Source organism: Spermophilus citellus (genome assembly GCF_964194105.1).
Source record: "Spermophilus citellus genome assembly, chromosome: 6".
Classification (NCBI taxonomy): domain Eukaryota; kingdom Metazoa; phylum Chordata; class Mammalia; order Rodentia; family Sciuridae; genus Spermophilus; species Spermophilus citellus.
In genome coordinates, this window is record NC_138187.1 from 139,257,170 (window position 1) to 139,379,065 (window position 121,896).

At 33.0% G+C, this 121,896-nt stretch overlaps 1 protein-coding gene and 1 pseudogene across 2 annotated transcripts; both read right to left on the reverse strand.

The window, feature by feature from the left end:
* Positions 1 to 464: 464 nt before the first annotated feature.
* On the reverse strand, positions 465 to 2,100 carry LOC308651685 (primary cilium assembly protein FAM149B1-like; annotated as a pseudogene). Its single transcript has one exon. The product of its transcript is annotated as a primary cilium assembly protein FAM149B1-like (transcript).
* Positions 2,101 to 37,901: 35,801 nt separating this feature from the next.
* On the reverse strand, positions 37,902 to 120,624 carry CFH (complement factor H). Its single transcript, XM_081297283.1, has 22 exons — positions 120,406 to 120,624; positions 102,539 to 102,724; positions 101,919 to 102,024; positions 99,302 to 99,378; positions 97,754 to 97,945; positions 94,884 to 95,054; positions 90,500 to 90,673; positions 84,392 to 84,586; positions 83,804 to 83,977; positions 66,219 to 66,401; positions 64,762 to 64,938; positions 59,398 to 59,574; positions 58,455 to 58,637; positions 58,171 to 58,350; positions 55,557 to 55,733; positions 50,381 to 50,563; positions 49,781 to 49,990; positions 48,915 to 49,088; positions 48,124 to 48,300; positions 46,839 to 47,015; positions 43,893 to 44,075; positions 37,902 to 39,655 (listed from the first exon to the last, which is right to left on the reverse strand). The coding sequence occupies exons 1-22, from the start codon at positions 120,461 to 120,463 to the stop codon at positions 39,447 to 39,449; spliced, it is 3,723 nt and encodes a 1,240-aa protein (XP_081153409.1). The 5' UTR covers positions 120,464 to 120,624; the 3' UTR covers positions 37,902 to 39,446.
* Between the last annotated feature and the right edge of the window lie 1,272 nt (positions 120,625 to 121,896).

Consider the following 121,896-nt stretch of genomic DNA (forward strand, 5'->3'; position numbering starts at 1 on the left):
CAGTATAACTGACTATAAAATCAATCACCTCACACATTTTCCAATGGAATAAAAAGCTATCTATGAAAAGTAGGAGAAAATAGAAATTAATGTTTAGGGTATCAACAAAGGGATCAAAACTTTTCAGTAGTAAAATTGAAATAGCAGTCACTTACTACCTCTTTAACTCACACATCCCTTATCTTGGAATACTATTTCTTTAAAAGGATAGAAAATTACCATAAAGACAATTACCATAAAAGACAAATATATTAATAGATTTGACTATGCAGACTATGAGTCCTTTGAGCCCAGAGCTGTGAGCTTTATCTCTTTTCCAAGTATGGTGTTTTCTAGAATGCATTCAAGTAACACTTAATGGATGGATTCTAGTTGATCTTGTAAACACGCTCTCCATCATTTCATGGTCGAACACTGATTCTTGAAGTCTTCCCACATGTTTGCTGCAGCCTGATAGGTTCTTCTCATTTGCCTTCTGGTCCCTGCCTGGTTTTAGAGGTTGGCCACCTCTGCTTTGAGATTTTTGTAGAGGCATGCAAATGAGGACCTGCAGATCCCCTACTGGGTCGGGCTTGATGAGGGTACTCAAGTGCATGTGAAAGATGATCCTGTGTTTCTGGCATAAATGACCGAGTTGTGTTGGGCCTATCTTGAGGCTGCTGATGGTTAGGCTCATCCACCACTGCACTTCGGGCTCCCCTGGAATCACCATGGGGTTTCATTTGCCTTTGTGGCCCCACAGGGCTCAGGTGTTTCACTTCACTTGTGCCAATAGGTGGCAGCAGATTATTTCGTCTCAGGGGGATTGGTGAGGGACAGGAGAGCCAGTCAACTGCCAAAGGGACTTGTGATCCTCTGAGGATTTCTTCCACAGGTCTTGGTGTTCCGGTGCGTGAGTGGCTTGTGCTGATTGGAGGAAGGATACGTGGTGGGGGATTACGTCTCCTATATGACAGACATGATGTACTAAGCTCCAAGGCTCGGTTTGGCCAATTTCGGGATGAAAAGATGGTACTGGGTCCAGGCCTCATAAGTAGCTTGTCATCAAGATCTAGGAGCTTGTCAATTGGGTAGAGATTTCTTGGCTGTAGAGGCATCCTATGAACCAAGAGATCATTCGCATTTGGCTGATGATCACTTGCTTGACAGAGACTCATCAGATTCGAGGTGACAGACAGCACCTTGGACTGTGGCACTGGAGGTAACACCAAAGTATGTGGTTCACTCAGCACACAGAGACTTTCTGAATCTGGTCTGGTGACTGCAACATTACTCTCATCATCAGAAGCAAATCCCTCCCAGTAACTACGTGTCAATGGCTCCAAACAGCTCACAGTTTGGCTCCACACTTTGCGAAACACATAAGCAAGAATGTCCTCTTTCATGGAGTAAAATGGAGCAATGGGAGGGCACACTAATTTCTGTTCCTTTGTAGCTGCTTCTGATTTATTTTCATGAAATCCCTATTCCATATCTGGATGGTCGAAAGCTAGGTATTCCTCAACTATTCCTTCTTCTTCTTCTCTTTCCACAGCACACAAACCAGGGGATATTGCTGAATCTCTTTCTTGAGACAAGGCTGCTTCATGTGAAGCTGAAATAGCAGGTGGGGATCTAGGATATAATCCATAACCTTCACTTGGAGTAATTATCTGTTTACCCAGAATCCTGAGGTGAGGAAAGCTAGATGTCCACTGTTGGCACTCTTCTTGTAGACTCTTGGTATGCACACTTGACTTTTGCTCATATAAGAGCTCATCAATGGCTGTGAACATGGCCTGGACTTTTTCAGTGGTATTTTTATCAAGTTCACCATATCCCCAGGAGAAGTCTGAGCTGCCTTCTGTAGAGATCCCTGTGCCACTATAACTTGGAAAAGCAGATCCTGAATTCCCAGCGTTGCCTGATGTTTAAAGGTGATTCTTGAGTGAAGTCAGACTCACTTTGGGAACTTGTGTCTTTTTCATGGCCATCATTAGTAGAGGAAATTTCATCCAGTTGCTCTGGAAGGGGATGATGATTAAGAGCATGTTTTGTTACTCCTTTCAGCTCAAAGGTCTGCGGCACTGCCTTCCAAGGATGGTGTTTTCTAGAATGCATTCAAGTAACACTTAAATATTTGCTTTGCTTATGTTAGAACCTGCAGTGGGAAAGGAAAAAAAAAGTCTATTATGTAACATAAAGAAAGCACCTTAATTTGTGGTAAATGCATATGGAGATTAGTACTTGATATTGAGAGAGAACATCGAAGGGATATTTAACCCAGTTGAAAAGGAGTAAGTTTCAGGTATTTTGTTGTGTTTATTTCTGCTAGAAGCAATGCCTTCTGTGTTCTAATTTTAGATGGAACCCAGGGCCACACACATGCTGAATGAGCACTCTACCACTGAGCCACAATCCCAGCCCAAGAAGATACTTTTTAATTGGGCACTCAGTTTTGTATGTTTTGAGGTATCAAACTAAAATAGAGCTGTTTGGGTGGCAATTTATAATTGAGAGAGGGGACTGGGAATTAGAATGCTATTTCAGTAACCAAAATAAAATATAAAATAAATGATCTAATGACCACTTTATCATTTTTAATTTTTTTCCAGTCATTTCTAATCCATTCTTGGAATTTCTCAAAGCAGCACACAGTCTTCTCTAACCCCTGCTCCTTCTGTGTCTATTATGACTTTATCTACTCTATTATCCAGTAACTCAGTAGTTATCATAATGCCTGTCTTCCCATTATCTAGCTCATCCCCAGATCCTCCTGACCCTACACATGAAGTTTTGAACATATGCACATCTCTTCCTACCACACCAGCCTTATTCTAAGCACCTGTCATTTCTCACCTGAACTCTTCATTAGTCAGGAGAAACAACTATTCCATTTCTAGAATCCATTTTCTCTTTTACAGTCAGAGGGATCATTTTCCCTCTAGAACTCAACACTTTTTAAAATTTTTAATAGACAAATAATAATTGTACATATTTATGGGGTAAAATGTGGTATTTTGATGTGGTTTAAGGTCAAACTAATGAAGCACCTCATATACTTATTCTTTGTGAGAATATTTAAAATCAACCTTTTTACTCATTTTGAAATATACAATCCATTATTAGATCACTAAAAAGAAAGACAACTATAGTACATAAAATTAAGCCTGTCTCTCCCTCATTTACATCGTTGAGTAAATACAAGAAAAGCAAAATCTTCCAACCTGGAAACTCTACACAATGTTAGTAGAAAAAGAAAACATGTATTTATAAATAAGTATTAAGTGAGAATGTGATGCTCATCTTAGGCAGGTCCACTCAGAGACTAGAGAAAAGATAGAACTATCATTTTATTAGGCAATATAACCATTTATATCATAGCTTTCAAATTGATAATAATCAGTCTAAAGTAAATGGTGCTACGAAGTCCAATTAGTCTTACTTTAGTAAGTAAATCAACTTTTGACAGTTTACCTAAAGGTTGTATTCTGAAACTCAGAATACAACTCAGTGTTTCCTATTTATAATTCACTTATGATAGTATAAAGCTGGAAATAATCTTAATATTCAAAATTGGAACAATGTCTTATTAGTTTATGAAATTTATATATTAATGGGGTAAATTCCTGTGTAAGCATAAGGTATTTGAAATAATATGGGAAATTTGTTTTTCTGTGTTATTTTTTATGATTCCCAGATAATGCACAAACATTGTAAATTAATAACAGAACCAGCATTCTATTTACTGAGACCTGTATCAAAAGCAAAAACATTAAACAGGAAAGACTTGTTGAAAACATACTTTATATACAAGTCATCTTCAAAATCTCCTACTTAGGTGAGATCAATTTAAGAAAAATATTCAGTGAATTTTTTTTTCAGGTAAAACAGTCAAATCAAGGTAACTGCTTGTTGAATTCAGCATGTAGTTTTTTTGCCCTTAGCTAATAGCCTGTTTATTTTTGGTTCTGTTTTCCTGGAAAATTATTGACCAGGTTTCCAAAGACATTAGAGATTCCAGTAAGTGACACATTACGTGGCTTATTGCACTGGTTGTGAAAATATTATTCCTCCCATTTTCCTGCGAATGCTGTAGGCCAAAAAAAAAAAAAAAAAAAAAGTCAAAAAGCCAGCAAAAACTAAGCAGAATAAAAACAACACAAACAAAAATTGTTCAGACACATACACTATCCACCTAAGGCCTGATTTTCAAAATGTTATAAAATTATAGCAGATATGGCATTTTTACTTTATGATGTTTAAACACTGATAATAAGGATTTTTTTTAACTTAGCTGTTTGATTCTCTTTGGCTTCAATGACTCGAATATGCACATTTTTATACGATTTGTGAAAATTATATGTACAATTTCTTCAGCAGTGGTTATAATATGGAGCTGCTTTCTTTGGTTTCATGACATGATGTCATTTTTCTCATTAGGAATAAAAATCAATCCCTCACTCAATTATACTGTTAGCTTGCAGTTGAAGAGAAGTTTATAGAAAGACATTATCCACTTTGCCAGGTGACAAAAATGAGATTAAAATATTGCAGAACATTCCTTGGCAGCATATGCATCACCATTTGCCACATGAGAATAATTAGATCTTACTGTGTTTTTCTTAATAATTTTGAAAATAATAATTTGATAAAGAAGTTTGATTTCATTGACAGTGAAAGAGGCATCTTGGGATAGTGAATATATTTTCACTTGAAAGAATGTAGATAAATGAACAGCAGGTTTGTTGACCTTCTTAAGTAATTACATGATCTAATTCACCAATAATGCTTCACACATATCAAACTTGTTTTTCACATCCCTTCCTAATCTTATACTTTTCTTTTAGCATCATTTTCATGAAATTAAGTGGGCACATGTATGCAAAATAGAATTACTCTGCTATTAGTGAATAAATATGTGCCTGCTGAGCCAGATAGTCATTTTTCTTTTCAGTGTGTTCTTTTTTTCTACAGAGATCATGTTTAGTTCTAAGGTTTGTATGAGAAGAATATCCACAGGGGCCACGAAAATTTACATCTTTACTATTCCTTAAGTCCAAGCTGCATTGTTTACCACTATGGTTACATTCCCTCAGAAATGGAGTAAGATGTTATTTGCTATATTTTCAAAATAAATTCACTTTCAAAATTATGACAAAAATTCAAATACTACTAGAATTCTTGGGAAAATGAGATGTTATGCCATTTCTATGTCTTTGCTAAATAGTAATGTTTTAGTTTTATTAACGATATGGAGACTCCCGAAAATAAAATATCATTCCTTCCCTCCCTCCCTCCCTCCCTCCCTCCCTCCCTTCCTTCCTTCCTTCCTTCTTTCCTTCCTTCTTTCCCCTCTGTCTCCCCTACCCCAGCCACTTCTGACTCTTTTTCTTTCTTTTCTTTTTTCTTTTTTTCCTGCTTATTCTACTTAGGTTTTAGAAAGAGGTTGGTGTTGGATAGGCATCTTTGTAATGACCTGATGAAATATGTAGAAAGGACAATGGATTTGGAAAGAGTTTGAAATTCATTGTGTTTATAAGTGTTTCTGATAATCTAAAATTTTTAATATAATGTCCTGTTTCCTATTGATTCTGAAATCCCCAAATAAATCTCACTTGATTTGATATGTTATAGGCACAATCATGTAAGGATATCAACCAGGCTGTCTTCATAATAAAACAGGAAACTTGATAGGAAAGGATGTGGCAAAATGGATATAGTGAAATTCCTTGGGGAAGTAAGCCTCAGGCCTTTTAATTTGTTGTGAAAGCATTTTTTTTAATGTGGCTTCAATTACAGCCTTCAATGGCTATTCTATAAATTAATGTAATTGGTAAACTTTTTTGGTTGTTGTTTGTGGTGAGTCACAGAAAAACTGAGGTGGTAAGGAGCTGCAGGAAGAGACTTAGAGGAAGCATTGTTCCATATTTAGGAGGGGACTTAATCCTAAAGAGGTGGGTTCCCTGTCACAGGGAACCTTACTGCAAATGCTAGATAATTAATGTTTCATGGACGATGTCAAAGGTGGCTGTCTTAGGAAGAGAAGGTGATGGTGGCCTCTAAGGGGATTCCTATTTAACTTTGGATCATCCTCCTTTATGTGTCCCTATCATACAAAAACTGCAGTCACTCAAATCTTAATGAAATAGCAAAGTAGTCAAAGTTTATTTTTGTGATTCTCTTACTCCACACCACAATCCCACTCCTTTGAAGACAGCCCTTCCATTTTGAACATCTTCAAAACCCCCACATCTTCCTACCACAGGCTGAGGATTCTCCTACTCCATCTCTTCCTTCTGTTTACACTGACAATTGCAAGTATCAAATCTATGTGTTGGTCTTCAAACGAAAACAAAAACAGCTTTTTTGTTCAGTGTCTTTGTATTATCATCTGAAGAAAATTGAAGCCAGATTTAAAGTTAGGTAGTCAGTGCAGTTAGATAAATCGGGTCTAATACCGAGTGAAATCTAAAATGGAGGCCATTCTGAGAATGATTTCAGGAAATGCAGGACAACTCTTGGAATGCTAATGAAGTCCTGAAAAGGCCCTAGGCCAAAGTCCATCCCAAAGGAATGTTAATGAAACCCAGGAAACAGCCCCAACAGATTTGGAGATAGCCCATCCCAGAGAAGTTATAATCCCATCCCAAAAGGTGATAATTAAGCCCACCTGTGTCCCACCCCTCGGGCCTTCCAACCTACATTCCATCACCAAAACTATAAAAAGGGGAAACAACCGCACTTCCACAGATTCCACCTCTTGGGTCCCCTTCTTCCTCCAGGAGAAGTCTTTTCTTCTGTCCTTTAATAAACTTCTAATTTCTACTCTGACCTTACCTCGGTGTGTGCTTTTCTGGTATTATTCTTCAACATTGGGGAAGCAAGGACTCCTCACCGGTCAACCGCGGTAACAAAATGATTCCACAGACCTTACAGATTTAAGACAGGATGGAGGACCCCAGGGGTTATTTAAGCCTGAGTTAATTCCCATCCATCTCTTGAGTAGTCAGCATGGGGGCAGGGACCAAGCAAGCTCATGCAACTTATGGGCTCCATGGGGCCTCCTGGAGGTCAGGCTGGCCTCCTGGCTTCCTTCCTTGACTCCCCTGGGGTCAGTGCTGTAAAGCCACACACCACCAACTGTGAACTCAAATCATGAATACCAAACATATAAATAGGAAGAGTTTTTGTATTTAGAAAAATATGTTTTGGAACATGATCTGCCCATTTTGCCTTTAAATTTCCCAGGGGGCCACATGACTTTATTCTCAGCATCCCTTTCCTCCTCTCTTCTGCTCCCACAGCCTTGGGTTCAGAGAACAGAAAGCAGCTGCCTGGAGGTAACAGGCTCCCATGATAACTAAGCAGAAAGGGAACAGAAGTGAGAAACAGAGCATGTTCCGTTTCCTGATGTCTGCTGGTGATTTATTTTAGAACATCTACAAGTGATCTTGTGCTTATTTTTAAGCTTGTATACATGGGTAAAATATAAATGTGGTCTAGGTTTAAACTCTGAATGGCGTTCTGTATGTTAACACAAGGGATAACATATTGAAGAAAGACTACAAGGCCAAAGCTATTTCCTTGATTTTGATAATCATTTATTATAATAATAGAAATTACTTATGTAATGTAAATCTCCACTTTTTTTTAACAGAGCGATCACAAACTGTGCCTTGTTTAAAATAAGCAATCTTCATTATGTGTATTTTCTTACACATGATACTTGAAGCAAAACAGTGAAGAGGAATCTAGACAATCCAAATGTTTGATTTTCCAAATAATTTGCCAGGATCTTTGGGTATAATTTTTTTCTTCTCCTCCTGAGAAAGTGCACATACTTGCAATTTAGTCTATTTGAGCAGAGCTTTTTTTCTTCCCTTAAACTGATCATAAGCATATGGGAGTGGGATTCAATTTGGTACAAGCTGTTGATTTATATTGAACACTCAAAAAAGTAAGGTATAAAAAAAAAAATGTAAGCTAACCAGTGATGCACTAAAATGTATTGAAAGTTGGATAAATTATGCAAAATCATTCTGATGTGGGGCTTATGGGAAAAAATAGGGTCATGGTTAATTTTGTTTAGTGTCTACAGTTATACAGTTACAGTTTTCAGGTAACAGATTTAAGAAACTTATAGAAAAAAATAAATTCACACAGTGGCAGTAAGATAATTATTATCATGTCTATCATGTCAGGACACTTACTATCTTGGGGTTTGTTATTTTTGGAAACACACAATTAGGCATAGCATATTTAGAGCTCTATACCTGTAAGAAAGATCTTGAACACATATTGAACATAAACTTGTTTAAATGATATAATTAACAATTTGTTCTATCTGTCCATAAAATGGGCTTCTGAGAAATCAAGTGGTATACTTTAAAGGAACAATCAAGAATTTAGAGACCAGAGTTTCATTTCCATGCTTATGATTTCAGGGAAGCAGTCACACACCTGGTGCTTATTCTCTTGTGAATGGGCTAGACTATGCAAGGAGAGTGCTTCTAGTTCTGGGTGGTCTGACTAGAACAAGGGACAGGTCAGTCCTAGATTCTTTGTCACATCCATTCCATCTGTCCTGGGTACCTTCCCACCCTTCTCACCTGGATTCCATTGCCCTATGTCTTCTTGGTCATCCTTTTTCTGCTTAAGACAGCCAGGCCTCAGAGTTCATAAGATTTCCTACTGCATGCTCTCCTTCTTGCAAAGTATTGTTTTATAGCTTGCTGTTTAGTTTCACCTCCATCAAATTACCCACATCCTGTTCAATTAAACTTCATTTTCAACTAGTAATAAAAAGTACTCAGATACAATCTGAATAAGAGATGCACATGGTTCTTAAAATTTAGTGTATCTTGCAAGCATCACCCAGATTACCTGTTGAAAATTCACATTTGGATCCTGCTCCTGGAGCTTTTTAGTGTCTTTTTGGGGGGCGGGGATTATAGATGGACACGATGACTTTATTTTATTTATTTATTTTTATATGGTGCTGAGGATTGAACCCAGTGCCTCACACGAGCCAGGCAAGCTCTTTACCACTGAGCCAAAACCCCATCCCCATTAGTGTCCATTTTTAACCAATATTACCATAAGTTTCTGATGTCATATGGTTTTATGCCTCAGTTTATATGAAGAGCTCATTAACCTGGTTATTCATCAAATCATATTTATAGAATAGAATATTGTCATTTGAATATCCCTTTACACGTGGAAAAGTTCATATAGAGAGTGGCAGTAAATAAATTGAACTCGGCAACAGAGTCCTTAAACATGTTACAGTGACATCAGTAGTCCTGATGATAAATTCTTGGCATATATTCACAATTTCCTCCTTTTTTCTTTTTATGTCATTTATAAATATCATGCACATTTAATTCAGCTAGTTATGATGAAAATTCAAGAATGAAATAAGAAACATAATCTCAAGGATCATATATATGTTTTCTTTTGTTTATCTCAACATTTTTCTTCTTTTCTTGTTAATAAGACTCATTACAAGTTGGAACTTGGAAAGGTTAAAGAGTTCCAGAATATTTAAGTCAAAAAATGAAGTAGACTCTTGAATGGTTCTATTGATGTAAGTCTTGGAAACTAAAATCATGTCCAAATAAATTATGTGGAAAATGTAAATACCACATTTTTCTGTTTCTTGCTTGGACACTGCAAGTGTTTATGAGCTACTCAGATTCATAAAGAGTTCTTCCTGGTTGCAGTTAGTCTATACTCTGATGCTTTGAAAAAAGGTCTCATGGACTTAAATTTTAAATCAGAATATTATTTCTGTTGATCCTTCTTTTGCAATCACCATGAAGTAAGTAAATATGAACATGTGATAAGATATCCCATTTCTAAGAGGGAAAAACACTAATGATATGGAGGCTTTGTTTAGTTAAAAAAAAACAAAAACATTTTGTTGCAGTGTTGAGCAAAATAAGCTAAACTACAAATTTGACAGTCTTGGTGGCTATAACCAGAACAAGAAAGTTGACTTACAGATAAGTCTATTCCAACTACCCACTGATTGCCACTTCATGTGATTTCTGAATTCTAGGAAATACCCCTTTAGTAGTTACTGCTCAATTTCTACAGCAGGCATTTATTAATTACATAAATTACTGAAATAACAACATCTTTCATTACTTTACAGAGAAAGACTCTCATGTCAACTGACTGGAGACTGCTGAAATAGTCACTGGGCTCTAAAGTCATTTTCATTAATTCAAGAAGCTTGCCATTTTTCTCTGATAATATCATGTGGCCTGACTGAAAGTCTATTAGCTTTTAAATGAAGCTTTATCAACCTTCTCTGATAATATTGGTTTTAATTATATCAAGTTAGTAAAGACATAAGATAGTTGAGAAGCTTTTACTTGTCAGTTTCTATAATAGGTATTTAATGTACATTCTCATTTTTTTTCTGTTTAACATTAAGAAGTAGGAATCACTACCTCCATTGTATGCAGTGGAAAGTGTCTCAGAACAAGTAATTCCAAATGCTTTTTGTACATCTGAATCCTGTAGTTTTCCAGTTCCTTGGCTGAATTTTAGAAGAAATCAATGTAGCTACAGAGGTTGAGCTCATTCACTCTGTGTGACTTCTCTCAACATTACCACCCTCAGGTGAACTTGACATTTCAGAAATCTGTGAAAGATTTTGCTTTGGGAACTGCAAGAATAATTTTTTCCCTGATGGGCCTGGGAGAAAAGTATGAGTCCATTTTATCTGAATTGAAGAAAAGGACTCCAGAGCTATAAGTAAAAAATGTGTACAATGTACTTGAAAAACATGAATGAGAAACTCCTCACTGTCTTTTCAGCAGAACAAAATTAATGAGACATGACAGTATTCAATTTGGGGGTAGTGATAAGGTCAGGAACCTATGTTTGGGCTGGGGCTGTGGCTCAGTGGTAGATCTCATGCCTGGCATGTGTGCAGCACTGGATTCGATTCTCAGCACCACATATACATAAACAAATAAAATAAAGGTCCATCAAAAAATTGTTATTTATACTCAATATCTGGCTTTTTTTAAATTATTTTATTGTTGGTTGTTCAAAACATTACATAGTTCTTAGTATACCATATTTCACAGATTGATTCAAGTGGGTTATGAACTCCCATTTTTACCCCGTATACAGATTGCTGTGTCACATCAGTTACATTTCCATTGATTTACAAATTGCCTTTCTAGTGACTGATGTATTCTGCTGTCTATCCCATTCTCCACTGTCCCCTCACCCCTCCCCTTCCCTCCCCTCCCCTTCTCTCTCTCCATCCCCTCTACTATAAATCGTTTCTTCCACTTATATAATTTTTCTCCTACTCCTCCTTTCCTCTTATATGTAATTGTGTATAACCCTGAGGCTCACCTTCCAATTCCATGCAATTTCCCTTAACTCTCACTTTCCCTCCCGCCTATCATCCCTGTTTAATGTTATTCTTCTTCTCCAGCTCTTCGTCTCTACCCTGTCCTTGGTTACTCCCCTTATATCAAAGAAGACATTTGACATTTGTTTTTTAAGGATTGGCTAGCTTCACTCAGCATAATCTGCTCTAATGCCATCCATTTCCCTCCAAATTCTATGATTTTGTCATTGCTTATTGCAGAGTAATACTCCATTGTGTACAAATGCCACATTTTTTAATCCATTCATCTATTGAAGGGCTTCTAGGTTGGTTCCACAATCTTGCTATCGTGAATTGTGCTGCTATGAACATCGATATAGCAGTGTCCCTGTAGCATGCTCTTGTTAGGTCTTTAGGGAATAGACCAAGAAGGGGAATAGCTGGGTCAAATGGTGGTTCCATTCCCAGCTTTCCAAGAAATCTCCATACTGCTTTCCAAATTGGCTGCACCATTTTGCAGTCCCACCAACAATGAACAAGTGTACCCATTTCCCCGCATCCTTGCCAGCACTTGTTGTTGTTGGACTTCTTAATGGCTGCCAATCTTACTGGAGTGAGATGGTATCTTAGGGTGGTTTTGATTTGCATTTCTCTGACTGCTAGCAATGTTGAGCATTTTTTCGTGTACTTGTTGATTGATTGTATGTCCTCCTCTGAGAAGTGTCTGTTCAGGTCCTTGGCCCATTTGTTGATTGGGTTATTTGTTATCTTATTATCTAATTTTTTGAGTTCTTTGTATACTATGGATATTAGGGCTCTATCTGAAGTGTGTGGGGTAAAGATTTGTTCCCAGGATGTAGGCTCCCTGTTTATCTCTCTTATTGTTTCTTTTGTTGAGAGAAAACTTTTTAGTTTGAGTAAGTCCCATTTGTTGATTCTGGTTGTTAACTCTTGCGCTATGGGTGTCCTATTGAGGAATTTGGGGCCTGACCCCACAGTATGTAGATCATAGCCGACTTTTTCTTCTATCAGACGCCGTGTCTCTGATTTAATATCGAGCTCCTTGATCCATTTTGAGTTAACTTTCCTCTGAAACGGAAATGAGGACAACTACTCCATTCACAATATCCCCCCCAAAAATAAAATACCTGGGAATCAACCTAACAAAAGAGGTGAAAGACCTATACAATGAAAACTACAGAACCCTAAAAAGAGACATAGAAGAAGACCTCAGAAGATGGAAAAATATACCCTGCTCATGGATAGGCAGAACTAACATCATCAAAATGGCGATATTACCAAAAGTTCTCTATAAGTTCAATGCTATCCCAATCAAAATCCCAACAGCATTTCTTGTAGAAATAGATAAAACAATCAGGAAATTCATATGGAATAATAAAAGACCCAGAATAGCAAAAACAATGCTAAGCAGGAAGTGCGAATCAGGCGGTATAGCGATACCAGACTTCAAACTATACTACAGAGCAATAGTAACAAAAACAGCATGGTACTGGTACCAAAACAGGCAAGTGGGCCATTGGTACAGAATAGAAGACACAGTAACCAATCCGCAAAACTACAACTATCTTATATTTGATAAAGGGGCTAAAAGCATGCAATGGAGGAAGGATAGCATCTTCAACAAATGGTGCTGGGAAAACTGGAAATCCATTTGCATCAAAATGAAACTGAATCCCTTTCTCTCACCATGCACAATATCTGGCTTTTGATTCTTTTTTTTTTTTAATGTTCTTATCTGAAACAACAGATAATTCTGGAGGTTGGGAGCAATTGAAGTCTGACTGGCTAAACTGTCTAGTAAATAGTAGTTAGAGAAAGGGTGTGATGTGATTTCTAATATGCCTATTTTTTAAATGACCTAATATCACTAGAAAGTATCTATTTGAATTTTCATATATTTAAATATCAAAACGTGATTTTGAAAGGATAAAAGTTTTAGGAAGTAAAATCGTGTTTAAAATTTGTGATCCTGATGTCAATAGGTACAATGATGTATCTTGTGTTTTATATGTATTATTTAAGTCTCAGTGGTTACAATAGTAAAGGTAGAAAATACCAATTAAAACAATTATCAGAAACTTAAAAATTTCTCTGTGTTGTTCAGTTTCTCATCTCATTGACAAGAACAACTTAGAGGAGCCAAAGTTGATTTGTGTTCCTGGATTCAGAGCTTTACTCTATGGTTGGTGGACTCTGTGGCTTTGGGCCTGAGATGATGCAGAACATTATGGTGGAAGAGCCTAGTGCAGAGAAGTTGGTAAACTCATGACAGCTGGGAAGCGAATATAGTAATGTGGCACTAGGGACAAAATATAAATTTCAGAGTCATGACCCAAGTGACCTTCTTCCTCCAGCCACACCCTACCTGCCTACAGTTAGTATTTAGTTCAGTAGTCCTTTCAAATTATTAATCCATTAAGTGAGTAAATCCACTGATTTAGCTTATACTTCTCATAATCTAATAATTTCACTTCTGATCATTCCTGCATTGTCTCACACATTTGTTTTAGGGGGACACCTCATATCCAAGCCATAACAAGCTCTCATAAATTTCCCCAATTCTAATGTTTTCCTCCTGTATTTATGCATATGTGATTTAACCAATCTAATCCTAGTAGTATATGGTAACCTATTTTTGTTTCTATATTAGTTTTCCACTTAATAGTACATCATAAGTAGGTTTCCATTGTTCCAGTACTATTCCGTACTGTGGATGAGCCAAAGAAATTTAATTGGTTTTCTGTTATTTAACAATTAAGGCTTCAAAAATATTTATATACGTCTGTGTACCATGGTTTCCATATAAATTTCAAGTATCTTTTCAATACGTTGTTTTTGACAGCAAAGGACACGTTTGTACATTTTTTATGTTTCTGAATTTTTATGAATTCATACATATGTATGTTTTCTTTGAATATTCTGCAATTCCTGAAATGCTGAAAAGAGACTTCTGTGTGTTTACTATTTCTCTAAATGTGTCATCCATTTCATAGGGCATGCGTCAGATAGTAGTTTCTTTTGGGGATATGACATTTAGTGTGTATGCACTTTTTTATTGCAGAAGGCTCATGCTGGTGTAATTGAGGTATGAATGTTGCATATTTTCCTGAATGGGAAGGCATACATATTGGTAGGCATTGTATCAGTGCTGCAGATTTTTTAACATCTAATTTTGTTTCCCAGAGAAAAGATCATAAGTTATATTTTCTGAAATAAGTGCTATGTTTTCTATTTTGAACACCAAACATCTTGAGACCAAATAAACATAAATAAAAGATTTAGAAAGAAGCAGAGAGGAATATTGTGACAATTTATTTGCTATTAATGAACGCACAGTGCTCTGTAAAATAATTGTGTTAACCAGTACACTGGCCTTCCTGCATCATCGACATTTCCTTAATAGTCTGTCCAGCAATGCTGTATCAAAGATAGCACTAAAGAAATTAGAGTCAGCTCCTGAAGCTGAAATGTTTACTTCCTACGAAGTCCTTAAAAACTAAAATGATAAAAACAAGCTTCCATTCCTTTGATCATGCTACTGGATGAAAGGAGCTTGTGGCTGTCAATAAATTTCCTTCTCTTGAACAAACATTCGAGGAGAAGATCATAATGTCTCCACAGCTAGTTCCTTGTGGATCCACATTTGTGCCCTTTCCACGGTTTCAGCCATCGATATCTGATTCAAGGAAAAGGTAATGTAGGGTAACTCTTCTACCGAGGTTGCTAACTGTTATACCAAGGGTTGATATGAGGCAAACAAGGTTTGAATGCTTTTGTTTACATGGATATTTATTTGTTCCTTACTTGTTTCTCCAAGATGGAGTACTTTTAATAATCCATAGTTGTAATGAGCTTATATTGCATGCTTTAAATATATTTATTTAATGATCAACAAGATATATATGTTAAAACTCTTTAGCATTAGTAATATTCAATTCAACAGTTACTTTTTAATGTACTCTAAAATAAATGAGTACATAGTGTACTCTTAAATTATAAAGTTTCTCTAATTTGATATAATGTCTTTTCTCTCACATTATTATTAAAATGGGAAGTATTTATGTTACATTCAACATTTGTTCTAAAACACTAATCAATCACATTATTTATTTTAGGATACATATTCAAAGTTAAATATTTATGTATAGTATAATTGTAGCATGAAGCAAGCTCATGCCTAATCATATCATGTCTGACTTTCTAAGCTCTTGGATGACTTGGGTAACTTTGTCTCAAAATGCCTGCTTCTGCTCCTTTTATCAGTATGTTTCAGGCCAGGCTGCCAGCATTGCAGATGGGGTTGTTATAAATACATTGATGTCACCAGTCAAGGGAATAATTCTACCTAATGAGCAAGAGAAGTGCTAACCAATTTGTATTACTGACAAACAGTCATGAGCCATCAAGAAGGAAACTCCTACAAAAGATAAATTCCTATTCCACTAATGACTGTGGTTTTTATGATCAACCCTTAAAACTAAAATGCTTCTTCCTTAAATGGACTATGTTAAAGTAAGTGTTTGGGTAATAATCCATAATGATTATGGATTTATTGCATCTTACTGGTTTCTGGTCAGTTACATCTACTTTGGCTTGTATATCATTAGAAAATAAGAAATCACTGCCTATCATTTCTATTTGATATTTACTTGAACACTTCTAAAAGAACTGAGGAAAGGGATCACATAATTTGTTTTGCAACTGAAATGACAGTTTGGAATTTTCTGTTATGTTCAGAGGAAATCATAGAATAATAAGATTTTAGTATCTAAAGGCCATTTCTCAATCTTTGTAAATACTTAGTCCTACTCAGGATTGTAATATTGAAGGTAAATTGTCTATTCAGAGTACCTCTACATCTGATTCCAACTTTCTAGCCTATACTGTCATGTAAAATCAAAAGGACTAGTCAGTCTATAGATTTACAAGGGAAAAAAAGAAGACAACAAATTAAGAAACTAAAGATAAAATGAGATTTTTTTTAAATGCAAAAAGCATGTGCTTGTAACTTTTTATCTGGAAGTAGTTATAGTAGACTTGGTCATTCTCCTAAAGAAGCGGTTATGGGGATTATGATCAGTGGCAAGATGGCTTTTCTTCCACTATTGGACATTAGCCTTTTTTTTTTTAAAGCTTTTACAAAGTAGTGAATTGGAATTCACTGAGACTAAGAAAGTTTGAAAGTTAAGAGAAAGGAGGAATGGCAGGAGAAATTTGGTTCATTTTCAGGAGTCACAATGAAAGATCCAGAGATGTTCTGTCCTTGCTCTGTCAGTGGATAAAAGAGGGACACCTCTATTCAAATTTCTTATCTATACTGGGATTGAGTTTCCTATGAACAAAATTTAGTTCTAATGGATGGCTTGAGTAGAAGGAAGACCTTGAATCTTCACATTTGCAGGAGTAAAGTGTAAGAAATGGGGAAGTGAGTCTTCAAAATGCATTTTATTTTTATTGTAAAGTTGTACTTCTTTTGATCCCAGATCATGACTTACTAGAAAGGTGATCTTGGGCAATGTGTTGAACTTCCTTAACCTCACCAATTTCATCTGTATGAGGATAATGATTCTTAGTGCAAAGAATTTTTGTAATGTTTAGTGAAAGAAAAATCATGCTGGTGTACAGCAGCCATGTAATTAAAATGCTATAATCTACATGGCTACCTGTAATAGTATGTATGATTGATTACTATAATACAAGTACTCTTTGGAAGTAAAAATTTTCATTTTAATTAAATATTTCTCATTGTTAATATTAGTTATTGGGGATTTTTCCCCTTTTATTTCAATTTGACCCTATATATCAACTTTCTGCATGATTTCAGTTTCCTATATGATTAGGATAAAGTGATTAGGCTAGGTAATTTTTGATGATACATGAGTAGAAAAACAGAATAATTTTTGAATAGTTTTTAAACTCCAACTTGAACTTTTTAATGTCCACTGCTGAACCAAAGAAATAGCTTTAGTGTTTGCTGATTACAGCAAGAAATGAATTATTTTTAATGCATTCTAAAAAATATGTAGTAGGTTCCTTCATGTGCACCAGTAAGTATGCTTCACAATTGTTTAAACTAATGGGAATTTTTAAATTTGTAACTTTATATTTATTATTTAAAGGAAAGTTTCTGAGTAATTATCCGTATATTCTTCATATGCTAGAAACATATACTACTTTCACGGAACACATGCTGATTCACAAGTAGAATAAGGGTTTCCTATTAATATTGTTCTCCATGAAAGAAATTCAAGCAGCTTTTAAAGTACTTGAAACTGTAAAGATAGTGGCCTCATTTTCTGAAAGTTTATTTGATTGTTAATATCTTTCATTCTATGTTACTGTGTTTTGCTATTGTTATCATTTAAGTGTGAAAAATCCTGAACACATTTTTGTTCGCTTTACCTAATTTTATGGTGATATGATGCATCTATATTTGCACTTTCAGTCTTTGTTTTGCTAACATCTTATACTTAATTTCTGAAGCTATTAAACAACTCCTCATAAATGATATGAGATCTACCCTTTTCTATTAAAATGAATGAAAGAGATATTTTGTTATTTTAAATGGACTTTGGCTTCTTAAATAATGACTTTTGAGGAATATATTATAGAATCAATGCAATGAACATGATGTAAATGTGTAGGAGACAGTTTATGATTTCATTTGAGGAACAGATATGAACACATGAACCCATCCAAATAACACTATGTGGTAGGTCCTAAGGGTCAGAGTAAGTGATGCTTTAAGGACAGTCATGTATCATATAAGGATCGGGACATTTTCAGAGTAATGCATTATTAGGCAATATCATCATCTTGCAAACAACTTAGAATGTGCTTACACAGTCTAAGATTGCTCTGACATCACTGGACAATATAAATGTATGGGTCTACTACTGTGTATGCCATCCTTGATTGGCCAATTTCTAGGTGGCACATGACTTACATAATATATGAACACACATCACTGTCAATTTAAATGTTCATATATATTCACGTATGTTCATATGTATGGCATCTAGAATATAGGAATATAAAGATTTTGCTTAATATTAAGAATAAATCTTTATATGACCTGGATGAGCATCATTATTTTGCATCAAAAATCTTTCATGAACATTTGAAACACTGACATTAAATGATATAACATTATTTTGGTCACCTCACTTGTAGCGTTTTAGGAAATATGAAGAATTATCATAGAACATGATGGTAATGAAAATATAATTTTCATTTGCATTTTCCTCAGCGTGCATCAGTTATTTTGCACTGATGAATATTCATTCTCTCAATTTAGGTAACAATTTACAACTTCTTTTGTTAAGAGAGACAGTCTCTTTATGCTGCCAAGCCTGACCCTGAACTCCTAAGCTCAAGTGATCCTCCTGCCTCCCCTCAGCCTGTCTACTAGCTGGGACTACAGGCACACACCCTTGTGCCTGACACTTGATTTCTCTCTGCAAAATTGCATTTTTTTTTCCCGTAATCTCAGTCCATGTGCCTTAGATTCATCCTGTATTTAACCCTGTCCATGTCCCAAATTTGAGACTGAAGAAAGAGACTACAATTATTCATGTACAAAATTATTTAAAATATTTTACAAAATTACCTTCAGACTATGTGTATAAGGTATATAGGAAACACAAATAAATTTCTTGTTTTAACTTCCTTCCCATTCCCAAGGTATCCTGTGACACACATGCAAATATTCCAAAATGCAAAAAGTATCAGGGATCTGAGTTCCAGCATTTCAGATAAGAGAAACTCAACCTATATTTAAATATAACACATACATTTATTTGAATATTTGAGTATGTTTACATAGTATACATTTTTAGTCACATTTTATCCATAATTTGTATAAAGTAAGATAATTATTCTGAGCATATCAGTAAGGAATGCATTTCTTTTTCCATGATGCTTCTCCCACACAGAATATACTACTGCTTCCTTTGGTGGATTATTGAGGAGATGTTGCAGGACATTTGTAGTAATTCCAAATAAGCCCCAATATTAGTATGTATCAAGAAGGGATGACTGAACATTTGAAAAAAAGTGTTTAGACATATGGATGATTGTCACTGTGATTTTAAAAGTTACAGATAGGAATAAGAGGAAAGGCAACCTGCATTCAACACTCAGTAAAAGAACTGAGATTGAAGAATACTGAATAAGTACAACTGGCACTGTGTTACGTTCTGAGAACACAAGCAAAATGAACAAACAGGCACAGTTCCTGCCCTCACAGTTTTAGATCCAAGTAAATCCATTACTGGCAGCTTTGAAGGGACACACAGCAAGAAACATGCCCTCAAATCAACTCTTGATAAGGCTCATAGTTGGATGTTATTAATGATGCATTTTTGTCTATTTTTGCTCATTATTCTTTCAAAGCACTAGGCTAAGCTGCTTCTACTTTGCTTAAGGAAAATATACATTTTCAAATTGAAAATAACTAAATTAGTAATTATATAAATATAGCTCTTTTTCCTTCTTCATACTGATGAGTTTTACATCCTATGGCATCCCATTAGTTATTTGATCTCTAAGGTCCAATTGAAGAATATAGACAATAAAACAGCAATTGCATTATATTGTAATATTGTGAATGGAAGGGGCCCAATAAGCAAGTAAACGTGTCATTTAATTAATACTTGGGTGAAAAAGAAGAAGGTTCCCAAGGCATAAAAAATGAGAGGTAAAGAGAGCAGGGTAGGTCTGGAAGAAAGATGCAAGAAAGTTTAGTTAATTCAGTTGTTGTTCATTTTTCTTAATGACCAGCTGAATATTTTTTATTGGAAATTGATATGATAAAAAAGTCTGGTTGAGAAAATAAAGAGGTACGATGGTAAGCTAGAGTATTCATACCATCCATAACAAATCAGAAGCATGAATTCTCAAATTAACAAATGTGTTCTCCCTTTGCAGCAAGGTTATTTGGGAGTTTCTGTTTCCCAGCATAGATGCCAGATGGCAGTTTCCACAGATTGTCAGCCCCTGCATGCTGATAGTTGTCGGCTTTGTATGCTAACAGGGTGTTAGATGTAACCACTGCAGAGTAACTTTTAATTCCATATATATTGGTGAGCATCCCCTATGTTTGAAGTACTGGACATAAAATTTTAAGCAAAAATGGGTATTTCTTTAGTGAAGTTTGACTTTTAATGAGGCTTAAAGAAGAGAATGGTATTCCAGGAGAAAAGCTAAAGAAAAGTCTGCTATTGTCATACAATCATGGTATAGAAGGCACAAAGAATTACAGAAATATATTTATATTAGATCTTGTATTGTTATTTTTCAGAGAAGATTTCGGTCCTTTCAAGCCCAAAAGTTATATGAAAGAGTCTGTACTGACTATCCAGAAGTACTACAAAGCATATCTTAAAGGAAAGATTGAGCGCACCAACTGCTTACAGAAACGAGCTGTAGCCATTCAACTACAGGCAGCTTTCAGGAGAATGAAGGCTCGGAATTTATACAGAAAAATTAGAGCTGCTTATGTTTTGCAATCATATTGGAGGATGCGACAGGATAAACTTAGATTTTTAAACCTTAAGAAGATTGTTATCAGATTGCAGGCACTCCTAAGAAAACACCAGCAATTACGGAAATATAAGAGAAAGCAGCCATTATAATTCAGACTCATTTCCGAGCTTAATTTCATCCAGGAAAGTTTTAGCAACTTATCAGAGAACAGGTTCTGCTGTCATTGTTCTACAGTCTGCATATAGAGGGATGCAAGCCAGGAAAACATTTATTCATATCTTAACATCTATTATAAAGATTAAATCATATTATCATTATTGTATTTCCAGAAAGAAATTTGTGAGTCTAAAAAATGCTACAATAAAGTTGCAGTCAGTTGTCAAGATGAAACAAGCACGTAAACAATATTTACTTTTAGGAGAAGCTGTACTATTAATCCAGCAATGGTACCGTACACAAAAAATGGCTGCACGAAAGAGAGAAGAATATGTGCAGATACGTGAATCTTGTATCAAATTGCAAGCTTTTGTTAGAGGATACCTGGTCAGAAAGCAGATAAGATTGCAAAGAAAAGCTGCTGTTTCGCTGCAGTCTTATTTCAGAATTAGAAGGATGAGGCAGCACTACCTGAAAACTTTTAAAGCAGTTGTTGTCATTCAGAATTACTATCTTGCATACAAAGTACAAGTCAATCAGAGGAAGAACTTCTTGCAAGTCAAAAGAGCAGCTACTTGTTTGCAAGCAGTCTACAGAGGTTACAAAGTACGCAGACTACTGAAACAACAATCTCTAGCGGCTCTTAAAATTCAAACTGCATTATTAAATGAAAACTTCAATTCTTCATCAAAAATTGAAGAATTTTGGTTATTATTTTGTATATGAACTGCAATGTGATATTAATCATCAGTACCAATTTTCTGATAAACTAAACTCAAGAATCTGCTTAAATACAGCATTTTCATAATCCAAATATCCTACTATGCTTTGTCCTAAGAGAGATATAACTTTTTAGTCAGTAAAGGCCAAGCTAAAACATTTAATTAAACATTAAATTGAAAGTAGCTGAAAATTTTAATACTGTAATATTTATTTTAGAATATCAGTAAGCATTTTATCTTCATATCTTTTAATATTGGTTTGTGACTGGGCAACTATCTATATGCATATTTTAAATCTTGCCCAAAATATTTGGTTACACAGCATATCTAAATTTAGCAATTTTTTAATTGTCATGTATCCTTCACCTACATATTTAAATTCATTTATTGAAATTTAAAATGCTTTAAAAAAACACATGTTCTAATTGTAGTTTTTCTAAACATAAAAGCTACTTGAATTCATTTAGTGATGCACATTTAAATACAAAATGCAAATGAATATCTTTTTCTTATTATATTAGTTCTATATAATAAAAGCATCTCTTAAGCTTTAAATTATAACAAAATGATTTACATCCAACTAGAAATGCTATGAAATGATTCCTAAATTTGCATAATGGGAAATTGTTACCTAATATTGCAAAAGTTAGTCATGTTTATTCACGCAAATAAGTTTATTGATGTTTTACTAGGGTGCTAGATAGGGTACCATGATAGATATTACAGATGCAGATATAAATAGAACAAAGCTTTTTCACCCCAGTCTACATAAGAAAGAGCTTTTAAAATCTAAAGTGAATAACAGTAGCCTCCACTTTAAAATAGTACAACTAATAATACTACAAATTAACATTTGAACATTTCACTTGCTAACCTCCCTAAATTACTTGAGCTTTTCAAACTTCACGCTCAATTGAAAAGCAAATGTAGTAACATTAACTTCTTTACTGCTTATTATGAGAATTAAATGAGCTAATGCTCCATGAAATGCCCAGCATAGAATAATGTTCAAGGAATTTAAATAATCATTTTGTTATTTACTTCCATAACTTTATGAGAGAAATGGAGGCATAAAAATGAGTCAAATATAAGGAGCAAAAATATACATGAAACTACTGCAAAACCTTTGTTTTCTATTTAAAAAAAAACAAATGCTGCTATTAAACAATGGAGACAGAAATTACAGGGAGCACGTCAATAGAAAACAGTGTGTCTATTCCTCTTTACTATGGATGTCAACAGGATAACAGTAGCAGATAATCATTTGGTGATGTACAATGAGTAGCTGTAAATTTGTCCAGTCCTTTGAAAATTCTGCAAGTCCCCACTGGTATGAAAGTGGAAATTCAGGTGGTCAGAGAAGGCTCCAAAAGAGAAGAGTTAGGCAATTGGCAAGTAAACCCATAATCTTTACTATTTAGAAAGAGTAATCATGCTGAGATTTGTTGACCTTTGGAAAGTTCACTATCATCATTTACAGAAACTGATGACTAATTCTTGGTAAAAGAGCAAGGGGTAAAAAAAAAAAAAAAAGAAGAAGAAGAAAAAGTTAGCACTGTTTCTACTCCAGAATATTAATATTAGGGTAGTGACTTATTTTAAATAATTAGTTATCACTAAGATTACTTGAATGAAAAAATGTCATTAATAACTGTATGCAAATAAATGTTTGTATATCCACTGTGTATATATTTATATAGTTCAATGAACTCTGTAAAAATTAGTATACCATCACATAGAAATATTTTAAGACCGAAATGTCAAAATATAAATATTCCTTATAAAAATTCCCAGTAAGACATTCTCTTTTATATTACTTTACAGACACTCACCATCAACAATTTTATAGGTATATAATTTTATGTGACTTGAACATTTTGTATTTAGTAAAGGTTAAATACACCTATCTTTAAAATCCTATGTGTTTTAGCAACCAAAGAATTCATGCTATATATACTATGGCATGAATTCTTTGGTTGCTAAAATACATATATATGAATATATTAATAAAATAAATTATTTGGTTCCTAATATACTAATTTGCTAATTTGGTTGCTAATATGTATATATATATATATATATATGTGTGTATGTATGTATGTATATATATATATATATATATATACATACATACATACACACATATATATATATATATATATTCACCTTATTTAATTTGGTTTTTTATGATACCCATTGATTTTAATATTGATCTTAAACAGCACTATCATAGAGTAAAAATTCTTTGGAGATTTTATTGAATAGTACTATTGAAGTTTTTTTCTGAAATTAAAGTACTATACATTTAAATTGTGCAGAGTAGAGGTCAGTCAAATACATACTTAAATGTCTACTCAAAACTTAATTACTGTGAATATTCACCAGAAAATTAGGGAAATATCCTTGGCAAATTCACATTCTTGAGTAATTCAATAATTGTGGTTAAAAGGTTGAATATATGACTAGAAATGTATGAAATAAACATAGATCTTAAAATTAATGTTTTGATTGCTTTTAAAGCAATAGTCGCTGATTTTTGGATATGGCCTATGAATGTCAGGGGTTAAAGGAAATGACTAATGGTGACATAAAGTAAGGAATATTAGGAAAACTTTGGGAAAGGGAAGAATAGAAAATTATTTCATATTTTGACTGTTGAATTTAACATTCCTGTTAAATGCACATGCCCAATCCTTTTAGACTTTGTATTTTATTAATATATGCCTGTGATAAGCCATTCTTATACCTTTAAATTTATACCTGACTTGATTGTAACTTGCTCACAGTTCTCATCTATCCAGCTCTAAAAAAGCAGTAATATGCATTTGCTATTAAAATTTTTATTATTTAATAAAAAATATAAATGAGACGTTATTGATATAATTACACTCATACTATCCTTAGGTAAGTAATAGTGATAAGTACCCTTTATTTATTTATGATTTGTTGTGTTTTAGTTTTTAACTAAATACATTTTTACTTCTAGTTTGAAAATTTATTGCTTTAGGATTTTTATGTTTTTATATCCATTAGTTTTATTTAAGCTCGGACTGTAGTTCTGCATTGCAAATGTAAAACCAATTTGACAGCATATATTAAACAGATTCAAAGTTCTGCAGTCAAATACTTTGACATCTCTAGCTTAAGCATACTTTTTTATCAAAGGATTTTTCAGATCCTTTTAATAAATGAATGTTCATTGCAATTAATTTTTAGAGTATTTACCAAATATAGCTAAAAAGGTTTTGGTCTTGAGGTATTATCTCAAGTGATTGTTATTTTATAAACTAAACTATGAAAACTTGAGCCCATGGTGTATGCTTTGTCAGTGTTTTAGAGTCATTGAATGACAAAAGGTACTTGGATAATTTTGACCTTTGTCCATGTCCTGTACTATCGGACTCTGCTGAATGAATTTAACAGTGAAAAATTTCAGGCCCTGAAATGTTTGTTGTTAAAGATGATCAAAATATACAACTTAAAATGCAACATCTTATAAGCACTCCATCTCTTGTAAGGGTCCAGCGAAGCGTCGGAGAAGGAGAGACCACACGAGACTAGCTCCATGCAATGGCAAGGGGGATTTTTATTAGGGGGATCCGTTTCAGCGTGCTGGGACTCTGTGCTCACTCAAGAAGGGAGAGCAGCCCAGAGCCCAGAGCAGAGGTCAAGCAGAGCTTAAGTACACTTTTTGGAGAGGGCGGTGGGCTTTGCATACATCAGAACAAATCATCATGAGGCGCGGGGAAATTGAACAACAATTCTGATACATGATTAGTCCATTCATTGGAGGGAACAGTTTGGGCAGGGGTGATTGGTCACTTCCAAGTGGGGCACACATTCAAACTGATTGGCCCTGGGGCCTATATGCGTACGTGCCATGTTACCTGGAGCCCTTAGCTATTAAACAACCAGGGAATCAATGGAGATATTTACTGAGCAGCTCCCGCATTGTCCTAACAACTTTACAGACATTACAGGTTCCGGGGATAGCAGGGGAATTGTTTACTTTTTAGCCCAGGCCTTGCAATCTAGAAGCTTTACAATGCCCTAGTCTTTTACACTTTAACTCAGACTTTTGCAGCTTAGAATCAGCTTAGAAATTTTACCCTTACACTCTCTCCTTCATCTCAATTTAATACTAATTAATACCCCTAGTGAGCCTTTTTGGCCTGACCTGACAGATCATAAGAATTAACATGTTTCACTCATGACTCCTTGGTCTTTATGAACTTACACAAATCTAAAACTAAAGCACTTTTGACAAGTACAGATTACAAATTCAGCCCACAGGAGCCATACTGAGCACAGGATAAGCACAGAAGTTTTGCTACACTGCTTACATAGAACTGGGAGAACAGAACAGATTTGTTCATAGGTACTGCAATTATTTGAAATATGGATCAACAAACTGAGCACGCCATATGGAAAGGAAGACTCAGAATTGAAACTCGTTTAAAAAACTTAAACCTCCACTTTTTTTTGTTAAGTAGAATACTGTTTAAATCTCATTAAGAACAATCTTAGTTTTTTAAAAAAAGAACTATTCAAACACATATACAAAATTCTCATCCATATTAACTGAAAAAGGAATAGGCTCCACTGTACAATAATATTTAGAACCATGATATGTATCATACCAGTCATTTAATTTTTGGTTATCCAATCAAATAAAAAGAAAGCATCCATTTACTAAGTCTCATTTTAACTAAATATTCTTTCTTTGAGAAAAGTTAACTCCTAAAATTATGTATTGTTTATTTTTATATTCATACATGCACATGTAATTTGTTTAATCTATTTCCCCAGTTTCTTCCATTTTTCTCCCTTCTTTCCTCCCCAGATCCTCTTGCTATAATATAGTAATCACCCTACTATTATTAGTAGTAGTGGTAACAGTATTTTAATTAATGCATTATTAATACACATAAGAAATTCATTGTGGTATATATGGAAATGAACATAGTGTAATTTGGTAGATTTCATTCCTCAGTACTTCCCCATGGTGTCCCTTCCTCCCTCCCTCTAGAACCCTTCCCTCTACTGTATTGGGCTCCCTTCTGTTTTCTTGAGACTTTATCCTCCTTTATTTTCCTCTCTTTCTCATTCTAATCTCCCCATGTAAGAAATCATTTAACCCATGATTTTTTGATCAGGCATATTGCGCTTTGCATGATTTTCTCCAATTTCATCTGTTTACAACCAAATGACATGATTTCATTCTTCTTTATGGCTGAGTAAAAACATATATACCATATTTATTTTAACCAGTCATCCATTGATGGGCACCTAGACTGGTTCCATAATTTGGCTATTGTGAATTACACTGCTATAAATATTGACATCCCTGAATCACTATAGAATGCTGATTTTGGTTCTTTTGGGTAAGTATCAAGAAGTGGAACAGCTAGGTCTTAGGGTGGTTCCATTTTTAGACTTTTGAGGAAACTCCATAATCCTGTCCAAATCTGCAGGCTCATCTTTTCCCTCACATCCTCATGAGCATTTATTGTTATTTATATGCTTCATGGTTATCTTTCTCACCTTAGTGAGAGGAAATGTCAGTGTATTTTTTAATACATTTCCCTCACTGCTAAGATTGTGGAATAATTTTCATATATTTTTTGGACATTGTGTTTTTCTTCTTTTGATAAATGTCTGGTTAGTTAATTTGCTCATTTACTGATTGGGTTGTTTTTGTGGTGTTTTTGAGTTCTGTTTATTCTGGGTATTAATTAAAAAAAAAACTATTCATAGATTTTAAAAACTACTCAACTTGTCAGAGGAGTACATGACAAAGATTTTCTCCCAATCTGAAGGATTCCTCTTCATTTCCTTAAATGCTTCCTTTGCTATGAAAAAAAGTTTTTAATTTTATTCCATTTCACTTACTGATTCTTGGTTTCATTTCTTGAGTTTCAAGGGTCTTAATAAGGAATGATGTGTCTGCAACCATACCTGTGAATATTATCAGTATGATTTCTTCTAGCAGTTGCAAAGTTTCTGGTCTAATCTGTATGTCTTTGATCCACTTTGAGTTGATTTGGGGGCAAGGCAAAAGATAGGTATCTAGTTTCATTCTTCTGCATATGGATATCCAGTTTTCCCAGCACCAATTGTTTAAAAGCTGTCTTTTCTCCAACACATGCTTCTGGCACCTTTGTCAGGGATCAAATGACTGTACCTATATAAATTTGTCCCTGTGTCTTCTATTTTATCCCATTGGTCTTCATGTCTATTTTGATACCAATTTCGTGCTGTTTTTTTTAAACTATAGCTCTGTAATATAGTTTGAGAGCAGGTATTGTGATGCCTCCAGCATTGATTTTACTGCTCAGTATATCCTTTGCCATTCTGGATCTCTTATTCTTCCATATGAATTTTAGGAGTATTTCTTCCAGTCCTGTGAAGAATATCATTGGTATTTTGATGGGGATCATATTTTTAATCTACATTTGTTTCTTTCTTTTGCTCACCAAGTGAAAGAAGAATCACCAGTGTATGAGAAATCATCTACAGTTACACAAACCATATTAAACAGTTCAGTTACATGGATTCCTCATTGTCCACTGCTGGTCTTATAAAATATATTTTTAAAAATAAAATTGTGTTAAATTGCCTTCATTACATTTTCTCTTGTTTAATCATTAATGATTTAAGCAAAATGAAAACATCTGCTGAACAGTCTGAAAAATTTTTTATAGACTAATCAGCCTGTGGGTTATTTCTACTGAAATGTATACTGATAACAGTAGTGTAGTTTTTATTCCTTGAAGGAAGGATGGATTTTCATTGCATGGTTTTGTTCTATTTGCATTCCTTAGTTTACATGCTACACTGAGCATGTATCCATATTCATCTAAAATATTTATTAAGAAATATGTACTGTATCTAAACATAAGATGCATTTCCCCACCAAAAAATGTGAAGTAAGCAAAAAGATAAGACAATAAAGAGATTAAACTCAGTGAAAAGGAGAAGACTAAAACATTACAAACACATTAGAAAATATAGTCAAGAATGTCCCATTCTGAGAACTCTAACAAAACCTTTTTTGAGAAAGATAGAGATGATGCTTATCATCAACAAAGTTATTATATTATTTTTGTATTTTTAAACCAACTAACATGACCACCATAGTAGATAAATACAATATGTTACTTGAACACTTTATAATCCCTATTAGTAAATGAGAATGTTTTATTTACAGATTTTGCTCCCTGGAATTTAGTATTATCCTCTCTTGAAACTACAATATAAGTGCTTGTAATTTTAACTGTATTATAGGCCATATGCATATGAAAAAATTTTGCATTATCTGTTCCCTATTTACTGAATGCTACCAAGTGTCAGGCACAGTACTAACTACTAGAAAAAGTGGCATGTAAAAATTGGTATGAGATTTTTTTTTTACGGGATGGAGACTTTAGACAAAAGGCAGAAGGTGATTACTAACATAATTATATGCAAATATACAAAGGATAGACCCTCCATAATGATGATATCCTTTTGCAGTGGAATTTGAGCAATTTGGGTGAGCCAGGCTTCAATGAGTGGTATTTCACATAAAAAGGATAGTTTAGACTTTATTCTGCAGAGAAGGAAGATAGAACATTCCAGGAAGTCATGAAGTTCCAGGCACATATGTGTGGGCACGCATGCAGCTGTATGCAATGTGGCCTTTCACCTACTGCTTGAGATGCAGGAGCAGGCACTCACTAAGCCTGTGGCACGCATGTAGCTCAGCTGCCTCAGTCCCCTGATACAGAGGGTCATGGACCCACTGTCCCAGGAGGAAGGTTTTAGAGATGGCTGCTTGCCAGGCACAAAATAGAGAGCCAGGGCTGGGACCCACAGGTGCAGGGATCCTACCTTAGGACTGTGGGGCAAGGTTCTGATGGCTGAGTCTGAGCTGGCCCACCATTCTGGGGCACTGCAGGTGAAGACATATCCCTGCGAAGGTGGGAACTGGACAATCAGGAGGACAGAGCCTGATGGGGTCAACAAGCAGTAGGTAGACTTGTGAGGGTGTTTGACATCCCTCAAGCCATGAAAAGTGATTCTATGTCCACTCTCCTAAGGCAGAGCCATTTTGTCCCCAGTCAGGCAAGCCAAGGGAGCTCCAGGAGACAGGGAAAAGGTGAGACCTTGGTCCAGTGCTTCTGGCCCACTTCTGTCTCATCTCTCTCCACCTTTCCCAGCTCACTGTATAGTGCTCACCCTGCAGCTCCAGGTGCAGCCTGTGCTTCCAGAAGTGGGGGTGTCTCTGGACCTCAGGCCCTGGGTGGGACACAACTCAATTAGTCCTCACACCCACCCCCTGTGTCCACATGACATATCAGCCCCTCTGCCCTCTGGCAACCTAGTTGCCTACTCTGACCAAGCACATGTCCATCTATACTGTCTGGGGCCCCAGGCCCACTGAAATCAAAATGGACTGCCTAGCCTCCTCAAGTGCATAACTCCAAGGGGCTGTCACATGGGACCCTTCCCATGATGCCATGGGTGGGGGGACATAGCAGCATATTTTATCCTAATCCATCATGGAGCAAACAGTTATTGGATGTATGGGTCTGATCCCTGACCCCTGGACCTCATTTTCTCTGGTGAGAGGACTGTATAGGGTTTTCTGATGTGATTCCTTTATGGCAGGGGAAGGGGTCTGGGCTGGGACAGGGAGGAGGGGACAGCCAATGACTGAGCCCCTGGAGTCTGACTTCCCATATGAACCTCCTGAAGATCCAGAGGGGATCCTCATTCCTAGGGTGGTGTTCAGAGTACACCCTGGAGCTACAAGAGGGCTGACTCCCTCTGCACCCTACATCTGCTGGTCTCTGGGAGGAGACCATGCCTCCAACTTTGTGCACTGAACTCTGCTTCATTTCTACCAGTTCCTTGGCAGAAATGCTGTTCTCTCTGCCAAAATGAGGAAAAGGGACTTGAAACCTCAAAAACCTTCAGAACATTGTTTTAATGTAATTAATTACATTCTGGTCATTTTTCTCCTCAAAATTTGTCACAACACATAGTGTGATTTCTATCTTAGATATGTGAATTAGATTGCATGCCAATTTTTATTTCCCTGAAGCTTATTTTGCATATATGTATATATGCCAAACATTATATTGTGGGAGGCCGTTGTCGCACGTGATTTGAGTTACCTCCCTGGCTGGGTGAGAGGCACTCAGACACAGCTGTGACAGAGCTTTCCCCACCCTTCTCCAGGTCCTAGGGCTTTGTCCTTGCAGAGGCGTGTCTGGCCACTGCCCCAGAGACCCAATTGTCGCCCTGATCTTGCAATGCTGTCCCCCTTAACCTTCATTGGATGAAATTTTTCTCAGAATTTTTTGTTCCCCAATAAAAGTCCATTCCCTGGTGTGTTCTCTCGCATGTGCTAGCCTCTTCAGTAAACCTCCCTATTGCATTATGTGGCTGGAGGTTATAGCCAGGAGAAGCCATCCTGGAGCTGGTTTTAAAGGTAATTAGAGTCTTGTCTCTTTAATTTAAAACTCTCTAGCAATTTGCTCAGAGTTCGAACCTTCTTTAATGAAGCCAGCGCTTGTAGCTGGCTAGATTATATGTTTACTTTCATTTGTGCTCAAATTTTTATTAAGAGTTTTATAGGCAAAATCTGAAAAAGCATAATATGTTTCACATGTATTAGAATGAAATACCATTTTATCTTAAATATTATATGTGAATAGGTCCTATACATAAATATCACTGACTTATAACTACATGACAATAAACTTTAAGTTTCCGTGCCATACTTGATGGTTAAAGGAAAACCCTAAAACAAGTTAAATTTTGCAGAGTTCATTTAAGCAAGAAAATGGATGAGTGGCCGGGTGGCGTACACCTGTAATCCCAGTAGCTCAGGAGGCTGAGGATCACAAGTTCATGCCAGCCTCAACAGTGAGGTGCTAAGCAACTCAGTGAGACCCTGTCTCTAAATAAAATATAAAATAGGGCCAAGGATGTGGCTCAGTGGCTGAGTGTCTCAGAGTTTAATCCCTGGAAGCCCCCACCACCAAAAAAAAAAAAAAAAAAAAAAGGAAGAGGGAGAAAAAAACAAGGACCCACTGACTTGGCAGCCTAGGACTGGAACAGTTTCAAAGAACTTGGGTTCCCTGTGTGGCAGGACAGCCCCTGTGAACAGAAGCCTCATGGTTTGCAAAGAGCTTGAGTCCCAGGACTCTGAAGTTGATGGCTCAGTCGCTGCCCTGGGCTGAGACTTGGCTGTGTTACTTAAGTTTCCTCCACTCTAGACTTTCAAGTAGTGTGAGCACTAACCTAGGTGGAGTTTGTAACCTGAGGACTCAAGTGTGGAGACATCCTCCCACCAAACCTAATTGGATAATAACACAACAAATACAAGATTAAGGAATGAGTAGCATCTCTGATTTTTCACAAGTTATTTTAGAAAAAAATATACTTGAGGACTGTAAATACTTTATATGATTTCCACTATTTTTGATTCATAGCAAAATGAAGTGGGCAATAACTGAACTATTATCAACACCGGTTTGAATACAGTAGGCAAAATGACTACCTTGTGAAGTGTGAAGTCAAACATTGTGAAAGGTATGAATAAGGAATTTATCAATGATAAATAGTTCTGGGACCTGTATTTTAGGAAAGACCTACAGTGTAAATAATGATACATAGAAAACTGAAGTTGAGAGCTGGAGACACAGCTCAGTGGTAAGGCACATGCCTAGTGTGCGGGAAGACCTGGGCTCAATCTCCAGCACTAAATATTCAATATTAGGTTGAATATTTTCAAAGCTCAATATTCGTATGTAATATACTTCAGAATGCAAGATATTTTAGTGTAATAATCATTAAAAAGTCTCATTTCACTAGGTACAGTGGGGCCAAGCCTGTAATCTCAGTGACTTGGGGCTGAGATAGGAGGACCACAAGTGTGAGGCCAGCCTCAGCAATTTAGTGAGGCCCTAAGCAAATTAATGAAACTCTGTCTCAAAATTAAAAAGCAAAAGGGCCAGGAATGTAGCTCAGTGGTAAAGTGCCTCTGGGTTCAATGTTCAGTACTAAAAGAAAAAAAATGCTCATTTCAGTTAGTTGTGGTGGCACACATATATAATCCTGCGATCCCAGCTGCTCTGGAGAGGCTGAGTCTAGAGGATCAAAAGTTCAGGGCCAGCCTAGGCAACTTAGTGAGACCTGTTCTCAGTTGTAGAGCACCCCTGGGTTCAATCCCAAGCACCAGAATAAATAAATAAATATATATATACTTATATACATACCTCACATGAGACATTGTTCTATGCATGCCATATAAAATTGAAATAGCTGAATATGTAAATAAAGGAGAAAAAAGAAATGATGAATGCCCCATCACAGAAATAATTTTCACCAGTTCCTGATCTCTTAGATGATCTTGCACTTCTTTGTTCTTAAAGGAAACCATTAGTGTACTTTTATTACTAAAAGATCAAAGATATGAGTAACCTCATATTTACTGAGCACATAATTTAATATTTGTGTTTAATTAATTTTTATTAAGCTTATGAATGCTTCCCAAATTCAGGTCAGTACACTTCAGAAAAATAGATTTTAACTAACCTTTAAATCTATGTTCAATACTATCTTCTGAAGTTATTTTCTTCTACTGCATATTGAAGAGCATTGAAAATTGAAAATTTATTTCTTCTATTGTTGAATTGGCTGTACTGTTGGTTCATATTGCTTATCATTTTGTATAAAATCACAACTTAGTCATAGGAATGTTTGTCTTCCAAAAAATAGGATTCGTAAAAGCTGCAACGAAGAATTGTTCTTTCTTTTGATAGATAACTATTCAAAATTAGCTTACACTTATTCACCATAGAACCATAGAAACACTTTTAAAGGTAACATATTCACCAACATTTATTGTTATCTGTATGAATAAGATCATAACACTCCTTAATGATTGAGTATTTTAATTTCTGTGATATCATTTGTCATGTCCCATTACTCCTCTGTCTTCATTTTTTTGGTGTCTTTTGTATTCTTTATAAGACTAACTAAAATTATTTCAATTTTGTTTATCTTTTCAAAAAAGGAAAAACCTCCAACTCTTTGTTTCATTGATATTTTGTATTTATTTTTGTCTCTGTAGTTTTTCCGCTCTGATCTTTGTTATTTTTCTCCTAATAATATGAGGCTTAAAGTTTTTTTTTCTTCTTCTTGCTTTTCTAGTTTCCTGAGGTGCATCAGTAGGTTGTTTACTTGAAAGCTTTCTCCTTTTGATGTAGGCTCCTATTGCTATGGGCTTGCCTGTTGATACTGCTTTTGCTGAATCACACACAATTCTTTCAAGCTCTGATTTTCCTCAGGCTCAGGGAGTAAAGGGTTTTTAAGGAGAGGAAAGGATGAATTAAGCCTGGAGGCTGGGCAGGGTCTTCCTCAGAGAGTGTATTTGTCTTATCACAATAGATTTTGACCCCCCAAAGCTAGCTGACAAGAAGAATGTTACAAAGGCCCCCTGAGTTCTGGGAATCAAAGAAATGCTTGACATCCAAACTATTCAGATGAGGCCTTGCAGAATTTAGACTCTACATGGAGGCCTTTCCTTATAACTTAAAATACTGAGTAAAAGGGAGGGGATTTCCCCCGATATTTTTTATTGGTGCATTATAGTTGTACAAAGTAGTGGGATTCATTGTTACTTACTTATACATGTACATAACATATCAATATAATTTAGACAATATTTTCCCAGTATTTCCCCTTTCCTTTCCCTCTTTCCTCCCCCTGATCCCTTTCCTCTATTCTACTGATTTTCCTTTGATTTGCAGGGAGAAGTCATTAAAGGATTTGAAAAGAAACTGAGTTATCTTGCCAAGGACAACTTCTAGAAGGGGATACCCTGTTAAAGTTCAAGTTATGGCTAGACACACTGCTTCAGAGGGTACATGCCATAAACTTTGGCATCATTCACATGAAAGTAATTTATTTTGAAGGTCTGCAAAGAGCTATGCAAGTTTGGCAGTCTCTTCCTAGATTTCAAGGTCATACCCAGTGGCTCAGGTGGAGACTTTTTAAAGGAACGGAACCAGCACATAGAGCTCCCACTAAGGCAATGCTAAGCAGAAGTGTGGGGTCAGAGCTAGAAACAACACAGAATACATGCTAGGGCAGTGACTAATGAAATCATGTGAGCAGAGCTATCACAGACGGTTCTCATTATGGTAGTATAGAGGCAAGTTTGGGATAGGGACTGCTGCCCAAAACCCCAGAACTGTAGACCACATCAGTGCAACAGGGCTGAAGAGTGGGCTAAGCTCAACAAAACCACATGACTGTCAAGTTGAACTCCTTGGGGATTCCAATCTCCTTGCTGATTCCAATCAGCAAGACATGGAATTAAATAGACTACTTTGTAGCTTGAGGACTGAACTTGATGCCTGTTACTCCTTTCTTCTCGCCTATTTCTCCATTTTTTGGAAAGTAAATGTCTATCCTATATCAGTTTTCCCATTGTATTTTGGAAGGAGATGACTTGTTTTAGTTTCATAGGTTCACAGCTATAGAAAATTTGCCTTAGAATGATTTAGGCTTTGAGTCTCACCCTTATTCAATTTAAATGACTTTAGACTTGGAACTTTTGAGTTGATGCTGAAGGAAGTGAAAACTTTGAAACTATTGGGATGAAAAGAATGTTATTTTGTGTGTGAGAAAGACATGAATTTGGGGGCAAGCAGAGGATGCTAGGGTTACCCAATCGTAGGTATTCTATGATAGCAAATGAAAGTGGACTAAAACAGTAGATATTCTTGCCTTAGTTGTGATCTTAGAGGTAAAGTATTTAACTTCTAACCATTTAGTATGATACCAATTGTAGACTGCTAATGTAAGTTGAATATCCTAATTACAAATGCTTGGGACCACATTTTTGTTGTTGTTTTGAAGTACTTATATATACATAATGATACACTGGGGTGGGACCTGAGCCTAAACACAAAACTCATTTGGTTTTCATATTCACTACATAAATATTTTCCAAAAATAGTTATATGCACACTCCAAATAATTTTGTGCATGAGGCAAAGAATCATGATGTGGAATTTTCCAATTTGGTCATTATTATCTAGAAAGTTTCAGAAGTATTAGCATTTCAGATTTTGGATTTTTGGATTAGGATTATTCAACTTGTATATGGCCTTTATTGTCTTGGAATAACTCCTTCTATGCCAAATTTTTTGAGTGTTTTTATTATCAAATGATGTTGCTTTTTTCCCATCTATTGAATAATAATGATTTTAAAAGTTTGTTCTGTTAATGTAATGGATAATATTTAATGACTGGTATTTATTTAACCACCTTTGAGTCCCAGAAATAAATCACAGATGAGCGAGTCTTATGATCCCTTAAATGTGCTGTTGAATTCATCTTATATTGAGGAGTTTTGGATTTCTATTCACCAGGGATATTCATCAGGTGTATTGGGTTATAATTTTCTCATAGTATACTTGTGTGGCTTTTTTGTCAAGATAATGCTGGCCTCATAAATGAATTTGGAAGTGCTTACTGCTCATCAGTTTTTTGGGGAAGGACATGAAAAGGATTCATGTTATTTTTTTTTAAAGCTTTATAGTTATACAAGGGAGTTGGGTTCATCCAGTTCCTGGGCATAAAGTTATCAGGTCCTCGGCTTTTCTTTCATAAAAGAATTTTTAATAACTAATTCAAACTCCTTGTTTACCAGTCTGTTGGGATTTTGTATTTATGATTCAGTCCTGGTAGGTTGCAACTTTCTACAAAGATTCATTTCTTCTAGGTCATCCAAATTGCGGGTATAATTGTTCATACCAGAATTTGTAGTACATTTTGTATTTTTGTGATATTAGCTGTAATGTTTCTTCTTCATCTTGAAATTTATTTACTTCCATATTTGTCTAGCTAAACTTTTATCAATTTTGTTTATTTGTTAAAAAATCAACTTTTAGGTTTGTTGATGCTTAATAGTGTTTTCTGAGTATCTTCTTAATATTGTTTTTTTTTGTATATCTTTATTTCCTCCTTCTTAATATCTTTAATTTAGTTACTTCTTCATTTTCTAGTTCTTTGAGGTATATGTTTGAAGCTTTGTTATTTATTTGAGATCTAAATCATGTAGGCATTTATAGTAATATACTTATTTCCCTTACAAAATTCCTTTTCCGCACCTTATATGTTTTAGTATGCTGTGTTTTGATGTTTGTCTGTGAGTGTCATTTAATTTTTCTTTCAATTTTGTCATTGACCTATTAGAAGGTCAGGAGGATGTCATTCAAATTCTATATATTTGTGAATATAACAACATTCCCTGTTATTGATTTATAGTTTCATGCTTTTATTTGGCAAAGACACTTGATATAATTTCAGCATTCTTAAATATTTGAAATTTGTTTTGTGGCATAACATATGACCTATCCTGGAGAATGTTGTGTATGCTCTAAGAATAATGTGTATTCTGCTATTGTGTAGAATATTCTATGGATATCTGTTAGGTCTATTTGGTGTAACATACAGCTCAAGTACAAGGTTTTCTTATTGATTTTATGTCTGGATGACCTATCTATTGTATTAAAGATGGAGTATGGAAGCACCCAACTATTATTATTATTTTGCAATCTATTTCTCCTTAAGATCTCTTAACATTTGCTTTTTTATATTTAGGTTCTCCCATGTTGGAAAGAATGTGTGTGTGTGTGTATATAAAATGACCTTCTTTTATCTCTGTCTTACAGTGTTTGGCTGAATTCCTCTGTGAAATAGAAGTGTAAACACCACTACTGCCTTTTGGTTCTGTGGCATGGACTGTCTTTTTCCTTCCCTATTCTCTTCTATGTCCTGAATGTTTGTGTCCCCTAAATGTCACCGTTTCATTCGTAGTGACCACAGTGAGCATATTAGAAGATGAAGTCTTTTTAGGTGAATAGGTGATGGGGTTCCATCCTCAAGAGTAGAAACAGTGCCCTTACAAGGAAAGGCTAGAGCACTTCCTTGCCACTTCCACCTAGTGAGTTTCATCTAGTGAGAAGACGCCATTTGCAAAACAGAGAATAAGCCCCCTGGTGCCTTGATCTTGGACACCTCAAGAACTGTATGAAAGATATGTCTTTTAAAAATAAGCCACAATGAACAAATTATATTTGTTATAGTGGCACAATGGAACTGAGTTAAGTATATTCAGGTGTTAATATTAAACACAAGGATTACTTGCTTATTATAACCAATTTCATTGAAATTGAAAATCTGTCTCAACTCAATTTATCTAAATCAGGATCTTAAACAAGAGGAAAGCATTTAATATAAGCCTTATGATTTTATGCAATAAGAGGTAACAATTTATCACCTTAAAGTTTTGTATATTTTTATCTCTATTTTCATCCTAAGATTATAGCTTTTTAAAAATCAAAAATGTTTCTAGCCAAAGTGATTTTAACTAAATAGTGCTGTCTAAAATGTAAAGACATAAAATTACACTTCAAAATCTTGTTACTGAAATTTTAAAAACAGAAAAAAATTCTTGCAACAAAAACTCATTAAAGCATTATTTGACCTTGAGATCATTACCAATAAGGCCTTTATATTTCTCCACATTATCACCTTGCTTTTTAGGCATTATTGTCTTAAAACAACTTATTCTTAAAGTTCAACGCTGAGTATATTAAAGGTTGAAAAATTGTACAATATAATAAATGTTGATACTCCTCAACTTAGAATGGTGTTACATCCTGATTAACTCATGATAAATTAAAATTATTTTAAGTTGAACATGCATTTAATATACCAACCTATCATATATCATAGCTTAGCAGAACAGTACTCTGTAGTATAGTGATTGCTTACTTTGTTAATCACAATGCCAATTGGATGCGGTTAACTGCTGTTACCCAATACCATAAAAGTAGTCTATGATGTATTTCTAGTTGCAGAAAAAGATTAAAGTACAATTTCTACTGAATATATATCACTTTCATACTACTGTAAAGTAAAAAAAAATCAAAAATTTAGAGACTGTCTCATAATTTAGAGACTGTCTTTTTAAAGGAATTAAACAAGTTAATCGTCTTAACTCTAAGTATAAATATAGTTTTTACAGATTTTATTGCATTTTCTGCCAATCATTTTTCCATAGTTATATAGTAACAGTTATGATAGTTTTATAGTTATATATCCAATTAAACTTCTATTCCTCTTTATGATTTGTTTACATTGTTAAATGTACTAGATTCATATATTTTAGAAGCTCACATGTCATCTTTTTACATTTGCTTATGGATAAGTAATACTTAGTAATTGATTATATTTTTTACTAAAATAAGTCATGATTTAGTTTGGTTTTTAGATCTTTCTGAATTTTATAATTTTGAAGATGGAGAGTCTATCTTTTCATGCACTGTGAAACAGAGTCTCAGAGAGCCTCAAAAGTTATGTAGAAAACTTTCAGTTTGGAGAATGAGGGATACAGACAAGCATGGAAGTAATTGCATCTAATTTCTTGCATAGGTGTTTTATGAATAGGATGCATGGTACTTTGGTTCGCCAAATTTGAATGCAGTGCTTTTAAGATGTGGGGCTCTAGCCTCTCAGATTCTAAACACATTAGCAGGTATCAACACAAATTCTAATTTAAGAATAAAAATGAGTTAAACAATACTTTAAAATAAAATTGAAAACTAGATTAATAATAAAAATTCTGAATTTAAGTGCACATTTTAATGAGATTAAGAGTATCTATTCTTACAAACGGGATATTCCAGGTGACCATCAATACACCTTGTACGAAATGATTGAGGTTGAGTTGATGGAGAATATCCATATTTACACACAAATTCAACTGTGTCCCCTGATGAAGAATAAAGCTTTTGATGTTCTTTCCATCTTAAGGTTATGTGATATCTTTCCATGATTTCTTCTGATATTACACATGCATCTAAAAGAAATAAATGAGTATAATATATTAAGTTAGATATGAGTCTTTTACCAAGACTTTGGAGTTTTCAAGTAGAATGTTTTTAATATTTCAGAAATTCTTCTTGAAAACTCTTCCTGAACAAATTCTGTGTGAATACCAGATAGATTAAAATAAAGTTAAAGTAGTAAATGATGTAAGAATTAGGTGGTTAATGTGTGATAATTATATTTTATTACCAATTCTTAAGATCATTTATCATATTAAGAGCTTGGCATTTAGAGTGTAAAACCATTATGGCATTATGGCTGATTTTGTTTTTCTTTTTTGGACCGGGAGATTGAAACCAGGGGCACTTTATCCCTGAACTACATCCACATTCCTTTCTTTTATTATTATTGTTAGACAAGGTCTCATTAAATTATTGAGACTTGCCTTCAAACAGTGATCGTCCTGCCTCAGGATCCCATGTTTCTGGGATTACAAGAGTACACTATCATGACTGGCTGGTTTTTCTTTAATTAAAATATTGGTCAAAAGCCTAGGGATATAGCTCAGTTGGTAGAGTTCTTGCCTAACATGCACAAGCCCTGGGTTCCATCTCCAACCTCACAAAAAAAAAAAAAAAAGAAAGAAAAAAAATATTGGTCAAATGCTACAAATTTTCATTTATATAATGTATAAGATAGAGAGGGTGTCACATACATAAGCAGTATAAAAGACTAATGAAACTTTTGGGAGTCACCCTGGCTCCAAAGACTAACTTCCCCATCCCCCAAGAAGAGCCATACAATGGTGAGCCGTGCTGGCTCACATGATCCTTACCCACTAATCAGACTTAGCCCTGCTGGCTCACATGATCCTTATCCACCAATTAGACTAGCCCTGCTGGCTCACATGATCCTTACCCACCAATCAGACTAGCCTGCTGGCTCACATGATCCTTACCCACCAATCAGAAAGCACCCAATGCCAACTGTCAAACCCTTCAACCTTTAAACTGTCATAATTGTCAAACCACCCCCGGCTCTATAAATATGCAGAGCTGTTCCTCAATAAACGGACATTTTCTCTGAGGACAAGCCTTGTTCGTTCTTTCAGAAACAATAAGTTGGTTATCATAAAAGGTAAGAACAATGAACATACCTTTAATAAGACTAACCAAGAAAAAGAGATGACTCAAACAAAATAAGAGATGGAAAAAAAAGACATTACAACCAATACCTCAGAAATACAAAGAGTCATTAGGGATTATTATGAGAAAATGTATGCCAACAAATTAGAAAACCCAGAAGAAATTTATAAATGTTTTGACACATAGATTCTGCCAAAATTAAACCATGAAAACATATAAGCCAGAAGAGATCAGTAATGAGTAATGAGATTGAATCAGTAATAAAAAGTTGAGGAAAGCCCATGACTAGATGCTTTTACTGATTAATTTTTTTGAAATCTTTAAAGAAGAACTAATTCCATTTCTTTTAAATTTGTTGCGAAGATTTGAAAGAGAATCATTCCCAGCCCATTCCTTGAGGCTAGCATTACCCTGGTACCATAGCAACAAGAACACAAGATAAAAGGAACTGTAGACTAATAACCTGATGGACATAGATGTAAAATTTCTCAATAAAATATGAGTAAATCTGAATGTGATTCAACAGAGAATCATAAAAATTATTCACCATAATCAAATTGGTTCCATCCCAGAAATGCAAGGTTGGTTCAACATATTCAGTTCAATAAACATAATACATCCCATTAACAGAATTAAGGATAAAAATCATGTGATTAATAGATATAGAAAATGCATTTGAATAATTTCAATATCACTTCCTGATAAAAGTCCTGAGCAAATAAGGTTTGGGAAGATCATACCTCAGCATCATAAAGACCATACCAGACATAGCCATAGGCAATATACTGAAATGAGAAAAGTTGAAAACATTTCCTCTAATATCAGGAACAAGGGTATCTATTCTCTCTGCTCTTATTCAGTATAGTACCAGAAATTTTAGTCAGAACAGCGAAATAAGAGAAATAAAGGGCATACAAATTGAAAGGAGAGAAATCAAATTATTTGTGTCTGCAGATGATATGTTTAAATATATATATATATATTAAAAAAAACAAAGATTCCACCAAAAGACTATTAGAATGGATAAAGTCATTAAGGTAGCAAGATACAAATCAATATACAAAAATCAGTGAGATTTTTATACACCAATAATGATGTGCTGAGAACCAAATAATAAAAACAATCTCATTCACTAATCTTTACAACAGCAAACAAAACAGCAAAGAACAAAAGACATCTACCACACACTGATTAAAGAAATTGAAGAAGATACAAAATAAATAAGAAACTTTCCATGCTCATGGATCAGAAGAATTAGTGCTGGTAATAATACCTTAAGCATATATTCCTTCAGCAATAATACCTTAAGCAATTTACAGATTAAAAGCCATTCCCATTAAAATATGAAAGATATTCCTCACAGAACTAGAGAAGAAAATTCTAAAATTCATATGGAAGCACGAAAGACCCTGAAGAGCTAATAAAATCTTGAGAAAAAAATAAATACACAAAGGCTGTAAGCATCACAATAACTTATTTCAAGACATACTACAGTACCATAGCAACCAAAACAGCATAGTATTTGCATAAGAATAGATACAATGACCAATGCTACAGAATAGAGACTCTCCTTTTCTCTCTCTCTCTGTCTCTCTCTCTCTCTCTTTTTCTCTCTGTATGTGTGTGTATATACATATATATGTGTATTTATAGATAGATATAGATATATCCATTTATCTATATCTGCTGATTCTTAACAAAGTTTCCAAAAAATTTTCCAAAAAAGAAAACATTGGGTAAAGGACCACCTCTTCAATAAATGATGCTAAAAATGGATATCCACACACAGATGATTGAATCTTGATTCCTCTTTCCATGTACAAAATTAAATTCAAAATGCACACAGGCTTAAATGTAAAACTTGAAAACTCTAAAACTACTAGGAGAAAATATGGAGAAATAAGAAACTGGTTCAAGCAACAATTTTCTGGATAGAACCACAAAAGCACAAGAAACAAAAGCAAAAATTGACAAAGTTGATATATTAAATTGAAAAACCTTCTGCACAGCTAAAGAAACAGTCAACAGAATGAGACAAGCCATGGAATGGGAAAAAGACTTGCCAGCTATGCATCTCACAAAGGGTTAATACCTAGAATGTATAATGACCTCAAAAAAACTAAAAACAAGCAATCCAATTAAACATTGGACAAATGATTTGTGAATAGACATATCTCAAAGAAGTACAAACAGTCAAAAATACATGAAAAAAAAAAAAACCCACTCAATATCATTAGCCATCAGGGAAATGAAGATGAAAACTACAATGAGACACCATATCGCTCCAGTTAGAAAGTCTATTATTAACAATAAACCCTAAAATTAATAAATGTTAGGATGTGAGAGAAAAAGAACACTTATACTCTCTTGGTGGGAATTTAAATTGGTACAATCATTATAGAGAGCAGAAGTTTTCTCAAAAAACTTAAATTAGATATGCTCTATGACCCAGCTATCCTCCTTCTGGGTACATATCCACAGGAAAAGAAATCAGCATACCAAAGGGATATCTGCATGCCCATGCAGTGTTACTCACAGTAGCTAAGATACTGAATGAGAACTATATTTATCAATAGATAAGGAGATAAAGACAATGTAGTATATTTACACAAGGGAATATTATTCAGCTACAAAGAAGAATTGGCTCTTGACATTTACAGCAAAATGGATAGAACTGGAGGACATTATGTTAAGCAAAATAGGCCAGACACAAAAAGATAAGACCCATATATTCTCTCTCATATGTGGAATATTAAAAAGGGTGACCTCAATGTAGAATGGTGACCAATAGAGTTTGAGAAGGGATATAGGGTGGGTAAATAGAGGTTGGATATGATCATGCTGAGTGTATGCATATATAGAAATATCACACTGTCCCCCATTAATAAGGGCAATTATTACATGCTAATAAAAATTTAAAAATATATATAATTGTATTTATTAATTATTTTAAAATAAAAATAACTTATTAATCTTTATTTCCTCACACATGAATATTTGGTAGAGAAGCATTTCACAGAATATTTCTTTTTTAATATGTGAATTATTGCTATTTTACACAGAAAAGTATCATACTCAAGGTGCTGATTTTCCCAGGTCCCATGAGATTACTGAAGTACTTACGTAAGCATTTTGGCGGGTTTGACCACTTTCCATTTCTACATGTTACTGTCTTTCTACCCTCAAGTTGATATAAGGATTGGCACTGATATTCAACTGATGAACCCGTAGGATATACTGGTAATGGAAATGAAGTGAGGTCTCCATTGTCAATAGGTGGAGGAGGCCCACATTTTCCTGAGGAATCTGGAAAAATATCATTTCATTTATGAGAGAACAAATCAAAATACAGGATAAAATTAAAGCCAGCACAAACATCACTCTAGATAGCATCAAGATTTCATGATTTCTGGTAACAAATGATTGCTCACAGAAATCTTAATCATAGAAAATGAGAGTTACATTTTAAGCTCTTCTTTTCATCTCACTGAAGGCGCATATAAACCATCAACAAATGTGTCTGCTTTATAGTGATTCAATACTAAAAAATGTGTCAATATATAAATGCTGAACAGGTAGATAGCGAGGACAAACTAAGAAAGTTTCTTATTATATATGACATTACGCAGTATTTATTGTGTCCCTTCTGACTTCTTTTTAATTTTCCTTTTATTACAAAAGAAACAAAAACTCCTTGAAAAAAGTTCAAAGGAAGTAATTTGTAGAAAACAATAGGGAAATATTGTCTTCCTAATCTGGATAAGATGAGTAAAAAATCATTGTCACTATTCCTTTTTTTCAGGTTTTGTATGTTGGGGTTTTTTAAAAAATATTGATATGCTATATATGACAGCATAATACATTACAATTCATATGACACATATAGAGAATAATTTTTCATATCTCTATATACAAAGTAGAGTCACACCATTCTTGTCTTCATACATGTACTTAGGGTAATAATGTCCATCTCTTTCCACTGTCTTTTCTATCCCCAAGACCCCTCCCTTCCCCTTTTGCTAAGCATTATTTATAATCTTGGACATAATAAATTTTAAATGCCAATATAAGAAGACTCTAGAAGGTACAGAGAATTCACTCTGGCTAGGAACTTCAGGACTCAAGGAATGGCAAACAGGTTGCTATATGAGTTCACTTTGGGGTTCCTGTGTGTTCTAGATGGAGCACTGGAGAAGGCTGGTAATCTCAGAAATGATATCAGGTAGAGATAAATAAGGAAAAGCTCATGCAGAGTCTCATCCCTTTAACCTAAGAACAAGGAAGGGCGTGGCCTTGCAAGTCTAAGAGATCTTTAAAACAATACATGACCTAATCTAGAGAAAATAATAAAAACATCATAAGGCACTGATGACCACAGAACACCCACATATAGGGGTGGCAGAAGAGATCCTGTATGTCTGTAGAGGCTGAATGAGAAACCTGGACTTAAATCCAGCATGGTGTAATGGAGAACCACTGAACAGGAAATTTAAATTAAATGGGGGAGTCTGAAATGTAATACCTAAAATATCAAGTGTAAAATTAAAAATTACTCGTCATATTAAGGATCAGAAACATTAACAAACAAAAAAGATAATAAAAGAGAATACTGATGTGATAAAGATATTGATAGTCAATGTTTCTTAAAAGCTCAGTAGGGTTTAGAACAGATAAATATAACAAATTAAAAACAAAATGTCTCACTGTACAGACTGAACAGTTTGAGGATGACAGAAGGATAAATCCATGCACTTCAAGATATAACAACATAAATTATCCAGTGTGAAAATAGACTGAAAAAATCAATCAATGAATCAATGAAACTTCAGAGACCTTTAGAGGAAAAAAATGTTGGAGAAAGAAGGAAGAAAGGATAATTGAGTTATCAAACAAATGAATAAACTAAGGAGGAAAAAGTCTATTATATTATATATTCTTCCTTTTAGCAATTACAGTATAATTTTCTCGATCCTGTAATTGCTAAAAGGAAGAATATATAATATAATAGACTTTTTCCTCCTCAGTTTGTTTATTTATGTTTATTTATGTTTGATGTTTGAAAGAAAATTATATCATTTGGTAACAATGTTCACTGTATGAACAGGAAATACTAAAGGGTAAATGGATTTAAATGGAAGCAAGATTCTCATGTTTTGATCGAAAATGTCATTACTAGTAGAGTGGTAAGTTGCAAATATATTATGTATATATTGTAATTCCTAAAGCAACATTTTTAAAAAGAAAGGTAGTGGGGGAAGCTATCATAGAGATACACTCAAAACCAGGAAGATAAATCAAAATGAAATTCTTTGAAACTGTTCCCTGAAAATAATGGAAGAGATCAGAAACAAGAATGAGAAATAGAGAAAATAAACAAATAAAACAAGAAACAAAAAGCCCAATATTTATTTTAAATATAAATGATCTAAATATACTAGAGGAAAGAGCAAGTAGGGCAAGATAGATACATAAAGGAGACCTAATTCTGTGGTTTACATAAAACTGACTTCACCATTAGCGAAAGGTAGAATCAAAGTAAAGTGAGAGAAAATGAATTAGGAAAAATTAATTTTTAAAAATAGAAATGGATGATATAATATCTCCATTATTCATTTCCTGAATTCTAAATATTAGAATGCTGATGACCTAATATCCAAACATTTTTATAAATATAGTGATTCCCTGGCTGGCCTCAGTCACATATTTTCAAATATACTCTATACACTGAAGATGCCCAAATGTATATTTATATTCTATGATCAGTCTTCAATGACCTATTTTCTGTTTCTCAAAGTAGATATCTCCTGGAGTTGTCAAAATGTACTGAGTGTCTTAACGTGATGAGGAATTTTCTCAGATTGTAACTGTTCTATTAATCTGGTTAAATGTGTTTTGAAAAAAATACACCATATTTCTTAATTCATTTTGCCAGAAAATAAATCTTTAGCAATGTCATATTATTTGCATTTCAAAAATATAATCCCTAAGAATGACCTGGTTTTATTTTTATCAACATATTTTACTCACATTATGTCCTCAAGCAAAGAAAAATTAGAAAATATGATCTACCTTTGCACTGAGGTGGCTCTGTCCAAGTTCCATTTAGACACATCACTTCTACTTCCCCAAATATTTCAAAAGGTTTGATACATTCATAACGTACTCTCTCACCAGATGGATACTTAAGCATCTGGTTTGATATTATATTAGCATTTTCCACTTTGGGTGGATTCACACAGGAAATATCTGAATAGAAAGAAAAGAAAGTATCTCCACCTAGTGTTCATTTTGAGTAGCTAAACAATGAATAAGATTCTGAATACATTTTAAGTAGGATTGAAGATTAATAGATACTTTGTCATGAAGAACTTTTCTGATTTTAATAAATTCACATGTAATACAAGGAAAAGAAGATACAGCAATATTTTTTTGTCAGAGCTAAACTTTCATGCCTTTAAATCTCTTCGTATCCTTCACTAGAACACTGATAGATATTTTATCCCCTTAAAAGCCACTGAGAATGAAATATTTCCCGTTGGGTTAAGCACAACAAATATTACAAAGTCCATAAGTGCAACATGAACTTTAAAATTCAACAAAAAATAAGAGTAACAAGATTATATAGCATCACTCTTTGGCATACAATTATCTTGCTCTTTAATTAACATTTTAGCCTCTTAAAGTAAAAACTGAAAGATGCATCTCTTTAGAGAATAAGTCAAGAATTAAGAACATACTTTGAAGAATAATTTGTTATTCTTAAAACACAGTTTAAAGATGTTATGTACAACTATAATGCACCAATAAAAACAAAAAAATAGTTAAGTAAATCTTTAAAAAGAGGAAGATTATCAGTTAAAAACTAAAGATGTGAAAATGTAACAGAAAAGTACACCTATATTTATAGAAACATAGCTTTTTAAATTTATTTATAAGTGCTTTTGGATACTATGATAAACTATGTGTAATTCCTCAGAGAGTTTTAGGTGCATGGTTAGTAATAACAGACTATAGCAATAGTTCCCAAATTGAGGAGTATGTAAAATCCTTTGGGGAACTTGATGAATAATTTCAAGTCATATCTCAAGATTATTTTTTCCAGTAGGCCTAAGATGAGCTCAGGAATTTTCATTTGAATTCATAAAAATCTGTTCAAAAATTTGATGCTGCTCGTCCTGAGAACCATTGAACTGTGAGATTAACCACTATATATTTAATTCCAACCTTTTATTTCTAATCTTAAACTTACTTTGTCTTGGCCTGAAAATTAATCTATACTCATTTTTAAGAATGGTATAGAAAATTTAATATTTCATAAGACACTATTCATAAATTTATAATGCCATCAACGTACCTTTGCACATTGGCTTTCCTATCCATTTGCCATTAATACATGTTATAGTATTGGACCCATCCACTTGGTAAAATTTTGGACATCTGTAAGTCACTTGATCTCCTGACTTATATGATTCTTTCCTCTCTCCTAAAAGCATGGCATCATCAAAGTTGGGTAAATTAAAACAATCTGTTCCTGAAATAAAAAAAAATATGTATTTGTTCACTAAATTATAAAATATGTAATATTTGTAATATTTAATAGTAATATTCTAAAATAATACTTAGCTACCTATAGAACCAATGAATAATGCATAATATACTTCTGACACCTTGGCAAAATATGATGTTTTGACTTCAATTGAACTCTTATAAATTTATCAAATGTATAAATAGGAATAATGCTTGAAGATATTAGTAGTTCTAATGCATTAGATCAGATTTTTATATTCAAATTATTTTTTTCCACACTTGCCACATGTATTATGTATTTCTACTTTTGGCTTCTGAAAATGTGAATTACTTACAATAATTATTTCAAAGTTTTATGAAATATGTATTTTGTAGTGAGATTAGTGATGAACTGGAGCATGAGATGGATGAGTAGGGGCCAGTTTCTCTAGGAACAGAGAGAGATAAGAATTCTGAGAATGGACATTAGAGGATGCTAAATGTTCACACAAAATGATGTGAAAGTGAAATCAGGTACCTTGTAAAATTCTAGAATTACAGCTTACTTTCTTATTTGTACCACTTCTACTTTGAATGAGGGAATCTATCACACATATTATAAAATTAAATACACTGTACTTATGCATTCTGGTGGGGAAGACCATTTTCCTCCTAAACATTTTATAAATGCAGGTCCATCAATCCCAAAACCTTCAGAACAATTATAAATAATTTCTTGTCCATATGGGTAACTGTCTAACTCATGAGACACAACACCATTAGGAATGGAAGGTGGAGGTTCACAAGGAAGTCCTAAAAAATAAAATAATGAAAGAATGAATCCATGTTTTACAACTCAGAAATTCAATTTTATAGGTCAATTTTGATATTTCACAGTTTTTGAAAATAAATAATAATAAATAAGCTATTATAAAGTCACAGAGAATGTGCATAAAGGCTTCTTAAGTCCACCTTTCTCATGTAAAACTCAAACTGTAAAAACATGAGCAAGAAATTGAAATAAAAATGTTGATGCTTTTAAGAGATAACCAGAGCTTCTCTAATCAACCATGAGTGAAAAACAGAAACATACTCAGAATTAATAACACTGAATAAATTGATGAGATGAATTTACCAAGTATTGTAAGACATCAGAAGGAACACTTTAAGAAAAACAATTTTAAAATATTTAAAATCTTGTTTGCAAAGCAAACACTACAAGTTACATAAATTTAAATTCACTACATGTTATATTCTTTTAAAAAGAAATGCCAAATTAAAAAGTGACTCTATAATGAACCAATAAAATTAATAAAATAGGATTGATTCAATAATGCAATAGTATTTTAATCGTAAAGTATTTAAATGATTAAATACATATGATAATCTATATTATTCTATACCCTGACTTTGACAAAAGCATATTATATTCAATTATTTGTACTCTCAATTATTTAAGTATTTGTATTCTCAAATCAGAATTCGAGTTTTCATGCAGTCCTCACCTACACACTGAGGTGGAGGACTCCATTTGCCCATGTAGCATGTTATCTCATCCTCCTCAGAGGTTGTGAAACCATCTTCACAACTATAATTCAGTTTAGTGCCATGTGCATACTGTCTGGATTCAATTGCTTCTTTCCTTTCTTCTGAAGATCTAGATGGACTAATTCTTCCATGGTCTATGTCAGGTGGTTGAGAACATGAAAGTTTTTCTGTATGAAAAACAGAAATCAAAGGGTCAGACATAAATAAAACGTTTCAATTAAAACTGAAATCAAATACTATTTAAGCCTGTCATCAAAACATCTATGCTATCCTCTTGCCCAATATCTCCCTTGATTTGTGTCTATTTTATTATATGAAAAATATTCATAAATAGGAATTTATCTGCTAGTTAATTAATATCCCAAAGTGTTGTCCAATTTTGTTGACAGAAATGAAAGATGGTGACTGGTTTATGAACCTAGATCATAACTTACAGTTTTAGGATCAAGTGTAATAGAGAAATAGAAAAGGTACTCATCTTTTTCATTTACATAAAGCAGAGGGGATTATTGACTTCAATTGAAAGCATGTTATAAAGCAAATTGCACAGTACTGACCAACACAGCGTGGTATTGACTGCCATCTTCCATTTTTGCACACAATTTCTTCTGCTTCCTTAATCAGATAATTTTCTTTGCAAAGAACAGATACTTTTTCTCCATCTTGATATTTCACTGTGGTTTTCATATCTTCAGCATTGGGAATCTGAGGTGGAGGTGGGCAGAAGTTTATCTCCACTTCTAGAAAATATTAAAATTAGATTTCTTGAATAAAAAATAATAATTTACATATATTAAAATACTTTTCAAAAAATAGAAAATTCAATAACTATGTATCACAAAATGATGATGTAATTATGTTCCATATTTATATATGTTATACTTTTCAATTTGGATGGCAGTTTAATATTACCTATTTTGATGGTCCTCCCATTTCTTCTTTTTTAAGCAAACTTCTTTATTTACGAGAAACTTATTATTTGTAATCTTTAGATAATCATAACTGATTAATACATTTTTAATCACAAGTATTAAATAAAGTATGCGATGAAGGTGTTTTTAGAAATATACATGAACAAATGTATCGGGACTATAATAAAACCCTTTTGAAATCTACCAACAGAAGCTGATTAACTAGAGTAAAAATTTGCAGTCAGTTAACAATCAATTTGTATTGCTTCTAGATCATTAACCATAATTATAAATAATTTACAGTGTGCCATTTGAAGTTTCAACCCTCCTGAACTTACCATTTAGAAGCACACTCACATTGCCTAGAGGTATATAAATTGAGGGTATATACCCAGTTTAATGACTACACAGTTTAACTGTAGTTACACAATTAGTAGGGTATAAAATACCCCTCTGCAAACTTATATCTCAGTTCCCATAAAGCTAAATTCCTCAGATGTATCTTGATGGTTTATAATGTGAAGATGAACTATGTCCCTTTTGACTGGGGGAGGGCTCTGGATGAATCTGAAAGCAATTGGACCTCTGATTTCTTGAGCTTGCTTTCACCTATTTTACTGTATTTTTAGTTCATTAAAAGCCTTATGCAAGTGTACACTGGGAAATACTGTAAATCTTTTCAAATGTGTGTTATGCTGTTAATAGCTCCTGGAAATATTTTACTAAATAAACTTGATTCATGATTATTATTTACTCCAAGTTTTCTGTTTTTGTTTAAGGCAATATAATCACATTTTATCAATAATGTTTTCTAATTTCTATTCTTAAATATTTTGACATATTTCTCAATGTTTTCATTATATAATTTTCATAAATTTAATTTCCTCAATTATTAATAATGTTTAATTATTCTTCCTATTTTCCTTAAGTATGTTCTTTTTTGGCTTCTAGATTGTTTTATATATTGCTTTTATTTTGTTCTTTGTTTTCTAATGTATGTTTTAATGCTATAAGTATCTCTGCATTAAATCTGTTCCATAGATTTCAGTTTGTACTGCAATTACTGTCATTTAATTTACAGTAATTTTTAGTAGTAAGCAATTGATAATGAAGTTGTTTGTTTGTTTTCCTATTTTCCAAATTTGCAAGATGAGCATTCAAGATATCTAGTTAGCACTTTCATTACTTTAATTTTTACTTTTAGTTTAGAGAAAATACTTTAGGAAGTTGATTATTTAAAATTCATCTAGATTTCCTTTATCACACAGATATGATTAGTTTTTTAATGACCTGGCTACCTTAAAAGTAGAGAGTATATACCTTAGGATAAGTGTTTAACTTGCAAATAAATATTTTATAACTATAAAAGGGTTACTTCACAAGTCCAAACACATGTTGAATATATGTCTAAAAATATCAAAATACCTAAAAAATAGACAGAACTAAAGAAGAAAAAGGCAAATCCCTAATCCTACATATCAATATTGACACCATTCATGATATGACTTACTGAAAAAATAGGTAAAGTTTTGAAACAATATGGATAAATTTGAAAACCACTATTCACTTTAACCTTATATTACAACTAGAATATATGCATATTTTAAAAAAATATTTATTTTTTAGTTGTAGTTGAACACAATATGTTTATTTTATTTATTTATTTTTATGTGATGCTGAGCATCGAACCCAGTACCTCACACACAAGTGCTCTACTGCTGAGCCACAACCCCAGTCCCATATATGCATATTTTTATGTGAAAATGGAGCTATAAATAAAATAGAGAACATAGTCAAATTTTTTTTAAAAACATCATAGTATTGAAATATTGCATAGTTTCCTGAGAACAGAATTAGATAACTACACAGTCTGGTAAGAATAAGTTATCTACAGAAAATAAATATTTGGAAATGAAAGAGCACACTTCAAAATAATAATTGTTGAGCTAAAGGACAAGTCACAAGGAAAATCAGAATATATATCAAAGGGAATACAAATTAAATATAAATTATATATAGTATATATACATAATTTGAGTTTATAAATAAATACATTTTAAATAAATATACATTTATTTATAAAATACATAGTTAGATATTCATATACATATTTATATATCTAAACTGTGGGACATAGCTAGGGCAGGTCTTTAAAAAGTGGAAATTTGAAGATTTTATTTCAAATGTATGATGATTTCAATTCACACACTAATTTCTAACTTAAAATGGTAGCAGTGGGCTAGGGATATAGCCCAGTCATGGAATGCTTGCCTAGTGATGGAGGTGCAAGGCCCTGGATTATATCCCCCATACCATGCACAGAAAAAAATGAATAAAATAAAGGTGAATGGTAATAATAAAATTAAACTCAAAGTCTTTAGAAGGAAGAAAACAATAAAGTTAAACAGAAAATTGACAAAATTAAAAAGTGAGGAGAGAAAGTTAGCAAAGCTAACTAACCTAAAGCTAAAGTTGAAACTTTAAAAATCTAAATCTGAATGAGAGAAAATAGAAAAAATAGGGTGTTAAAGTTGGTTACTAAAACTATTAATAAAATTGGGAAAAAAACTGTTATGATTTGGCCCCAAACTTCCTATGTTGATGCAGAAATATTCAGAGGTGAAATGATATGTGACAGCTCTATCCTAATCAAACCATTCCAGTTTGAGTGGACTAAATGGTAACTGTAGAAAGGTGGGAGAGGTGGGTCACTAGAAATATACCCTAAAAGGATGTTCACCATCCCTGTGGCTCCCTACTCTTTGCTTCCAAACTATCATGAATTAGCAATTCTCCTCTGCTATGATACCCTGCCTCATCTCAGGCTCAGAGCAATGGATTTGGCCAACCATGAACTGAACCTCTGAAACTGTGAGCCCGAAATAAACTTTTCCTCCCTAAGCTGTTCTCAGGTATTTTCATCACAGCAATGAAAAGCTGACTAACAGAAAAATGATAAAGAATCATGATAGAGGACAACATATCAAGAATGTAACAAAGGAGTGACGGATCAGGAATCCTCAAACCTCCTTTTCCCCATAGACACACTGGTCAACAATACATGAACCAATTCCCTTTAAGAGAAATCTACAAAGTGGTTGAAAGGTTCTTAATGCCAGATGAGCCCTAAAAAATGCATCAAAGCCAGTAGGAAAATTCATGTCTTTCCATATCTTCTCCCCCAGCACAGAGCTACACAATTGATAATAAAGTCCAGTTTCCAGACTTTTATTGGGCAAAGAAAGGAAGAGTGGAGCTTGTGTCAAATGCTCTGAATTTTCTGAAATTTTGTGTCAATTGTCTCAAAGCCTTGATTCGATGGAATATACTTCAAATGCCCTAAAACATGCCTCCAGTGATGTGCGTCCTCCAGTCATATCTTACCTGTTTTTAGTCACCTGCCTATATAAATTATTTTTAAGCTGGAAGTACAGTACAGTACTTTTAGTCAGTAGTTTTTTCATATTAATAATCCATCAAATGGATTAATCCACTGATAAGGTTACAGCTCTCATTGCCTAATCATATCACCTTGAACATTCCTGCATTTCACACACATGAGTTTTTTGGGGGGACAACTTATCTAAAACATAAAAATAACCAATAAGCCAAAGAAGAAATCAAAATAAAATTTAGATAGTATATTGAGACACACGGAAATGAAAATATAACTTGCCCAAACATAGAATTCATCACAGTAGAACTGAGAATTACATCACATCATGTACGAGTAGAGTTTTTCCTCAAGAATGAAAGATTTAAAGGCTGCAGTTGTGGCTCAGAGGCAGAGCACTCGCCTAGCATACATGAGGCACTGGGTTCAATCCTCAGCACCACATAAAAATAAAATATGTGTCCATATACAACTAAAAGCATAAATGTTTTTTAAAAAGAATGAAAGGTTTAAGATTTTTTTATATGTATGTGTGCACACAAACATGTAAAATTCACTGTATTATCAATAAAGAAAATGTATTTAGCATTTATTCAACACCCCCCAATGATCAAAATTTCTCAGCTAACTAAGAACAGAAAGAAACCCCCTCAATTTGATAAACAGCACCTATGGAAATCCCAAAATAACATGATACTTATGGTAAAATATTGAATGAACAGTGATGAAATAAATCAATACCTTCATAGTAAATTGACTCTTTTTCATACATATTGCTTGAACAACTGGCTATCCATACAGAGAAAAAAAACAACAACTGCTACTTAATCTTGTACTCAAAATTAATATAAGGTGATAAAACTAAATTCTAATACTATAAAGCTATAAAGCTTCAGGAAGAAAATGTGAAAGAACATGTGTACTTCACTGCATGTAAATTGTTTCCTTTTAAAAAATTATCTCAACATACATTATATATAATCAGAGATATGATAAATTATGATATAATTGTGTATTAAGAATTGTAATGCAAACATAAATAAATAAATACATATTACCAAAATAAAAAAGAAAAAGAAAATTATCAAGTTAAAATATATGCCTTACATTTCTTTTTTTTAATTGGTATGGCCATACTTCCTATATATTGGTATGGCAGACTGTCAAAACTATTGAACCTAGTCCTTATAATTATAGAGAAAAAGATATAAAAATCTGAAAGACTAGAATGCTCTTTGCTATTCAATTGGAATTGAAAGTGTCAGAACAACCCAGAATTTTCAAGGCAGATAGAAACAAAAATTACCTTCCAACTTCAAAAGAAATTATATCAACACATAGCTAAATTTTTAAAAAACACAAAATACTACTTCTATAAGTGAGGAAAAATATAATAAATTTTAGAAAACATTGTAAACAAGAACTTACTTGTGCAGGTTGGTTCAGGGTTCCATCGTCCATTGACACAGATTGAATGTTTCTGCTCCAACTTTCCCCTACATGGGTAACTGAAGTTAAAATTATGATCATATTCATTTTTATCTGATTGATTTGCTTCATTTGCAGTTAGTCTTGGTGCTTGACACTTCTCAAGTTGATCTGTTGCTATAAAATGAAAATATTTCCATGAAAAGACCAATTATAAGAATCAAGTCAATATAGAGTAGCTGTACAGTCAATGTCAAATGAAATTTTGATTTGTGCCTTTAAATTCTATCAACCAAATTATTCCTGGTCACCACTGCATGAGATGAGCCTTTATGTCCTATCTTTGAACTATTATAGAGAATACCTGTCATAAAGATATTTTGTACTTTGGTAACTGAAAGAGCACAAGAGACTCATTTTCTCAGAAGATTTGCATACTAAGTAGTTATCAAAGAACTAAATTTGGAAAAAAAATTTTAAAACACTAGATTTTGTCCCATATTTGAAATCTGTGCAAAAGATTCATATTCATTTGTTTTCCTAATTGCAACCACCACTATATTATCTATAATCTAGAATCCTTAAATATTAAAATAAAAACATCATCTATGGAAATATAACAAGTTGTTCATTTAAACATATTTTTGAGAGTAATAACATAATATAATAAAATCTATCGAAAATATATTTTATAGGACATGAATAGTTAAGCAGATTTGTTATATGATCCAAGAGAGAGAGGAAATACTTGGAATAAGAAATTGTGTGCTTTCATTAGAAGTGTAGCTTGGTGGTAGAGGCTTGCCTATCATTTCCAGGCTCTAAGTTCAATGCCTACATCATAAAAAGAAAAAGTAAAAAAGAAATCAGGTGCTTTAAAATCATAATCTCTCTTTTTCCATTCTTAGAGTCTTTAAGAAACTATTATGTATACCAGATCATACTATAATCAAATAATATTATAATACCATAACAACAAAATTTTGCTGACTCTGTTATGACTTCAATAAGTACTACAGAAGCTTTCAATGTACCATATATTTCAATAACTCAGGAAAGATGAGAGTTCTTTTTGAAAATGATAAAATGTCTGTATTGGTCTCTGTAAATATTTGTTATTAACAATTTGAAAAGCAGAGTCAAGTGAGGATAAACAGAGCAAAGAAAAATCAGTAACTACCAAAGCACAGTAAGTTTGTAAACCAATCTTTAAAAACAAAACAATGAAATGGGAAATTTAAAAGTACATGAGGGTACTTGAGAATTAGTCTCATCCTTGGGGCTGGTCCACATTGTTGAGAAAGGAAAAACAAGAGGTAGAAACTAAAGGAAGATCTTTGGTCAAGGGAAACTGTTTGTGCCCTGGATTTGATCAGTTTCTGAAAGGATTTCTTTGGTTTTGGGAGTAAATAAATATATTGAGAAGCATGAAAAGCTAGAGTGGTGGAAAGTACAAAATGAATAATGAAAGGGTAGAATTATAGACCAAACTATAAGAGCTGGAAGGACTTATATGAAGCAGACTATAGGCAGTAAGCAGAAGATGACTCACAGGATGAAAAACTCTGAGATCAAAAGAAATAATAATTGTAGCACAACTTTGAGTTTAATTAAAATGAAAAGTTGAGAGTTTATGATGCCTAATATTAGTTTTCCTCCCATATGAAATCAGATAAAACCATTTGTGTATGAAAAAGGACAAGGATAAGGTGAGGTCCAAAAGGATTGAAGACACTTTATTCACAGAAATGTGTTTAGCAAAAAATGTTAATAATCAACATAATTTATTGTTTCATTTGACAAAAACTTAATAAATGCTTCTGTATGTCAATCCATCTTAATGTCATGAGAACAAAACAAAGGTAATTCCTGTTCTGGAGGAACTCTACTCTGTTCTGAGATTAATTATGTCTAGAAATCCAATGAATAAATACGACCGGATACCCAGGACAGACTTAAAATGAAGGACCCAGGGAAATCTAGGAAAGAACTCAGTCTAAGAGAAAAGTGAAGAATCTTTCCTTTGGTCATCAAAGGCTTGATCACCAACAGGGCAAGTGTGAAATCAATCAGTGATATTTGATTCCTGGCCCAACACCAGATGTGTAATGTTGCTAAGTTACTACTAACACCTGTGCTGCGGCTCATGAACTTCAGCTTGCTAACTTTGAAACTGAGAATTTATCCTTGTCAGAATCTCTGACAGAGAAAGATTCTTATAGGAAAAGCTAGTAACAAGTGGGTATTTTGTGGACTTTATTTGTTTTCCAGGGCTTGAAAGACAGAGTGCCATATAGAACAACAACAATATCTATGTAAAATACTTATATTTTTTGGAAAGGAATATTCACATTTTAATCATGTGATTAAGTAAAATCTAGCTTTACACTTATAAGGTAAATAATATTAATAGGGATAGAAACATTAATAAATTCTATCACTACTTTTATTTATTTCTTCTGGAAACTCATATTAAATGCTGAGCAATAAAATTCATTATAGTTAAGACTAGATTTTTTTTCAAGAATATCTCTAATTTTATGAATAGATTGCAAATATCTTTTCCATAAAACTTAAACTTCATTAAGTGTGAATTTGAGGAGGGCAGTCTTACCAACACACAGAGGAAGTTGGGTCCACATTCCACTAATACATGTAATTGATCTGTCTCCAATCATTGTAAAGGTTTCTGTACAATTGAACTCCACTGAATCCCCATGGTGATAAGGAGGGTCAGAAAGCTGGGCAAAGCCATGGTCAAGTTCAGGTATAGCTCCACATGTTCTCTCCTCCTCTATATAAATTTCACAAATACATGTTGATAATGAAGACACAGTATGTATGTTTAAATAAATACAAAAGTATTTCAGTTTAAATTTAGTATTTTTAATATATTACCAATACATTTTGGCAAGGTTGTCCACGTTCCATCAACACATTGAATTTTATTAGGTCCCTTCATCAAAAATCTAGGATTGCAATTATATTCTACTACTACATTGTGTCCATATTCTTCTTTCTTTGTTTCTTTAACTTCCCCATTGAATAGTGGAGGAGGTGGACCACATGACTGTACTTGATCTATAGTAGAAACAATGGTTAATGGTTAAATAGTCTATCTTGCATGTAAAAAAATCCAGAAAAATGGAGAGAATTCTTTTTTAATTGATTGTTTTTTCATATGGTTAATTGTAAAGTTCTTAATTAAAAATAAATTTTTACATTATATTCATATTTCCAAGTTGGATTAATTCTATTATAGTAACATTGGAAATATTTTAAAGCTTTGAATATTTTCAATGATGTAGATAATTTGAAGATACATACAAACTGTTAGCAAATGTGTTTGTGTAAATTATATTAATTTTTCCTTCTATAGTAACATTTTATCATAATTTTTTGAGAAAGTATCATCAATGAGACAAGCATTTGATCAACATCTTTAACTGATTTTCTAATGTACTCCATTGAATTAACTATAAACTGTTTAAATATTGTTTAGATATACTCTATGAAACTTGAGAGAAGTCCTGTACTATATAAAATGTCCAGTATTAATGGTAGCAGTGTAGGAAAAATGGAAAGTAACAAAGTAAATCTCTCTAGTCTCAGCCACCATATTTGTATGTATGAATACTCCCAATACATATTTCAAGAAATAATTGGTGATTAAGTTCTTAAATAAACTAGTTGTGCTTTCTGCCACATAACACACATCAACAACTTCATTAATTAGATTACAGATACAGTGGAAGCCAATACAAAATTAATAGAAGAAAGAAAAAAGGTTTATATTCAAAATTCTAATCATCATATTTACAACAGAAAGATAAATATTCACCTTTACACATTGGGATATCCGGGGACCATCCAAAATGGTAGCATTGTACTGAATCTGGTCCAACTCTTGTAAGTCCTGATCGGCAGGAAAATTTCAACAAATCTCCAACTTTATATTTATCTTTCTTGGGATCAGCCATTAAGAATTTTCCCATTTTGGGAATCCTGCATTCCCTTTCTAAAATAAAAAATAAAATAATTTAATAAGAATATATAATTAATCATTGACAAATTACATTTTACATTGTCATTTTAAAATGAGGTAGGTGTTCAGTGATGCATATACAGGACAGTATCAGACAAATCCTTTTCCTGGAAAAAATGTTACAGATTAGTTTTATTCACTGCCTAAATTTACTCATCTAGGACTCTGAGAAATATGGTGATATTGAATGGCAATATATCTGTCCTGAAATTTAACTTGCAAATTCAACTAGTTTTCACTGAATCTGGCTTATTATTGATATTTGTAAAATTTAATGTCATATTTTTGTATCCTTAAAACACGGAATTATTCTCATATTAAATCAATCTGCTTTGTATAAATTTTAAATTGTACAGTTTTTTAAAAACTGGCTTTTCTGTTTAATATAATTGAGAAAATTGATTATATTAAAAAGCATTTCTAATGTATTTGAAGTTAGAGTAACATTAAAAAATCATATAATTAATATATTACAAATAAAGAAAACAAACTAAGAAATAGTTCAAAGTCAAACTGATAGGTGTCTTGAATCCTTACATTAATATTCAATTATTTTATTATAATTTTTATTAATGATTATTAATTATTTTAATTCAAATGTGGATACTGTATAAAATTCACATTTTTTAATTTTTTAAAAGTAGGTAACACTAGCAAATAACATTGAAAAATCATTTTTCTTATTTGGAATACCTCTTCCTTACAAATTCATAAAATTAAAGGCTGCAATTAAAAAATTAGAACCATGGGAGAAAGAAAATGCATACTATCGAAATTCAAGTACCAAAACATTTATAAAATTAAATGTACAATAAAAACTTTTTAAGAATAATGCTTCAAAAACTAAAAGTTTTTTTCTGTGGGGCTGGGGATGCAGCTCATGCTTAGCAGGTGTGAGGACCTGGAATCAATCCCCAGAACCCCAATTAATTTTGTAATTCTTTTGAGTATTGCAAATTACTTGAGAAAAAAAACTACACTTGAATGAGAGTCACTGGGATTCCTCTCCTTGAATTATGTTACAATCGTCTACATTAAAGTCATTTTGTCTTGGAGGGGATTTCAAGATGGCAGACTAGAGAAGCCACTCTTGTGGCTACCCAAGGCATGAAACCAAGAAAGCAGACAGGTAGCTTCTTAGCAAGGTGGGTGTACAAAAAAATTAAAAAAAGGTGGGGGGAGGCTTTATTGGAATTTAATACTGGACATTCAAGGCAGATCAGGGACTCAGAGGTTGTATAAAATAAGGAAGAAATCCCCAGCTCCACAGCCACTACCACAGCTGGAAGAACCAGCCACAGTGGTCCCTCCATGACCAAAGTGGAGTGATAAAGGAATTAAAGGAGCCCACATTTGGGGTACACTTGAGGCTTATCTAGATATAGAAAGTTTAGAGATCAAAGACACTGCCCACTAAACTGAAGGGGGTGCTTCACAGTATGCTTGTGTGGGAAAGAAGCCACCATCTCTCCAGACTTTATGCAGAGGACAGAGGAAAGAACCATTTTGCAGCCATGGTGTGGTGGCCAGTAGCCAGGAGAGCTAATTCCTGAAAAACCCAAGTTTGTCCCAAAATACAGGCCTAGAAAACCCACACTCATGACATAAAGTGTGTCTAAGTGACCAGGAGAAAATCAAATTTGGAGAGAGGTTTACACAGAGGAGAACTGGTTGTGGAAACCCAATTGGCTTTCCCCCTCTCCCTCTAAACATGCTGCTTTCAGAACCAACTAGAAGAAACATGCCTTGCTAGGAATTCAAAAGGGTGAGGTGGGAGAGAGTGGGTCTGGAGACTGAACCCAAGACCAGGAAGCATGGAATCAACAGGTGATGTAGTGGACTTAATATTGGCTTCTCACCCACATGAGTGGAACCCAGGGGAGATCCCTGGGGTGCAGTCTTCCAACATGGACTGATGATTGCTGATCCCTGGAGGTGCATGATTTAAAGTCTCCAGACCAATTGGCATTCAGTGAAGAACCTAGAGACCCACCTAAATCTAAAGCCCGCCTTCAGGAGTTCCACCTATGGGATTACCTCTCTCTCCCCAGCAATCCCACCTAACACTGCTGAGAAGGGAAGCTAAGAATCTTTTGAACTCCAGCAAACACAATTGTTAATTTTTCTTTTTTTTTCAATAGTTAAAATAATACATCTTTATTACATACTAACAACATTATTTTTTCTTTTTTTATTATTAGTTGTTCAAAACATTACAAAGCTCTTGACATATCATATTTCATACATTTGATTCAAGCAGATTATGAACTCCCATTTTTAATTTTTCATCAAGATCTTTTTTTTTCCTTTTTTTCTTTGTTAAATTGTGACCTTGAGTTATTCATGGACATTTATACATATTCATATTTGTTGTTTTTTTCCTCATTTATAACATTTTTGAAACCAGTTACTTTTCATGGATCAATATTTTGAGGACTAGGATGTTTGATTACTATATTTCAGTTTTGTTTTGTATTCTTTTAATTTTGTTTTTAATTTAAAAAAATTTTACCTTATATATGTATTTTTTCTCACTTATCTGTTTCTTTTTATTTTCTTTCTCTCTTTTCTTCTGCTAACAGCCAATCTCCATTGTCCTCCCTTCCACTCTTCCTTTAAATTTTTACTTCTATCTTCTCTCCTCCTCCCTCATAATCATCATATCCCACATCACTTTTGTTCTCTCCAGTCTATTATTTGATATTGTAAACCCTTTTGCAAACATACTGTTTTTACTGTGGGCAATAATTGATCATATAATTTCTGTTTATTGTGACATTTAGCATTGTAGATATCATAATAGGAACTGTCTGGTTTAAAGCTATATATTGTTTTCATTAGTTATTGTGATTATTTGTTCCCATTAAAACAGTGAGGTACTGGAAACCTTCAGGGACACTACAAGTTCACAAGACAGAAAGTCTGCTGCCTCAGAGCCATATTGTCCCATGGGTAGATACATCAACAACATGAAAAATCAAGGGGAACAAATAGCCCCAAACAAACAAAGGTACTTCAATAACATAATCCATCAACACCACAGTAGAAGAAATGTCAGAGAAGGAATTTAGAAAATATATAGTTAAACTGATCTGCAAAGCAAAGACAATATAAGAAGTAAAATCAGAAAGAAAATACAGGAAGTAAAAGATCATTTCAAAAAAGAGAGATTCTGAAAAAAAAATCAAGCAGAAATCCTCCAAATGAAGGAATCAATAAGCCAAATTAAAAATTCAATGGAAAGCATCATGAGCATTTTAGACCACTTGGAAGACAGAGTTTCAGGCAATGAAGACAACATATATAACCTTAAAAATAAAGTTGACTGTGGAGAAAGGTGTTAAGATACCCTGAACATAACTTCCAAGAAATATGAGATAACTTGAAAATTTAAAATTTATTGGGATAGATGAAAGCTCAGAGATACAAACCAAAGGAATGCACAATCTCTTCAATGCAATATTAGAAAATTTCCCAAACTTAAAAGTTCTTTTGTGTGTGTATATTTATTTTATGCTGTTTTATATAAATTCTATATTTCATCATATTATAGAAAGCATTGCCCTTAACAAGAAAAAAATGATTTTGACTATTGAGTACTATCAAACTGCTATATCTATACAGAGATAGTAACTAAATGTGTGATTTAAAGAGAAGTGTGAATGGACAAACACTGGATGAGAAATACTTGTCTTTGTCTAAATGTCCAAATCATATATTTTAGTGCTGATGAACAGAAATGTTAGTATAGATATTTTTACTCTAAGTTGTTTACTACTTTAAGATTTCTGTAAGTCTGTTTTGCTTAAGTGGTTTAAGATAATAATGTAAACATCTCCCCATAGACAAGAACTCCCAGGACATTTGAAATAAAGTTGTATATCTGTCAATCTGTGTGCAGTTTTATGCTACATGGCTGAGGCAAAAATACTAAGCTGTCATTTATTCACTCAATATATGGAGACTTACATCTCCTGGAAATGTGATTATTAGTCTTCATAAAATTTGCAATAAAAAGCTACTTTGACTGAATTCGTTTCTATTGCTATATCTCTGTCACTTTTACTTTCTCTCCTCTTCTGCACATCTTCACATTTTCCATGTCTAGTGACAGTGGAAAAGCAATGAGAATCATATATTCATAACTCTCATTCAGTGCTGGAGATTGAATCCAGGGCTTTGGGCTGGGAAAGCACTCTACCACTAAGCTAATGCACCAGCCTTTTTAAAAGATGGACACTTAGTATTGTAAAAGCTTCTGGCTGCACACAGCATGTATCTGCTTATAATCACATATATAAAACATACTAAAACTATTTTTATTAATTGGTTTATTATGTGCCTTAATTCATTGGATTTTGGATTGATTCTCTGATACTGCAATGAAAAATCCAGAAAGCAGAACTGAGTTTGTGGGTTTTTTTTTATCATTTTCTCCTAACTTATAAAAGAAATTGCTTGATATCCCAAATGGATTAAATTTTAGTGGATGCTCAATGCTGCCAATCAAGTCTCAAGGTGTGGTATCTTCTACTACCATTTAAATTTAAGCCTTTGAACATTACATGGTGTTCCTCATCCTCTTTCCCTCATGCACTATTCAATCTCAATGCCCTTGTCTCATACTCCAAAATACAATAGAATCATCAGTTTCTGATTCTTTTCAGCATTAGATTTACACACCCATATTTTTTACTTCCTCCTGTTACAAAATTGGATGGTCTTATTGGCAACCCTTACCAGTATTTCCAACAGGAGCCCCATATTGCCAAATCCACCACATTTTTATAGTCTTCTAATTGGACATATCAAAGAAACTACAATAATGTAATTAGATTTCCTTGGCTGCATTGCATGATAGAAATATGGCAAAAAAAGTTACATGGACTATTTAGCCTACTAACCAAAACAATCCTTTGTATATGGCCTACAAGAGGCATTAATTTAACTCACTGCTTTAAAAATAGATTATTATCTTTAATGTTGAAAATACTCCTTCCTCCCAGTTTGTTAAATCAGAAGGAACATCATGATTTCATGTTGTTCTTTAAAAATATAGGTACTTCAAATAGGTAATTCAAATTTCTAAAAATTAAACACATGCCAATTTATTTTTTTATATTGAAAACAAAAACCAAAAATTTCTGAGACAGTACTTACCATAACATGTGGGTATATGTGACCATCCATTGTCCTGACATACTATGGATCCTTTGGCACGCCTGAATCTGTTTTCAAACCCAACATTACATTCATAGTCCAACTTGTCATTGAGTTTAAACCAGGTGGCGTTACTTTTGGTTTTAGCATTCTCAAATGCTGGCATATCACAAGATTCTAATGCATAATAAAATTGAGGATTTTATTTCTATTGTAATTTAAATGAAAATACTAGTAAAATTCACCCCAAGAACACAGACTTTATAAGTAAATATGTGATTAGAATTAAGTACTGTACAAAAATAGCCTAAGACCAATGATAAGTCATTTTTCTGAAAGTTACAATAAATTAAAAATGTTCTTTCATAACCTTTTTCTGATTGCTTAAACTCTCTGAAAAGTTTACTTTAAAAACTTTTTAAAATTCTACTTTATTTAAGCATTTGCCTTATGCTAGTAATAAAATAGTAATAAATGCTAGTAATAAAATAAGTATGTATTACTTGTTTTAGAAGACTGGGATGGCATTTTGAGAATTAAGATGTCAGACTTATTAGTAGTTGTGACATAATAGAAGAAATGTGGATTGATTAACAAAATATTAATGTATCTTAAATAAGATTTTATATTTCTTAATAAGAAAGTTTCATAATGGGTTATTTATCAGAATTTAGCATATGATGAGTTTTATAAGGCAGCAATTTGTACCATTTTTTAGCTAGATGCTGTAAGCATAGAAATTGTGAAATAAGGAATAGAAATTAAGAAGAATGAATATCTTAGTCATGTCATTTAAAGTATGTTAAGTATTGCTTGCAAAATATTACTGAATAACTTTGAGTTTAATAAGATAAACAGAAATAATCATTCCTAGAAAATCTTCATTAACCTTGGGTATTATAGCAGGAAAATCTTTCAACATAGCAAAAACTGGTATCATCTTGAAACACTCCCTCCTTTCAAATACCTAGATGTTTATGCAGATGTTTAAGGGGGGAGGTTTTTCAGAAGTAGACCTATCTTACAATGTCAAACATATAAGTTATAAAGGTTAAAATATTCTGAGGTTATATAGCAAGTCTCCATATTTTCACTAAGAACATTACTTTTATGTCTGGGATCAAAGTCTTTGATATAAGAGGTTGACCACCTAAAACACAGGTATACCTAACAGTGACAAAGATCTCAGCTAAAATAAATGAGTCAGCACCAGAATACACATGAAGCTCTCTGAGTCACTTCTAAATCATAGTATTCTTTAAAATGTCTGTCAGGGGAGGAAAGATGTACTTATGTTCTACCATACTAGCAATTCTGAGAAAAAAAATGATGACATATACTTTTCATCAAATGTTTTTGTTTGCTTATTAAAATGAAACATAGTCACATCAAGAAAGAATAAAGTTAAACTTTTGTATATCATCAGGATAATGATACTAATGTAATAAACCACTTACTAACACAGGAGGGTTGAGCTGACCATCCATCTTGGAGGCAGGTAATTGATCCCGATGTGTTACCATCTTCAGTTACATAGCCTGGTTTGCACTTATATTGTGTTACTTTATTTAGATTATATATAAAGTCAGATTCAGAAAGAAACCCATTCTTAATTTCTATATCATTTTTTGAACATGTTTCTAGAAGGGAACAGAATAAGGAAAAGACAAGCACATGTAATATAATTATATAAAGACTCTAATAATATGACAGTGCAAAAAATAATGAGCCATTTGTGTCTAAATATATGGAATAATTATTAATCATCCAGGTTATTGTGCTACAGAAATTAAGCAATGAGTTTCCAAAGATATTAAATAAAGGTCCTTTATGAAATGTTTTCTTTTGGTAAGAAGGTTAGAATTAAACATTTATAATCCTTTCTGAGAAATTATAAGAAGTTTCAATAAAATTAATTACAATAATGTAATTCTAATTACAATAATATAGTTAGATTTCCTTGGATGCATTGCATGATAGAAATATGGCAGAAAAAAAGTTACATGGACTATTTAGCCTACTAACCAAAACAATCCTTTGTATTCGGCCTACAAGAGGCATTAATTTAACTCTCTGCTTTAAAAATAGATTATTATCTTTAATGTTGAAAATACTCTTTCCTCCCAGTTTGTTAAATCAAAAGGAACATCATGATTTCATGTTGTTCTTTAAAAATATCTCTAGTAATTCACATTTTTAAAAATTAAACATATGAAGATTTATTTTTTATATTGAAAACAAAAAACAAACAAATTTAGTTAAAGGATTTAGGGTATGAATGAATCCAGGATCCGACAGCATGCCATAACTCCATAGGCAATGTGTTTATTTTCCCTTAGGACTTGCTTTAAATCTGAAAATAATTTGAAAATACCCAAGCCTCATCTAGCCAATTTGGGTTCCTGAAATCAGGTAATGATCTTAAAGAATCTGTCAGCATAGTTACTACTGGCTCCAAGAATTTAAAATGTCATCATAATTGTGTGCTTAAAACCTAATGGATGCATAGAGTTCAAAGAAGATGACAAAGAGCAACATATTTCTTGATGTTCTCAGGCTAAAATGATGATTCCTCAAATTACATATAACTTAACTTGAAACTAAAAGTTGACATTTGTCAGTTATTAGGTTTCTTCCCACAATAAAGCTTCATGTGTATATAGATTAAAAAGGAAACAAAAATTAAAAAAAAAAACATTAAATATGTTTGACTGAATGATAATAAAAACATTAAAACACAAACTGACACTTAAGTAGTGCTAAAAGGGAAATTTAGCATTAAATAGCTACAATTACATTATTAAAGAATAAAAATCAATAATTTGTTCACTTTAAGAAATTAGAAAGAAGCAAACAAAAGCCAACATGATTATCAATTCTGGGGAAATAAAATAGCAGAAATCAATTGGAAAACAAATGAGACAAAGTAAACAAGCAAGAGTGATTTTGTACAGAAATAAAACTGATGAAGACCAAGCAAGAATAATAAATGGAAACAGAGTTCCAGGCACAAATAATGAAGAAACTTAACTAATAGTCGAAAATCGTTTTTGTTGCGGACTGGAATACAAGCAGCACCACCTGAGGACAATCTAAGAGATAAAACAGGAGGAGTTCTCCTGAAAACAGCAGACAGGAAGAATCCAAGCAAAAGATAGCAGTTTTGATAAACAAAGGAATCAATAATCAGTGTTTTAAAGGAGATTGAGGTCACAAGAATTTTTAGGATAGAAAACCAAAGAGGAAGAAATCATAGAGTGAAAGAACTACAAATCTGCACAGCAATCCCCTAAATCCTTTAGCTGAATGCTGACATGTTGTAGGACAAAACTCCATGAAGCTGGGCAACAAAGAATAACTACCAGAGGGAAGAAAACCACTGGAGAATAAGGTCAAAGATTCCAGAGCACTCACACATTGGGAGAAATTCAATTTTGAATGGTAAGAGTAGAAAGAGCCTTGGACTAGATCATTTAGTAAAGTCTCCTTATTAATATTCTGAATAAACTAGTCCCAGAGTAAAAGCTCCCTGAACCAGTGTTAATAACACTGAAACAGACAAAAATGTTCAAACAAACTTAGTTTTTCAAAGCAAATACAATATCAATACAATATCAATACAATTCTTAAAAATGTTTGAGGAAATAGATGTGTTTACTCTAATTTAAATATATATGGAAGTCTCACATTACCCCACTAATATGCACAATTTCTATGCTTTTATGTCTAAAAATTTTTAAAAGGAAAAAAGAAGGTAGACGACTTATATAGAATATTTTGTCTTATATAATGCAATAGTAATTAAAACAGTCAGTGATGTTGTGAAATTATAGAGTAATGAAAGAGAAGGTATAGTCCAGAACTGGATTTATGTCATGGTCAATTGCTATTTAACAAAGGATCAAAAGCAAAATCAAATCAGTGGAGGAAACATTGTCTTTTCAACAAATGTTACTGGAACAATCAGGCATTCAAAAGGACAATAACAAGTCTCCACATAAGCCTCATACAAAAATTAACTCAAAAATTGAATCATCTACTAAAGGTAAAATGTGAACTTTGACAAAAGTATATTACCTTGGTTTCAGCAAAGAGATTGTGAATTGTACTCACAAAAAGTCATGTTCCACAAATGAAAATTTTGATACTTTGAATGAAATTAAATATTAAACACTTTGCTCTATGAACTACACAGTTAACAAAGTGAACAACAAAGCTACAGATGGGACTAAAATATTTGCAGCATGTCTACCCAATGAAAGGGTATCCAGAATATATTAAGCAGTTTCAACATTTAGTAATAAAAAAACAACTCAAAGAAAAGTAGGCAAAAGCTTTTCAGAGTCTTCACCAAAGATGTGTAGATAGCAATTAAACATGGTAAAAGAAACAGCTGCTGGAATATCCAGTGACATAGAAATCCAGTTTCTGGATAGTGGCAGCCAATGGAAGAAGCTGCTAAAAGAAGTTCACTGTATACCTAAGTAAACTTAATTGGAAGGCACCTAAAAATATAGCCAGAGGGAGGTCACACAAAGGCAGAAAATTTCCTGATCCAAAATAGCAGGAATTGACTGCTCCCAGCCTGACCTACAGCACAAATGATGAGTAAAAGGACTGGCTGGCCTTGCCAGCGGTCATAGTCAACTGAAGGAATTGATGTCTGCTGTTAAAAGCAGGGGCAGTGGAAACTAGAACCTAGGTGAACCACCTGAGTCAGGTTACTACAGAACCTAGAGAGCAGCATGGGCAAGGGCAATGCTTCTGCACCACAGAACACCCACAGAAAATTCACAACCATGAAAAGGACCCTGCCAAGGGGAGCAGCTACATGGACACAATAGAGCCTGCATCTTGAACTCCTACACACAATAAAAACAACCAAGCCACAAGACTGTACTCTCCAAGCAATAAGCTACAGGTCCCTGACCTTACAAACCACAACAGGCTGGTGGACATTCCATAGCAAGTAGGGGGTTGGCTCCTGTGCCTCAGTAACTCTGAAGCAATCCATACCCAAAAACTAATGGATATCTACTATATTTTTGGGGGGGTTTTCTCTTGCTCTCTTTCTTTCTTGCTTTCCTTTTTTCCTTTCTTTGTTGACCAATCTTTTATTATTTCTTTCTTATAGCCCTCATTGTAAATTATAGCAACTTTACTAAACATAATAACTACTTTTGACTTATTCCAAAACTTTACTACAAGTTTTAAACCTGGATTTGAGGGACTGTGAAGAACAATATCAACAAGTTTTCATTTCTCATAAGGTTAAATAATACATAGCTTGACTGTGAAGTAATTATAGTAAATAATAAGTATCCGGTGACATCTCTCAAAATGGTATGTTATTGGGATCAGCATATGTCACAAACTGACTTAAAGTATCAATATCTGGATATTCAACCAACACAGGTCTCTGAAGAGAAAAAGAGCTCATAAAGTAGTCCCTTGCTTAAAAGAAGAAATGAAAACTATCCCAATAGATGGGTAGACATAAAAACAATGTGAAAAAGAAGGGGAATGAATCATCCCAAACAACCCATAATGCTTAAACAACTGACTGCATTAATGCTACTGTGGGGAAATTGTCAGAGAAAGAATTTAGGAAATTCATAACCAAATGTTCCATGAGCTAAAAGAAGATGTAAGAAGTAAAATTAAAGAAGAAAATACAGAAACTAGATATACATTATAAAATAGATATACATTCTGAAAAAATCTGACGTTGAAATGAAAGACTCAATAAACCAAATTAAAAATCCAATGAAAAGCATTACCAATAGAATAAACCACTTTGAAGATACATTTTCAGGCCTTGAAGACAAAGTACATAAACTTGAAATAAAGTTGGCCAAAAATAAAAGATGCTAAAAGAATATGAGCAGCATATTAAAAAATCTTGAATAACATCAAGAAGCAAAATTTAAGAAGCACCAGGGAGGATAATGGCTCTGAAGTTCAAGCTAAAGAGTTATAAAATCTTTTCAATGAAATAATATCAGAAAATTTTCCAAACATTAAGAATGAGATGGAAATTCAAATACAAGAGTTATATAGGACTATAAATACACAAAATCACAACCTATCTACTCCAAGACACATTATAATGAAAATGCCTAACATATAAAAGAAGGATAGAATTTTTAAAAGCTGCAAGAGAAAAGTAGCTCATCACATTTAGAGGTAAACCTGTCTAGATTTCAACTGATTTCTCAACCCAGACCCTAAAAACCAGGAGGGATTAGAAAAATATATACCAAGCTCTGAAGGAAAATGGAGGCCAGCCAAGAATATTATACCCAGCAATATTGAGCTGCAAAATTGAAGATGAATAAAAATCTTCTGCAATAAACAGAAGCTAAAAGAATCCATATCCAGAAATCCTGCTATAAAACTTATTTGATGAAATATTTCATGAAGAAGAAATGAAAACCAGCATAAGGAGGAATTACACTAGAAGAATAGATAATTAACAGAGAATCAAATCTGATTTAAATATTAGAAATAAATAAAAAATTCAGAATATAAAAATCATCTCTCTAAAATAACATAAATATAAATGCTCTAAAATCTTCAATCAACGATATAGATTGGCAGATTTTAATAAAAAAACAAGACCCAACAATATTCTATCTTTATCTCATAGTGAAAGACATCTACAGACTGAAGGTGATATGATGGGAAAAACCATACTATGCAAATGGTACTGGAAAACAAGCAGAGAAAGTTATTCTTGTATCAGAAATTCGAACTTCAAGCCAAAATTAATCAGAAGAAATGGAAAAGTTCAGTATTGGAAAAGTTCACTTCATACTGCTTAAGGAAATCAGACAACAAGATATAACAATTGCAAATATTTATGCCCTCTAAAATGGTGTGTGTGTGTGTGTATACATTTTATAATATATATATATATATATAATAAAATGTATATATATATATATATAATAAAATGTATATATATATATGTATATATATATAATAAAATGTATATATATATATATATATATATATATATGTATATATATATATGAAGCAAACCTTTCTCAACATTAAGTCAAATAGACTACAATACAATACTACTGGCTACCTTTAACACACCTCTTTTATCACTATATATACCATCCAGATATAAACTAAGTAAACATTTTATAGAACTAAAATATTATTACTAATATAGGCCTAACAGGTATGTACAGAATATTTCATCCATCAATAGATGAATTCACTTTATTCTCAGCAGCACATGGAAAATTTTCTTAAATAGACCATAACTTAGATCAGAAAGCAAATCTTAGCAAATGCAAAAATAATAGAGATAATTGTTTGCATTCTATCAGATTATTATGGGATAAAATTAGAAATCAATGATAAGATAAAAAAACAGAAACCAGTATAACACCTGGAGATTAAATAATACATTTTTGGATGATGAATTGGAAAAAGAAGAAATCAATGAAGAAATAAAAAATAATTTTAGAAGAAATCAGGATAGTCATACAACATATCAAAATCTCTGGAATAGTATAAAGGCAGCTCTAAGAGGAATGTTTATGGCAGTTTAAAATAGAAAGATACCAAATAAAAATCTAGCATTACATCTCAAGGTCCTACAAGAAAAAAAACAAACCATCATCAAAATCTGTAGAAATCAGAAAAAAATTAAAATCATACCAGGATTCAGGGAAATTGAGAATTAAGAAAATAAAAAAAGATCAATGAAACACAGTTGGTCTTTTGAATGGATAAACAAGATTGATAAACCCTTAGCCAAACTAAACAAAGAGAGGAAACAATCAAATTAACAAAATTTGAAATGAAAAAGAAAATATCACTACTGAAATTCAAAGAATCACCAGAAACTATTTTGAAAATTTATCATCCAACAAGTTAGAAAACCTTGAGACACAGGAACTACCCAAATTAAACCATGAGGATATAGAAAACTTAAACATTTCAGTGTCAAGTGAAGAAATTAAAGCTGCCATCAAAAGCCTTCCAACAACAACAGCAACAACAACGAAAGCCCAGGACCAGAGAGATTCTCAGCTGAGTTCTACTAGACCTTGAAAAAAGAATTTATACCTGTCCTCCTGAAATCATTTCCATGAAATAGAAATGAAGAGAATACTGCCAAACTCATTCTATGAAGCCAGAATCACCCTGATATCATAACCAGACAAAGACATATTATGAAAAGAAAACTTCATGCTAATGTCCTTGAACAACATAGATGAAAGATTTCTTAATAAAATGTTGACAAACTGCAAACAAATACACATTAAAAAGATAGTGCACTGTGATCAAATGGGCTTCATCCCAGGGACACAAGGTTGGTTCAACAGATGAAAATCAATAACTGTGACTTACCACAAAAAAAGAATCAAGGTTAAGAATTGCGAAATTATCTCAATAAATGCAGAAAAAGCATTTGATAAAGTATGGCACCTATTTATGTTTAAAACATTAGAAAAACTGATGTTTTTGTAAAACTAATGTAAGAAGAAACTTACATATGATAAACCCAAGTCCAACAATATACTGAATAGAGAAAAACTAAAAGCATTTCTTCTAAAAATGGGAACAAGGCACTTTTACCTCTCCTGTACATCACAGTACTTGAAACTCTAGGAAAAGAAGAGCTCAAATTATCTCTGTTGCTGATGATCCTATATTTAAGGGACCCCTCCCCCCAAAAAACTACCACAAGACTTCTATAGCTCATAAATCAATTCAGTAAAGTAGCAGGATATAAAATCAACACTCAGAAATCAATTAAGTTTCTATACTCTAATAATTAATCAGCTGAAAAGGAAATTAGGAAAACTATCCCATTCCAATAGCCTCAACAAACAAATAAACAAACAAAAAACACTTAAGAATCAATCTAAAAGAGGTGAAGGAACTCTACAATGAAAACTATAGAATACTAAAGAAAAAAATTGAAGGAAAACTTTGGAGATGGAAAGACATCCCATGTTCTTAGATAGATGTCAAAGTAACTCTACTATCAAAGGTTCTATTCAGATTCAATAAGATCTCCATCAAAATTCTTTTTTTAATATTTATTTTTTAGATACAGGTGGACACATATCTTTATTTATTATTTTATGTGGTGCTGAGGATTGAACCCAGTGCTTCACACATTCTAGGCAAGCGCTCTACCTCCAAGCCACAACCCCAACCCTCCCCATCAAAATTCTAATGATATATTTTATGGAAGGAGAAAAATAAGGTCTGAAATTCATTTGTAAATATAGGAGACCCAGAAGAGTGAAGCTGGAGGCAAGAAAATTACATCACTCAAACTCCACTGCAAAGCTACAGTAACAAAGGCACACGTTTTGGTACTGGCACCAAAACAGTCATGAAGACCAGTGCAACTGAATAGAAGACACAGAGACAAATTCACATAAATACAGTTATCTGACAATAGACAAATATGCCAAAAATATATGTTATAAAAAAGCAAGATAACCTTTTTACCAAAGGTTCCGGGAAAACTCAAAATCCATATGTGGAAGAGTGAAATTTAACCTCTATCTCTCATGCTACACAAAAGTCAACTTAAAGTGGACTGAAAGCCTATGAATTAGACCAGAAATCCTGCAGCTGATAAAAGGAAATGTAGGCTCAACAGTCCAACATGTCAGTACAGCAACCAACTTCCTTAAAAAGACTCTTAAACTGTAAAAAGTAAAATTAAAAAAACAAATAAGTCAGATAACATCAAATTAAAAAGCTTCTGCAGAGCAAGGGAAACAAAGAGTGTGAAGAGAGATTCTACAGAATGGGGGGTCTTTGCCACCTGCTCTTCAGATGGGCATTAATATCCAGAACATACAAAGAATTAAAAAAAAAAAAAACACCAAAGAGAGAGAGAGAGAGAGAGAGAGAGAGAGAGAGAGAGAGAGAGCGATTGAGCAATAAATGGCCAAAAGAACTAAATAGACACTTCACACACACACAAAAAAAAGAAATACAAATGGTCAATAAACATAAGAAAAGAAAACTTCACCACCTCTAGCAATTAGGGAATTGCAAATCAAAGCTACTTTGAGATTTTATTTCTAGTCAGAATGGCAATCATCAATATACAAAGAAAAATAAGTGCTGCCAGGTGCATTGACTCATGCCTCTAATCCCAGCAGTTTATGAGGCTGAGGCAGGAGAATCAGTAGTCAAAGTCTCAGCAACTTAGTGAGAGCCTAAGCAACTTAGCAAGACCCTGTCTCAAAATAAAATATAAAAAGGTCTGGGGATGTGGCTCAGTGGTTAAGCACTTCTGTGTTCAATGTCCAATACAAAAAAAAAAAAAAAAACTTAAATGTTAGCAGGGATGTGGGGGAAAAGGTATCCTCATACATCTTTGGTGGGCCACAAAATAGTGCAGCTATTCTGGAAAACAGCAAGCAGATTCCTCAAAACACTGGGAATAGAAGCATCATATGACCCAGCGATCCTACTCTTTGGTATATATCCAAAGATTTAAAATCAGCATTCTACAGAGATAGAGCCACATCAATGTTTACAGCAACATAATTCACAAATAGACAAGCTATGGAACCAACCTAGATGCCCTTCAACAGGTGAATGAATAAAGAAAATGTGTTATATATACACAGTGGAGTATTTCTCAGCCATAAAGAAGAATGAAATTATGGCATTTGCCAGTAAATGGATGAAATAGGAGACTATCATGCTAAGCAAAATAAGCCAATCCCAAAAAGTCAAACGTCAAATATGTGAAGGCTAATCCAAAATAAGGGGGGAAATAAAAAAGGAAGAGAGAGAGGGGGAAAAAGAGAGAGGGAATTTCATCAAAATAAAGGAAAGATCAGTTGAGTAGATGGAAGGGATGGAGGTGGAGAATGGAAGGACCGGAAAAGGGAAGTAGAATGGAATGAATTTGATTAAAATATAGCATGAATATAGCAGAGTGAATAACAACACCAAGTATATCCATAACACACTATTTTTTAAAAAAGTATAAGTAAAGTACAGAAAGATCAGTGGAGTAGAGAGAGAGGGGAACAGGCTAGGGCAGGAATAGGGGAGGAAAGAAATGTTGGGGACTGAATTAGAACAAATTATATTCCATGCTTTTGTGATTATGTCAAAATGTATCCTAATGTTACATGTAATTAAAAAGAATAAAAATATTTCATGTCAAATCAAGAAATATTATTAGGCTCTGTTATTTTTTTCATTTACCAGACAAAAAAGTAATAGGATCACTGCATACCAAATATATCTATCCTTACCTTGGAAGAAATCTGGTAAATTTGTTTTCCCCCAGTTTCAGATGGCTTTAGCCATAATGTAATTTTAGATATGGACTTCCATACCTGGTAACTGAAACAAATTTCTCTACAATAGCACAGAGTAAATAGGTAAGAATTGTAATTTAAGGACTGCACTTAAATTAGAACCACAGGTTATATATTGTCTGGTCAAGGAATGCATTTATTTTACTGTAGGTGCAATATAACAGAGGACTGAGAAACATAATATATAATGAACTAAAGTCCTCATGACCTAAAATGTAGTTGATTGAACAAAAAATCGATTGAGAACATTTCTACTTAATAATTTGGGTGTGTGTATATATAGAGGGGAGTGTTTTAGAAAATAAATGGATAGTTTGTATCAGTAAATGTGTGTTACTCAACATTGATGGATGTAAAACAGAACCACCATTGTAGAGATATTTGAAATACCCTGGGAAAGATAGGGATGAAAAGTAAGGCATGATACCAGAAATTTCAAACATCTTCACTGTTTCTAAGACTTTTTAATTTTATTTTGTTTGATCATATATAGCTGGAACTTAGGCTGTTTTGCAGGTTTAGGGAAAGATCAATTGCTAAATATGATATCATGGCAATATTTCTAGTTGTTGCAGATCAAATTCCAAAAGTTATTGCATGGATTATTCCTTCTTCCACTGTTTAAACTAGAATTAATGATTTCTACTTCTTTGCTACAGAGTGAATGAGAGATTTGTAACCTTATATATATGCATTCCTGCTCCATGTAATGGGGAACACAAGGGGAAATATTAGCCAGGTGGATATTGCTACCATCTTATGACTCAATTCTCTGATGAACCTAGTGATCCAACATTGGTTGCATTGACATATGGAAACTAAAGAAAAAAATTAATGCTAAATGAAAAAAAGGGAGAATATTGTTGACCAAAAAAAAAAAAAAAACACACCAATGTAGAAAGGAAAAGTTACTATTGCCTTAATACCATGTGAAAAGTTGAGAACAAAAGAATGTACAGTAATTTTATGACAGTATTTACAAATACTCAAAATCATAGCTGTTTGCCTATAGAAATCCTCCCTGGTTGGGTTTTGGTTTTTTTGTTTGTTTGTTTTTTGTTTGTTTGGTTTGTTTGTTTGTTTGTTTGTTTTTTTGCAGGTGAAGGTCTAGAATAGGTACTGGGGGATTGAAACAAATGAATGGATGCACATAAGGCTTTACAATGAGGCTAATAGCACCTTGAAGGTAAACACCTGGAAGAGACGTAGTATTGTCGGGTTTTTTGGTTTCATTTTGACTGGCTATTTGTATGACAGGACTTCTTTTGGAAAGTGAATTGTGGGAAATATTAACTCCCTGAAACACATGAGGTCATTGTTCAAAAACAGGTCTTGTGAAAACCATATAACTAACAACCTAGATGAAAACAAATATCTGTGGAATGTCTAACTAGTCATATTATCATGTATTACAATACATCTGGACCCTGACTTGGGGAAAAATAATTGCCAGTGGACTAAATTTTTGCCCCTGTCTCTTTTTGTGAATAAAGGTTATTAGAATACAGCTATATTGATGATTTTTACATTAAGACAACATTCATGCTAAAATGCCAGTTGAATAACAACAACAAAAATGTTTGGCTGGGGCTGGGGATGTGGCTCAAGAGGTAGTGTGCTCGCCTGGCATGCGTGCAGCCTGGGTTGGATCCTCAGCACCACATACAAATGAAGATGTTGTGTCCACCGAAAAAACTAGAAATAAATATTAAAAAATTTTCTCTCTCTCTCTCTCTCTCTCTCTCTCTCTCTCTCTCTCTCTTTAAAAAAAATGTATGGCAGCAAAACCCAAAATATTTATTGTCTGTCCTTTATTGTCTTGTCTATGCTGTAGATGATATCTTTGTGGATGGAGAATTCTTTGTTTTGTGGATGACTGGCAATATTCAAAGTAAAGAATGCTTCATAAACTGGATCCAATTCAGAATAAGAGTTTACTATGCCTTCCATACCAACTATTAACAAGCTTAGTGCTTGCCAAGGGTACCTGCCTTTGGAATATACAAACTAATGTATATGTCAGGTAAATACCACCTTTATAAAACTATATGGAAAAGCCTATAATTTGGTTACAAAATATGTTAGTCAGCTTTCCATCATGATGACAAAATACTCCCCCCTCCCCAGCAAAAAAAAAAAAAAAAAAAAACATAAATGGGAAAGATTTATTTTAGCTCAAAGTTTCAAGAATTTAGTCCATGGTGGCTGCTTCCATTGCTATGGGCCTGTGATAAAACAGAGAAAGTGGGAGGGGAGACAGAGACAGAGGCTAGAAACAAAATGAACTCTCCAAAGACATGTCTGCCAGTAAACTTCTTCTTCTAACCAGGCCCCACCTCCTGAAATTTCTACCATCTCCTAATAGTGCTATCAGCTGAGGATCAAGCATTTATCCCAGGAGCCTTTGTGAGGCATTCCAAGTGAAAAACACAACGTAAAGTACATATTCATATTGTATTCCTGGAGCAGACAATCGGGGGTAGTAACACATTTTATAGATAAATTTATGCTGAATTATTTATTAAAACTCTAATGTTTCTGGAAAGCAATGCCTACATACCAGTAGTTCTTCTCTTTTTGCTTTTTCAATTGTATACATTATTAAAGATGCATGAAAAAGAATGACAATGAGATATTTTAACTAAGAAAAGTTGACCAATAAACAGGAAGATAAACTGTCAGGACAGAATTCTTTTGTTAGAGGAATAATACGTTCTGTGGTTATCTCCAAAGATGTTAGGAATTCCAGTGTTAAACCTTGACCAAGATAAGCATGAGATGCAATATGTAGTGATTAATAGTTTTCTATTTAAAATTCAAAACTCCCCTGGAGACATCCTTTAGAAGCTTATCTAAATACATAGATTTATAGTATAATTAGTTACACAGACAAGTTTTAAGAATGTAATCAGAGGGATATATACTGCAAAACCAATGGTAAATTTAATAAGATCCTAATATACAAGAAACACATTAGAATCCTATGTGATTTAATAAAAATGGAAAAAATAAATTTAATATGTAATATTATTTTTAAATTCTCCTGCTGCCTAAGAAAAGATTTAACAATATATGTACATAACTCACATTTTAAAAGTTAAAAAGCATTAATGAACAGATTAAAGAAGTCCTAAATAAACAAAGAGACATACCATGTTCATTAAATGGAAGAATTAATATTTTTATAATATGATTCTCCCAATTATATACATATTCCCCTCAGTCTCAATCAAATCTCAGCATTATTTTTATAGAAATCAACAAGGTGATATCAAAAGTAATATAAAATGGAAAACAGCTAGATAAGGCAGAATTATTTTTAAAAATAATGTATTTGTATTTTATTGCTTCTGCAAAAGAATTCTATTATCTTATAACTTCAAACAACACTGTTTTTATCTTAAAATTCCAAATATCAAAAATATGCCATGTATATACTGAGTTAAAATTGAGATGTTGTAAGAGGTGCATCCCTTTCTGGAAGGTTGAGGGAAGAATCAATTCTCTTGTCATTTCCAGTTTCCAGAGACTTTCCCCTTTGTTTGGCTTATGTCCCCTTCCTCCATTTTCAAAGTCAAAAACATTGAACTTCTATCTGACCCTTTTCCACAGTAACATAACTCTTGTGCTTTCTCTCCCTCCTTCTCTCTTTCTTTCCACACATTATCATGATTTCACTCAGATGACCCAGAATACTCTCCATATTTCAAGATCAAAGTAATATCTCTAAAGTCCATTTTACCATTTCAAGTAATGCATTTCAGATTCCAAGAATGAGAATATAGACATCTTTAAGGAGGCCATTAGTTTGTCTACTACACTCAAGAACAAAGGTGGAGGACTCATACATCAGTAAACAAGACAGAGTATATTGATATAAGAATAAATACATACATCAATTTAAAAAATAAAGGAATAAAAAGCCTATAAAAAACACAAAAACTGGGCTGGGGCTGTGGCTCAGCAGTAGAGCGCTCGATTAGCACAATCGAGCCCCTGGGTTTAATCTTCAGCACCACAGATAAATAAATAAAATAAAGGTATTATGTCCAAATACAGCTAAAAATAACAAATATTTTTAAAAATCATAAAACCTACATTTAACAATTTCTTGACAATTATGTAAGTTTCTCATTGCTCAAAAAACACAAATACCACTCTCCCTTATGTTGTATTGTTCAAAACTTATTTGTGTAGATATACCTAAATTGGAAGGAGCCTTTATTCTAGATGTTCGTGTGCCCAGACAAAGTATGCAGATTCTGTTATAAGAAGGGGAAAATGGATATTTGGGGACATATGGGTATCTTTGGTACCAGTGAATAAATGCATATTCAATTAAGAAAAACACAAGTTCTAAAATTTTTATTTTTTTAAGAATGACATCCATATAAAAACAAATTTCATTTCATAAAAAACATAACAGTATGTCAATCAACATATGAATATGAGATATAGAAATATTACTGGAAAAATATGGAAATTTGGGGGTAAATTTAGCATTAGAAAAATGATCTATATAAGATCAAAAAATAACTCACAAAAATGATTAATTTGGATTTCATCAAAAGTTAGAATATATGTTACTGGAAACAATCTCTTAGAACCTCAGAAGATAAACCACAAAATATGAGAAAATATGTATAGACATATATCTGATAATAGAATTGCATCCTAACTATATGAAGCACTATCACAATGGAATGATAAGATAACCTACACAATTTAAGTGGGAAAAACATTTAAATTTACAATAAAAAGTATAACAATGTCCCTGCAGATATAATGTCTAAGCAAATATAATAGTGCTCACCATAAAGAGTCAACCAGGAAAATAAAATGAGGGCACAATGACATACCATTACATATATGCCAATGTGGCTAAAATTTTAAAACTGGCCATCCTATTTGTCAGTGAAGATGCAAGTCAATTGGAACTCTTATATGTAGCCAATAGGAATGTATAAAATATTCCAATAATCCTGAAAATCAATGTAGCAAATTCTTACAGATTTAGTCATGTACATATCATATGACTCAGTAATTTCAATTTTAGAAATGTATCCTAGATAAAGAGTAAAAATATGTCTATACAAAGATTTTCTTCAAATGTTCATAAAGAGTGCAACCAAAATTACCAAAACATGAAAATACCCCAAATGTTCATTAGTAGTGGAATAGAAAACCAAATACTCATTGACTTGTATAATGATATATGACTTGGTAATGAAAAAAATTAGTTGTTAATGCAAGAAACAACAGAAAAAAATTACATTTTGCTGAAAAAAATAAAGCCAAATATAAATGAATATGCTGTGTAAATCTATTGATAACAAAGTTGTCAAAAGGCAAACTAATCTGTAGTGACAGAAATAACATTGATTACCTATGTTGATGGAATTGAGGGTAGACTCAGTGGATAAAGAACCAGAGAACTTTCTCATAATATTAAAACTATCTCAAACTTCATTATGTTTATACTTATATAATTTATCAAAGTCTTTCACGTTCACACTAAATGCATGTGAATTTCTTTGTATATACTTCATACTTAAATAAATTTTGTCTTTTTAAAAATGAACCCTTAGAAATTGAAAAATGAGAAGGTGACCAACAAGGGAGGAAGAAGGACCACAGAAGGTAGTGGGGAATGAAACTGATTAAACTATCATGTGCAGGTATGAATATGTCACAACAAAGCCCATTAGTCTATTTATAAATACATACTAATATAATTTTTAAAATCAGCCCTTAGAAATTAAATATGCAGTTTTAAAAACATTTTTAAATATAATTTAGTTATTGAAAGAAAAAAAGTCAAAGCAATCTATCTACATAGAACATAAAAAGTGAAAAGATATAGAAATAAAAGTTATATGTTCAAAGCACATTAACCCAAATAACAAACACTTCAGATAGAAAAAATATAGAAAAATAAGAATTAAGCAAAATATAGTTCTGAAGAGAAAGTTAAAAAACATCAAATAAAAGCTCAATACAAAGTTTAAGGAAAATAATAATATAAACCTTGAAAAATTTAAAATTTCCAAAGATAAAAGAACATTCTTAGAGCTTAAACAAGTAGTGGATAATCCTGTTACCTACAAAGAATAAAGTCCGAAAAGCTCAAAGCCTCTCATTAGCAAAAATGTGTTTCAAAAGACCTAGATATGAAATACAGAATATATATGTAGAAATATATACATAGAAATATACTTCATTTCTAAAAGGGAAAGGTCAATATCATTAAGCTGTGAATTATTTGTAAGTTATTCTGCAGACCCAAGAGAACTGCAAACAAAATCTAAACAGGGTAATTAAAAGTATGTGGTAAGCTAAATTTAAAAGTTTACAGAAGATCAAAGTGTCACCTCCCAAAGAAACTGATACAAAGAAGATTGGGGTGAAAAGTCCTGATTAGATAGCGATACTTATTATGAATCTATAGTGATTAAGGTAGAGATTACTAAAATATTATTTGCTAATGTTGCAAAATAAAATACACAGTATAAATAGTCAGTATCCATTTTTATGATATATGAAAAGGTACAATATTGGATTACTGGGGAAATGTTGAATTTTCCCATATTGTTTTTAAAAGGAAATAATGTCATTATCATGCATAAAAATAACCTGCAAATGAATTAATAATATGAAGACAAGATATAACTTTTAGAATAAAAAGTATGTCTACATTCTGAAGTATTACTATTAAAAACCCAAAAACATAAGCAATAAAATACAGTTAATTTTATAGTGAAAGGAACAATATTATTCATAGTAAACATAAAAGAAAAAATAAAAGCCACATAAATTAAGAACACATATGTAATACATATAATTGAAAAAAAATGATATTTAGAATTACTAAGAATCCAACATCAAAGCTTCCAAAAAGATAATCTAAAAAAAAATCAAGCCTCATCTTACAGATTAAATGAACTTCCCATTAGCTCATAACAATGTATGCTAAATTCAATTATTAATAAAAGAAGCACATATCAACACTTCAGTGTTTTACCACTTTATTGCCATTTATCTAGTAAATATAAAATACAACATCGCTTAATCATTATCAAGAACGTAGAGCAAGAATTCAGCATTGACCAGAATGTATATTAGTACAAGCTCTATAGAAAATCCAAAACAAAATATGTACAATTTCCCAGAAGACCCATTTCTGTAACATGTCCCAGAAATACTCAGAGACAAAGGGCAATACTGCAAAAATACCCCATCACTTCTTGACTGACATCTTTTACTCTCATTGTATTCATTTTTTATTTATAACAATTTTATAATAATTTTGAGTCAAATGATTAATTTCAACGTATATGCATATGACTTAATTAAACCAAAAATATTGTATTCAAATTCTTTTTTAAATATATTTTCTAGTTGTATATGGACACAATACCTTTATTTATTTATCTTTATATGGTGCTTAGGATCAAACCCAGCGCTTCACACACGCAAGGCAGGTGCTCCACTACTGAGTTACAGCCCCAGCCCCTGTATTCAAATTCTTTACTATATTCTTGAATACTGTTTACTAACATGCACTTATTTTGCAACATACTTATCAATAAATTTTGATTTCCACTTTTACATGAAACATGGAAACAAATTTTTATAAATATTTTGCCCCAGTTTAATGTAGATGGGCCTTTAAAAAATCACGAGTATAGATATCAGAGCATTTTACTTACTAATCCGAATGCATTTGAGAGGAGGGGACCAGCCATTCTCTGTACATGTAACTGTGTCTTGACCATTTGAAAGACTATAGCCAGGATAACAGTCAACTTTAACAGACTCATGCAGTGAATGTTTTGTTTCATGTGAGTAATATCCATATTCCACATAATTGAAAATGCATTGTCCTAAGGAGCATAAAGTGATAAAAAGTGAAAACATTAATTTGAACAAAATATTGGATTAAAAATTACCTTTATAATATTTAGAAAATGTATAGCATCCGAAAAATGTGCAATTAAGAAAAACCCAAAACTACTATACCAAATGTTTGTTAAAAAATAAAAATCAATAACATTGAATTCATCTTTAATTTTGTAGCTAAAACATGTGTAAATGATACAGGTTTTCTTGTAACTTTGGTTTTCATGTGATTTTTATGAAGAGCTTCTTATAAAAGACAAAAACTAATTGGGTCTTTTTGCACACACAATTCTTCCCTTGGCCCTAATTTGTCATGCAAGACTTAACTGTAAATACTTATGTGCTTCTTTCTTTCCTCATTGAAAGATACATGTATCATTGTAAAGACATTTACTTACTGATGCATGGTACTTCTGGCAGCCACCCTTCTTTTGTGCAATAAATGTAACCCCAGTATGATTTTGAAGGAGACACAAAATTGTTATCACATGCATAGGTATATCGTTGTCCTATAGGTACTGGAAAGTATGGTCTATATCTTTCTTCAGAGTATAGACGTCCATGTTTTATCTCTGGAAAATCACAAGGTTTCACTTGTGATAAAAAAATAAGATGAATAATATTTTATTTTATTGAGCAACATATCAGAAATAAACCATTTAAGTAATGAATTTTGTCTTATTATTAACATAATTACAAGGTTTTCAAGAAAAGATAAGTCACAGAAATCAGATGATTATGCTCTGTGAGGTCTTTGTTAGTGAAGTCAAATGATATCTTTTCAGTCACCAGAGAAATCAACTAGAAAAATTTGTTAGTATCAAAATAGATAAGGTTATAATAAACAATAGTTTTATTCTAGTTTCACTTGGGAAATGAGATGTTTTTAATGTGCTAAAATGTTTTTCAATGAGGTATAATATGATTATATCTTATTGACTTATTCTTATATATTAAATAATTTAACACAATTTTAAATGCTGTTATTTATATTATTGTCAGTGTTATTTTTATTTTCTTGAAATTTACTCATTTTCAAGAGATTGTTTAGAGAAAACCTAGTCCTTTGAATATCTAAATAGTATTAATTTTTTCCAGGCAATATGATTCTGTTTCAAGAAATCTTATGTGATATGTTATAAAGAATCCCCTCATCGCCTTCATGTATACACACATACAATAAATATACTACAACTTCAATTAATTTTTCCACTTTCCTTTATGTTTGATTGCAGACCATTTTCAAGAAGTTTCTACTCTTCAAAATGGTAATTTGCATTATACACTTTGAATTTTTGCTCATCTTTTGTATTAGAACATCATAAATATTGGGTTCATTTTGACACAATCAAATATGCAAGAAATTTTATTTCAAGCCCCATCCAACCTTTTCCTCCCTTCTTCTCCCTCATGTTCCCTCTTCTTCTGTACTAAAATTTCATTCTATTACACATGCAAAAGGGAAATTTCCTTTGGGATGTTTATATATGACTATGACATGATTTGGTTAAATTCATGCCATTTTTCTTCCTCTTTCTCTTCCTTCTTCCCTCTCATTCTCCAATAGCTACTACCACTGATCTTCCCTATATCTTTATGATATCTGATCCCCACCCCCACTGCCTTCTTTCCCTAAATTTACTAAAACTTCCTCATATGAGAGAAAATTTTCAACCTTTGAGTTTCTAAGTCTGGTTTATTTCATTTAGCATGATTTTTCTCCATTTCCATCCATTCATCAGCAAATGTCATTATTTCACTCTTATGGCTGAGTTAACTCTTTTGTATGTATGCACCACATTTTCCTAATTCATTTCTAATACCTATTGATGGGCTTCTGGGTAGAATCCATAATTTGGGAATTATGCTGCTGTAAACACTGAAGTGGCTGAATCACAATAGGATGCTGATTTTTAGGCCTTTTGGAAAAACATTGAGAGTGGGATAGCTGGGTCATATGGCAGTTTAAATCCTAGTTTTTTTTTTTTTTTTGAGGAATCTCCCCATGGTTTCCAGAGTGATTGTTCTAATTTTCAGTCCCATCAATAATGCAGAAGTGCACCTTTTCCTCAAAATACTTACCAGCATTTATTATTATTCATGATATTGATAATTATTGATTCCTTTCAAGTGTACTTTCTTGGTCTACAGTCTATATGTCTTGGTGTAGTTTTGATTTGCATTTCCCTAATTGCTAGAGATGCTGAACATTTTTCCATATATTTGTTGACCATTTGTGTTTCTTTTTTGTTATTCATTTTTATTAGTTGTTATACATGACAGCAGAAAGCTTTTTGATTCATTGTACATAAGCGGAGCAGAATTTTTCACTTCTCTGATTGTACATGACGTAGAGTCACACCATTCATATATGTATCTAGGGTAATAATGTGTGTCTCATTCCACCATCTTTTCTACCCCCCATATCCCCTCCCCCCTTTCCCTTTGCCCATTCCAAAGTTCCTCCACTCACCCTATCCACCACTCCATTATGGATTAGCATGCACTTATCAGAGAACACATTCAGCCCCTATTTGGGGGGATTGGCTTATTTCGCTTAGCATGATGAGTTTCTTCTTTTAAGAAGTTTCTGTTTAGTTCTTTTGGCCATTTATCGATTGGCCTATTTCTATTTGTTTGCTTGTTTGAGTTTGTTTGTTTGTTTGCTTTTGGCATTGAGTTTTTTTAGTTCTTTCTATATTCTGGATATTATTCCCTTGTCAGAGGAGTAACTGAAAAATATTTTCTCCCATTCCAGAGGCTCTCTCTTCAACGCTCTTCATCATTTTCTTTGCTGGACAGGATCTTTTTTTAATTTAATGGCATCCCACTTACTGATTCTTAGTTTTATTTTGTGAGCTTTAGGGGTCTCATTCAGAAAGTCAGTGCCTGCACTGATATGATGGAATATTGATCCTATGTTTTCTTCTAATTTTGGCTCTGATCTTTATTATTTCTGACCTTCTACTGATTTTGTAATTAAGATCTTGAAGTGTAACATAAGCTTATTTATTTGGTCTCTCTCTATATTTTTAATGTAGATACTCAATGAAATAAATTTTACTCTTAGTACTGCTTTCATACTATCTCAGAGATTTAATATATCTTTGGTTTCATTTGTTTCTAAATATTTTTTATTTCTTCCCTCAATTATTCTTTGATCCATCCTTCTTAAAAGGATACTGTTTAAACTCCACATGTTTATGTGATTTCTGCTATTTTTCTTGCTTTTGATTTCTAGTTTCATTTTAGTATGTTCTAATAGGTTGCATGGGATTATATCAATTTTCTTTGTGTATTTGCTTAGATGTACATTTTGACCTGGAACATGGTCTGTTTTGGAGAAGGTTCCATGAACTGCTGAGAAAAAGATAAATTGAGTTTGAATACACACAGTTTGGATATATCATTATTTATTTTATGTTTTGATGACCTGTCTATTAGTGATAAGGATGTATTGAAATCTTCCAGTATTACTGTATTGGGATCTATCTGGGATTTAATTTCAGGAAGTATTATTTTATTATTTTTTAGTTGTTAATAGACCTTTATTTTATTTATTTACATGAGGTGTTGAGAATCGAATGCAGTACCTCACACATGCCAGGCAAGTGCACTACTGCTGAGCCACAGCCACAGCCCCTTAAGAAGTATTTTTTAATGTAATATGTTGACATTTGGGGCATATGTATTAACTATTATTATGTCTTCTTGTTGGGTTGTTTCCTTTACTAGGATGTAATGGCTCTCTTTTTCTCTTCGGATTAATTCATGCTTGAAATCTGCTTTGTCAGATATGAAGAATGGCTACTCCAGCTTGTTTTCAGAGTTCATTTGCATGAAGAAAATTTTTTTTTCAATCCTTCTGCCTTCAGTCTGCAAGTGCCTTTACCTATGAAATGAGTCTCTTGCAAACAGAATTTGGTTGGATCTTGTTTTTGGATCCATTCTGCTGGTCTATGTCTTTAAATGAGTGAGTTAAGGCTATTTATTTTCAGTGTTATTATGGATATATTATTTGGATTTTGGATTATATATTTTGAATTCTTGCTCAACCTAAATGTCTTTTTTTTAACAAAGGTGAGAAAATGATTTCTTCTAACTATACTTTCTTGGTCTACAGTCCATATCTCTTATCATTGACAAATACTTCCTCACCTTTATGAAGCTTCCAGTGTTGTAATTAAAATGCTTTTTAGCATTAAGTCTTGTTCATTTTATGTTCATTTTTCCCCTATAATGTTTTTTTTAAAGATTTTGATATTTTATATTAACCCACGGGTTTTAGAAATTACATCATGAACTGTCCAAACCTGTATTATTCAACAAGAACTGTGCCTTGGACATACTTGAGTCTTTTGAGTTGCAAGAAGTGAGATTTTAAGATTAATCAATTAAATTTTCCATTTGTAGATAAGAGATTTGAAACCTGGTGGTTGCAGAAAAATGTGTTTATTCACCTCCTTATGCTGTTTCATGGAACATCAATAAAATAAATTAGTTCTCTCTGATGTCTTTTTAAAATGCACAAAAAGCAGAGAATTGACAGGTATAATTATTATGATAGGCCAGAGGCACTTGTCTATATTCTTCACACTCATGTGAGCACATCTAAACCTCATTAAAAGGGTGTACCTTGAAGCAAATTTAATATTCCACTAAGGACCTATCAGCAGAGATGGGTGGTTCTCACAACAGCCTCATTCTACTACTTAGAGTATCCACCTGCTTATACTTTCACTAAATGTAGGTCATAGTCTCATTGCCAGCTATAGTTGTTCCATCCTAGTGTTCAGTCAAACTGATCTTAAAATTGAATAAATATTCACTAATTTTCATAAATGTTGCTAATCCATCTGTCCTAGGAAGCTTATTTCTTTGACTCAAGCCCAGGATTTTATAGTTACCATTGCAGAAATTTATCCTATTTGATTCAATTTGACATGTAGGATTTTCTTTGAATGATATGTCCTGGTGTAGATTAACATCATCCTTTGTGTCATTCAAGTTGTGAATTTATACTACATTTTTCCCTGAGCCATTGAATAATTTGATGTCACCAATGAGTAATGGAGTTGTCCTGAGAAGAAAGTCCTCTTGCTTGATTATCAGATAAGATTATTTAATGAAATTGCAAAGAGATAAACCATCTAACTGGTCAATTTCATTGTCTTATCCATAAGAACCTGTGAAAGGCAGGTTTAGATATATTTGAGCAACTCCATATTGTCGAAGTCAACTATAAAATCACTAAACATTGACCTTATAGTTCTTATGCACTTTGAAATTTGTTTCACAGTTATAAAATCTTTCTCTGTTAGTGACTGGAATTTTGCCTAGAACTAACATTGAACTCATTGACCAATCATTTGTATCATCACATTTTTGTTTAAGTGTGATACACCTTTAAAATGTACTGTTCGATAGAAAGAAAAGGAATATGACTGTGGAGACAAACTAAAACTTGAAGAGGGCCAAGAAAGCATTCCAAAAATAAAATAGTCTTGACCTTTAGTGGAATTTTGCCACATGTAAGATTTGTAGGAAACTACATAAGTCCTTCAGCACTCCTCCCTCACAATAGGGGAGCTTTATTTTTCTCCTTTTGGGGGCATGTTGGACTTAGTGTCTAATTTCTGAAGAATAGATGTGGTGGTAGCAAGAGTATGTGAGTAGATCCTAAGTAGTATTCAGGCCTCCACTCACTCAGATCAGTAGCTCTGGAGAAAGTTAGCTGTCATTCAGGTAACCTAAGAGAGGCCCATGTGGTCAGGAGCTGAGGCCTCCTGCCAAAATCTATGTGAGTGAACCGTGTGGGAAACAGATCCTGCAGAACAGTCTATTACACTGATGTACTGACTGCACCACAAGAAGAAACTGACTCAGAACTACTGACTCATTTCCAAATTCTTGACCCGCAGACACAATGAGACAACAAATATTTGGTATTAAACAAATATGTTTGTGGGGGAATTTTTTTAAATTTTATTTTTTAGTTGTAGTTGGACTCAATACCTTGATTTTATTTACTTATTTTCATGTAGTGCTGAGGATCGGACCCAGGACCTTACACATACTAGGCGAGCTCTCTACCACTGAGCCACAACCCTAACCCAGTAAATTTGTTTTAATGAAACAAATAACTAACATATTATCTGTTAGAAGGTAGTATTTTTACCCAATGTTTTATTCACATACTGGAAGAATTTTATTAATTAGAGAAATACATATATATATATATATATATATATATATATATACACATACACACACATACATACATTTTTTTGAATTGCAAGAAACTGTTTTTAATTTACTAAGATGTAATTTTCATACTAAGAGATGTAAAGAATGCTTTTAAAGGCAATATGTACATATTATGTACATAAACATAGACAACTATTTGGTCTTGTCACTCTGTGTGTGTGTGTGTGTGTGTATGAGTGTGTTTAGTAGAAAAATCAATTCAGAATTACAAAGTAGCTCAAGATATAAATGGAACTTACAGCTACATCTTGGAGGAGGTATCCAGCCACTACTTGTACATTTTGCAGTATTTCCCCTGGTTGCAGGATAAAAACCACTTTTACATTCATATGTGATTTCATCTCCAGTTCTGTGCTTAATCCTTTGAGGTGAGTAAACACCATTTGGAATATAAGGAGGATTACATGTTACTTCTGGGGAAAAAAAAAATAGGATGTGTGAATAGTGTGGAAATCAGTACTCATTAAAATTAAGTATAAGAAAGTAAGACTATAGGTAATATTTATTTGTCCCTAGAGGAGCACAAAATGACATTAAAATAAACATATCCTCACTTATCACTATATATATATATATATATATATATATATATATATATATATATATCCTCATATATCGCTCCTGTTTAACTTACTGTGGTTTTTACCAATATATTTGTGATATCATGAAGTATGTGATAGCTTTGTCTAAAGCTATCACATACTTCATGATACTCCTTGTCTGGCAATGACTTCATCATGATCATGTATAAATATTTCAAATATTTCTTCCACTTTCTTCTATTTCTTTGGACACTGTTGCTCTTATAAGGATTGTTTACAAAAATATACATAGACTCTTCTTTCCACACAACTGGTAGGAAATCACATCCATTCTTTGAATTAAATGTGGCCATATGACTTAGATAGTTCAATGTAATGAAAATAAAACAGAAGGGAGTTTTAAAAGACATTGTGTGAATTTTCATGTTCTCATTCCCACATCTGCATTAACTGAAGAAGAACATTGGAAAGATGATGCCTTTGTCACCTGATTCTTAGAACTAGTTTACCATATTTCACTGCATTACCATTGCCAATGTTAAAGGATTCTTCCACAGGGAGACCAGGAACCAGGGCATTCAGCAGGAAGCAGAGCATATTAGTGTTGGCACTGGTCCAGCGCATTGTATTCAAAGGCTGAGGTCCCAAAGCAGGAGATGTTGCCTTATATATCTCTTGTTAGTTCCTCTTTATTTGCTAGCTCTTTGTCTCCCATATAAGGTAATATACATTATATACATTCTAATTGGGCATTATATTTTATACTATAGATTTACAACAATATTACAACAGAGTTGTGGAATGTGCATGGTGATTTTGTTGGTGTCATGTTACCTTTCCTTTGTTCTGAGAAAGTCCCTACCATACCACTGCATTAACATATGTTCATGAGTATTCCATGTGTTCTAATCTTGCACCAAGACAATTTAGTAATGAAAATTTTCAAGTATTACCTGCACAATTTAAAAAACAATGTTTCATATGTGAAACATTTAGTAGCATTTCACTTTTTGGCAAAAAAAGGCATAACGTCTGCAATGATTTTTCAGTGAAATATTGTGCAGAGACCCTTCTGAACTGTATTAGAAGTGAGCACAAACCAGAAACAAAGGGTAGTTTGTTAAGATATTGATATACTGCAATCTATTTTTTGGAAAGCCTTTTTTTGTAAGGGGTCTTTTTTGCAACTACTTAGGTCTGGCAACATAATATAAAAGTAACCATACCCAATTTGTAAATAAATGGACATTGTTGTGTTGCAATACAGCTTTCTTTACAAAAGGGAAGCAAGCTTGATTTGACCTGTGAGCAAGTTTGCCTTCCTTTGATCAAGTCTCTTCTCACATATAAAGCTCTTTCTTGTTCCTTCCATCAATTCTGCTATATCCCAATAATGGATCAATTTACAATATTCTTTTTCTTATAAAGTGCTATACATTTTAAGTATAGTAGAAAAGTTATATAAATGTCTGTATTGATGCCATATTGTAATTTGGCCTAAAAACATGTGGTGGATATTCATCATTACTTATAATCCTTTATATGCTCATAATTCATATCTTATTTCATTAAAATAATCCTTTATATGCTCATAATTTACCTCTTATTTCATTTTCCAATATAAGTTACTAATTGTTAATACACTCTTTTCAAGCCACTTAACCCAATTGCTCTTTTATCAACAAATAATAAGTCTTTGAACTTTAGTTTACATTTCTTTTCTTAGGTTTTACTTCATGGTATAACTAAATTTAATACCAATTTTTTTTAATCCAAAAGTTACAAGTTACAAACAACAAAAGTTTAAGAGAATGATTAAAATGTATCGGGTAATTTTGTTAAAACATTCGAGAATGGAAACACTTCTGAAGATTAATCTCAAACTGTAGACATGAATTCATTGATGAAACTTAATTCTTGCCTTTTGAAATCTTTCTTAAAATAAACAATTTAAAAATTGCCTTACTATCTATTGCTATCTAAAATAATAATATTCAAGACTATCCAAATGTATGTGGTCCCTTTTTCTCACTACCAGATACATTTGAAGTAAGAATAATAATGCATGATTAGCATCATATGTTGTAAATCAATTTTTAAAAGTTTATGAGGAAAACAGATGGAATTGGATCAAAAGTGACTTTTAATCAATTCATTTTGGCATGTTTAATTATTCCTGTAAATGACTTGTTGTAGGCTGTCCTCTATTGGACAGAGAGAACCAAAGTTTTGACAACTCTGACAAAACCTTTGGCATCTATATGCCATAGAAGAGATGGAAAGCAATTCAATTATTTTCTCCTCAACCATTTTAAATTTTGCTTTATTACTCAATTTCTGAGCTTTGAGTTACACAATTTTAGAGAAATTAAGATTTCTGGGTCAGGAGTTCATCATATGTCAACAGGTCAATTCTTGCATTGTGCCAGGAAAACAAAGAGAAATATTTGTAATATATTAGCTGAGGTACAGAAGGTTAGAGTCCTTTTATTAACAAGAAACTCTTCTACATCTAGTCAATGTAAAATATATTTAAATAAAATGAAACACATTTTGAAACAATGTGCATGCTTATCCAATTTGGGGTAAATCTCTTTATTGTTATCAAAGTTTAATAAAATACCTTGTGATCAGCCAAATCCCTTTTAACATGGATTTAACATGGATTATCATTGTCTTATATTCATTAATTATTTTCTAAAATATTTTGTTAATGATGCCTAAAAATAGAGATCACTCTATTGTGAGGAAAGATACATTTTCCATGGAACTGTTTGTAAACTGAAGCAAAATAAAATGTTTAATTATAAAATCAATTCAAAATTAACTGTACTTTTATAAAATATAACTAAAACAAGATTTAAGCATGTAATTACATACCACAGATGTAAAGTTCCGAGGGTTCCTAGGAGTTAACTCTCCTTACCTCACAGTATGGTAAAGTCTGTGAAAATCACTGGACCTATCAATGGTCCTTCTTTCCTTCACTGCAACAGTTCTCATCAAAAAGCTACCTCACTTCTTTTCAGAAATGCCTGCACATATCTGAGGACAGGAATTACTACAATATAGCTATGTCTTCTTGCTATTCTTTCTATGGTTATGATTTCTTAAACTCTTCAATCATCTATATTCTCTCTTCTAGGTCATGATCATTGGAAGACATCCCTTTAAAAGGAGGTAGGAAAAAAAGAACACAATATTCAGATATACTTCTTGTGGGGAAAAGCACTCTGCCTCTCTGCATGACATCCTTCCATGAAGAAGCTGAGAGTTAGGATTTCTTTTTCAGCACCATCATCACTGTTGTTCCAAATTGAACCCATTGCTCATGAAAATCTCCACTTTCTGGATCCCTTTAATTCCATTGTCAATAGAGATTTACCTCATCTGATCTTAACATAATTTACTCTTTAGAGCCAAATTCTAGGCTTTAGAAGAGCAATTTATGTATTTGAGAATTGCAGATTATTGAAATTGGAAAGCCTATGACAGTCCTGGCTCTGCTCCTGGAATGTTTTATCACCAGGGACTAACTACTTAATAGTGTATTTAAGCCTCTGGTCCTATTTATTTTTATCTTGAGAGAATATCATACAAAGTACTATCAAAAGGACTTTGCACACTTAATTCTTACAAATTTAATACTCTGTTTTTGAGAAAAATAGATTGCTTACATAAAATGATTATATTTATTAAAATAATTGTTGGGGTTGTAGCTCATTGAATGGTAGAATCCTTGCCTAGCAGACAAAAGGTCCTGGGCCCAATGTCACTTATCACAAAAATAATAAATAAATAAATAAATAAATAAATAAGTGATAAAATTCTTTTGGAATTGGGTACCAAGAATTGAACTCAAGGGCACTTGATCACTGAGCCACATCTCCATCCCCCTTTTCTATTTTATTTAGAGACAGGGTCTCACTGAGTTGCTTAGCACCTTACTGTTGCTGAGGCTGGCTTTGAACTGGTGATATGTTGCCTCAGCCTCCTGAGCTCTGGGATTACAGATGTGCACCACCATGTCCAGTCTGATAAAATTCTTAACAAAAGATACAGAAAATAAAAATAACCTTACCTTCACATGAGGGAGTTGGACTCCATCCTGAACTAGTGCATATAGCACTGCCTTTTTCACTGTATTCAAAACCTTGATTACATTTATATTGAAATCTTTCATTCTCCTTATAAATTTTCTTCGGAGATATAGAATATCCATTTCTAATTTCTGGCGATGTACAGGAAATTGCTAAATACGAGGGATTAAATTCTAAAATGTTATTATGATCTAAAAGACTATAACCAAGTTGTGTTTACATAAAAATAGAAATTTTGTTTCCATTAGGTAAATCAGCCAACCAAACAAAAGTTCTCTTTTGGCTTGACTGTCTGATTTATCTGTTATTCTTAACATCAGTTGTTATCATCTGTTGCTCTTCATTTTTGCCAGAAGCTAAAATTCTGAGTAAAATTCTGTTTCAACTTTAGTTTAAGGGTAAATTAGTCCTTTGGCAGTAATTGATAGTAATATTCACCAAATGCATATGTGATATTGAATATAGATTTACTGTGATAAGTATTTTCTCCAAGTGACCTGTAAAAATAAAACATTTTCTCATTATTGATTAGAGTACTTATTCAACAGAATCATTTTCAAGGAAATTTATTCCACTCATTTTTCATTACATCTTTGAAAAGTAACTGAGTTCTGCTTTTGTGTCTTCACCGTCTATACAGGTTTTCTGTCAAAAACAAGATCACAATAAAACAAACACAAACAATAACAACAGAAAACTGCCCATCATCTTTGATACCACTTCTCTCAAACACTTTTCTCTGAGATAGTGACAATGATAACTGTTTTCCCAAATCCTTCCATCTTCCTAATCTGTTTTTCTTGGGCTTAACTACAAAACTTCCAAATGGCCACTTAATTCCTCCACTTGAAATCCTTCGCCAGTTCCAAAATCAGTCTGCATTAAAGCTAAGTTCTTAAGAATGGTGCATTAGCTTTTCAGTACCTTGTACTGGCCTATCTTCAGTTCATCACTGACTTATCACCTTCCTATGCAAGGCCCCTTTGGACAGTGGACAAGGAACAATAGGACATCACACTTATTGAAGCCTCACTGCCTTTCTGTGTTCATCTTCTGACCTTCCTGGGACTGGCATGCTTTTGCCTTCTTCATGGTCACCTAAAAACAGCCCTCTCTTCCTATAAGACTTTCCTTAAGCATCTGTAATTCCAGGAAGGTTCTGCTAGTCATGACATCTAGCTGTGACCATAGAAATCCCATATATGAACCTCTAAAGTATTTAACTTAACATTATTATCACAGAGAACTATTTCTGTTAGAATACTTAAGAATTTATTTATTTATTTATTTATTTATTTATTTACTTACTTACTGTAAGGTAGACTAGATAAAAAATGTGAATAAATCAGAGGTTTTAGGTAATAAATAAATATGGCAGAAACTTCTTCCCAACAAGAATAGGTTAAATGAAGTATGGTTCTATTAAACTAATTGGCCATAATGTTTAACTTAAAAGCCAAAATCATTGATGAATCAAGATATACAAATCAGCTATATTGTGACAAAATAAATTGAAGAAATCATGTAAAATTGACTTAGAAATTTTTCTAAAAGAAAATCATTTATTTGGTGGATTCAACTATGTTCAGCAGTTTATACTTAACTTTCAGCATAAATATGAAAGAGAATCATTTCCTAGAAATTAGTTATCAAAGATGAGTTATTCAAAAATATAATGCCATCATGATGCACCAGTGGAAACAAAAAATAAATGTTTGGCATCCAGAATTGAAAATAGACTTTTCTGGAGATCAGCACAGAAAGGCTGAACATTCTCTTTCAACCTGTAAGAGCCAACTATAGCCAGGAGTGGTATTACATGCTGTAATCCCAACAGCATAGGCTGAGGCAGAATTTCAAGTTCAAAGCCAGCTTCAGGAACAGCAAGACACTCAGCAACTCAATGAGACCCTGTCTCTAAATAAATACAAAAAAGGGCGAGTGTTATGGCTCAATGATTGAATGCCCCTGAGTTCAATCCCTGGTACCCACCACCCTGAAAAAAGAGCCAACAACAATATGTTTATAGTTAGAGCATGAATGTTGATGTCAGACAATAACCTAGGCTTAAATTTAGACTCTCTATGCTATGGTAATCTAGGCTGCATGATTTGATTTTTGTTGTGGTTTACATGTGAAGTAACACCCAAAAGCTCATGTGTGAGACAATGCAAGAAGATTTAGAGGCGAAATGATTGGGTTTTGAGAGCCTTAACCCTATCAGTGCATTAATCCTCTGATAGAAATTGACTGAGTGGTAACTGAAAGTAGGTAGGGTGTGGCTGGAAGAGGTGGGTCATTGAGGATGTACCTTTGGGGTATGCATTTTGTATGTTGTGAGGAGAGTCTCTCTCTCTCTCTCTCTCTCTCTCTCTCTCTCTCTCTCTCTCTCTCTCTTTCTCATTCCTGATCATCATGTCCTGAGTTACTTTCCATTGCTTCATTATTTCACCATCATGTCCCTTGAGCCCCAGGGAATGGAGCTGGCTATCCATGAACTAAGACCTCTGAAACTGAGAGACCTCAAATAAACTTTTCCTCCTCTAATTGTTCTTGTTAGTTTTTTTTTTTTTTGATTAAGCAGCCAAGTAGCTGACTAAAACAATTTTGCGCCAAAATTTCTTCAATTATAGAGATGATACTAGTACATAAATCATAAAACTGTTTTGTAGGTAGAAAATAAAATAACTTATATAGAAAACTAAGATTAACTACAGAGATATTGTACATGCTTAATAAACATTAGCTTTTTAAGAATTATTTATAGTCATTATTATGTACAATGTTTTTAAATATATATTTTCATAAGAAAAACTAAGAACAATCAAGCAAGCAGTTAAATATATCTTACCCATACATCTTGGTTTTTCATTACTCCAATGACCATCTTCTGAACAGTATATTTCTTTCTGTCCTTCAAGTTTGAAGCCTGAATTACACTCAAACTGCACTGCTTGTCCAAAATAATATTCCTCATCTGGTTCTGTCGCACTACTGATAATTCTCCCGTTCTCTGGTTCTGTCACTGGCAAACACTTAACAACTGAAAAAAACAAAAATAATTTTTTTCTAGTAGAATTTGAAAACTTTATAATGAAATTGTGTGTGTGCATGTGTGTCTCTGTGTGTGTGTGTAAAATCATCAGAAAGATAAAATAGAGAAAATTACTTAGATATTTTTAGAAGCATTTGATACACCTGTTTGCAAAGATAAAGCGAGGTAATATTAAAATTACTGTTTATCTCTGATTCTTTTCTGTGGAAGTGAACAAACAACTACTACATTGAATGGTAGTTTGCATTTTTATGGTAACAAGTAGCTCAAATTATTAAGAAATATAAGTTTAGAATGACTAAATACAAAATTTCCATTTATGCCCCGAAATAATATAAACCAGCATTCTAAAAGATATAAAAGTAAACACAATATTTATTTCAATAGAAAAAAGTTCTTAAATTTCCTTCCTTTTCTACCTCAGTGTTCAAAATAACTTGAGTACTTATTTTGATTTTACTTAATATTTTCAAATTTCCAAGGTTATGGAAGTCAAACATTTTTACTGAAGAAGGACCCTAGATTCTTCTTATAATGAAAATTCTAGAGTGCTTCTCTCTCATCCCAAAGATACTGATTCATAGGCCTTTTTTCAGTAACCCAAACCTCAGTTTTAACAAGGATTCTAAGGGATTTTGATTTATTTGTTTATTTATTCTCTCTCTTTCTTATTTATCTATTTATTTATTTTTGAGGTAGTGGAAATAAAACCCAGGTCCTCATGCATGCTTAATAAACACACTACCAGTGAGCTATAACCTCAACTCTGATATTTGATATATCGAAACACAAAATATATAGTAATAAAATGACCTGTCAGGCGTGTTTGGTACACATCTATAATCCCAGTGACTTGGGAGGCTGAGGCAGGAGGATCACAAATTCAAAGCCAAGCTCAGAAACTTAGTGAGGCCCTAAGCAATTTTGCAAGACCCTGTCTCTTAATAAAATCCAAAAAAGACTGGAAATGTGGCTCAGTGATTGAGCACCCCTGAGTTCATTCCCTGGTACCAAAAATAAATTTACACATAAAAAATAAAACTGAATGACTAGATACATTGCTGCACTGGACAAGCAAAAATGCAGAAAGAACAACTTTCAGATTTTTCAAAAATTTCTTAAAACCACCTACCTGTAGGATAACAAACTAGATATCCACATTGGATATCCAGTTAAGTGGTTGGTATTCAGCAAGGGAAGTAACTGCACTGTATTATAAACCAAAAAAATAATTTAAATAAAAAGTATTTAATTATAAACTTAAGGATGTTTTGATGTCAAACATTTTGAAAAAGCTTAAATAGTTTAGCTATCTTGACAGATTGTAAATGAATTTTATATTACCTTCACATATAGGAATATCATTTGTCCATCCTTCTGCATCACATTGACGGAAATTATTCTCACCTAACATTCTATACCTAAAAACGAACAAACAAACAAAAAACAGACTGGCAAGAGATTACATATTTGCATGCAGTTTTTAGCTTAATCCTTTTCTGAATGTCTCTCAAAAACTCCTTTTTATGGAAAATTAGCAACTAATACATTTCCTTCCTTCTTTTTCTCTTCCTTTGTTTTACCTCCCCTACTATCCTTTCTCCCTTCCTGCCATCATTTGATCTTTCCTTCCTTCCTTCCTGTCTTAAATATTTTTCTCTCCCCCTCTCTGTTTTTCTTTGAAAGAACTGCAGACTCACTAAATAATTTTCATGGGCCATTGTTTTCTTCATTTGTAAATAAGGATTGTTCTGCTCATTATACAAGTAAAATAAATGTTCTTCCTCAAAAAAAGGAAAATGTTTTTATTTGTTACTAATTCTGTAAGGAAAGAAAACATTTTCATAAACCAATTTTTAGTCACAGAGCCAAGCATTTATTCTATATATCATGTAAAGGAAACAAAATAATTGACTACTAAGATAATCCTGTAACTTCTCTACTAGCTATAATGTACCCTCTTAACAGAGAAAGCAGATTTTCTGGTTATTTTTTTCCACCTGTACCAGAGATCCATTTGTTTCCCAAAGATGTTTCAGATATTCTGCAACATTCTGCAAAAGCCTCCCATGGCCCAAATATTTGGAGGGAGGAGGGGAGGAAAAAGAGCAAAGTTGCCTATTTGACAGTGATTGGCAAAAAACAGTAGCTCACAATACTCAAACCCAGACAAGCAGAATAATAATAAATTTTTTTTTAAAGTTTTTTTTTAAAACTGCCTTCCTGTAGAATTATAAAACCAGATATCTGTATTGAATATGCAATTAAATGGTTAGTATTCACCAAGGGAAATAACTACAGGCAAAAGATCAAAAAGGGTTAGTTGACTGACAGAAATGAAGGGGTTAAAAAAATCTACTTCACTGGGCTGGGCCTATAGCTCAGTGGCAAAGTGCTTGCCTTGCACATCTGTGAGGCACTGGGTTCAATCCTCAGCACCACATAAAAATAAACAAATAAAATAAAGGCATGCTGTCCACTTACAAATAAAAAAAAAAAATTAAAAATCTACTTCACCATCTACAACTGGGTCAAAAGCTTTACATCCCCTTGAAAATAAATTTAAGAATTAAATTTATTTTAAATAAAAAAAATTAAAATAACATAAATTACTTCTGTTTGCTGGATGATCTGAACACTTAATTTCACTGATAAACATCAGTGATTTCACTGACAAAATTCTGTTGGATACTAAGAGAAGAGCAGGAACTCTCACAGTGAGGCTATAGCAGAATTACCCCTAGTTGACAGAGTGAGGTAAAGAGAGCCAGAATCAGAGGCAAGTCTGTAGTTAATTTCTTCAACAAGTTGTAAATATGAATTGTTACAATTGAGGAAATCAAGTAAAAGAAATTTATGGATTTTGATTCCTTTCCAAGTCATTGATGGAACCTAAAAGGAAGACTTTTCCAGAAATAAAGTGATATTTCAGAGGTAGAGCAAATCGAAAAGTTCAGGCCCAGATTGGCTTAACCTACTTGGTTACATATGAAGACAACAGTAGTAATGATTGAGAGTTGGACTGAAAATGTATTTCAAAAACTTCCTCTGAAGAGACAAAACTATTAAGAACTGATACTTATTGGGCATTTGAAATATTCCAGGATCTCTTTTAAGAGCTTCAAGTATGAGTCTTATTTCTTTCTCTCACTAATCCCATGATGCACATAAAATGTGTTCACTTTAAAAAGAGAGCAAAATACAAGTGAAGACCTATTTATACACACAGATACTGAGAGTTGAAGGTTTGAAATGTGGATTTAGTGTGAAGTCTGACCTTTAAACTATTACATTTTCTTGCTCCAAATCGAGAAATGTATAAGGGGAGATTAATGATTCAATTTATAATCTCTTGATACTTCTTGTTCAGTATAAGATTACAGTGATCTGATCATGGCTTTCTAATGTACAAAATTTTCTGCAAAATAAGTTTTGTCCTAGAGAAGAATAATAGATAAGAACAAATACTAAAGAGGTACTGTGATGAGATCAGTCAGGAAACCTAACTGGTTGGTTAGAAGGCATAAAATCAATGATTCTGAGAGTAGTATTTTTGATATGAATGATAAGAATTTTTAAAACATGGAAATTTAAATAATAGCATTTATAAGTAAAACTTACAACCAAAGACTTGCTTCTTCTTACATTTTATAAATTTATAATTTTATTATATGTCCAATTATCCCCAACATAAATGACCCAAAATACCCTGCAAATAGTACAATGTAGAAAAGATGCCTTGGGTGAACACTTACTTACATGCAAAATGTTTTTCCATATACTTATAATAATACTATACAGAGTAATTACAGCTTCAATTTCTTAATGTTAAGGAGACAGTATGATATACACATATAGTAATTTATATTGTACCATAATTTTCAAGTTATTTGTGTATATAAATTAGTACATTTCCTCTTTAGTATTTGAGTTATAAACCTTTTTAATATTGACTACATACCCCTCATCACATTTATAAACAACTTTTGCACCATATACAAATTCATTTCCTCCTTCAAGATGAAAAGAACCAAATGGAGTATCCCCAGGATGTCCACAGGGCTTCTCTAAAAAAAAAAAAAAAAAAAAATATATATATATATATATATATATATATATATATATATATGTATTAGTATGTTATACAGGGAACACATTTTATATAGGAGTTGGTGGACAAAGATATTTGGTATTTAATGAGAGGACAACATTGAATTTAAAGAAAATTGAAAATAGCAAAGCTATTATTTTATAATTGAATGCATTTTTTAATTTTGTCAGATTTCTGTCCTCTTTTTAAAAATAATCATGTGTTGTTTTGTATTAAAATGATAAGAATGATATAATTCAACCAGTATTGTTAACATATCAAGTATTAAGCATTTTTACAACTAAAAGATTTCATAAGTTTCACAAAAAAAGTGAAGTAGTTGGGCTGGGATTATGGCTCAGTGGTAGAATGCTTGCCTAGCATGCACGAGGCACTAGGTTCAATCCTCAGCACCACATAAATGTAAAATAAAGATATTGTGTCCACCTAAAACTTAAGAATAAATATTTTTTAAAAAGTGAAGTACTTACTTCGACATATCCTGGCTGGATTAAGAGCCACCCATTCTCCATTTCTGCATTCCTTTATGATGGTGCCAAGGGTTCTGTAGCCAGGGCGGCATTTGTAGGTAGCCTGAGTACCCTCTGAATAAGGCTGGTCAGTCCAGGAACCAGACAGAATTTCTGTATCTTCTCTTGCAGGAGGTCCTTGGCAATCTGCAAATAATAAAAGCAAACATATGGTATGTTGGGGTTAGCTTTGATTTTAAAAATATCTATATGGCTACTGATCCATCTGTTGTAGGAATGTGTGTCATGGGTTGGTTGTGATGTGTCCCCAAAAGCTCACTTATAAGATAATGCAAGAAGGTGTAGAAGAGAAATGAATGGGTTATGAGAGCTTTAACCCAATCAGTGAATTTATCTGTTGATGGGGGGATGGAGATTAACTGAGTGGTAAATAAAAGTAAGTAGGGTGTGGCTGGAGGAGATGGGTCATTAGAGTATATATATTTTGTACCTGGCCAGTGGAATCTCTCTCTCTCTCTCTCTCTCTCTGCCTTCTGATCATCATATGAGCAGCTTCCCTCTGTCACACTCTTCTCCCTGATGTTTTGCCTCACCTCCAGCCCTGAGGAATGGAGCTGCCTATCTATTAACTGAGACCTCCGAAACTGTGAACTCTCAGATAAACTTTTCCTCCTCTACAATTGTTCTGGTCAGATCTTTTAATCATAGCAACAGAAAGCTGACTAGAACAGTGTGCATGTAAAACTGTGTGTGTGTGTGTGTGTGTGTGTGTGTGTGTGTGTGTGTTTAAAAGTAAATTGTGGGGTTGAGAGGATTAAATGAATTAAATCCAAGTGAGAAAGCCCTATTTCATGCAAATATATGGTCTTTGGCTATTTCTTACCTGATTATGACTGCCAGCTCTGGATATGGATTAATGATCAGAACTTGAATAAATAGAGGAATGGTAATGAAGAAAGGAAGAACCAGACGAACTTGGAGAGATTATGTGTAGCATAAAATTTTCTGAAACTTGTGTAGAATCAGAGTTCCTTACAGAAGCTTTGGACTGAAATTTCCCATATTCTCAGACAAAGAGTCCCACCAGCAAAAATGGCCTGCTTTAAGTACACAGTATCTTTATTGAACATATTTGCTATATTTGAAAATCACTCAGGATCAGATTTTAGAACAGGAGACAAAGCATCAAAGAAGCATGGTCATGGGCATGGATTCTAACCATGTTCTCAATTGAAAACATATGAGTGTGCATGCACACACACACACAGTCCTCTCTTTGCATCTTTTCATACCAGAAGTGGACTGACTCAAACTAAAATGCAACCCAGGCCCAAATGAGTTTAATTAGATCAAAAGAAAGCAAACACTTTCTTTGTTGGGAGTAATTATGTAAACTTAAGTCATAACATTCCATCTCATGCAAAATGTGTGGACTCAAATGAAAATTAAAGCACACATGAAAGGACAAAAAATATGTCCAGGAAGAGAAAATAAAGTTAGTAAATAGCAGACACTTAGCTCCTGAAGATACAATGCTATCAATACCTTTAGAACAACTCTTTTAAGTATGTTAAAGAAACTATATAAAGAAGATGTAAAGGAGTAAAAATAAAAAGATAACCAAAACAAAATGACTCTAAAAATCATGTATTATTCTGTAAGTACAGAATAAATATGTGAAATAATGTCTCATGAGTCATATGGACACAGAGGGAAATATGTTAAACTTAAAGAAAGTCTCATGTAGAATTGCCACAAGTGAAATACAGAAAGACTAAAGTGCATAAACAAGAACAAATCAAACACAGTAAAAAAATGTGTCGTGCAGAATCTATTGACACAACATATGAATAACTGGAGTTTCAAAGGAGGGAGAATTGCCAGAAGCAGGTAAATTTATCAGTCTTTTGGGATAGAGGAACAAGATTCTAATAATAGCTCAATTAATTGAAAAGATTCAATTAATAGCTCAAAGGTACCTAAAATTGATTAGAGAAATCAAAACATAAATGTAAATCTTGGCAAACTCCCTGAGTATATACACAAAGGAAACCTATATTCAGACTCTGCTAAAACACACACATCAAAAAACAAAAGCAAAAAAACTTAAACACATACAGAAAAAAACAAAAACATTTTATTTTGAGAAATCAGTGTCTTGCATTTCTAAAATTAGGTACTTAAAATTACATTTCTAAAATTAGTTAGGTGCTTAAAATTATATGTCAGTTGAGAATTAGTAAAGAAAATTATATTTTGGGCTCACTGACTCAGAGGTTTAGTCCTTAAAACTATGAACTCAGAATAAATTATTTATTTGCTAAGTAACTATTGTCAGGTACTTTGGTCACAGCGATGAAAAGCTGACTAACATACAAATTGATACTGAAAAGTGGGGTTGTTGCTGTAAGTAACCTGACCATGTGGTTCAGAAGCCTTTTGGAGTTTGGATAAGTTTGGAGATGGAGGCTGGAGAAAAATTAGAATACTAAAAGCAAAGCTTATTAGGCAATTCTGATGGGAGCTGAGAAGATTAGAATGTTGATAAAAATGTGAACAGTAAAAAGACTATATTCATGAGGTTTTAGATGGTAATGAGGATTCTTAGGAATTGGATTAGAGACAAGTCACATTAGATACAGTCACATGACAGCAAAGAACCTGTCTGCAATTTGCCCATGACCTGAAACTTTGTGTCTCAATCTATAGTTGATGGACTAATTAATCTGGGGGAGGAAATTTCAAGGCAGCACAAATTCATAGAGTTGCATGGGTATTGCTGGTGGGTTTTCATCCAAATTTACTGTGATAATGAGAAGCAAAAAAACAGGAAAGATTGAAAAAGTTTTCAGTTTGGCCAAAGAAGTAGATGTAGTTGCCGAAGAGATTACCACCACTAAAGAGAGGCTAAGTATTTTATCCAGAGATACTAGAAAAGATTCCTTGAGGGCACCTTAGAAAACTACACCCATTGAAGTCTTAAGGGTGTAAAATAAAAATTCATTTGAAAAGAGATCATAGGAGCACCCTGCCTCCATAAGAGGGACCTATGAAGTTGCTTCCTCAGGATTCCTTAAATAATGTTCAGTTGTCTAGACTCAAGGGCCCCTGCAACCATAGTCAAGGAGCCCAGCTATTCCTTGAGCTGGCAGCAGGAGTTGACATCATCCATGTGGTGCCAGTTGTTCAAGAATGTATGATTCTGGTGTTGGGGATCCTGGAGGCCTCCACTGAGATTTCACGGGAAGTCCTGGGGGCCAGGCAAAGTGCAGAAGGGTCAGAATCTCTTCAGGTAGCCCCTGAGACAGAAATGCATAAAAATGTGAGAATGAAGCTAAAGCTGCAGTAGAGACCTTAGGAATTAAGAGATTCTAGTTACATGGAACATCTGCTAAGGAAAGCTGTAGGAAGCAATGGGCAGAGCCATCCAAGAGAGAAGCCATATTGGTTGCAGCCCACAAGGCCAAAGGGGTGGAGCCATAGCAAAGGGATTCACATCTCACCACAATCTATGTAAAAGAATTCACATTCTCTTAAATCTTCTCTAACTATCCACTATATTTGACACTCAGTTGTTTAACTCACTAATATTTTGTGCCATTAATCTACTATCATATTTGTTTATTTTATCAATATTTTCATTTTTTCTTTTATTTTTTGAAAAAGTGATAGATTAAAACAAAAATTACACCTAATAACAGTTTACAATGTGGTATTTCCCTGTTTGTATAGTCTGTATAATGTTTAAGTCAAGCTAAATATCTATCTTCTCAATGATCTATCATGTTTTCTTGGTGAAAACATCTTTTTAATTGTTACTTATTTGCACATATTTATGGAGTCTTTATGATGTTTTAATGCATGTATACTTTGCACAATGTCCAAATCAGGGCAAATATCTTTCTCCTCAAACATTTATTTCTTTGCAGTTAGAATATTCAAATCCTTTCTCCAGTTCTTGAAATACACAGTACATTATCATAATTGATAATTACCCTATATACAATGAAAACTTAATGTTTTTAAACACTATGATTAAATATCAAAATATAAAGTTGAATAAATAAAACAAATTTCAAAAACAATACATATATTAGAGTATTTTAAAAATTAAAAAAACCTATTCAAAATTAAACTGAAAAATTACATTCTTTTTTCCAGTAAGAAAAGCACTAATACTACCAAAAATCAAATGTTAAAATGAAAAAAAATACATTATCTTAAGAACAGTCATTAACATGACGGTTACTTGATAGGTTTATTATGCAAAAGTAATAAAAGTGATAAAAGTCAAATTAAACCCTGAATGAGTTCACCCTGGTGAAGCCAGAATTAGCCAGGCAGTCAAGATAGATAGGTAAATCAAGTAAGGTTGGATCAAGGAGGCCAATTTGAGTAAGTCCAGGAAGTTGGAGTCTGCCCCCCAGGGACTTCAGAGCCCTTCCTCCACTCTTATCATGATAACCTGCCCTGTTTCAACCTGTTGCTAAGGTAACCTGTCCCAGGAATTATCCCTCCCTATAGGGAGTTATAAAAGTTGTTAATTAATGTGTCCTGGGCTGCTTCATCTGGCCAATCCCCCTGTCCATCTGCTTCTTACATTTTGGTCATTCCACCTGAGCATCTCCTGGGCCTAGTCACATACACAGAAAGGAGAGAGATAAGGGGAAGAGAGCAGGAGAACAAAGGAAGCCTAAAACATTTTTTTAAAAAGGCAGAATACCCTCACTTCTTAAGATACCAGGATACCAGCCATGGCCTCCTTCCCCCTCCTGGGAGAAGTCTATGTTACTCCTTTCTAAATAAACTCTGCTTTATATGTTTGCCTCAGTGTGCTTCTCTAATGTTATACTTCAACATGTGAGGAAGCAGGATTCCTCTCAGGTCACTGGTGGTTTCCCTTGTATGAATGCCTAGCTTCATTTTAAAAAATACACAGAAAACCAAAGAAAAGAGTGAAATCTGGCCAAAGAAAAAGTCAGATTCATTTAATGGCAGTTAATGATTAGACTTACAGCAGACTTCTCAATAGCAGTAACAAGCTAGAAGATATTAAAAGATCTTTTTAATTTGCAAAAAGATGTAATTACAAATCTAGAATTCTACAAACAGAAATAATTTTTCAAGAATGAAAATTTGATCAATAAAATTTGAGAAAATTGCATCCATAAATTCACATTCATAAAACTATAACAAATGAACTAAAAGATATACTTCAGAAAAAAGAAAAATGTCCCTGGATATAGGGTCTATGATTATAGAAGAAATGAAGAGCAAAGAAAATGATATACACAGGAGTAAATCTAAATTATGTACATATATAATCTTATGCTGTTTAAATACACAAGTGTGCATACACACACATATATAAACTACATGACAATGGTGTATAAACTGAGAAAAGGGAATTGATGTCTTATAAGCTCTCAGTGTTGAGAAGAGTGGAAAAGTATTAACTAGCTGTGATAGTTTTCTTCTTTTATTTTAATAATTTTTATTTTATTTTTTACACAACTGGAGCACAACTTTTCATTTCCCTGGTTGTACATGATATAGAGTTACACCATTTGTGCACTCATACATAGGTGTAAATATTGGTAGATGAAAATGGCTGAGCCTTCATCTTTGTTATTCCATCAAACACTGATCTATGTGCTGCTAGGAGGGCATGCAATAAATCTGTTGACTTTATTCAAGGTAAAAATTCTGGAAGAAATTTTACTGTGAACAGCAGTTGCCTTCTCTGTGAGTTCCAGTCTGCTTGTGACCTTCTCTTTCTTACTTCCCATCCTGTAGATTTCGGACTTGTATATATTGTTGCCATAATTTCCTAAGCAACCAGGAAGAAATCTCTTTTAAGAGCTAGATAGATAAATGGGTATATTGATCAACTTATGGGCATTTAGATAATCTTCTGCTGATTAGACTTTTCTTCTGAAGTCTGAATGATAAATTAGCATCAGACTTTGTTAACAAGGCTCATACTATTATATCCATGTCTGTTGCTTCCCTAACATTCATGTTTAAACCAAATCACCGATGTGTTGGTATTAGGAGATGGGGTTTTGGGGAGGTAGTAGGTTGTGAAGGTAGAGCTCTCATGACTATGTTAAAAGAAATTCTAGAGTGGTTTTACTAAGGAGGCTGCCCTGTCCATTCCACTATGTGAGGACACAAGTAGAAGGTGCTGTCTATGAACCAGAAGGTGCCCTCCGTTGATTCTCCCCTGGCACCTTCTCATACTTCCCAGCCTTCAGAATTGTCAAAAACAAACATCTGTGGTTATATAAACTACCCAGTTAATGATGGTGTGTTATAACAGTCCAAATGAACTAAAACAACTACTTTTAATTTCTAGATTAATTGCCAAAGTTATAGAAGCAGAATTGAGATGAAAATTTTAACCTACTTGAAGGGAAAATTAAATCAAAAAATTTAACCAACTCAGAAGGCAGCAAGATAGTAAAGAGGAATCAAATACAGTAAAAGGGATTAAGGTAAAGGGTTAGATTATAACTGTAACACATCAGTAATTTTATGATACAGAAATGGATTAAATGTTCCAGTTTCATGAGAAAACTGGCTATCCATATGTAGAAGAATGAAACTAGACTTTTATCTCTCAACTGCACAAAAATCAACTCAAAATGGATCAAAGACCTAGGAATTAGACCAGAAACTGTGCAACTCCTAGAAGAAAATGTAGGGTCATTACTTCAGCATATAGGCACAGGGAAAAACTTTATCAACGGGATACCTAACATTCAGGAAAAATAGTCAATAGTTAATAAATGGGATGGTATCAAATTAAAAATCTTCTTCACAGCAAAGGAAGCAATTAAGAATGTGAAGAGAGAACCTACAGAATGGGAGAAAACCTTTATTAGTTACTCTTCTGACATAGGTTAATATCTAGGATATATAAAGAACTCAAAAAATTTCACACCAAAAAAATCCAATAACCCAATTACTAAAAGGGCAAACAAATTAAACACAAATACATTTGAAAAACATGTTCCACATCATTAGCAATCAAGGAAATGCAAATCAAAACTATACTGAGATTTCATCTCACACCAGTCAGAATGGCAGTCATCAAGAATACTAATAATGCTGGGAGCAGTGGAGCATGCCTTTAATCCCAGAGACTCAGCAGACTGAGACAGGAGAATCTCAAGTTCAAAGCCAGCCTCAGCAATTTAGCAAGTCCCTAAGCAACTCAGTGAGATCTTGCCTCTAAATAAAATATAAAAAAGGGCTGGGTTCAGTGGTTAAATGCCCCTGGTATCAGTCCCCAGTACAAAAAAAAAGTCTAAAATAAAATGTGAATCACCTAGTTAAAAAAAAAAAGAAAATATATATATATATATACACACACACATATATATATACACACACACACATACATACATATGTATATATACACATTATATGTATATATATATGTGTGTGTGTATGTATGCATATACACACACATATATATGTATATACATATATTTCAAAATTACTGTTGGAGACAGTGTGTAAGTGTGTACCTCTTAATAACTGATGAGAACAAAGCAAGAAAAATTCTTAAGGATATTTTGAGAAACTTACAAAACAAAAGACTTACTTTACATACAAAGAAAACTGTACCCAAGAATATTTCAAAAACACACATAAAATATAATAATAAATTACATTAGATGATCACAATAAAAGTTTTGATAAATTTCAAAATATCAAAATCAAAATATATTCTTGTTCCCCCATGTTATAGAAAAAAACCCTAGAAAATAGCAATAAAAAATAATTAGTTTACAAATACATAAAGTCTTCTATAGGTCAATCAGCAAATCAATGAGAATTAGAAAGTATTTTGAAGTGAACAATAACCAAATTGTACACAAACATTTAGTAAAATAAATGAAAATACAGAAAGGAGGTAAAACTTAAGGTAGTGAGAATTCTCAAAAAGCTAGAAAAACAGCTATTTAGAAAGAAATTCGTAAATAATAGTAAAAAGAGCAGAAATAATAAAATGAAAAAAATACACAATATATAAAGTATTAAAGAAACTAAAAGCTAGTTTGTGGACAAAACAAAATTAATGCAATCCTGACAAGACTAATCAAGAGTAAAGGGAGGGGGCACAAATAATCACCATTAGGAACAAAAAAGAATGATTAGAATTATTTGTAATAGAATATGTTCATATTTTATTTACTTATATGTATTATATTTTACAATAAAATATGAAAGAAAAATTGACATTCTTATTTGTAAGACTAATTATATGATATACAAAACAAAAACAAAATTAATAAATATGGGGGTAGGAAGGATATTAGAATGAATCAGACATTATTGCCCTATGTACACATATGACAATATGACCAGTAGGATTCTACATAGTATACAACCAGAAGAATGAGAAATTATACTCCATCCATGTGTGATGTGTTAGAGTGCATTTTACTGTCATGTATAGCTAATTAGAACAAACAAAAGTAAATAAAATCAAATGAAAAAATAAATATGCTGGTTATTGATTTTAATTGTTAATGATTTTAAGACAATGTGCTGTTAAATTAAGATTTAATAACAGTGATATTAGAAACATTGCATCTTAGTTTTTAAAAATGGCAAATTTTAAGATATTATTATACATATTTGTTAGATTATTATTTCAATTGTCAAAATTCTTTTATTACTTGGTTTTATAATACTGGTAATTATTTAACCTTCTGTTCTGGAATTTCTTTTTAAAGAGTAAGGGGAAAGTGGCTGGGGTTATGGCTCAGTGGTAGAGCACTTGCCTTGTATAAGGCACAGGGTTCGATCCTCAGCACCACATAAAAATAAATAAATAAATAAATAGATAAATAAATGTATTTGTTCATCTACAACTAAAAATATTTTGTTTAAAGTAAGGGGAATTAATAACATAACTGAGCAATGTTTTACATTTCATAAAAACAAAAACATTTCTGTGAAATTGCCTTTTGGGAAAAAATAAAATATCCGTGTGGGCTGTAATATTCATTGATTTTCTTCTGAAGATTTTGTAAAATATTTTAACATTAGTGTTAGTGATGTTGGTTAACCTGAGCTTCCTCACTAGAGCTTTTTCATAATTTAAACAAACAAAATCTTCTCCACTAGGTGGTGCCAATATCCCGTTACAAAACAACACCACTCTCCACCCTTAACCACTACCAAAAAGCCTGATATTTTTGTTTTGATATTGAAATTCCAGGTTGCTACATGGAGAATTTCTCTTTAGTTATAGGTTGGAGTGTGTGTCTTTAACTTTCAAAATCTAGATCAATTTTGTGGTGTTTCTGTTACTGGGAAAATACATTTGTTAAATTTCAAATGTAGTTCCCAACATTGTAAGTAGAGACTATTTCCACAACCTTTGCATTTTGATAAATCCAGTTCCTTTGCTTTTATTAAGTTAATGGAACAAAGTGATATGCAAAGTTTCCTATCAATTTATTTGATTAACATCACTTTTATTAAAGGAATACCTCTACCCAAAATGTAGTTCATCTGCAAAGAGTTTGGCCCAGAGGCCAATAATTTTTTTCTGCTTATTATTCCAATTTCAAACAATATGTTTATACTTCTAATTCTTGATCTTTCAAATTTAGTTACTTTTAACAAGATATAAAATATAAGGCCATATCTCTTCCTACCAGCTCCTCAAAAACTTACTTTATGTATAGGTGTTATTCATACCTAAGGAATTCTCATACTATTACCTTTTATTTTTCTTTTTCTGTTTTTTTGTTTTGTTTTGTTTTGTTTAACCACCAATAACTTTAACACTCCAGTGCTTTCTTTCACAATTTTAAGTGGCATCACCGGATTTTGTAAGAAAATTAATTATCATCCCTTCTCCATTTCCTCACATTATGTTATTGACCAGCCTAACTTGACTCTAGGCCTCAACTCTTCTGTTCTTCCAGGCCATTCTGCACAAAACCACGAGATTTTTGCAGATCTGATCACACCACTCCTGTGATTAACATTCTTCTCAGACATCTCCTTTTTACTAAGGAGTCATCATTCCTTACCTCCACCTGGACAGAAGCACATTATCTGGCTCTTGCCCTTCTCTCCAGTCTCTTCTCATAAGTATCCCATTTATTAACTGTGACAGATCTACCCTGGTTTGTTTATAATTTGTTAAGCATCTCAAAACTTATTTCTCTTTAGTTTTCTTTCTTTCTTTCCTTTTTTTAAAGATCTATTTTTCTATTTGTTTCTCCCTCTAAGAATATTTGTACTACAGATTTTTGATGACTGGCTTTGCTTCATTTTTCAAAACTCTATTCAAATGCTGCTTGCTCAAAGCCATCCACTTATTATTAGTCGGTCCCCAAGTCTAGCTCATCTAATGTTGCAGCACAGTTCCACCCCAATTTCTTTCCTTTGGCCCTTGTTTCCTTCATAACTTAGTTTATAATTCAGAACTGTTGCTCTGAATTAGGATTTTTTTTTATCACTCTCAAAGTATAAGCTAAATGAAATTGAGGACTGTCTCTGTTTATATGGTAAAATAATTTTCAATAATATTTAATGTCTTCTCTTTTCAAATACATCTTGTCTATTTTTGTTCTAATCCCCAATACATGGAATTTTTATTACTAACTTATGTCAGCAAAAATATTTCAAGTAATAATTCACCATATCAAGTTATAACAATAGTTAAGCATTTCTTATGTTAGGATGTTTATTTGCCTAAATCAACAAAAAAACTACATGTTCAAGCTTAATTAAAAACATTCTCAAAAATTTCTAAGTAATCAATAAGTTATTTTGCTTCAAATAATCAAACCATCAACATGTATGTACACATTTTCTTGAATTAAATTGGCAGTTCTTAAAGAAAATTGAGCAGAGACTTATTAAATAGGCAGTATAAAAATATTTTTCAAAGTGTGCAAATATTTTTTCATGTTTGATTTATCTTAAAACTTTAAAAAATTTCTATGTTATGCTTCCAATTACAGATTAATAAGTAAAGTCAGTGTTCTTATATCCAAGTATTTATTTGGATTTAAACAACAAATGTTTCATCCTATGCATTTAATAGTCATTTAATTATCATTTAGCTTTTTTTTTAATTTTCAAATTTAAGAGAATGGTATTATTTTCTTTGTATCTTTGAAATTTTTTATTGTTCCATTATGTTCCATTATGATAATAGATAATAGTGGGATTCAGAAAACTTTACTTAAATTTTTACCATTTTTTTTACATTTGCTCCATTTTTCTAAAATCACTTTTTTTGGGGGGACAAAGAGTAGAGAAGGAGATATTTTTAAATAGCCTACTTCTTAACTTAGATTATGGTAGAATACACTAAAAACCCAAACTACAAAACCAATTTTAACAAAAATAAAGCAAGTGAACAAGATGGAAATAGAAAAAAAAAGCAGATATTTTGCATCAGATTTCTTTCCAATCTTCTCATGGATATACATGAGTATACTTTACATGCATATATGAGATATGATCCAAATAGCTTCTAAAAATGTTATTCAAATTATAAGTATCATGAGAATAAAGGTAATTGGGAAAAGTGGTGTAAAGAAAATATCAGTGGCAGCAAGGAAGTTTTTGAAAAAATAAACTCTAAAAAAGGAATAGAGTTTATGTTGCACTTAATAAGATTTCAAAAAATAAAATTATATTTTTTATATTTAAAAAGATGATTGCACAATTTCTGTGTGACATTTTTTAATAGTGAAAAAGAATATGATGATTATTCCAGGGTGGGGCTGGGGTTGTAGCTCAGTGGTGAAGTGATTGCCTAATGTGTGTGAGGCTCTGGGTTCGATCCTGAGCACCACATTAAAATAAATAAATAAATAAAGGTATTGTGTCCATCTATAACCAAAAAAAATTATTAAAAAAGATTATTCCAGGATCATAAAAAGAGAATGGAAAAACAGGTAACAGCCATAAGAAACTGGGTAGAATGATAGGTATGCCATAATTAGGTTGAAATACATTACTATCAGAAAACAGCTTGATTCCTCTGAGATCAAATCTCTTGAAACATGTAGTGTTTGAGTAGCTATTACCTATTGCCCATCATTGTTTCAGTCTTAAAATAAATTATTAGTATATATGGAATGAGTTTTCATAACGCTTGACTGGCTGCCACAAAAAGCAGCTTAGCCGCAGGGCAACATTAAAATGATACCCCGAGTATCCTGCAGTAGGAATAATTTAGCATCTGAGTAATTATCAGGGAACATTGGGGATAAATATTAAGAGAGAAAGGAAGCCGGGCACAGTGGTGCACACCCACAATCCCAGCGGTTCATGAGGCTAATGCAGGAGGATCATGAGTTCAAAACCAGCCTCAGCAAAAAGCAAGGAGCTAAGCAACTCAATGAGACCCTGTCTCTAAATAAAATATTAAAAAGGGCTGGGGATGTGGCTGATAGAGCAAATGGATATATGGAGACAGGTTTGCACATTTGATGTTCCTCCGTCTTTAATGTCTTCTTTGACTACTTTTCCTGGCTAACTCCTACTCAATCTTCAAAACCTATCCTGGGGAGCTGGGGTTGTGGAGCAGCTGTATAGCACTCTTCTAGCGCGTGTGAGGAACTGGGTTCAATCCTCAGCACCACATAAAAATAAATAAATGTCCAACTATAATGTGTGTGTGTGTGTGTGTGTGTGTGTGTGTATCCATCCCTATCCTGGATACCATAACATTCTTAACGTACTTCTCTCCTTATTCCATCTTTTAAAAACCAACTTCCCAACCACACCCTACCCTATTCATACCTCCCAATTTATTTTCCTGCTTTACCTACATAGTCCTATAGTATCTTTTGTTTATGTCTGTAATGCTAGTTTATGATAAAATACAATGTATTACTATACTAAAATATTCATTTCTTTGTTTTTTGTTCCACTAAGCTATCTCCTTTAGAAAGTGCTTGTCATACTGCCGAGCACGTAGAAGTCACAAAGTGATCACTGAATGAATGAATGAATGAATGAAAATGAAACTATCTAGGAGATTTCTCATTTGATCTGTAGGTTTTGGCCCATAGGAAAAGGGCATATTAGACAGCAGCAAATGTAAAAATACAAAAGACGATGAGGAAACAATGTTTAGTGCACTTAGAAGCTGTTCCATGAACCCAGAAACTCTAATTTCTGTAATTCCATTGTGCATCTGGTCTATGTGTCCCAAGTCTGAATTTATGATACAGCTTTGAACCAAGGAATCACTTTAATTTAGCTTAAAAAAGAAAAAAAAACATTCAGGAACTTTTGAAGGAACATTCTATAATCACTTTTCTATCTATTACATTTCCAGTTAACAAGGTTTATGAGAAACTTGGCTTTCTAAGTTAAAATGTCAAAACAAATAAAAGTGCTCTGTCAAATCTTTATGTTCTTTTTCTTTTATTATTTCATGCTGGGTTTTTTTTCTCCCTCTGTTCCATTAATTTATTTTCTCTGAGTTATTTTTTTGCAATGCTTCTTTATATAATTTTAAGCAAAAATGTAACACATTTTCCCAATTACCTCATGCCCTTTTCATGTACAAGGTTCTGAGATTTATTAAAGTTAAGAAATGGATAAAGTGCACATTAGTTAACTGAGCACAAGACAGATTGGTTGGCAGAATCTCAAAGACCTAGGCATGTGGGGGGATGGTGTGGGGGGGGAGAAGCATAATTGCAACGAAGGAAAAGTGGTAGACTGAAAAAGAAAACAGAGACTTAGTGGATAAAAACAGACCAATTTCAACTTTGGATCAAACCTTAGTAACCAAAGGCCAAAAATGAAAACTGTTTACGAACATGTTTTTGAACTTACATGTAGAAACTTACTTCTCCCTTAGAATGATGTCAGTTTGTCAGTTTGCAATGTGTAAATATTCAGTTTCAGTTTAAAATTGTATGCAGGAAGGGCAGCATATTCTTTGCCAGAATATGCCTAAATTTACAGTGAACAAAACCTGCCTTAGTACACCTCTCATTTTCTCACCATCTCTGAGGATGGTGTCTGTACCCCTGGTCACCCTCTGTAGTGCTTCATCCCTCTTCTCTACCTGGGAGCGCCTGGTATTTGAGAAGTACTCTGTCCTTTTCTTATTCTTGTTACCATCCATTTCTACCTTCCCCCACTAAAATGGTAAGAACATTGCCAGGTTGTAATAATTCACAGGAAATTATGGAGGATAATTAAAATATTGATTCCGAGTGTTTGTCATTCCATGTAAATTACAGATTGGTTGAATTTATGACAACATCAACTTGCAAAGTATTTCAGGAGAAGAGATGATATTAAAGACAACTGAGATATTGCATGGGATTCCACTTTGTATTCTCGTTATATAGGTAAAAACCCATATACCTATCTCTGATTATGTGGAGTTTGGGTGAAATGGGGGATTTTATTTGTCACACTGAAATTAAAACCATTTGAGATGATATACTATCACTTTTTTTGGATAAGAAAATGACATATAACATTTATATGTTTATCTTTATCAACAGCAATTTTTATTGATGTGTATTTAGTTTTTATATGATATATAATATCAGTTTTTTTCACATTAGGGTTAACTCAAATTTTAAAATATCTTACACCTGAAACAATGTATTCTGTAACAAAACCAATTCTCCTTTTCTTGACTGAAATGGAACCTCTCAATCCTTATAAGATCTTTCTAGGCCTCAAAGAACATTTTTGCCCTCTAAACCTCCAGGATCAGAAAACGCATATATCCAAAAACACGATAAGCCAGCGCATATTTCAGTTGGACATAGTTCAGCATAGTTTTAATCTGTTTACTTTAATGATCTTGTAATTTGGGGGTTATGGCCTAATCACAAATAGTATTCAATTGTTAGATCCTAAATTTTCAAGATCTACTGGAAAAGCTTGGTCATAATACATTCAATAAAACTGAAACTCTGGTTTGATTAAGGAACTGTAATGTATACTCTGTCTTGTAAGTCCCACCCAATTCTCAGTAGCCTGTGTTCTCTCCTGGAGCCAAGACCTTTCATAAGAAAAAAGCAACTTATGCTCCTACACAAGGAGGACTGTGAATGCAGATCAAGCACTACATTCAAGGTGCCACTTGGTCCCCAGCATAGTAAAAGGGGAGAACAAACAGAAAGCTGAGTTTACACATTTTCCCTGCTATTATTATTCTCTAGGAGTATTGGTTTTCTGAGGAATGTTCATTCTTATCATGACAGAAGAAATTTATGAAATGTTTACATTTTGTGTCTAGTGGAGTAGAGCAGATTGTGGTAGTTTTCAGAACTATTTCAATTTCTCAATTTAGTATTCAGTATTCAATGAGGAAAATAAAAACAGAAGCAAATGTTGAAGTATATATGAACACTTTCAGCAATCAACGCTATTCTGCTTAGTAAAATTTCTCTGAGGCATAATCGACTGATGAAATTGGTGACATTTTCAACTAATTGTTTCAGAGACTTTCTGAAAAGTAAGGAATAAAATAGGAATCCTATATCCACTGGAAATTCATAAAATTTTTCTTATTGGCTTACTATCTTACATGTGGTTTGATGGCTATTATGAGGCTAACCTAAATAACATTTTAAATTCTAGAATTTTTTTTTTTATCTGTTAGGAATACAGCCAGATAAAGAGTTGTTTCTACTACAACATGGATGTGCTATTGCTCAATTCACCAGCAGGAACTGATATCACATTTAAACACACATTGAAGAAAAGTAAAGTGCAAGTAAAACAAGCCAGCTGGAATTGATTATGCAAATGAAGAATTTAAATCAATCTTATTGAATAATCATATATACTGTGCTGCACTCCATTTTAATAATATTTCAAATTCCACTTTGTAATCATTTAAACAACTCAATTTAACTTGGCCTTAATGAAAAATTAGTAAAAAAAAAAATAAATCTTCCTTACATCGTAAATGATATCTACATAAAACTTCAGCAAACAGTATGTAATGTAAAATATTAAAAGCATTCCCATAAAATAAGAAAAGACAAAAACATTTACTTAAGGGAAAAGAAATTTTGCTACGATTGGTAATATTCACATTCTTTTAGAACTTTTTTGCAAATGCAATAATACTTTATTTTCAACTTCCAATTATTGTATTTATATGTGCAAGAAACTGATATCTGCATGGTTCTAAAAGTAGCCAAATTATACTATGTACTTAACTTGTATGAATATACCACAATGAATGCACTAATAAAAACATAAAATAAGTAAATAAATAAATAAGCACATAAATGCATAAAGTTTTTTTTTTTTTAATCACTAGATATGGGTAGGGATGTAACTCTGGTAGAGTACTTTCTTTGCACTGCATGAAAGGCCTTGAGTTTAATCCCCAGTACTGAGGGGGGAAAAAAGTGGCTGGATATAAGGTTTATGAGCTATTAAGCAATAACATATTAGAATATATAACTTAAAAAAAGGATACAATATTTGAAAACATATTAACTTTTTAAAAAAATTCCTAAAGAACATAACTGAAATAACTTATTAAATAACTTTAAATAAATTTTAAATGATTTTTTAAAAAATTCCTAAAAAACATAACTGAAAAAAAATCTGAATTTATTTTCTAGATTGGAAAACCTCCAAAGAGAAAAGTTCTGTAACATTTGCTAATACTCTTTATTTGCTAATACTCTTCAGGGGCTAGATACTATATTGTAGGCACTCAATCAAAATGTTTTCAATAAGTAAAAAGTTTGGGAAAATTATGAATGATATACTATTCAATTGACACTATAATGTTGCTCAGATACCTATCATATATCTAGTTACCTATCATGAATTAGGAAAGCAAACTTCCCTGAGGATAAAAATTTTAATCTATTGGTAATTATAGGTAGAATTAAATTTAATTATAGGGGCTGGGGCTGGGGCTGGGCCTCAGTGGTAAAGCACTTGCCTTGCACGGATGAGGCACTGGGTTCGATTCTCATCACCACATAAAAATAAATGAATAAAGATATTGTTTCCATCTACAACTAAAAATAATTTTTAAAAGAATTAATTATAAATTCATAATTTGTTTTGCTAATATTAGAAAAAAATCCTAGTGCTCACATTTACTAATCTAAAAGAGTGCTCACAGGGAATATACCTTATAGATAACCATAGGAAAAAAGAAACCAAATGAAAAAGTTAAATGTTACAAATATTGTATATTCAATTGTGTTTCAAACTGATATGGTCTTATCATTCTAATAATACAAGTAATTTTTTTTTACAAGACTTTTAAGGCCGTGGCAATATCATTTTTAAATTATTATTTTTTAGGAAGAGTTAAAATCACATTTGAAATAAATCAAATCATTATATGATTGAAGGCTTTCTTTGATTATGTATATGCACATATCTCTTACTACTTTCACATAAAGCATACTGATGAAACTTCTAAACAAAAAGAGTAGATTGTATCTTATGTTAATTGCATGGAAAATGATCATACCAGATTGAAATAGTTTCTTAAATTATACATTAAATAAAATTATGAATAGTCAGGTATGCCATTTGAATAAGGTAATTACATTTTTTAAAATATTTATTTAGTTGTAGATGAACACACAGTATCTTTATTTCTTTTTATGTGGTGCTGAGGATTGAACCCAGTTCCACATACATGCGAGGCAAGCACTTTACCACTGAGCTACAGCCCCAGCACAGGTAATTCCATTTTTAACATATAAAATGTCAAAAGCCAAACACTGAGCTACAAACTACTAATTAAATCACATTTTCTAGACTAAATTTTAGTTATGTGAAAAACAACATCAGCAAATGTTTCCTAATACACTTATAAGGAAAAAGCTTTTTAGTTTTCATCTTACCTTCTGCTGTACAAACAGTCCATAATATCAACCAAATAATCTTTGCAGGCAATCTCATGTTTTGAATCTTTTAAGGGCACATTTATTAGCTGAGAGTGCTCACAGGGTCCAGTTCACCTCTGCTAAAAATCGCAATCAGGACAGGAAAGTACTTGCTTCTAAAGGAAGTTGAAAGAGCTTGGGAAATAGGGGTTACTGGATGCTCCACCCATCAGAAACTTTTGCAAAGCAAATGAGGAGAAAAAAACAAACAATCCTACTAATCCTAGCAGTGCCAGAACTTGATCCAGATTCTTACTGCACTCCCACTGAATGCTAATGCTGTGACCTCTCTTTGATTTGTTCTGGTAAATGAAGGCATGTTCTCTATTGGAATAAGCTCAGGTCTCCTGGAATGTAAAAGCAGCAGGGGGCTATCACCCACTGGGATTTCATAAACTCTCCAGTAATCCAACTCTGTTCAGTTCTATTGCATGTAAACCACGGAACAGGAAGTAATGAAATGTCTATAAAACCATTTATAGAACTTCAGTTGAGGCAGTGGTTTCTCAATCAACTCCCAGACAACATAAGCAAACAGCATAGTCCTGTCTGATAAGGGGGGCTTGCTTTTCCAGCAATTTGTGAAATCAGTCTTTAAAGACTTTTTAATATGCATGTGTGAAGCAACTGGTTCATTCTGACATAAATGAGTTTAATCATTCAAGAAAAATTGAAATTTAAAAAAAAAACTTGATAGTGATGTATAATATGCATAAAGAGAATAAGAGCAAATGATTTGCTGAATATTACTGTGAAGACACACAACCACCATCAAGGCCAAATCAGTGAATTTCACCATCTCCCTAAAACTTCAATACTGTCTTTCATTAAGTGCCCCTTGACCTCTGTCTTGCTGGCCCTCCATATGGGGTGAACACTATCAGGATCTCTAAGAACATGGGATATATTTACCTGTTTTTTGTACTTTTATGTAAAAAAAATGGAAAAGAAGCTATTTGCTCTTGTGTTTAGTCTTTCACAATGTTTGTGATAGTCAACTACATTGTTGGATTTAGTTGCAGATTGTTAATTCTTAATTCTATATAATATCCATTGTTTGAAATATTCACCATTTTTAATTTATTAGTGTGTTTGTTATTGGGTCTGTGAGTAGATTCTAGTTTGGAGCTAACAGAAATAGTGTTGCTATGAACATCAAATTATATGTGTTTGGGCAAATTTGTGTCCACATTTCTAGGGAGTATGTAGTTAGGAGTGGCCCATTAGGCCACAACTTATGTTTAGGTGTGGTAGGTAATATCAGACAGTTTTCCAAACTGGTTATACCAATCTTTGTAATTTTAGCCTTTTTAGTGACCATAAAGCAACAATTCTCTATGGTTTTAACATGAATTTTCCTGATGACTAATGAAATTGAATAGTTTTCATATAGGTTTCTACTCAAGACTTTGGTGTTTTTTGGTTTTTGGTTATTTTGGTTGTCTCTTT

Excerpts from the sequence above, each read along its gene's own strand:
- CFH (XM_081297283.1), bottom strand. The coding sequence starts at position 120,463 with ATGAGATTGCCTGCAAAGATTATTTGGTTGATATTATGGACTGTTTGT. Across the intron at positions 55,734-58,170 it reads CCAACTTCCTCTGTGTGTTG|CAACAGATCAACTTGAGAAG; the intron begins GTAAGACTGCCC and ends TTCATTTTATAG. Across the intron at positions 47,016-48,123 it reads AGGAAAGCCAATGTGCAAAG|ATATTTCCTGTGTGAATCCA; the intron begins GTACGTTGATGG and ends CTTTCTATTCAG.